Raw genomic sequence first — 144,179 nt, 5'->3', positions numbered from 1 at the left:
CTTTTAGAAAGCTACCCAGACATGACTTAGGCAATGACCACATTGGCTGCCCCCTTGACCCAAGGTCCACCAAGAACCATAAGCCTCACTTGTGCTCAGGTACTCCAGAGACAAGACCAGCATTTAGGCTGAACAGATGGCTTGGGAGCAGCCCAGGTGCCCTGAAATAGCCCTAAGCACCAGTACCATTCTCAGGCTTCCCCAAGACAGGCAACCTGGATGTGTCCCTGGGAGCTGCACTCAGGACTGCTGCAAGTCACCTAGAGTTACTTCAGAGCCATCTTCTCTGCCTCATTTCCAGTCTCTGGTGTGCAACTGGATGGGGCTCATATTACTGATTGCAGTCCTGGGGTAGGAGGGAAGCCTTAAGGACTGGAATGGAATATAACTGCGGCTTGCTCACTCCATTGCCTTTCCTTTCACTGGACATTTAGACGAGACAAGGGAATAAAGAGCCAGTTATAATGGAAATGTGCATTTGTCTCTGGCTGATAGTTTGGAAAAGAAATCCCCTAGTCATGCCAATTGTCCAGCACCAGAAAGCCTAGATCAAGAGGGATCTCTCTGACAAGGCTGGATGTGCACTTTTCTCTCCAAAAAAATATAGACAGGTGTTGTGATGGAGGCTCTGGGAGGGACACATCTGTTAGATACAGGATCAGTCTCTGAACAAAGTTGCTTAGGTTGCCTAATTAATCCAGAGGTTACTTCAGCTGAGAAATGTCCTGAGGACAGATGCAAGAAGCCACTGTCTGGTACTAAAATCTTTCTTCTCATCAGTTTCTCCAGCTGCTAGCAATAGACGTCAGGTTGCAGAATCCACAGCTGATGTCCTCAAACAAGGCTCCCCATCCTCCCTTATCCAGCTCTCAATGAAATATCAGAAAAGGCCATCAAAGGCAGGTTGGGGAAAAGCCTTCACACCCCTCCCTACAGTCCCATCTACACCAGTTACTGCATTTTTCTATGCACTTTTCCAATGTCCCGGTCAAAACTGACCAGTGCGCTGAATGCCATAGCAAACCTAAGAACAACACTCTGCCACAAGAAGTTCTCTAGTTAGCAACTTTTCTATCAAAAAATTCATTGCAAAAATCAGGAGCTTGAGGAATAGACTGCTGGAATCTGTTGATGACTCTAAACTTGGAAAAAGGCAACCAATAAATCCTACAGCAGGATATGTAAGGATTTGGGTTTGGGGCAAAGTCAAAACCAGAAATAAAAATTTTCCTTTGGGGAGTTAAAACTAATCCTCGCCTCTCAAGCCAGTAAGTAGGAGTTTGTTCATTTAGTGCCAACATTAAAAACTATGAAACTGTTTCGCCTCTTACTCATTCTGGTTTTACACCAGAATCATTTCATTGACTTCAGTGGAACTGCTTCTGGTTTACACTAGTCTCAGAGGAGAATCCAGCTCTATACGTCTTCAGTGGCTTCTGTTCTCTCTGGGCTAACCAGAACCAGGGAGTCTGGTATATTAGCTAGGGTTGGCACACTAGCTGAAGGCATTAAAACAAATTACAGTTCTTCAGGGATATCTTGCTAAACAATTTAGATGTAATTGGCAACTCCTCTTGCAGCGCCTGCTAACTTAGTATGTACGATGCCATTAAGCTGGGCCATCAGTGTGTCACAGCCACAGACTCTTGAACAAGCCAGTTGATTTGGGATAAAATAAAAGCAATGAATTTCCTCTTGCATGGAAAAAATTGAAATGCATATAACCTTGAAACTCATATTATTCATATAACTCATATGAATCTATGAATCTTTAACCATACCACTGGCCCAGAAAGATTGGAGCAAGGGAAAAGACTACTGAAGGTTTGTCTTCCCATGGATTTGTTTGCAGAATACTAGTTTCAGAATAACCATTCCTGAAAAAAGTCCATGTGTGGACACATTAATTAGGGAATTAACAGAGTCTTTTTCTGAATTAGCTTCATGTAATGTAGAAGTAGGTTACAATAAAGCAGAAAAAAAGGCATTCTTATCCAGAAACAGAGGGCGTGTCCACACGTCACCCTATGACAATGTTGTTAGTGTGCCATGCTTTAGTACTTCCTTTCGGAAAATACTAAAGCACGCCGCAGTAACCACTCATACTGTGCTATATGTCCAGCACGTGGTTATTTTTAGCCACTAATTCACTGTAGCAGTGCGCGATAACAGGGGAGTGCACCACTATGGCAAAGTAGCTGTTGGTCACGTGTAGATGCACATGATCACTGTGTCACCATCGTGTATCACTACAATGATGTAACGCGACATGTATACATTCTCAGAGTGTCCAAAAGGTATTATAATAGCTCTTGTGCTCTCAAGTCATACCGTATGTTAACCTGAAATAATTTCCATGTGTACACCAGCACTTAGCCCATTCCTTTTGCTTTCCTGCCAGTGCAGCATTGTTTCCTGTGGGACATGTATAATAAGTAGCTTGCACTAGATTTCAGTAGCTCAGTCCCTAGGACTTTCCCTTAGGACTAGTCTGCAACTGAACACAGCTCCCTTCCAGGAGATCTTTCCTGATATTCTCCCTCCTCTTTTCCTTTCTTAATTATATGCTCTGACATATAGTTACCTCTTCATACCCACTACCTATATAACTCTCTCGATGCACTAAACTATACCTAGACTTGGGACCAACGTTTTAAAAATAGAGGCCTAAGCAGAGGCTCCTCAATCTATCTCTAGGCCTGGAAATGAGTGAGCAGGCTGTCAAAAGTGCTCAGCAGCCACCACCTCCCACTGACCTCAGTGGGGTTTAAATCAAGCTCCAAATCCTGATACTCTACTCTTCTTTCCTCTTTTGCTGTTCACAGGAGCTCTCCCCTGTGGGGGCCTTCCCTTGCTCTCTTCAAAGAATGTGGACCCTTTCCCTGAAAACCAATGGGGAACTTCCTGGAGAAAGCTCTCCCCATGGTGCATCTTTCTAGAACCAAACTAGGCCCCTTGACAGCACAACAGTTGTTGACTTGAAACATGCTCCATATTTCCAGCTCATCTGGTTGCCTGCCAAGATAAACGAGAATGATTTGTTGTACCTGCCCCAAGAATTAAACTACTGACCCTTTCTGAAATAGTATACGTGGTGCTCATTCATTAAACTGGAAACCTGGGAACAAAAAATTGTGTGCCCTTTCCTAACCATGGGAGGCTCTTTTCTTTTGATAATGATTTGGTGGTTTCTTTAAAGAACATGGGTTGATGAATGGAAGGAGATTTCTTCCTCTGTTATGCAACCCCAGCAGTGCACATCATTTCTAGCAGCTCCAGTATGCTACCTGGCCAGAGATGTAAGCCTCCTCTGAAAGAGGTCTCAGAGTAGCATATAAATTGTCAGTCTACAAAGCGCTTGAGTTGCCCATGCAATGTAGTCCATGGCAAACTCCAAGGTGGTCCACAGAACTGCTCCATTCAACATAAGGAAGCCTGCAGGATGGAAGCAGAAGCAGGCCTGGGTATGCCCATGTCATGTTCTCAGCACCTCAGGAAGCGATCCTCCCAAGTGTGTCCCACCTCCCCTCTCTGACTGATGCAAGCCAAACCTGGAAATACAGTAAAGTATGGGATATCCCCTGCAGCTGGACTCTGATTCTGTTGGTCTTGAAAGTGGCTGGTGGGGACACACAAAGGACAGCTTCACTGCTACTTTCATGGATTTTGGTGGCTACAAGCAGGAGTCGATAAGTGCAGTGTGCTCAGGGGCATCCCATCCAGGACATGTCAAAGATGTGCTATATCCATACCCCTCATCTCCTAGAAAGATCCTATGTCACATGAATTCATCTGCAGAGAGCATTCTTTGACATCATCCAATTTCTCTGCAGGATGCTTCTAGGAGGTATAGCAAATGTGATCAAATTCTTAGTGACATCAACTTGGAGGAGCAGCAAAACATATGGGCTCCAGCCAGTGACCTGGAAAGAGCAAAGGGAGGTAGGTATAGGTGTGACAAGACACTTGGTCCAAAAAGGTAGAAAATTCTTAAAGGACAGCAGCAGAACAGGTGTGAAATAAAGAGACTTGATAAGCAGTTGCACCCATCCCACAAATGAGTTCATTTTAATCTTGTCCCCATGGTATTATGGTCCATTGCCATTTATATAGGCTGAGGGCTTTGATTTTTCCTGCATATGTACAAACTGGCTGGAAGCCACTGCAAGGCTTGTATTTGCCCAGATGTCTTTGGGTGGACTTCAGTCCTAAGGTAAACAGAGAGGTGGCACAGTTGTTGGGCAGCTTGGCTTTGTAGAGAGTACAGACATTAACATGTGGGCTGTTTCTTGCTATGCCCCTGAAGCTGACTGCATGCTTCTAGTCCAACCCTGCTAAGGCAAGGCCCCAGAGGGGATTAATTGTCGTGTTCAGGTCATCGTGTCATATTAGAGTCTGTTGCAGACACCCAAGTTGATAATTGTGGGTGACTCGACTTACCATGTGGATAAAGTCTGCTCGAGTGTGGCAGAGTTTTGTGAGGGCTGGCATGACAATGGATTATCCCAGCTGTTGACTTCATACATGTAGCTGGACACATTCTGGACCTGGTTTGCAGGACAGGAGCAAATTGTAAGCCATAGGTGTGTTATGACTGCCCTAAGCCAATCACCACACATTGTATTTTTCATACAGCACCTATCTCAGATGCCTTTGCCTTGACAGGTGATCGAATCAGATAAGTTTCTCTCTATTAGTGGATTTGTGGGATGTCCATGATTATGACTGATCAGTAACATGGCTCCCAGGTGCCCTCTTCCTCACCCTCCTCTTCACTGGCCACCTTGATACACAGCCAGAAAAGGATGGAGCAGGAGATGGCTGGAAAACTACTGGGAAAGATCTAAGAATGAGCCTACTCACCAACAACACAAGAGCTTCAATCACATTATGAATTTCTAATATGCAAAAACTAGGGATGGAGTTCATTAGCTTCCAACATAGTATCTTCAAGGTCCTGATTCATTGACCTGTGTTTACCTTAGGAGATCTGAAAGCCCTCACACAGATAGAGCATGAAGGGTTTCACACGGCATGGCATTTTCAGTGTACATGTATGATGACTTGGGTTTGGGTCTACCATCACTTGGTGAAGTGCTGGGGGTGCCTTCTGCCACTGCTTGCAAAATGACCTAGTCTCCCTTCCTGGCTGGTAATGACCACTTGAAAGTCAACAGATATATTATTGGCCTCCCTTAGGCAGGAGAAAATGATACCTTTGTTGAAGGAGACCTCTGCTCCATCCCTTGACTCTGACAGGCTTGCTGAAAGTCAGCTTCTCTCTGATTCTCTCTTTTGAGGAACTCAGATTTGTCAACTCCCTTTGCTATGAGTGACTGGGATTCATTTTGCTGACATGATGGCAACTAACATTTGGCCTGGAATGGCTCTGTTCCTTCCCATAGTTACTCATTTATCCAGGGTCAATCTAGTCTACCCACTGTTACATGAAGTGGCTGCAGAAAGGAGTGTGGCAAGACTGGTGTCTCCAGAATACAGCTGATAGCCTGCTCTGTAGCTCTGACACGCTGGACCCACCTGAACCTCTGCTATATTCTGCACCAGCCAAGCTTTCAATGTGGTGCTCATGTGCCTGGAGAATGTTTCACAGTACTCCATTGTAGAAATGATGAGAGTGTGGCTCATGGAAACCACTTCCACAGCTGAAAAAAAAAGCTGTTACCTTCTATCCAAGTGTAAAGTGCCAAAAGCCATCCTCTCTATGACAAGGAGCAGCTAGGGAGCCAAATGGATCCCCAGGTTGCAAATGTGAATAACAGACAGCAGGCAAGAGAAGGCCAGTTCCTCAGGCTTCTGCTATCTGTTTTGGAGAAAAAGTGTAATGCATCGTTGATGGGATGATCCTGAGAGGTTCCTCTGTAATTAATACAACAGGGCTTGATTATGTAAGAAACCTGTCTTTCTCCCTTCCACTATCAGTAATTTCATGATTAGAAGTGATGACTGGGGATTACAAATAAGGCACCTCCCTGCCTTTAGAATACATAACCCCAAACCTTAGCAGTTTCTTTTTTCCAACTGCAGTAATTGTGCCTGTTGTACAGATAACTCCACGTATGCCTGATAAGGATACATTTGCTTGGACCTCAGTGAATGTTTAAAAGAGAAATGACAAATCAAAATGATCTAAGCCTAAATGCCTCTCCGAAACCAGTGACAGCTTAGGCTTGTGCAGGGTGTACTTCAGGGTAGATGCAAATCCAGTTGCAAGCACTGCCCTCTTGTGGTATAAGGATAAAGTTCTCCAATGCTGAGAAAAAAAGTGACAGATCAAAGTTGTTCAACAGGAGCTCCACAAATTGTAAAAAGTGTCTCAGATGAGGAAAAAATAAAGCATATAAAAACATGGTTATCTATCTGTAAATGATATATAAAGAAAGAGATTATATGCATGTAAAGCTGTCTTATAAATAGAAACCATGTGTATTATGTTTCTGATGCTAGAATTTTTATACAGTTACTCCCTTCTTTACTACTTCTCACATCCTATGTATCTCTCTCTCTCTCCTGCGCTCCCACACATACCCTACATTTAAAGAACAGTATTGAAAGTTAAGAAATACCCAAATTAAGGTGGCCTCTGCAACTTCAATTTGATCCCTGTGAGTATTTGCATTCTGATGCAGTCTTTAAATCCATGATCACTCACTATTTCCCCACAGTTCTGCCACATTCAGTGCACAGAACGTAAGCATCCCATTTAATGAGCTGCTTTACCCTTTTTACTCAATATCACCCTGTGCCTTATTGACTGCATGCCATCCAAGCCGTGTTCTGATTACAAAACTAATAACTTCCTCTGGGATTTTCTACTATGTTCATCTTTATATTATCTGAGTGCTTCACAGATATGAATGAATGTATTTGTATAACACTGCTGGAGTTTAAGGGGTGACATTGTCCATATTTTACAAATGGGGAGGGGATGAAGAGGGATGCAGAACAAAAGTATACGCTATTTTTGGGTGCCCTATAGACAATTTCATTTCGTTACATGATCTTGGTTCATTCCCACAGCACAGTCTATCCTAGGACAATATGTTTTACTCTGAGCCAATTCTCATAAATCTATTTTTCTTGAAACATTCCAAAAGCATTCAGCCTGCAGCACACAACCAGCTTTTAAGCCAAAGTAATAAGCAGCTGAAATCAAGGAAGTGTTGGGCCATCTAACTATAAGCAGTACTTATTTACCAGCATCACTGATACTGTGGCAGTATATAGATGGGCATCTACATCTGGTAACAGACAGATAATTTTATATATGGGACGTGGAGAGTGGTGAAAAAGAGGAAGTGTTTATATTTCTATATCAGCAGGCTTATTTTTTTCCACACCATCACCTGGGGTATCAAAGGTGATTCAGTGATTAATGTGGATCTAATTTAGACCTTGGCATGAGTTTATTGTTGTTGTTTTTATTCCCATTATTATGGAATGGGGAAAGTAGGAGGAATATGTTCAGGTTTCCATGAGTTAGTTACTTAACTCGAACATTTCAAATATTGCAGGCACATTTTTCTAATTATTTTCTTTCTTGTCTGGTGACAAATTGCATTAGGAAACCAGACTTTGGCTTCAGCAAAAACTCATTTTTCAGTGACATTTTTTGAGTGAAAGATTTCAGTTCTGATCCCTAATCAGACATTTTTAACATGGCCCCTTAAAGTGAAATTTGACCCCACACACCAAAAAACCCCCCTCCAAAACAAAAAACCCTGTTTGACTGCAGAAATGATATTTAGCAAAGTAACATTCACCACAATCTCTGGAGGAAAATAAAGCTTTATGAACTGTAGCAATAATTATTAGACATTATTGTACTAGACCCTGCTATTGAGCTAATCTAAGACCTGCTTTTCAATACATATCAACTTTTCCCCTTATTTATATACATTATGGTTTATAATTGTATCCCCCTTTTAACAAGTTTTTCAACAGGGGTATTGTTCTGTTTTACAGCAAAATCCCTTCACTAAGTTTGCTTCTCCTTACACTGTCTGCTTTGTCTAATACAACAGTGGATACTTTGGCAGGATTGCTAATGATCAATAAAAAGTGCATTCTGTTTTTGTCCTCTGGAAAAGAAACACAGGTTCCACTACCACATGTAAGACCTGCAGCTAGTGCAGTGACACCTGACCCAGAGTTTGTCAATGCAAGTTAAAAGAGCCCCGAGCAGACCCTCCTCAAAATATCTTCCAGGAGTGTTCCTTGGAGGCATTTTTTTCAAACTGCCAGGCTTGTTTGCAAGACTATAACAGTGGTTCTGCTTTTCAATCACACTCCTCTTCAGGACAAAGCTCAGTTTATTACTACTTTTAAAGGGTCTGATTCACAGCCCGCTGCAGTCCATGACCAAGCACCCAATGAACTCAGCTGGCTTTGGATCTATTCTTAAAAACACTATGGAGTTCTGATTCAAAATACTGCTCAAGCACATGCATAAATACAAGCATGTACTTAAATCTCATTAAATTTATTGGACTTAAGCATCTGATTAGAGTGAAGAGGCATGGACTGTAGGGCTTCCCAGAAACACAGGTTCTAGAAGGAAGGAATGGCTACTTTAAGTGCAGTCATTTAAATGTATTGCTAGTTTATTTTCAAATCTGATTACTGGAACAATGTCACCTTTTTAATTAACACCTACCAGCAATTTAATCCTAGATAATGTTTCCAATGTTGTCTACATAATCCTCTGAGATTCTTGACCGTGACTGTAACTACAAACAATAAGATGTAGAAAAGTTGCTGTCTTTTAACAGAACGATGATCTGTGCAGTAAACCTATTTAAGAAAAAGAAACAAAGTGGGTAATTCAGTTAATGATCTCCCCCCCATCATTCTCTTCTCCTGACTGTTAAGTCTTCGTGGACTGGAGACTGTCCAGAGAATGTGAGCCAAAATATTATATTTAGGGTAACTAGTAACAAACATGCAACTCGAAACTCACACTGAATCTGAGCTACTTCACAAAATGAAAGTAATGCACATTTGGTATCTTACCAATGAATTGATTCAATAAAGTTAAAACAAACAGTCACTTAACAATCCTATGAAACTGTTAAGCTAAATCAGTGAAAGAAGCCTGGCAACTTTTAAAAAACTTTAATAGAATTAAAAATTTGGATAATACCATTTTTAGAGGTATTGTAAATAACCACATGCAAAATGTGTAATTGTCTAGTAATACATTGCACTCCAGCCAAAAGGATTTAATACTGAAAGCTTTCTATGTCATCCCATAATTTACTAATCTTTTTAATACAGATAATTTTTGTAGTTAATGAAATTTGTATTATTATTGTTTGATTTCTATATTGTTTAAATCACATTAAATGAAAATAATTTACCAAATGAAAGATCCAATGTCCTTCTTCTGATGACACATAATAAAGTATTTGAAAAAAGAATGAGAGTGTGTTCATAACCAAGATAAATACTACATTTTTCAAAATGATAAAAAATCAGTTAAACTGCGTAGAAAAATATCCAGCAAATGCATTTAAAGTCCAAATGTTCTGTGATCTCAGAGCAATTTTGAATAAGTGTGTTTTAAGCCTCTCTTTCTCTCTCTCTCTCTTTCTCTCTGTCACTGCTTGACTAAATTAAAGACTGCAAATAAATAGAGAGAGAAGTAATTTTTGGCATAATTTCATTTTTGCAAATACCTGTTCCCTTACTACTGATTGCAAGCTTGAGTTCTGAGCTGCAGATTGTCCCTGCCTCGCAGGCTGCTCTTTTCCTAGCTCAGATCTTCATAAGAAATTTCATAGTTCTCAGCCGACTTTCCCTGACTCAACAGTTGAAAGAGCACAACGTCTCAAATCCCTCTGATAAAAATAGTACCAGAGCTGATCTGTGCACATGAACCTCAAGTTAAAAAAAGAGCCCATGCCAGGTTTCATAAATTCATCCAGATGCTTTCTAAGGGCAGAGAGCTTGGTCTTCTTTAATTAAAAGGTACAGTAAATAAAAATCTGTGTCTAATTAACAGCTGGGAATATAAGATGTTATCTTTCCAAACCATTCTCTGCTGTATCATTTATTTTTCCTTGTACTTCTGAAATATGGTGAATATAAATGTAAATATAACACATGGAGAAAGAGAATGAGGGGAAGAGAGAGCGCAGATTCAGTACATATTCAACTTAGTCTGGGTACTGTATTCACAAATGCATCAGGATGGCCAGATTTTCACCTACTGATGATTTTCCCTTTGTGTTCAGGGTATATGGAGGGTTGTTGTCCTGTGTTTATAAGGGAAGATGTTTGTACAAACTTTCATAAACAACGTTTTCACCCATGTTTAGCCTTTATTATATACACACGGGAAGATCCAGCACTTCATTACTTTTGCTGCAATATTTAAACCATTTCTAAAAGGGGTTTATTCTAATGCCAGTTTTTATTCCTTTTCAATTCTGTAATTGTATTTGCCACTAATGCAGAACCTTCTCTATGGGGCAGTCTGCTATTCCACAGAACAGCTGCGCTGAGCTGTTGGATTCAAAGCCCACAGACATTCATAGAAAGACTCCTCTTGACTTCAGTAGATTTTGGGTCAAATTCTACAAGCAGAAGCTGAAGCCTAAAGCTGCTTTTATCTATACATTGCAATACACTGAAATAACTCCAGGCAGGCAATCTGTTTCACTATACATAGTGCTTCTATATAACCAAGTTTGCTCTAAGCAGCCGAGTAACAAGCTTCCCATTAAATATTCCTATTATGCTCTTTACTTTAGTGTGCATTTTTAACAATTCTATTCTTCAAACAGCTTTTCATGTCATGCATTTAATAGCTTCTCTGGATGGGATAAAAAACAAGTACAGGCAGTGCATTTTTTTTTTTGTTTTCTTTTCTTGGGCTTGATCCCCCTCTGATGGTAATAGAACATGAAATATATCCAATTATATACCAGTATAATGAATCTGATAAATAATTGAGGCAGTTTGGAAAACCCCATCTGATATCCTTTTTAAGTAGCCTATCCATTTGCCACTAGGCCATTTGTAACATTTGCAAAGTTGCTACTGTATTTTGAGGGAAACTGCATTTACGAACTTGTCTGGATTCATTAGCAGGGTTAAGACTCTGGATTTGTTTCCATCAGCATGGCACCTCAGTCCAGGACCATGCCTGCCTGTAAAACACTGCAGGTGTGTTTACTGTAATCATGTCTTGCTAAAAAGAAATAGGTTCAGAGGTTTAAATATAATTAGCATGGTCTATACTCCTGCCTTTAATCACTACCTCACTGTTTAATATAATCAAAAAGGTAAATAAACAAAGATTAGGTCCTTTAAATTAAAAAAAAAAACATATTCTACTGGAATATATATACTATTTCTTTTGATCGAATAGGGAACTCAATTCAATATACTGCTCTACCACATCTTTTCCCCTTTGCATTTTGAAATAATTTTTATTGAAAAAATATTTGTCTTAGAGAAAACCTCAATCGCAGATTTTTCTTTGATACATTCACCTGCTTCAGTTGACAAGAGCTGCTGACCAACCTGTAAATAAAACCTCTTTTTTTCCTTTAAGGAGTACCTAACGGTTATTCAATTTAGTTTTATTGAACACTGAGTATAATACTGACACTTTATATATTTATAGCCCCTTTTCATCTGAAGACCTCTAACCACTTTGAAAGTGGTTAGAAAGTGTTTCACAACAAATGAAAGTGTTTGAAGAACACACCTGGCTTCTGCTTACTCTTCCAAAATGTGTATTTGAGCTGAGATGAGCGAGAATTACAATACCAGAGTCAACTCCATCCCCTCCCCCAGAAAGTGGGGAATGGTGCGCTAATTTGTCTTTCTGAGCTGTGAAAGACTCCGTGGTCCAAAGGTCTTAATCCAAACAGCTTGAATTTTGGCCCAGTTCAGATACAGCTTGGGATCTGAATTATGTGATCAGCTTCTGTCACCTCCCACACAGCACTATCTATTTCTTCATTTAATGCAGAAGTTTATTTATAGCTCTCATTTTATATGGGCAATGATTTAATCACTTAAATAGCTTGCCTTTATTTATCTTTCTATATTAGGAATATTAGGAAGAGCTATGATGACATAGTTGCCCGTAAAACACAATGTTTGTAGGATAAATAAACAGGTAGCTAGGCAGAATAAAATTGTAAATACTATCCCCCTCTCCCACGCAGTCCCATACACACACATGCACACAGCTTCTCAGTTGTATTGTAAAGGAACACTCAGGAATCTCTCATAGATGTGTTTTAAAAAAACCCTCTACCTCTTACGGAGGAGAAAGCCAACTCTACCAACATGTTTATTGATACAGAATGTTAAATACATGACTGACAAGCCTTTGCTTATAATAAAGACACTTTTTGTGCAAATTTTATGGAATGTGGCGTGCCAAAGTTTAAGGGAAAGAAGGAGATTGCCATGGTAACAGCACATGGGGACTGCAAATTGGAGGGGTCCCTCTGGGAACTAGAATACCAGCAGAATTTTAAGCATCTGCAACTTCTTCTTTTTATCAAGAAACTGCTTCATAGCTGTGCCAAAAACATCTTGAAAAATGTAAAATACTATCATATTCTTCACTGGTTTGCAAATAAACATACGTCCATTACAGCCAAAAACCAAGAGTGGAAGAAATACTGAAGAAACCGCTGAGGAGACCAGAAACGCTGCTTGTAATACATAATGTTATTTGGAAACAATATTATAAATACTGCATAAATTAAAACAGGTTAATGAGGAGGTGAGTAAATAAGGGCAATTCACTGAGACCATGAATCTGGAAAGCACCACTGTTTAGAACAGTACTTAAGGAGGGGTCCAGGAGGAGTACTGGTCCTGGAAAATTATCCAAGTGCTTCACTTTACCCACTGTGAGTAGTCCCACCGACTTCACTTTGCTTACTGATACTTTTACAAGTTATTTTATATATAAATCCTTCCAGGATTGGGGCCATGCTTAGTAAGTCAGAAATCAATGGGATGTAATATTCTTAAAGTTCAGCACATATTTAAGTGCCTTTCTGAATTGTGCCTATGATGAACCAATGGCTGAACAAGAGACCAGACCTAGATTACATTCTGCAACAGTTTTTTTCCATATACTTGGGGGGGGGGAGGGATGTATTTTAATTTCTGATGACATTTTTCCATTTCTTCTCTACAAAAAATAGAAACCTAAAACTCCAAATTGTCTAGTTTTTATAAAGTTACTATTAGATACTACTAATAAATATTTGTATTTTTAAAAAAAGAGGCTTGCTAAAAAGCTGCATTTTCCAGCAATCGTTTTGGTTTTCATATTTCTTTTTTCTTTTTTTTGACAAAACAGAAAGTTACAAGCAAAGAAAAAAAAAGGGGGGGTGAAAAACTTCATTTCTGTTAAAAAGTTTATATAAAAAATTTGTCAGTCAGTTCTAGTAGAGACTCAGAAATATAATAATATACAGAATTGGAGCTCTGTTCTACATTTCTTAAATATTCAAATCCCCCACTGAAGTCAAAGAATGCAGGAACACATCCATTCTGATGAACATAAAGGTATCTTTATAACATCTGGCCAAAAGCAAGTTCTAATGAAGGAAATTCTATTTTACAGTCACGGATTGGCATGCTGCGTGCCTTTTGCTAAAAAACTCTTACAGTTAGGGACAATAAAAATTTGATGGCAAAAAGTATATTGTAACAACAATTCTTTTTTAATGTATGAAATGTTCATCCTATATGTAATGACACATAAGTAATTTTTTGCATTGTAGACTAATCAAATAGGATTAAATTAAAAGAACACAACAACAACGCATAAGTGTCAATTTAATTTAAATTCTTGACCTTTGAAATTTATTATTGGGATTTGGGCATGTGGATTTTTTCTATATTCTATTTCAGTTTGTTCAGTTTGGGTTATTAATTATAGTTCCATTTGACTGACATATGCAGTTTGGGTTTTAAATATATTACTGTATTTAGAAGATTTCTCACTGACATTCTTATGAGCTATGTATCTTGATATTCACATAGGTCACAGAGGGTCAGCTGACATTGTTTTAGGCTCAGATTTTAAAGGCATGTAGGCAACTAATCAAAGATATCAATGGGTCTTAGTCACCTAGATGCCTGATAAGGACACTTTGGGCCAACTTCTCAGCTGATGTACAGCAGCATAACTCCATTACACTGGGTGGTGCTACCTCAATGTACATAAACCGAGGACCTGGTTTGGGCCCTCCCAGAGAACACACAAGCATGTTACATGATCTCACATTGTGAAATAGACTTTTGTTTATTTTTTCACTGATAAAGTCTCTGAAGAAGAGCATGGGATTTTCACAACACTCAGCACTAGCCTAACTCTTCTCTCAGTGAAGCCATTGGGGGGTCTGCCAACAATTTCAACAACTTCAAAGCTAGGCTAAAACTAAGCATGTTTGAAAGTCCAAGCTTCTCATTATAATTCTGCCATCAACAACTCTAGCAGCTCTACTGTGTTCCACAGAGTGCAGCTGAAATGAGGAAGGGGCATTGCAACCTCATTGAAACAATGGAGACAGTTTTGTAAGTTGTTCTCTATACTAAGCCCATCAAGCACTTAAAAAAAAAAAGACTTAGTAGGCCTGCCTCCAGGTTCTGTCAAGATCCCAGTAAAGACAATGGAGAAATGTGATTTGGTTTCAATGTGAGTTCGATTTAGTCCTTAAGCCTTGTTTCTGCAAGCATCTCTGTGTCATTTTGCTTATGTGAACTGCCCTACACATGATAATAGTACATGGTAAGTGAAAACGTCCTGCACAAATGTAATACATTTCAGGATCAGGGCCTTGGCACAGCACTGTTACATCTTTCCCTTACCTGTTACTCCAGCTAGTGTCATCACAGCTTCATAAAGAACATCAATACTCAGAAGAACTGGGGAAAATCACCCACCTCTGTTTGCATTCCTGTTTGCACTAATCTCTGAAAAGTCACAAAAGCCTTGTCAACACCACCTCACCTAAAACAGGAGCATCTGCACTGTGCATTGCTTTGGGCTCACTGAAGACCCATTTGGACCATGTAAGCGGGATGTAAATGGTGCATATGCTTTGCACTGGCTTACTGCATAAGGCTGAACTGTACATTTGTTGTGTTTTCTCAGAAGTACAGTTTTTCAATATTATTCAATTCTGTTGTTCTATAGATGAACTGCTGTATCACCAGAAGCAAATGAGTTCTGCAAATAAGACTTCAAATGGGAAGTTAGCAATCCATGACTGGGAGGGTCCACTTTGGCCCTCAAGTCCTGTCCCCAAATGGTTGCTGGCAAGCATTTTTTCATGGATTCCCCCAAACCATCTCTTTAAACCCTTCCACATAACCACAGGACACAAGACAGGGGAGACATGAGCACTGCCAATGCAATGACAGAAAAGTAGTTGGTTAATATTTACTTAGAGGATTCTACAAAAAGGACCACAAGGAGCTACAGAGGAATGCCCCCCACACCTTCCCCCATCCCACCCCCCTGCCAACTCCCCCCAAAGTCCTTGCCAAACTGACAAGTGCTAAAAACTTTCAATTCCAATGGACATCACTGATCTCCCTCAAGATTAAATTATACATTTTAATGCTGAAGTAGTTTACTATGCATATTTTCAATAGTAAACTTCAGGCCAGGAAGATGAATAGGAGTGTGTCCAGGGCAATGAATAATGTTCCATTCACTCAACAGGAGAACTTCAAGGAGTTTGGCTCCAAGGTTATTCTCCTCCATAATAGGTCCATATGTTTTGCGCTGTAACAGCTTGATCAAAAACTCAGCAAAGCCAATGGAAAGATTTTTACCTTCAGATCATAGCTATCCAGCTTAATACAGAGTATACAATCAGGGACAAGAGCACAAGGCTAAAGACACACACACAGTCGCATGCCCATGCTGGAATTATTAGCAAATGAACATAAGGCTTGTGAAAAGTACTAAACTGAATTTATGGAAGGACATGTTTTAAATCTTTGAAGATTCTGCTGACTTTGAAAAGAACCTATAAGTTAACATTTCTTACAAGAAACTTTTAATAACGTTTCTTTTTCATGTCTGACATTGACAATTTTCATTTGCAATCCCTTTTTGATTTTGGACATCCCAACCATGTGGCTAATCTGCTTAGTCAGAAATGGCAATGTGAAAAACCAACCAATATAAAATGAAACATGAAAAAAAACCAAATAGGTAAAATGGGCAGAAAAAGCACTATACTGTTGTTTTTTTAAAAAGAAAAGATAAACTTCTATTGCAAAAATTATCAGCTGCAATAAAAGTGATGTAAAAGAATTAGTAGTGGTATTAGTAGCAGCAACAGAAGCAATGTTCTTCTGTTATATGTTTGTATGAAAACTGTGTAAATAACTGATTTTTGTTTCAGTGGCCACCCAGAAAAAAAATCAGAAAAGTTTCATTTTGGATCACAAAAAAGAAAAGTACTGAATGAAAGGAAAAAACGGTGGGGGGGAAGGGTTATATGAAACATTTCATTCTATCTGAAACAAAATGTTTCATTTTGGTTTGTGTAGATTTTTTTATCCCCTTTCAATACTAACTTTTGCTAAATTAAATCTCGACACGTCTTTTAGATGCAAAAAGTCAAAATATTTCTGCTCTAAAATTATAAAATGCAAAATTTTGCCTTTTTCAATTGCTTAACTTCCCCTCATTTTTTCCTAAAAATATTTCCAAATTGAGAGGGGAGCACAAAATATATTTTAGCCAACTGAAAAACAGTATTTTTTTTTTAAAGGAATAAGATGCTTGCCTCAGCAAATCTGCCAAGCTCAATTGTATATAGTCTATCACAATGTGGCCATAACTGGCCCTGAGGCAGTACTGCAGTACAAACTATAAGAACAAAAAGAACACATCTTTGCATTATGAGACTGCCTACAGGTTCCAACAAAGAACACTATGCAACGTTCTGTATACTGAGTGAGACCATTGTATCACAGTGGGTGCGAGTACACATGCATTTATGCGATTTTGCTACTACGCATTAAATGTAGTACATTTAATACAAGGTACTACATAAATGTTCATTAAGCTGCCCTAATGCGCAGCACCAAAAGCACATGCCTTTTCTGTGATGCTTAATGCACAGTAGTCATTTTATATTGCACATTAGCATATTAGCACTGTTTTTGATGTGACGCTTTAATGCACAGTAGAAGAGGATACTGCACATTAAAGCACACATGTAGACATGCCCAGTTACTATAAAATGGGAGAGGTTGGGTTGTTAACAGTATCAAGTTATTGATAAAGAATTATAGGAAATATAATTTACTTCCCTTAGTCCTCCAGCCACTGAATTAAACTGCATTTATTTCTGAAGTTCCTGTTTTCCACTTTTTAGCTGTTCATATTCAGATTAGAGGTGTTTTTACTTCCTTCTCTATTGTCAATAGCAAAGAATAATTTATTCTCACTATTACAAGAGTGTAATACAGTATCTATCTTGTCTCTCCACTGGCTTTTAAAATGTGTGAGTGTGGTTGGGGAGATGGAAAATAATATGAAACACTCGCTAACAGCATGTAGCATAGAAACTAAGAAAACCACTGTAGTCATTGACTCACAGATGGTCAAATGAACAAACATGTTTCTATTCCTGTATTTAATTAAATCTTAATTATGCCACCAACAGGGTTCAAAACAATATTATGAAACAGCTTGCATGAATATTGCAATACGATTGGGTGAAGAGACTTTGAACTCATGTAATTATCTTCCAAAAAACACACACACGGGGTCTATAAAGACTTTTTGCCAGACAGCCCATTACACCACAGCACACAATTAAAAATAAATTCATATAAAATACAGTTAAAGAAAATGAGCTAATAAATTGAAATGTATTTTTTAAATTGTGAGCCGGATCGAAAGCTCATTGAAGTCACTGGAAATGCTTCCAAAATATCAGTGGGCACTGGATCAGGCCCTTGTATGGATATTTTCCTTCTCTACATTAGTCTATGGATGAAATGGATCCTTAATAAAAGCAAGAAGTTCTAATTTAATTCTTCCACCAGCTGATCATGTCAGTTAATTAAAAACAGCTGGATAAAATTTTTCTTTTGATTCTTTTTGTTGGTGGCAAAGTCCTTTTAATTCAAATAAATAAATATTTGTGGGTAATTTTTTTAATTGTCTGACCTTTCAATGAAAAAGCCCCAACTTCCTTCCACCACCCCACAATTGTAAAATGATTTGCAAAATTGGGTACCCTGCTGCCTTCCCCTGCCTTTCAATGGCAACATCAAAGAAGGGGGAGTAGGGGAAGAAAACTGGAAGAATGAAGAAAACAAAACAAGCAACATTTCTGGTTTCATTTTCAAAGCCTATTTTTTTTCCCGTAAAACACTTAACTTTTCTTCAGCAGGTCTGAATAAAATTCAAACCTGAGGCAGTGCCCTTCTGTTAGAGTCTGGCCTGATATCTTGTAAGCCATAGGCTTCCAAGCCAGGTCCTACCAATTCATTTAAACCACATGGCTCCTAGTCAGCAAGTTTCATACCTTCCAGGGTCACAATCTCCATACTGTGCTATGAAGGTGATGCAGAGGACCTTTAGAATCACAGAATCATAGAAAATTGGGGTTGGAAGGGATCTTAGTAAGTCATATAGTCCAACCCCCTGCTTAAAGCAGGACCATCCCCAACTAGGTCATCCCAGACAAAGCTTTGTCTAGCCAGGAATTGAAAACCTCCAAGGATGGAAATTCCACAACCTCTAACCTATTTCAGTGTTTTACTATCCTTCTGGCCTCAAAATCTAGGCACATATTAAATGAAAGAGATTCCTCAAATTGCTGCCAAGACTCTTCTTCCACCTATTTCAGGATGCTGTTCCATATTTCCATCTTCCTTCCACCTGAGTATGGCGACAGCTGCAGTAGAAGAATGGCTCATGACTTGGGTGTAAGGCCCAGTGAGGCCTAATCTGTCTCATACCTGGAAGTCCAAGTTTTCTCCATTCAGGCATAAATTAGGCTGCTTTAATCTGATTTGTGCTATTTGGGTCTCCCACAGGCCAGATTTTTCAGCAAGCTAAACATCTTCCTGACTGCCAGCTCTTTTCACAAAAAGCCAGACAGCATTGTTTTGCTTTCAAACTTCCTTTCCACAATGCCAGTAATCAGTGGTGTAACCAAGGGAGTGGGTAATAAGGTCAACTCTCATAAATGCCAACCTGTGAGGGCAGTGGGATGAAAAAAAAGTGGCTGCTACTGGCAAGTGTATTTTTGTATTTGCCATTGTAGCAGCAGACAGAACTCATCTCTTCTGCTTTGCCCTAGCTGCCAGGCCATTTCCCTACACTGCTGCTAGTAACACATAGCACCTTTGCTCTTGCACCCTCCAAAAAGATCATGTAAAATGGTCAATATCTCCCATGTGTATTAAAATAGCAACACTCCTTATCAGTAGCAAACATATACAGACATGAATGGTCAATTCCTGACTTGGGGTGCTGTCCTCTCCTTCATTTCTAAATCTTATGCAGGCTGTAGAAAGAAAGACTGGTATAACAGACTTAAAAAAAAAAATGTTCCACACTTTTAGCCTGAATGGCAGTGCTGCTGACAGGTGCCCGAATGGAGCTTTTCTTTTCACCCACAGAACAGTTACAACACATGACACATTCCTATCTGAACAACAAATGGCCCTCTACTATGAGCTCTCTGACTTAAGGCCCAGAGCAAATTGAAAAGAAAAGGTCATACAATTATTGCTGAAAAGCTTCTAACAAATTTTTTCATTGAATATTTTAAAAATTCTAATCAGTCTTCTGTAAAATTGTAGGGAAATCTATTTTATATGTATCTTAAGCAAGCCTTTGGCTTAGTATATAGGGCTATGCAAAGCTTTGGTCCCTAATTTGATTCAGTGGAGATTCAGCCTGACTCGTTGACTGAATCTCCGAATCTGAATCAAATAAGAGGACGCCTTAATCTCTCTGAATCGATTCAGAGAGATTCAGAAAGATTGAAGGATTCAGACACAGACACAGTTTTAAATGTTTTTTCTATATACCTCTAGGTAGCAGGCGGCTCGTAAATGCTGTGATGCTGGGGTACAAGGAGTGCCCCACAGAAGCATGGGGGGCTCCCCAGCATACTCGATAGCAGACCTGGAAGCACACCTGGTCCACTTCTGGGTCCACCAGAGAGCATGCTGGGCCCTGCCCCCCCAAGACCCCTGGGGCTCGGCAACTGGTGCCTCCTGGGTCTGAGGGGGCACCTGGGGTCCCCCTCCCCTCCAGGTCCCCAGGCATTTTTTGGGGGCCCCCTAATGCACTCCCTGGCAGACCTGGAAGTGGACTGGATGCTGCCGGACATGTCGGGGACTTCCCTCTGACACTCCTGTGGGACGCTTCATCCGCCCCAGCATCACAGCATTCATGAGCTACTCTGGTACCACAAGGTATGTAGAAAGAACATTTAAAGCTGTATCTATGTCCGAATAGCTGATTCTCTGAATCAGCGTCAAATCTTCAGATTCAGCCAAATCGAATCAGGGACAGCAATCTGAATCAACAAATCAAATCACTGTCCCCGATATGGGCCGAATCCGAATCTGAATCCAATAGGGTCCACTTTGCACACTCCTATTTGTATATTAATTCCCCAGGCATTTTGCAGCATCAGTAAGCTAACTGAAAGCTCAGGATTTTTTTTTCTTTGAAAAAGCTGGATAAACATAAAAATAAGAAAGTTCTTAATTTGCCATGGGAAAAACAGATACTTCACTGAAAGCCCAAAATATAAGAGCTTTGGGGGTTTTTTTACCATTTTTAGTTTTCAGGTTTTTGACAAAAAGTCACATTTTTCCAGGACAAGCTTATTACATTTGCTCTTGACTATTATACTTACCAGTTAGAGTCCAGTTAGCAAAGAACCCTCAGCATGATTCACTGTGGCCTTGCTCTTTATTTAGACATTTAAATCTGTGTAAATAAGCACTTCTCTACAGGTGAATGGCCCCATATACTTGGGAACCTTCCTATAAGGCCACCTTCTTCTCAACTGGGGAGGCAGAACTGGGAGTCTTAGGGTGTCTATACACATGCTCCAACACATTCTGATTAGATAGAACGTGTCAGAGCAAACTGAATTAATTAAGTCTCCTGGAGCGTTCTGATTAGAATGCTCCAGTGTTCTGCAGCGTCACTTGTATTCAGTGTCCCCCATTTAAAAATGGTGGCAGGAGCACTTTAACTAAAACTCATTGAGCAAGCTTTAGTTAAAGTGCCTCCCATAGCCATTTTGTTTTGTGGGATGCTGAATACTCATGACACTGCAGCATTTTAATTACAGTGGCTGTCTGGGAGCCGCTCTAATTACAATGTCCCCCCACCCCCACCCTGTGTATAGGCATGTATAGAAAGCAGAAAAAAACCTGGATGGCATTTGTTCTTTGCTGTGCCTGCCAGAATAAGGAGGAAATACGCAATGTGCACACGATGTCAAACCAAACCATGAAAGCAACTAATGGTTTGCTCCCAATTGTATGGGTATATCCTACATGCCGCTTTATATTACTCTGTATATCCCCTTAAGGGTGTGTATATTTGGCGAACTAAGGCATCTCCTCAGTGACCTTGATGAGCTAATGAAACTGCTTTGAGAAATGTGCTTTCACTCCCTTGAATTTTCATTTTGAAAATGAAGTATGACACAGGCACATCATTAGATTGTTGGCAAGGCTCCTGATTCCTAAAAAGCCCACCAAATCTGCTAAGAGTGCCTTTTCACACCCTTTGCTTGCACGTAGTGGTTCTCAGTCTAATTTGATTCCTGTTTAATCTTAGAGGGCAGTGCAAAGTTTTTGTTTTTGGTTTTTTTTTCCATGAGGCCTATTCCCTTGTATTTCAAGAAATGTACAAAATAGCCAATACTGTTTGCTTCTCCAAAAATCTAGAATCCTTCCCAGTGAATTACAAGCTGCCAAGGAGCAAGTCGGAAGGCTGAATTGCAACAAAAGAGACTATTAAATACTGTCTGCCCTCCTGTAGGCAAAATACTGGAAATTACCACACAATGTGCATTATCAGAATTATATTTGTTGATGGGTCAAATCAACTTATTTAGGTAATTTCCAGTTGATATGTAAACACTCCCTCTGAAAGAAGAGAGGCTTAGCAACTGTGATGCAGCCAGCATCTGAACTTTCTTGGCACTAGCCCTGGGACTTAATATCTTAATAATAACTTGTCCTCCAATGAGTCACTGCAGCAACAGCCAGATTGCTTTTGTCACATTTGGTAAGAGAACTGAAACATAGCCATGGCCAACAGGCCACAGCCAATGCAATGACTCAAAATGAGGTTGGATGAAACATGTATGTTGCTCCTAAAGCACTGTCATCTGTTAAAGACCTTACTAGGATAATTAAACAAATAAAATTCAATCTCTTCTGTTGACAGTAAGGTTCATTGACCCAAAACTACCTTATAAAACATAGGAGGCTTCTATGAACTCATTCTGACTGACAGAATAATTAAAAGTAGAATATTGATACCAACACTAAAAGAACAAGCCTAGCTATTGTTCCTCTTCGTAAGAAGAAATAGCTTCAGACTACCTATCTCCTCAGATGACCAAAGCACAATCACTATAGTGGCACTTGAGATTAGGTAGGGAACTCTCAAAGGGAGCAGCCACATATATGAAAATCAAGAAATTACTTGATTATGGTGGGCAAGTACCTTTGTGGAGAGAAAATGCCCAGAACTAGAGGACAAGCACATTCAAATATTAAATAAGGCACAAGTTTTTAACAGTGAAAGTGGGTTATCATTGGAACACTTTCAGGGGATGTGTCAGATTCCTCCTCTCCTGAAGTCTTCAAGCCAGGACTGGATGGCTTTCTGAGATATATCATACTTTCTTGCTTACCACATGCACCTTTTTAAAAAATCAGCCAGTGGAAGTTAGAGTGCACATTATAAAAAAGGAAAAATGATAATAGCTGTTTCTGCCATTTAAGCCTTTGCTGTGGGAGGTGAAGAGGGGAAGAAGCATAAGTAATGTTGCACATGCTCCATAGGGAACAGCACAGTGAGCACACTGGACTCTCTAGTGGCTGCTACTCAGTTACTTACTGCTACTTCCTAGTATTTTTAAAGAAAGCTATATTTTTTTTCCTTATTCTGCCTTTCAAAAAACAAGGTGTGTATCTTGTTCCAGGGTATGTTACATGCAAGAAAATGCAGTATTGTCCCTTGATTTTGTTGAAAAGCAGAGTGGGAGGAGAGCATTTTCTCCTATTCATTACTCCCTCCAATTCTTTTCCTCTGGACAAGTTGGGAGGGAGCATTTTTGAAATTTAAAAACTGAAAAAAGTAACATCTTTTTTAAATCACTTTGTGGTGGTTTTGTTCCCTTTCTTCTTGAGCCTAATCTTTTCGGATACAGTTTTGTAGGCCAAATTATTGTCTGTTATTGCTCCATGCTGCTACCTGTAGTCAGTTTGCATTAATTTAGCTGAACAGAATTTCTTTTAAAAAACAAGACTAGAAACTAACTTGGACTTCAGCATGAGATTTCACAGAGGAGTTAGGCTCTGAACTCCAACTGAATTTCTGTGAGTTGTAGGCACCTGACTCCCTAATTTATTTGAAAATGTCAGATGTAGCTGTGTTGACTCTGCAGTGCTAATAAGAATAAAGAGTAAAAATGAAAGAATACAAGGATGTAACTGTTCTTTTGGTAAGGAAGACACCATTTTTACATACTAGTTTTGCAGAGTTGAACCAACCACTCTTATAGGGACTTTGTGGTCAGGGCAGTGTCTTAGTAAAAACAGCACCTTCTAATTCAGAACTGTTCTTTGTGTACACTGGGCATGTCTACATGAGATGTTTAACTGCACAGTAGCATAGTTTACTGATCAATATGCGCACACATCTACACATGTGCATGCTTACTGAGCAGTAAAAACCCCTAATCACAAGTAAGTTTGATACCTGCATATGCAGGTATCAAATTTACTCGCAATTAGTTACTGCACAGTAATGCATGTGTAGACATGACCCAGGAGCAAATTTGCTCCCAGGTCAGTCCTGCCACTAGGGAGCAATTCTGAGGCTAGCCCCAGATCTCTGAGCTGGGAGCCTCTCTGCCCCAGGGCTGGGCTGCCTCTATGACAGCTGCTGCCCAAGGCCTTTAAAAGCCTGCAGGCATTTTGAGCCCTTGGGCACACCAGCAGGGAGCCTGAGGGTGCTCCAGGCCCCTGTGTCCTCCTGGGCAGACTGCAGGCCAGCTGCCCCAGGCTGCTTGCATCCTGGCACTGCTGCCTGGCACAGCAGTGCTGTGGGGCTGCCGGGCCCACACTGTTCAAGGCTGCAGGCTGCTGCAGGCTCCAGCCAAGCCTGCCAGCCCCAATGCCCAGCTGCAGGCAGCTTCTGGCTTCTGAGGCCAGCTCCAACTTCCCACAGCCCACCCCCTGCAGCCTGCCCTGAGCTTTCAGGTGCTGTGGGGCATTGCTTCTGCTGCGTGGTTGTCAGTCCCTTGCTGGGCCCCTTCACTGGGTGCTGTAGGCTTGTCCCACATGCTGTCATAGCTCAGGGTCCCGAACTAGGACTGCAGGTGTGCCTGGGGCACCAGAAGGATTATCATCAGCAGGACATAGTGGCTTGGCCACTCCTCTGCCCACACAAATAGCTCATCATGCACTGCCCAGGGCACATGGAGCAAAGGCACACTGGAGGCACAACGGCAGCATGGGGGGGTTGGCCGTGGGGTGCCTCCCCAAAGAGGCCCCCAATGGGAAGGGTGGGGACACAGCCAGCCCCTCAGCCCAGTTGTCTGGGAACCCTGCACACCCTGAGCCTAGCCACCATGGGCTAGGCAACAGCACAGCAGAGCAACTGGCCTGCAACAGGAGTGGGGGCAGTGGAGTCTGGAGCCATGGCAGCAAGTGCTGCCAGAAGCCTGATTGGTCCTGCCCTATGAAGGGGGCATGGGAGGCAGGCTGCCTGCTGCCAGCACCCAGCAGCCCTCTGGCCCCTTGGGAGCAAATAGTAATGGGAGGCTCAGACAGTGGCTACCTGGACCCAGGCCTGCCCAGCCCAATTCCCATAGCCCCTGGGCACCCATGCATGCCTGACCCCTAATCTAAGGCCAGATAATGCACAACCCCTGGCACAGAGCATCTTATCTCTGAAATGTTGCAAACTCACACAAACAGCTTCTTTCTCTGACCAGCTCTTCAGGGCCTGCAGCTGGACACAGGAAAGAGGCCACACTTGGCAGCCAGGATGCAGCCTCAGGGTCACCACCACCCACAATTGGAGCCCTGCAGATGTGCCGGCTCCAACAGAGGACAGGACCGTCCTCCTGGACCTCTGGTCATGGCATCAGAGGCCTGGCTGGCAGATACGCAGGCCTGGCAGGTGGAGGACATGACCCAACAGGACAGGTGGTAAGTGAAGGACATTGCCCGCAAGGAAGTATGGGACCAGCATGAGGAAACACAGGACTGGTGCAAAGAGGCACGGGAGCAGGAGGATAGGGCGTTCTGAGCATAGTTCCTGGCCCTGGAGTGCAAGCGGGTGGAGACACTATGGGAGAAGAATGCCTTCCTAGCCTGGGCAGTGCAGACCACAGACAATGATCACTCTTGGCCCTGGTGGTGGCCTTCATGCTGCCTGCTGCCTGGCTTGCAACCCTAACCCTGCCTGCCCCCTGGAAGCCACCCACCATCCAGCAGCAGGTCCCCACCTGAGTCTGGGAGGAGGTTCTGTGGCACCTTCAGCAGCCAGGAGCCACCATCCCAGACCATGCCCCAGATCCGGCACTACCCGGCCCTGCACCTAGGTCCAGCCCCACCACTCGCCCCAACTCCACACAGGTGCAGAGCAAGATCTGCACAGGAGTGCAGCAGGGCCAGGACTGCATGCCAGCCCTGCTGGCCCTGGACACCACCTGCGAGAGGGGGGGCCACCTGTGCCAGGGGATCACTGGCCACCGTCGCCCCTGGGTGAGCCCACCACGCGCTGCACTGACTGCAGTGTGAGCACCCATGGTGGAATGGCCAGAGGCCAGAGTGCTGGTCACCTGTCCCCAGGCTCTGCCCCCTAGGTGCCCCCCCCCCTCGCCTCCTCCCCCCAGAATGGCACACAAAGGACATTGTACAAAGTTTTCATGGGGAAGATGTTTTACTGTTGGTGGGTGGGGTGGGTGGTGTAGGGGCTCTGCTTGTTGGGGGAGAAGGGGGAGGGAGGTTGATGTGAGGGGAGTAAAAACTTGTTCTTGTGAGACATGTCTGCAGTGAGTGTGGTGCTGGGGGTAGGCAGAGACTAGGTGGCGGGGGGGGTCTGTGGGCAGCAGTGCAGGCAGGCTAGAGTGGAGAGTGCTGGAGGAGGTGGTTGGCCAGTGCCTCCTGCACCTGGTGCCCTGGCCCCCGCTGACATGTGCATGGTTCTCTTGAGGCCTTGGTGGGGAGGTGCCACCACTGCTGCCACAGGTAGTGCTCCCACTGCCGGGCATCTGTCCACTGTGCCTCCTCTGCCCAGACCTCAGGGAAGAGCTCCCCCTGGGCCTCATAGATGTTATGCAGCACTCAGACTGCAATAATGACCTGGAGGAAATTGTCCTTCATGAACTTGAAGCAGGCGGTGAGGATGCACCAGCATCCTTTCAGATGGCCAAAGGCACACTCCACAAGGGTGTTGGTCTGGCCCAAGCAGCAGTTTAATTGGGTCTGATGGGGGTTCAGCTGGCCAGTGCAGGGCAGAAGCAGGTAGACAGAGTCCCTGCTGAGGAGAGGTGGGACCACCACAGCACCCAGCTGCAGGTCCGGCAGCTCTGGAGCAAAGCACCCACTCTCCACTAGGCCCAGCAGACCAGAGTTCCTGAAGATGTGGGCATCATGGGTGCTGCCTGACCAGCCAGTGATCATGTGTGCAAAGGCCCAGTGGTGGTCCATGACAGCCTGAAGTAACACAGAGTGAAAACCGCTCCAGCTGTAATAGAGGCAGTCTCCATGGGGCAGGCAGGTGACAGGGATGTGGGTCACATCCAGGGCCCCAATGGACTGGGGGAATCTCAGGACATGGAACCCCACTACCACCGCCATGGGATCATGCACACAGAGCACAGTGTCACCCAGCACATCCTGGAGAGTACTGCACACCTCCAGGATGGTCTCCCCAGTGTTGGCTTTGCCCATGCCAAACAGGTGGCTGACACACTGTAGGCTAGCAGGCATGGCCAGCTGCAGCAGAGCAAGGGCCAGGCAGGTGTCTGTGGGGAAGGGTGGCTGCATGCCTGTGTACTGCCACTCCAGGTGTGGCCAGAACTGCTCCAGAAGATCATGGAAGATGGCCTGGGTCATCCTGAAGGCCTCCAGTCCCTGCTGATCATCCCAGGTGTGCTGGATGAGATGCCACCACAAGTCCTGGCTGGCCTGGTGGGTCCAGAGGTGGTGAGGCTGGAGGCCCAGGAGGGCAATGGTGATCCTGGCAATGGCATCCTGGATCCCAGCATTAGGGTTGCTGCCAGGGTCCAGCCAGGTGGATGGGGTCAAGGTGGCAGGTGTGTCGCAGTGGCCCTGGGACAGCATGCAGTGGCCTGTTAGATGGTCATAGCCCAAGGGGGAGTCAGGAGGCCCCAGACAGCCATGGACCAGGCAGCAGTCAACATGGTAGGCCAGCATGGTGGCCAGCAGAAGCCCACGGTGCTGGTTATTGCTGCCAGGGGCTGGGACTGGATAAGCCATAACACAGGGAGGCACAGGTGGCAAGAAGAGCAGTGCCACATGCTGTCTCTGCACTGGGCATGCTCCTCCTGGCCAGGGAAGTGGCTGGCCAGACAGCAGCAAGCAGGGCTGCCTTTTGAGGAGGATTTCTGGCTGCTGGCAGCTGCTGCTGGAGCCTGAAGCTCCCCCCAGTGGTGGCAGGAGCCCATTTCAGGGCCCTGGGAAGCAGGAGTCGATTGGCAGCAAGTCTTCTCCCACTTCTCTGCATGTGTAGAAACTTGCCCAGCACCATTTACTCGCAAGTAATTTACTCACAAGTGAACTGGTACCTCAGCAAATGCACATGTAGATGCACCCACTGAGTGATATTTGCCAACTTTAGTAACAGAACTAGATTTTAGTGTTGCCTGACTTCTGCAGATCTAAAACAGCTGAGAGAGGGAGCTCCATTCTCTTCTGTTTCATGTCTCATCAAAAGAAATATGAACTAAATGCTCTTATTACTGGCAAAGATGCAATAACTAGAAAGAGCCAAGCGAGATGTTCAGATCTCATCTTGCATATAGGTGGAAAAACACTAGAAATGGCTGGAAAAAATAAAATATTTTCCACAAACAAGAACTAAACAGAAAGTTTGTGAAACTCTTCAATCAAAGTAATAGTTCCCAAAGCAATTTTTTGTTGTTTTTTTTAATTCCACCTTCAAAAACAAAAGGGTGAGAAATGGAAAAGGGGAAGAAATTTATCTTAAAATGAAGAAAGGGGGATTTTCACCCAATTTGCTCTGCTCTTTTCAATTTTTTCTAGGGGCTGTAGCCATGTGCCAGGCTGGGCCCACGGGTAGGATACAGCCCACAGACCTACCTGATATAAATCATCTGACCCGTAGGTCTAAAAAGTCGGGCACCATTACTCTAGAAGGCCCTACCTTCATTCTTGCAAAGTGTTAGAAAGAGAATTAGAACAGGTGAGAGGAATTAGGGAGATGTTAATTACTTCCCACTAGTAATACAATAGGCATGGTAGCACAGACGAAATAAGTCAAAGTTCCCTCCCACCTTTTGCTTTCCCCTTAATTCCCCCATCTCCCCAGTGTCCTGTGAAAAGTAAGTGTAAAAGTGAGAGAAAGTAAGTTTGTTAAATCGTTTTTCCCACATTTCTTAAACTGAAAGAAATAAAAGAACTGGTAGTGAAAGTATTTTCCCCATTTCCTTTCAGGTTTATATTATGCTCATTTTTCCTGTAGTGGAAATAAAGGGGTTGGAATTCTAAGAACACAAATTGAAAAAAAAAAAGTATTTAAAAATAATTTCTTGGGGAATCCAATGTTTTTGAAGCATGAAAAAAAGCAAAAAGCAATATCCTTGCAAATGTGTTTCCATGTACTTCTTCACAGAAAACTTTTTCACAAAAATACTGATCAACCTTTCCTCAAAATCTCCATTTATAACCTGACAAATTTAGAAACAGCTCAAGTGCAAGATGACAATAAAAGGGATCCTCTACAATGCATGTTTTAGAAAGGTACTTTTCGGATTAGAATTGCCCTTTCTAAAGAAAGTTCTATGTGGATCAGAGATTGGACTAAGTTTAAGGCCAATTCACATTCCATCTGAATTGGCTTGTAACTTTCCCTAACGACAATAGGTAGAATATCAAATATACTACAAAACTGGCTAGTTTTCATGATATTTAAAACATATGGCATAATAAGATGTGGTACATATTGTCATATGCATGTTACTGATATGTCTCTTGCATTATAATGAAAATATAGTACATGTTGGAATTTTTCCCCTGCATGGGAGAATTTTGTCTTAGGTCTGCACTGTAGTCTGATTTTGTTATTAATCTATGCCAGTTGCCTGATACACATTAGGTGGGATTTTCTAAAGCCGGATCCTAAAAAAGACTCAGGTGCCTAACTTGTACTTCAGGTACCAAAGTCCAAACGAGTAATCCACAAAAATACACACAAAACTGCTTAGGTGCCCAAAGGTTCCTCCAGAAAGCTTACTTACACACTTCACATTCTGCTACTATGTACACTCTGGCGTTAGCCTCTCAGGAGGCATGTCTACACATTCATTAATGCGTCATAATTACAGTGCATTGTTTAGTACCTGTAATGACAGCTACTAATTTTGCTGTAATTGGCACTACTGTGCATTAGCACAGATGAACATGTGTGTGTGGGGAGGGGGTTGTGATGTCACTGTACAGCAGATTTAGTCTAATGCACATTAGCCCATTAGCACAGGCATTCTCACTGTGCTAATGCACAGTACAATTAGTCTTCTGCACATTAAGCATCTCCTGTAGAATCACCCATGCTATATCTCATACCTAAGGCAATATGTGTTTAAACAAAATAAGTATCCCCAAACCTAAGTCCCCTGGTGGGCCCAGTCTGGTCTACAGGCTCACAGCACACACCTATAGCACAAACCACAGGAAGCAAGCCATTTTCATTCAGAATCATGCCAGGTGGCTGTGGTGGTGCTATCCTCCTTTCATATACACAGCCAAGTGATTACAGTATTCATTCAGCAAAGGGAAGGAAATCTGGATCCTAGGCACTCCTCAGCCCATGGAGCTTCAAACCCGCGTTCCTTGCTATAGTGTGCTACCTAGCAAAATTGGAATGGGACCACTTTCCACCTTACCTGCTAAAGCTGGGCCACTGTGTAAAAAGGAATGCAAGATTCATAAGGCCCGAGAGAGAGAGAGAGAATAAGTATGAAGGAACATGACTATGTAGTCATATACTACAGGAATCCTTAGATCACTGGTGCTCTACCGCTGGCCTGCAGGCCACATCTGACTTGTAGCACCTGTCGTCCAGCCTGCAGGATTTCCCACAGGCCCAGAAATCTGGCAGCGGAAAAGAAGTGGCAATTAATGCTGCCACTGCTCCCCTGGTGCCGAACCCTGCAGGCCAGATGACATGGCCCTGCACACAAGGCTGGGACTACAAAATTGATCCATCAATCAGGGCTGGGGCCGGGACCTTATGTAATATGCGTGGGATCATGGGGCCCAATCTAGCATGTAGAACTTGAACCAGCATGTGGGGTTGGTGCCAGGGCCTGATGTGGGGCCACAGGGTCCAATCCAGCAGATGCAAACTGGTGCCCAAGGCTGGGGCCAAGTGCTGCACTGGGCCCATGGACTGGACCCAGCTTCCAGACCTACCTCATACTACGTCACCTGGCCTGCAGGGCTAAAAGGTTGGAAAGTTTTAGAAAGAGAATTAAAATGGATTTTATTTCTATCACTAGCACAACATCGGAATTAACCCTTCTACACTTTTGTTGAAGCAAGCCTGGCCATGCCAGGAAAGACAACTATGAAATGCAACTGGGCTAGGATTCACTGTTTGGGGGGAACCTTAACCATGGATTACACTTCTATGCAAATTGAATAGGTAAGGTACCTGCTACAAAGGTTTCAAGTAAATTCTCTCTCCAGACACTTCCACATATGTTTACACAAGGAAATGGCATACAATCTTGTATCCCACTAAATCACAAAATGGGGTCTGCAAGTTTCATAGATTCATAGATGTTAGGGTTGGAAGGGACCTCAATAGATCATCGAGTCCGACCCCCTGCATAAGCAGGAAAGAGTGCTGGGTCTAGATGACCCCAGCTAGATACTCATCTAACCTCCTCTTGAAGACCCCCAGGGTAGGGGAGAGCACCACCTCCCTTGGGAGCCTGTTCCAGACCTTGGCCACTCGAACTGTGAAGAAGTTCTTCCTAATGTCCAATCTAAATCTGCTCTCTGCTAGCTTGTGGCCATTATTTCTTGTAACCCCCAGGAGCGCCTTGGTGAATAAATACTCACCAATTCCCTTCTGTGCCCCTGTGATGAACTTATAGGCGGCCACAAGGTCGCCTCTCAACCTTCTCTTGCGGAGGCTGAAAAGGTCCAGTTTCTCTAGTCTCTCCTCGTAGGGCTTGGTCTGCAGGCCCTTGACCATATGAGTTGCCCTTCTCTGGACCCTCTCCAGGTTATCCGCATCCTTCTTGAAGTGTGGCGCCCAGAATTGCACACAGTACTCCAACTGCGGTCTGACCAGCGCCCTATAGAGGGGAAGTATTACCTCCCTGGACCTATTCGTCATGCATCTGCTCATGCACGATAAAGTGCCATTGGCTTTTCTGATGGCTTCGTCACACTGCCGACTCATGTTCACCTTGGAGTCCACTAGGACTCCAAGATCCCTTTCCACCTCTGTGCCACCTAGCAGGTCATTCCCTAGGCTGTAGGTGTGCTGGACATTTTTCCTCCCTAGGTGCAGCACTTTGCATTTCTCCTTGTTGAACTGCATTCTGTTGTTTTCTGCCCACTTGTCCAACCTATCCAGGTCTGCCTGCAGCTGTTCCCTGCCCTCCGGCATGTCCACTTCTCCCCATAGCTTTGTGTCATCTGCAAACTTGGACAGAGTACACTTCACTCCCTCGTCCAAGTCACTGATGAAGACATTAAAGAGTATCGGTCCAAGGACCGAGCCCTGCGGGACCCCACTGCCCGCACCCTTCCAGGTCGAGACCGACCCATCCACCACGACTCTTTGGGTGCGACCCTCTAGCCAATTCGCCACCCACTGGACTGTGTAGTCATCCACATCACAGCCTCTTAACTTGTTCACCAGTATGGGGTGGGATACCGTATCGAAGGCCTTCCTGAAGTCTAAGTATACGACATCCACCCCTCCTCCTGTGTCCAGGCGTTTCATAACCTGGTCATAGAAAGAGACTAGATTGGTCAGGCACGATCTGCCTGCCACAAACCCGTGCTGGTTTCCCCTCAGCATAATCTGCCCTGCTGGGCTCTCACAAATGTGAGCCTTGATAATTTTTTCAAAGACTTTACCAAGGATGGAGGTGAGACTGACTGGTCTATAGTTGCCTGGGTCCTCCTTCCTCCCCTTTTTGAAAATGGGGACCACGTTAGCCCTTTTCCAGTCCTCCGGGACTTGGCCCGTGTGCCACGAGCGTTCGAATATTCCCGCCAGTGGCTCTGCAATGATGTCAGCCAGTGCCTTCAGCACCCTCGGATGGAGCTCATCCGGGCCTGCCGACTTAAAGGCATCCAGTTCCTCCAAGTGACTCTGCACCATCTCAGGATCTACGTATGGAGGTCTGGCGCCTTGCTGCTGCCTCTCTACAACCCCAGTGAGAGACTTGTCGTGCCCCTCACTTAGGAACACTGAGGCAAAGAACTCGTTGAGGAGTTCAGCCTTGTCCCCCCTGTCTGTCACCAATTGTTTCTGCCCATTTAGCAGTGGTCCTATTCCTCTCTGGGCCTTCCTTTTACTCCCAATATATCTAAAAAACAGTTTCTTGTTGTCTTTTACTTGGGTTGCCATCCTCAGCTCCATGGTAGCTTTGGCCCGCCTAACTGCCTCCCTACAAGCACGAGCAGAGGAGGTATATTCATCTTTAGTGATCTCACCGTGTTTCCACTTTTTATGTGCTCCCCTTTTGGCCCTTAGGCTGCCCTGGATTTCTCTGGTCAGCCATGGAAGCCTCCTGGCCCCTTTCCCTTTTTTGCCTCGCTCGGGGATCGTCTTGTTTTGTGCCCGAAGGATCGTTTCCTTAAGGCACAGCCACCCTTCTTGGGCTCCCATCCCTTCAAAACTCCTACTCTGCAGTGTGTCCTTGACTAATCGCCTGAGTGCATTGAGATCAGCTTTCCTAAAGTCTAGCACTTTCACCCTACTAGTTACCTTACCCACTCGACGTCTTATGTTGAATTCTATTATTAGGTGGTCACTGTCTCCCAAATGGCTACCGATCTGGAGGTCCCCTATCATGTCATCCCCTGTTGCCAATACCAGATCCAGTATGGCATTCCCCCTAGTGGGACCATGCACCTCCTGTGTCAGGTGGAGGTCCTGTACACAGGTTAGAAACCTGCGTGAGTGATAGGACCTTGCTGTCTGCATCTCCCAGCAGATGTCCGGGTAGTTTAGGTCCCCCATGACTACCGCCTCTTTAGCTTTTATGGTCTCTGAGAGTTGCCTCAGGAGCCCCGCATCTATTTCTTCCCCTTGGTGTGGGGGTCTGTAGCAGACCCCTACCACCAAATCCCTTTCTCCTTGCCCCCCATGTAGCCTAACCCACAATCCTTCTACTTCCTCAACCTTGGATTCTGTCTTGATAAGGGATGAAGTATATTGCTCACTGACATAAAGTGCAACCCCCCTCCCTTTCTTCCCCGACCTGTCCTTTCTGTACAATCTATAGCCCTCAATATGTACCGCCCAGTCATGGGATGAATCCCACCAGGTCTCTGTTAGCCCCACTGAGTCATAGGTGTTTAGTGCAAGCAGGAGCACTAGTTCATCCTGCTTGCTCCCCGTGCTCCTAGCATTAGTATATAGGCACTTGAGCCCTGCGACTGGTGCCTTTGCTGCCCCCCCGCTCCGAGTCCCAAGGGGCCCATTGTTTCTTACCTTCTTGTTTCTTACCTGTTCTGTAGTGCTGGTCTCCCCATGGCTTTCAGGTTTCCAATGTTCTCCTTCTTCAGGCTGGGCTGTCCTTGTGGGTGCCACATGGTTTGGTGGTCCACAGCTTCCCCTGCCCTCGTACTCCCCTCCCCCCGATGAGCCTAGTTTAAAGCCCGCCGGAGGAGATCCACCAACCTAGTAGAAAACACACGCTTACCTTTGGGGGACAGGTGAAGCCCATCCCAGCTGAGCACGTCCCTCGTCGTGATGTGCGGGTCATTGTCCAGGAAGCCGAAGCCTGCCTCGAGACACCACTGCCGAAGCCGCCAGTTGGTTTCTCGGATGCAGTTCTCCTGCCGTCTTCCTTGTCCGGTCACTAGTAGGATGGAAGAGAAAACCACCTGTGCACCGAACTCATTCAGCACACCACCCAGAGCACTGTAGTCCGCGAGCACTGTAGTCCGCGAGCTTGTGTAAACCACGAGCCTGAATGATGGACATAGTAGTCACTGAATGGGTAAGGTGTCTCATTGCAGCTCTAGAGGCATGAATTTGAGTCTTGCTCCAGAGTAATGCTGAAATCTAATCCCCATATGCCCCCAAGCTGATTAAGCAGTAGGTGGGCACCCAGCATTTGGAAATGGGAGTCTCACTCCCTTGTGGGCCAGCGACTACAGTAGGTGGTGTGCCCTAATAATAAAAGTCAGGTGGACTTCTATGCTTGGGTAGACTTTTCACCACAACAGACTATAGGATGGTGATGAGTTTTCAATTAACTTGTGCTAAATTTCTAGTTACCATTTTTTTTCCCCCAACAAGAATTTTTAATGTAATTTTTTCCACTGGAAATAGATTTTTGTTTGTTTTCAACAAACTGGGTTTTTTGCTTGTTTTCCCCTTTCTGAAAACTGAAAAAAAAAATGTTTTTTCACAAAACCAAAAAAACCCAAACATTTTCTATTAAAATTCTGTTTTCACTGACATTTTTTTCATTTAAAAACTCTGAAGGAAATTTCTTGTGAGCTCTAGTTGTGAAGTATCATGTGAAAATAAGTCCACTACATGCAGTGTAACCTTTAACTTCCACTGCAACATTACCTTTCAATATGAGTTTTCAAGTATCTGGCACCTAAAACATGCACACACATAGAGTTTCCAAAAGTGTTAAGGCAACAGAGGAACACTTGTGCATTTCAGCACTAAGCACTCTGCTTTTCAAAGTCAATGTCTGGGTACTCTCAGTCTTTGGTCCTGTCCTTCTAAACCTGATTTGGATAATCCTAGGGCTGATCCAATGCATGTAAAAGTCAATGGAAGATCTTCTATGGGATTCAATGTGCTTTACATCAGACCTTACTTTCCCCAGCATTTTTTAATGCAATCAAGGTTTTTGTTGAACATTATTTTCGCCTTTTGGTGTGTGTTTGGCTTTCCTTTTCTGCTCAGTTGGATGGCTTACTATAAGTGAGCTTTTATAAAGAACTGACTGTCCATTAAGCATAAAATATAGCAAACTGACTACACAATCACTGTTTGGGTTATAATTTGTGGCTTACAATCTGTAGTGCACAAATATTTTCTCCTAGTCCTTTCTGCGTCTCCTGCATTCAGTGTTACGTCCTGTCCCAGCTTCCTCACATGAGTAGGCCCTTCAAAATTTGGCCCTAAATGTATGATGCTGCATGTGATTATTAATAGACTAGCTTCAATAAGAAAATGTTTGGCTTTCAACTGCCTTTGAAAATCAGTGTTGGGGCAATTTACATGGAAACCAGGTGGCTTTACTGTAATTTAATCTTGGTCATAAATATTAAACCTGCTTTTTATCTTGACCCTATCAGTGAATAAAAGTTGCCTAAATGTGTTTTTGTAATTCCATAGCAAAGAATCTGAATCTATGCTGTCTTCACCACTGAGTAAAAACAGGAAGAAACCACTCAAATTTGGGAAACTCAAGTGACCAGTCATGGGGCTGGGTGAATTATTTTTTAAATATCCTTTTTAAGCAAACTGGCTTCTAGGTTTCTAAAATAAATCTCCACTGAATGTTTAAACAAACAAGATAGTTTAAAAAGTCTCTGTAAGCAGCAAGGACTGGTGATAATGTATGCCTCAGTCTTTTGGTATCCCACTTCAAAACACCTTAAAAAGACCTGATCTTTGAGATGTGCTAAGCAACCACCCTTAAGAATGAAACTGCTTTAATGCATGTGAAGGCAGGCATCTCAAAATTAAAACAACCAAAACCATTCATGCTTTCAGATTTCTTGGCCTATATTTTCTTACTTCAACATGATGAGAAAGTGACTCTAAGAAAGCATTCTCCCCCTGCTTTCAATCCAAACGTTTACAGAGTGACAACCATAAACCCAGGCCCTGAGCATTTACATTTTTGCAACTCCTTGTGATATTTGCTGCATGTCTCCCCTTCTCATCTCTTTTCTCTTTAAGAAAATGGGCAAACAAAGGGCTTTACCTTTCCTTTTCACCCAACTGTGGAATCCTGGGCACCTTCATTTCTTCACCAGACCCTAGAACAATAATGACATTCCACTGAGTATATAACTGGAGAGGAGCTATGCTGAATTCCCACAAGGCACGAGGGAATGAGCCAATAGTAATTTCTGTGGCTAAGTCGTTCTAATGCTCATTTTTTCTAAATGCTGACAAATGGAATATTGAAAATTGAAGACTCTGTTTTGTTCCTTTGATGCCAGCACACAACTCCCATTATTTTTTATTACTTTTTCAGATATTTTTCTACTGCACCAAATTATACATATGGTTTTGTCACAAATGACAATACAATACATTCAATTTCTTGCCCATATACAAAATATAAGCCAGTTTATACAAAGGATCTCCCATTTATATTTCCTCCATGGATTGTTTTTACATATCTTCCAGTGAACTGCAACTGGAAAATTTAAATTTAATAAAAGTGGGATATGATGCATGATTATGTCTTCAGAAAGATGAGCAAACAAAAGTGAAAGATCAAGAGCCTAAAAGAACATTGCAAAAAATTACTGGCCTTTAGGACTGTAGCATTTAGGCATGAAAAAGATCTATGGATTCATCCTTTCCTCCCCTTGTGAATCCAGAATGAAAGGTCTGATCCAAAGCCCACTGAGATTGATGTAAAAGGCTTCTGCTGATTTTGCTAGGTTTTGGATCAGACTATGGTCATCTGATAGAGAATGTACTGAAATGTTATGTTACCCAAAAGGGTAAAGGAGAAGAAAATAAAGTGTTACTGCAGCATAAATGCCAGAAACAAAAACAATGTTTAATCAATAATGCTAAATATGGTGGATTCAGGCTAAGGGCAGAGATGTTTTAATCCTAGTATGGGGACAATTAAAGAGAAGAGTCAAAAGAACTCAAAGCAGAAACATAAAAAGGTAAAACAAGCAAACAAACCTAACCATATTTGATACTTTGTGAAGTCATTACGGACCAGATTCTACCATCCCTAAACAAAGTGATTATTACATGCATTGAAGCAACAAGAACTTACATGTAATTTCATTGCATTTATTCAAGCAGTGTGACACAAAAACTGGCAAACTGTAAACTGCAAACTTCAACCCACTTGTCTGCCCCTATAATCCAGAACCTGGAAACATCTAAAACAGAGCATGACAGATGGCCTCTGCAGCCAGACACATCCCTAGAGAAGGATATCTTCCAACTTAATGTCAGCGGGTATATTCCCAGAGTAAGAATCTTACTCAATAGGACAAAAGGCAGAAGAGTCTAGCCCTAAGTCATTTTAGGCCAGAATAGTTAATATTCTTTCAGAAGAGAGAAATTTACTAACTAAAAACATTCTAAAATTGTATCATGGTACACAGGCTCAATCAAATAAGGCATCTGCTTAACACTGAGCATGTAGAGAGCCTCCATTTCAATAGGTCCGCTCATGTTACACCGTGCTTTGCTGAACCAGGGCCATTATTCCTTACACATATCAAATGATATTGCATCCCTTAGGGCACCCCACACCTTACTCTCCAGACATACCCATGCAAAGGGTGAAAAGAGTGGAGTTGGCCCCTGCACCCATCATCACAACAGGGTGAGGGAAAGTGTGTCAAGGTAAGAGAGTGCTGGAAGTGGAACATGTACTTTCTTTTAGGTCATGCACCTGAGGGTAATGTGTTAACAGGAAGGTTGGATCCTAAAAGTAATTCAGCTGCAAGTCATTCAGCCAGGCTTTCTTGGGGCTTTCTGGTACAAGGACATGCATGCTAACCATAAACATTCCTTGCCTCAAAAAATGAGAACTTTATCCTCCTTACATCAGGTTTGCCTTTTTTCCTTCCTAAATGCTGTCCATTAAGCTCATCTCTGTAACCTGAGTGAAGATAAAAGTGGCAGCCCAAGGAGATGAAAGAGGAATGAATGCTTGTTCATCTTTCACCCTATGCAAGCCACATTATGCTGCTCCACAGGTGTTCTGCACCTCCACGATTAAGTGCAGTGGGATAAACATGCAGCATCATCTCTCTCTTCTAGACCTCCATAGCAACATGGTGCAAGATAATGTTGAGCAAATCTGAGCAATTTACCCTTCCATGGTATGGAACCCCTTCATTCACATGAGAGGAGAGGTTCCAAGAGTGTCAGCTAATGGAGAAACATCAGGTGGGGTGAAGTAGTGGACAGGAGCCCCTGAAGCAAACAAAGCGCTGGCTCAGGCAGATCTTGGCAAGGGTCCCTAACTTTCAGTTACCCAGGGCAACAATACTAAACAAGAAATACACTTCAGGCAATCTCACACTTTGCTCTCCCTGTCAGTCTCAGCTTTAACTTTATAATTTCCTGTAACCATGACCAGCACTAGAGGGTCTCATATGGAGCATGCTGCCTGCACACTATGGATTGAAATCTTAGTTGAACTTCTGGGGTTGAACTTCTGGCCATGCCCCACCCAATAGCAAAATGTTATATGAACTCTACAAATGCAAGCTTCCCAGCTGCAAGAATGATCTTCCCACCCATTTCAGGGTCACACTAGCCCCACAGATACTTTCTTTTTCAGTGCTTTTGATGGAGCATCAGCTAAAACAGTTCTGTTACATCAGCTTCCCATGTTTATGCAGCCGCATGCTTGATATCAGAGCTCTATCAAGAGGATTTGTAATCTGCGTTCCTCTTGAAGGCTTCTTATACATCAAGAGACCCCAACAGATCACATACAGTATATAAATAGTAGCTATTAGTCATGGAGAGAGAGAATTTTTTGCTTTGTGTTTGGAAAAATTGAGAATGGTAGTCTACAAAGGAAAATCCCAAGTCTGCATTTGTGAATTTTGTGCTTGTTTGCTTTTCAAATTCGTTTCCCTCATGCTTTCTTTTAAACTGTAGGAGAACATCAAATCAAGTTTCTACTCATTTCACTAAGGTTCCCCGAAGTGTAACTTGAGCTTTTCAGCCAAGTTGAGTCTTTAATGAAGCTATCTTTTTCCCCAAAAATTTGTTCTGGTGTTTGAGTTAAACAGGTGTTCAGACAAACAAAAGACAAAAGTTTTAATTGGTTGAAATAAAATAATTCTCCCTTGCAGCTGGTTAGTTACATGGATTCTCTAACATTTTAAGTATTGTTAGTCACAGTTCTTCTCCCCTCCCACCCACATGGAGTATTACAATCTTTCAGTAAAAATTGGACACATCTACACATGCATTAATACACTGAAGGTAGTGCGCATTAAGTTTAATACATGTAATGACTAAATTCCTTTTAGTGATGCTAAGGCACAGCAAATGGCAAAATCAGTGAATAAGGAACTGCATTCATGAACTCCATCTGTGTTCATAAATGCAGTGCCCCTGGCAGCTTGCGTGGGCATGGCTGCGCTGGTAATGGCAGGAGTGCAGCAGCAGCAAGAGCCCAGCGGTGGTAAGCGCAGAGCTCCCGAGGAGGTCCTGTAAGTATATTTAAGATGTGGGTTCGGCATTCATGAATATTTGAAACTGTGAATGCTGAACCCACGAATAGTGAGGGTTTCCTGTACTAAAAATAGTCAGGTACATAAATACTTTGATTTGAAAATGCCACTACAGTGCTGCATTGGAGTCATAACACAGGTGTCTCATAAACCCATTCTCTTCTCTAATCCAGACTCCTTGCCCATGATGGCCTGTATTCTCAGCCTTTGCTGAGTTGCTGGTGCATCACTGAGGTCTGAAGAGGTCCTGTAGAACAGATTGTGGGCAGAGGCAGCTGAACTACAGCTCTCATGAGGTATCAGGATATTTAAATGGAAATGTCTTGTTTTTCAGGTGTTCTTCTTTTCAATCAAGATGAACATTTTCTGTACAAAGCAGGAATGTCTTGTGAAATATTCCATTCTGTTGAAAATCTAGTTTTTCATGAAAACAGTTTGGACATAATTTTTTTTTTTACTTGTTCTAGTCACAAATTTCCTATATATCCATAGTATCTTTCAGGAACAGCCCTTCTCTTTTCTATTTACCATATATTTTTTGGCCCCTTTCCGTATCAAAAAACAACAAAGGAAGGGCATTCATTCTTTGAGGGAGTTTTGTAAATCAATGTCCATGAATTAATCAGATCAGTCTTCAAATGTGGACATAAAATACTTACAAATACTAAATTACTAAATCTTAAAACAAGAATACTCCATTTAACAATCAGCTCTCACCCTCATTAAACTAACAGGCTTTCAGTTAAGTCTATTTTTGCATTGCACAACACTGGTAATGTTACTAATACTGAAAGTTATAAAGGGAGCACAGAGAAATACTGGAAAGAAAATGAAAGCTTGATTGAAAAATATATATATTTTAAATTAAAAGAACATAGTTAAAAGGGTACATGAGGAAGAAAGAGAAAGCATAAGAAACTTCAAAATGGATGATTTTGAATCCCGAGCATTTCCTTTGCTGTAACATGTCTAGGAAAAAGGCGATAAATTATAGGCATTCTTTCCAAATGAATTATGAAGCCTCACAGAAGTACAGAGAAACAGCCATAACTTGGTTCAGAACTAACTTGACAACCCTCAGGCTTTTTCTGTGAAGCAGTGGGTCTCTGTTATACTCCTCTTACTGGTGAGGTAGGTCTCTTGAGCTGGTCCAGTGGCTGCCGTGATGTATCAGTGGTTGCAGTGATGTATCTTCACTTCTGTGCAGGAAACCAAGATTCCATTCATGGTCTCTTACTACCCCGGTCAACAGGAATTGGGAACATTTTGGAAGCAGCTCTTTCCACTCCAGGGAAATGTGATAAATGACGTGTCACTCAACAGTGACCCATCTGGCCAATTAATGAATGATTCTAATGAGCTGCCCAGTCTTCCTTCTCTAGAACAATTATGGAACCTGATATGTTGCCTCAAGTATGGATTAAGCCTTGGAAGAGATGGTTAGAAAATTAAAGTTCTGTGGGAGAAGGAGTGAAGACAGATGTTGCTTGTTACTGTTTGAACAGAGGAAGGGCAGGGTGTTTGCAAACTATGATTAGCTCAACTGTGAAAGCTCAGGTAAAGTTCAGAGCTGGTCAAAAACAGGAGGAGGGGAATAACAATTATTGAAAAATCACTTCTATTTGTTTCAAAATGCAACTTTTCAAATTCCAGAATTTTGAATTAAAAAAACAAACAAACTCTAGGGTACATCTATAGATGAACAAAAATTAGATTTTCCTCCCAAATTTTTTTAACTCAAAAAATTCAAAAAAATTCAACTAGCCCTGATGCAATTGTTGTTATGATCTTGACTGAACTATTTACAACAGATATTGACATTATGTGTCATATTCTACACTTGCATTCCTCCATTCACTTAAATACTCTGAAACTAAAACAAAATCACATTAAATAAGCTGCTTCCTTTAAGTACAGCATAAATTATTTTTTTCAGTCATTCCTGCTCAGTAATGAAACTAACAGATCTCCATGCCCATTAAACAGTGGAAAACTGACCTGTCATTTATGTTATCCATCCTCTTGAAGGGGTGTTGAAACCAGTTTAATTGTTAGTGCAGATGGGATAAAAAATATTTTACTCCATTTAAGAAAGCCGACTCATGCTTTATAATAAGCAGATTTCAACAGACAGTATTGCTATATTGCAATAGTAGTGTAATGGCACCCTGGGTTTTGCTTTTTACTATATAATTGCTCTAATTCACATAACCAAAAGGCTGACTACAAGGCTGATTACCCTTTGGATACCTATTTAATTCTCAGTATTATAAATATGCAAGCATTTTAGCAAGATTGTGTTTATTCTGTGATTACTCTCTCTGCCCTTTCCAGTTATATGAATATGTGGACAATAAAGTATTAGCCAATGTTACTAAACATTACAACACTGCAATGACAAATCATTTTTGATAATGTATTACCCCAAGGGTGGTTGAATTCAGAGGTAGGTGATAGCTTGGTTTTGCATCATTGAACTCAACATAATTTTTTTCTAACAACTAGAACTGGCCTGAGGGAAAATGGTGCCCTGGGTGAACTTGTACTTTGGCTCCAGGCCAGCAGTGCAACTGTAGATAGAGGAAGGCAAGCAAGGCTACAGTCCAGTGGGGAGGTGGTATGGCATGGCACTGCTGCTGTCACCTACTCTGCCTGGCCCGGCTCCTCCTGAGCAGCCCCTGGAAGCAGGGGGCAGGTTGGGCTGGGCACTGCTCCTTCTGCCTGCAGCAGGTATTAGAGGGGTGAGAGCTCTGCTGTGAGCATGGGCTGCTCAGTGTATGTGTGTGTGTGTGTGGGTGAGTGGGTGTGCATGTGACCACAGCACCCTGGGCAGTTGCCCACGTCACCCACCCCTAAAGCCATCACCCAACCACAGAGCACAAGGAGCAAGTTCTAGATTCACAGTGGATGGCTTTTCACCTTCTGAAGTAACAAGAATTGGCCACCGGCAGGGGTAGGCTACTCAGTTTGATGGCCCAGTGTTCTCCAGTGCTGTTATTTAAATAGGAGCATTGAGGTTTACTGGTTGTTTTAATCCAAACATGGAACTATGCCACAGAATGCTCAAGTGCCTTTCTAATGGCCAGGTCATTGAGATTTTTTTTTTTCTTTGACTGCAGTGAGAAGTATTTCCTCCATATTATAATGAGAAAAAAAAATCAAGGAACACTAAATACTTTGCATGCTTTGATTTTCCAATTCATGAAAAAATATTTTCATTTTTTCTAGCCAAGACTTTAGCTACTGTACTCTCTACTACTGTTGCAGCCACAATTAATATTTCACCTGCCAAAAAAGAGGAAAAGAATATGTCTTCCCTGTGGATTCTCAGAGAAAGACATTTAGTTTCGATCTGCAATTAGTGGTAGACTAGGGTAAATGATCTGTAATAGAACTGTTATTTTTGGAATAAGGGTAATTCTTGCTTTTTGTCCTCCAAATGCTGGTTATACTTTTTGTTTTGCATAATTATTAAAAACAGAAGCCACAATTATATCTTTAGTCAAAGTGTTACTGAACTTTGGCATCCTCATATGGCAGGAAAACAGTTTTCAAATGCACCCGAATTATATGGATTTTCTAGCCATGCCAGCAAAAATTAGCTAGACTTGTAATGTTGCTCTAAAGATATAGGGGCAGAACTACAAGTGGTTCAAACTGTCATAGCTCCATTGACAACGTAGCTAAAACCATTTACATCATCTGAGGATTTATCTGTTGTGTGATAGATTAAGGGCTAATCTATATGCCCACTGATTTTAAAGCAGGTCTTTCTGCTGACTTCAGTGAGCTTCAGATTAGGTATTTAGATCCAAATATAGCTCAGCACTTGGACACCTGCTGAACATTCAATATGTTCATAAGTCCCATCAAAGTCAATAGGTCTTAGGCATATACCTCACTTTAGGAATGTGTTTACAAGTCTACCAAATTAAGGCATCAATTAGTGATTCCACTACATATAAAGTGTATTTGTAATCTGGCTTAATATAGTCTTTTAAAAAATTGTTTCTGATTTACACGTACGTATGTTGCTGATGAGAAATTTGGCCTTATCTGAGTCAAATAAATACAGGCAGCTGCAATCCCAAAGAATTTGTGATAAAAAAAGGAAACAGAGAAGGTATTTATTTAGGAACTGAGATAAATGGGTGCCTTGCAGCAACATATACACATTCTAACATTTGGTTTGGCTCACTTTTTGTGGGCATCCAAGGAGGAACTTGAAGTCAGATTTATGATTTATTAAAACTTTGCTTTAAAATAAATGCATTCTAGGAAAAATATCTTCAGCAGGTTGCTTACCCTATCAAGAGTTTGGATAAAGCTTCTGGGATCATAAAAAGAATAGATCTGTCTGAAGAACAAGGAGTGGTCTGTTTTTAAAGCCACCATCTTCCGTTATCAGGCGGAAGGATCAGCAGCCACTGCTGTGAATTTCTGTCAATACAGTGCTTGCATTCCAGGCACTGTAGCTGCCATAAATGTCCAGCAGTAAGAAAAGACTCACAATCGCAGACGTTAAGGAAGTGAACAGAAAGACAGAGTAGAGAATATGCAGGGGTTAGAAATGGACTGGGACAGGGGTAGGCAACCCCCAGCACACTTGCCAAAGTCTGGCATACAAAGTCATTTTGCTTGACACGTGCACCTTGGGGTGGATGGCAGGGAAGGAGCTGGGGCTGCACTGCCATGACAAGGATCAGGCCCCTCACAGCACCCCCACTGTATGCCCCCGGCATCCCAACATCTTACGAGTTGAGGTTGCAAGTGTTTTTAGCACTCTGTTCAAAAACATTTCTGATTCCTGGACTGGGGGATGAACACAAGCAGGGATTATGGTGAAAAACCAGGAATAATCGGATGAAACTCGAATAGGCAACATATATATTGAACTTCAGACTAATCTTCTGGCTAAAGGCACATTTATTAAGCAAATGAGTGCATCTACCTGAGAGGCTGACTACACAGTAGCTTGTTACTACTGCACAGTAGCGTCACATGGTAGGAAACACGACGAAATGAAATACTGCGCAGTCAGCATCACCTAAAAGCTGTTCAGTGATGCTACTGTGCAGTAACTCCAGTTACTGTGCAGTCATATAGTACTTGTTTATACAAGTATTAAATGACTGAGCAGTGACTGAGCAGCCAGCATCTCATGTAGATGTGGCCTCTGAGCAGTTTTCTAGCATGATGATGGAGCCTGTCATCCCATGGGGCTTAAAACTAGACTGGACAGGGCACATTTTCAATATACCCACAGGGAACGACTCTTCCAGGGAAGTGAACTAATTAAGTCTTCTCCATCTCTATTTTTGTGATTCTCTAATAATTATTTCCTCTTCTTAAAGCCTTAACTGCTAGAATCCTCATGCCCAGAGCCAAGAGTAGCTGTCAAACCAAACACTGACTCTGAACGGCAGAGAACAGGCAGTGAAAATGCCTGTGCCATAACTCTAGGCTGGCCTCTGGGGCCTTATTTTTGCCAAGAAACAACAGTAAATCAAATGCGGATCATGAACTATAACTGCACCAGGATAAGCAACTAGCAGTACTGTGTATGGTCTCTGGTTCAGCCTCTCCTTAAGATCTATTTATACATACAAGTTTCCTACTTTAAGGGTTTATACCACAAGACTAGAAAGGAAGAGCAGGAGCATCAGCTGGTAACAGTTCAGAAACAGATGTACATTCCTGAAGAAAACTGCTGTTAGCAGCTCCAGTTACTATGAAACTATGCCCCGTATGTATTATATTATTACTGTAACCCTTGTCTTCCCTATTCATTGCCTCCTATTTGTTACATGCTCTCCTTGCATCTTACCTCCAGCTGTAAATGGTTCCATGTGGGATCTGTACCTTGCTATGTGTTTGTATGATTCCTGCTTAAACAAAGCCTCTGGGTGCTACAAAAATACAACACAAACAATAGCAAGATAGGGTCAATAAACTGAAAACACGACTATAAAACAGGCTGTTCTTGTAAAGTAAAATTTCATAGATTTCATAGACATTAGGGCTGGAAGGGACCTCGGAAGATCATCGAGTCCAGCCCCCTGCCCAAAGGGCAGGAAGTCAGCTGGGGTCATAGGATCCCAGCAAGATAAGCATCCAGTTTCATCTTGAAGGTGTTCAATGAAGGCGCTTGAACCACCTCTGGTGGCAGGCTGTTCCAGACCTTGGGGGCTTGGACAGTAAAGAAATTCTTCCTTATGTCCAGCCTGAAACGATCTTGAAGTAGTTTGTGACCATTCGACCTCGTCATCCCTTGGGGCGCTCTGGTGAACAAACGTTCCCCCAGATACTGGTGGTCACCCCTGATAAACTTGTAGGTGGCCATCAGATCACCCCTGAGCCTGCGCTTTTCCAGGCTAAAGAGCCCCAGGGCTCTCAGCCTGTCATCGTAGGGTGTGCTTCCCTGACCTCTGATCATGCACGTGGCTCTTCTCTGGACTCTCTCAAGCTTCTCCACATCCTTTTTGAATTGTGGAGCCCAAAACTGGATGCAGTACTCCAGCTGCGGCCTCACTAAGGCTGAGTACAGGGGGAGAATGACGTCCCGGGATTTGCTTGAGAAGCATCTATGGATGCAAGCCAGCGTTTTGGTCGCTTTACTAGCCGCAGCATCGCATTGCAGGCTCATGTTCATCTTGTGGTCAATGATGACCCCCAAGTCTCTTTCTTCCATAGTGCTAGCCAACATAGCACTGCTGAGCCTATAAGGATGCTGCAGGTTTTTTTTCCCAAGGTGGAGAACCTTTCATTTATCGGCGTTGAACACCATCAGATTCTCATCCGCCCACTTGCCTGGATCACCCGCCTGTCTTCTGGTGTGGATGCTTTGCCCCAAAGTTTGGTGTCATCTGCGAACTTGGCCAGTCCACTTCTGACTCCAGTGCCCACATCATTAATGAAGATGTTGAACAGTATGGGTCCAAGGACAGAGCCCTGGAGGACCCCACTGGTCACAGGACACCACGATGAGTGACTTCCATCAATTACTACCCTCTGGGTCCGACCCTGGAGCCAATTTTCCAGCCAGTGGATCGTGGGGGACCCAAGGCGACAATTGGCCAGTTTCTCCAAGAGACGATCATGGGACACCAGATCGAAGGCTTTTTTGAAGTCAAGATATATGACATCAATCTCATCTCCCTTGTCCAGGTGATAGGTCACCTGGTCGTAGAAGGAAATGAGATTGGTCAAGCAAGACCTACCCGCAACAAACCCGTGCTAGCTATCCCTTAAGATGTTGTTGTCAGCCAGTCCATTAAGGATGGCCTCCTTAATAAACTTTTCTAAGATCTTCCCCGGGATAGAAGTCAGGCGGATGGGCCTATAGTTAGCTGGATCCACTTTCCTCCCTTTCTTGAAGATAGGCACCACATTGGCCTTCTTCCAGTCTTCAGGCACTACACCAGAGCGCCAAGAGTTTTCAAAGATCCGCGCTAGAGGCTGGGCTATGATGCTCGCCAGCTCCTTGAGTACCCTGGGGTGAAGATTGTCAGGGCCGGCTGACTTGAAGGTATCCAGCTTCTCTAGATGTTCCTTCACGAAGCCAGCATTAATGGAGGGCAGGGGATTACCCTCACCCGGACTTCCCTGCCCTGTAGCGGGCATGGGCGTCCCATGGGGCTGATGAAAGACCGACACAAAGTACCTATTTAATAGGTTGGCTTTTTCCTGGGCGTCAGTTGTCAGTTGCCCCATCTGGTTCAGCAGGGGTCCAATGTTGCCCCTGCTTTTCCTCCGGCTCCCCACGTATCTGAAAAAGGACTTTTTATTGTCCTTGATGCTCAAAGCTAGCTGGAGTTCAGTTGCAGCCTTGGCTTTCCTGGTCAGCTCCCTACAGGACCGGACCAGTGCAGAATAATCCTCCTTGGAGGTGACTCCCATCCTCCATCCTTTGTAGGCCTTTCTTTTTAGCCTCAGGAGATCTGCTAGGTCCCTGGAGAGCCAGGGGGGCTGCTGTGCCCTCTTGCTGTCTTTCCTCTGAGATGGAATAGACTTAGTTTGTGCATTGAGGATCGCTCCCTTGAGGAGCAACCACTCTTCTTGAACTCCCCTCTCCCTGCAGTCACAGTCCCTTAGGGCCTCACTGACAAGCCTCCTGAGCTTGTCAAAGTCGGCTTTCCTGAAGTCAAGGACTTCCGTGTTGCTCACTGACTTGCCAGCTTTTCAGCGGATGGTGAAGGTGATCAGCTCATGGTCGCTGTCACCCAGCTTCCCATCGATCACTAGGTCGCCGACTAGGTCATCCCCAGTAGCCAGTACCAGGTCGAGCAGCGCTTTGCCTCTCGTTGGCCCATAGACTTCTTGAGTCAGGTAGAGGTCATCTACGCACGAGAGGAAGCTCTGCGACTGCTCAGATTTTGCTGAGCGATCCTCCCACAAGATGTCTGGGTAATTGAAGTCACCCATGACAACCATGGTCCTGAAGCAAGCTGCCTCAGCCAGTTCCTGGGCAAACTCCTGGTCAAGCTCAGGACTTTGGGTGGGAGGTCTGTAATAGACTCCCACCATTGTGTCCCCTGTGCCGTGTTCCCCCGGATTTTAACCCAGAGGGTCTCCAGCCGTCCACCCTGGTCGCCAATATCGGCTTGCAGGGATGCATAGCTTTCCTTAACATAGAGAGCTACACCCCCGCCCCTTTTCTCTACGTGATCCCTCCTGTACAGGGTATAGCCATCTATCCCCGTGGTCCAGTCATGGGTGGAGTCCTACCAGGTCTCCGTTATCCCTATGACATTGTAATTGTTTGCACTGAGCAGGAGGATGAGTTCCTCCTGCTTATTCCCCAGGCTCCTGGCATTAGTGTACAGGCAGGCAAGTGCCCCCTGGGGGGCTCCTTCCTTGCCCACAGATTTTACCAGGGCTGGGGCCGGGGTGGGCTCCCTTGAGTGCCGTGATCCGCTGGCTTTGCAAAATGTGTGAAAACTTCACAAAAATAGTATTAGTTTAGTAGTTACTACTAAAGCGTAGTAACTAAAAAAACAGCAAGCAACGGGGAGTTACCCTTTGCAGTAACACCTGGTAAGAGAAACAGCCACTTAGCATCAGTACTTCCTTTGGGAACATTTCCCCTATCACATACTCAGATGATGCTCCCTATAGCAGCAATAGCTGCACAGAGGCAACGTAGCACCAGGACACTGACATGTTGCTGCAAACCGGGGTCAACTGTATTATGTAAGCCAGTGGTTTTCAAACTTCCTAAAGTCATGGAACCCTTTCATATCACTTCTGCTGCTACAGAAGTCCTTCCCAAGGCTCCACAGACCATATGAGCTGACACAGAGCCAAGTGACCCAGCCTGCTCTGCCATTCCCCAAACTTTTTGTGGAACCCCTAATGACCTTCTGTGGAACCCCAGGTCTCCAAGGAACACAGTCTGAAAACCACTGCTGTAAACTGAGGCTCAGTCTGGCTCATAAAGCCTTTAAAGGAAAGAATTCAATAGCAGTTGAGCCAAGCTATAGCAGCGGCATTTGAGCATCATAAGATAGAACGCCTGTTTGACTGGGGCATTGCTGGAGAGAGAAATAAAAGAAGCTCAAGTACTCAGCAAACATCTATGCAGCCCAAGACAGGAAAATAGAACTCATCAAGCACGCATGTATTCCCATGTTTTTTGGTTTGTTCTTAGTGTTATCTTCCACACCTCCATAAAACAAAAATAGAGCTAGATTAACATTGTGGTTTCATGAACAAACTCAGGGTGCTGATGTTCTTTGAAATGCTAGTATCAAGCAGTGCCAGGGTTCAGAATAAATGCTTATGGCAGCCTCTGCCTGAGACAAAAAAATTGAAAGTGGAAGGCATCAGGGAACATAGGTGTTTGAAACTGGAAATTTCCTGAAGGTGAACAGTGACAGAAGGCCAGTCAGCTGAAAAGATTATGTTAATTACTTCTATCCAAAACAAAAGTTTGAACAATCCTGGTAGTACAGTCCAGTGGAAACAATGCGACAGGGAAGGTTACAATGTGTTTTGTTAAGGAAGGGCTTTAAACACCCAAACAAACTGTTAATTTTTTAATCTTTTGTTTTTTAACTTAACCATATTCTAAATACCAGGAATATTTCATCATGGTATTCTCCAGAGCTGGAGTGGCTGGAGCACAAGGTCACGTCCGCACTAAGTGACCTGTTGAACAATCTCCTAGAGTTCTACATAACCTCACTACTAGGAAGAGCCAGATTACATCTCAGCTTGATTTGGAGACCGTTGGGGACCATTTGATCTGTCCCATAGAATACTTCTCTCTGTTACAGGCACCTCCATAGATACTGATGCTTTGCAGTGGAGCATTTGAAGTTTGATTATGATTCAGCTTTGTGTCACCTTATACAGGATAATTCACTTAAGTACATCCTCAGGGCTGTAAAAAGGCTATGCTCTTACCCAGAGTATGCACTTACCAGAACTAACTATAAAGAATTCTCACTAACATCAGGAACAATGTGAGCTAAGTTTTTATGCCTCATTAAGGCTCCTTACATTGTCTTTAGGGCCCCTGTGCTTCTAATAGAAGCTTTGAAAATGAAAGGGCCTTGGGGCAAGCGTAGATGAAACAGGGGCCCTAAATTGAAGTGGTGGGTTTTCAAAAACACCATTTAAATTTAGGGCCCTTTAAACCCCTGTGTCATGCACACACCCAAACTTACCTGCCTCTCCAGCAGCGGGGAGGGGAGGGCAAGCTACCAGTGGGTGGAGGAGTCCCTGGGCTGCAGGAGGGGCCTGGTGCTTTCCCCTGTGGCGGCAGCAGCGGCTCCCCCCAGGCGGCACCTGCCTGCAGGCACCTGGCTCGGGCGGTCCCGGGGGCACCGCAGCCGTGGAGGGAAGCACTGGGCCCCTGTGCAGCTCAGGCAGGCAGGCAGGCTCCAGGGGAAAAAAAAAAAAAGAAAAAGATCAGGCTTGCCGCTTTTTTTTCTTTTTTGGGGGTGGAGCCTGCCTTCCCAGGCTGCTGCCAGGCTGCCTGCATGGGCTTTCTGCAGAGCCCCTGAACTGCATGGGGACCAGTGCTTCACTCCACAGATGTAGGGCAGCAAACTAAAACTCCTCAGAGGAGTTTTAGTTTGCTGTGCCCCAAGTCATTTAAGGCACATTACGCCACTGAATTTGCTACAGTGGCTGGAATTAGTGCGCAATACGCTGCTGACGTATGCAAGCATCAACATCATTAAAGTGGTGCAAAAGCATTTAACCTGCTTTAAAGTGTCATGCATACATGCCCCTCATTTTCTCTACACACAGCCTAGGAGTTCAGGGCTGCTTTGGAAGTCTTGAGATTGAGAACTCTAAATCAGTTTCCTGGTTTATGCAGTTAAACCAAGTACAATTATATTTATGCTTGGCATGGTTCGATTTTTATCACTAAAAATTAAGTTCACCTCACATTCATGATAATCAAAATGTATAGAAAGAGGACATAAGAAAGAAAAAATCCAGGACCAGGGTAAGGAAATCTGGGATGGGGCATTGTGTGTGTGCACTATGCACACACACGAGTGGCCACTGCAGGTGGGGTTGGGGAGCCCCGGCTGCAATGTTTGCACACTGCTCCTCTGACAGTGGCTTGGACAGCTATTGCAGGAGCTGGAGACTGTGCTGGGGGAAGGATAGGGGGACGCTGCTGAAGGGTCCCACTGCTGAGGGGCAGGGCTGTTGGAAGCCAGGAGCTTGTTGCCACCAGCCACTCACTCTGCCCATGTCCCAGTTGGGGACTGAGTGCCAAATTCCTGCCAACTCTGGCCTGATCCCCATGTGCTCAGGGTAGGGCATCAAATTCCTGTCAAGCACAGCCTCTGCATATTTAGGGCAGGGCATGCAGGTGTTCCCCTGGTGCCCAGCTGCTGCCCCCATGCTGCCCAGAGGGGTGGAATGTCATGTCCATCAAGGGGCTGGGCTACCCCTCTGCTGGTGCTCACCAGGCAGGACTTGCCCCCAGAGGGCCACAGGGAGCTGCTTCCTACCCTGAGTTGGGTGGCCACTGCCTCCTGGTGTAACACAGGGCTCAGGGAATTCAGTGGCATTTGACAGCCAGGAATCCCCTCATCAGCCTCCTTGTGCCGTGCGTGCTGCTGACAGCCCCAACCTGCAACCACTAGCCTGGCCCCTATCCCTGGGTTCTGCTCTGTAACAGCAAAGACTCAAGCCTGGTACAAATGCACTACCAAATGAACAGAATGATTTAAAACGCATGTGCTTTATTGATTTGTGGATATTTACTTTTTATATTTTGACTTGTGAGTTTAAAAAGCTTTTAACAGTATACTATCATTACTAAATTGTCTGCTCCTGAATTCCTAATTCTGTGCAATCCTGAAAATTTAAATAGATAAAAATTTAAATAAATGCTTAAAAATAAGCATTGATTTTAGCCATCATAGTTGAAAAAAAAAATAATTCAGCCACCCCTAATTATATAGACAGTAGGACTGAGCATTCCAATGAATTTAAGTGGTATATTTATGTAACTGACTGGCAAATTATGTACTTACCCAGGGGTAGATCCAGGGGAGATGCAGTAGCACAGTTGAACCTTGGCTTCCACAGTGAAGGTCATGTGCCATGGTGCCAGCAGTTCCATTTCCCCAGGCTGGGGTCCCCTGTGGTATCCAAGGCACAGCTGGAGCTTGGGCTGAAGCAGGGATCAAGCAGGAATCAGGTGAGGAAAAGGACATGCAGCTGCTGCTACCGCTGAGCCCAGGCGACCCAGGCATGGGGGAAGCCCTAGGACTGCTCCTGCTCATCTCCAGCTGGGGGCTTCAGGGAGCCACTACATGGGGTCCTGGGTCAGTGGCAGAAGCAGAGTCAAGTCCCTGCTCCTTTCCCCTCCGCTGCATTTCTCCCACTGGCCTGAAGCTCTAGCTGTAGGGAGCAGCTGTATATAGAGTGTCAGGCAGAGCTGGGAACAGCTGTCAGAGGGTGATCCCCACTTCCAACCTCTGACCCAGGACAGTGGGGGACACCCAGGGAATAGGCAGTGGGCAGGAGGACCTGAAAGGGAGGGTGGGAATTGCCCACTGATGCAGGTTTCCCTGGCCTTCCCTAGCTCTCTGCACAGCTGCTCCCTTCAGCCGGAGGCCCCAGGCCAGAGGGGGAAACGCAGTGGAGGGTTGGGGAGCAAGGACCATGCACCATGTGCGGCCACTCCCCATAGCCCCCAGCTGGAGCTGAAGAAGAGGTTTTGAGGTTTCCTCCATCCCGCTGGGCAGATGGAGACAGCAGCAACAGCAGGCTTCTAGATGCTTTTGCTCTCTGACCACCCCAATGTGCCCCTGTGGTCCAGAAACAGGTGCTGGAAAAGAAGATCCACCCACCACTGCCCCCAGCCATACCCAGTACCCTGCACTTCTGCTTCTGGCAGCCCTCAGCAGAAGCAGGGCAGGAGCAGTCATGGGACTTGACCATACCCAGGTCAGCTGGGGACAGCAGCAGCAGGCAGGTCCCCTGTTTTTGCACCCAGAGGCAACCCCTGATGGAGAGTGTGAGAGGGGGAACAAGGAGGGGAGGGGCAGGGGCAGGTGTGCCAAAAACTGCCATGGTCCAGTCTGCCTGTGGAGGGGAGGGGAGGGGCAGGGGCTGCAACCCCCTTGCAGCACCAATGGAATATTCTGCACTCCCCTTTCCAAATTCCTAGATCCACCCATGTACTTAGCCAATAAGCATTTAATGGAGTACACTGGATTTTCTCTAGTGAAGGCTGCCATGAAAACTAAAAAGAGCCACTGCATTAAATTAAGAACATTATTGTGATATTTAGAGCTGGTGCAAAATATTCAGAACAATATCGATTTACAGCAAAATTCTACCTATTTTTTCATGCAAGCAATCCCTTGGGCTTATTTACATGAACTAAGTGAGAAGGATTAATTGCCATATTTACTTGAATAAAAGGCAACCCTCATTATAAGATGACACCTCCCCTGCACAATAATTAGATTCTATATAGGCAAAATTTATAGATTTGTTATGATTTTCCAGGCATATAATCTATTTATTGAAAGTTTGCTTTGAATTTTTTCTCCTCCCACTGCTACAGCAGGGAAAATAAATCTGAGGGATCAGGTAGCACTTTGAGCTCAATCGGGTAGCACTTCCAGCTCAATCATCACATCTGTGTGGCTCTACCACTGGGCAAGTGTCCTCCTTCCCAGACCCATCAGTCTGGGGCTTCAGATACTCCTGAAATACAGGCAAGCATCCAATGTGCAAGCTCCGGGTCTGGAGACTTCAGGTTCAGATGCCCCGAGTATTGCTTCATCTGAGCCAAAAGGCCAAGAAGTCTTGGAACTGAGTAAATATAGTATTTCTGTGGTAGTAGTAAAACAAGGCCCCATAAGAGATCTGGAGCATTGTATATCCATTAAATGAAGTGGTCTCTTCTCTAAAGACCTGAAAAGCTAAACAGACAAGGGAGAGGGCAAGAGGCAGAATTACAGAGCCCTGCCGAAAATCACAAGCCAGGAATAGAAATGAGTACTCCTCACTTTTAGTTTAGTACTCTATCCACTGTTTCACAAATTTGGCTCATTGCATGAAAATATATCTATTCCTTGTCAGTCTGCCATCTTTATCCGTGAGTAGCTTCCTATTCCCTGAATAAGCCTGCTTAAATAAATGAAGGAAGACCCAACAGTTTGGCTTTATCAGGCTCTTCTATCAACAACTGTTGCCAGGGGACACAAAAAGTGGATTATACACACTTGCCCATTCCCTACCCCTTCACACCCACCTGCTCTGGGAGGGGAGGAAGCTGTAGTATCGCAATGCCCTCTTATTCCTGGAGGCTCAGATCCAAGTCTGGGTGGTCCATGCTGCATATAACTCTCTTGAGTGAGTACAGTCTAAACATAATCCAGCCTTCACTCTAAACAGGACTTAGTGCTGCCCTTCTATATTCAGATAACACAGTTTCTCACAGAAATTGATCACAGCAGTAGACACAGTTCAGACTTTTAGCAGCCTGATTACCAAGCAGGGAATAGCTCCACTGTGGTTTACAGAACTATCCTGCTGCAATGTGGTGTAAGCAAGAGACAAACCAGGGCCATTAACTTCTAACCCATTCAGTGTGATTTACTGATGCTCTAAATAGTTAGAAGGAGAGGCTTTTCCTGACAGACTTGACTGCTAGTTTTCCTGGCTGGTTGTGTATTATTGTTTCTATTCACTTTAGAAATCATTCCAAATACTGAAAACAGAAGATTTCCCAACTCATTAAGTACACAATAAATACATTTTATGAAAGCATTTCCGCTCTCAGTAATGCTGGTTTTACATTGGTGAAACTTCACTGATTTTGTGCCTTCATCGATTTAAGGGTCAGAAGGGACCATTCTGACCATTTACTCCAATCTCCTTACTCTGTTCCTTCCACTGAGCCCATAACTTGTGGCTGAACTAAAGTAGATCTTTCAGAAAGTCTTTCAACAGAGTTTCTTTGATGAATGATCATGTGAGACTGAAGGCTCCTGTAACTAAAAGTCAGTGCAAAAAAAAAGTCATTGTTATTAATTTCTGTGCATGTTCCTTTTGTTCTTAACCAAGGGGAAATCTTTTCTCCAGTTTGTGCGGTTGTTAGGAGTCGCTCAATGCTCTGTACAGATAGCCCATGGAATTTTGCAACTGGTACCACGTTTTTAAAAGACTACAGGACACTGCTGTCTGTTGAGAGCAGAGCTCTTTTGAAAATCTGGCTCCAGCTGTGAGTATGGAGCCCTTACAAAAACCTAACCCTGAACTCTTTTGACACCTGGCCTTGGAATTCAACTTGTAGCATGGGGCACCCCTCACAGGTGACTGTGTGGGACACTAAACTGGATTAAAAATCTGTTTGCAAAACCGACTCGCTTTCCGACTTCTGTGCTGCACCTGAAAACCTTTCCTTTTGAAAGCAAATGCAGGCTTTCCCTAGGGGCTGCCTGGGGAAGTCTTTCCACTATAAACGTTACCTACCACTGGTAGAGTCAGTTACAGGCAGGAATTCCTTCTCCCAGCAAAGAGTCCTTTCCAATCAAACCAGACATTATTTTTTTCCATTAATGAGTGTTGACGCCTACTGGAAAACTCTGCATGGAAATGTATTCAGAAACAAGCTTTCAGATACGCTGTTTCTTTCTGGGGGTTTCTTCTTTCTTTCCAGTACCACAAACATCACCTTTGTTACTTGGGAATTCGCTGGCTCCTGCTATTGATTCTTCAGTGGAAGTCACAGGGCCAAATCCAGTTCTCATGTAGCTCTGGAAGCTAATGGGGTCATTCCAGATTTACACCAGCAGCAGCAGGCCCCTCCTCCTCTGGTTGTCTCACCTCGTTGCCACGGGTTTTAGGCTGCCAAGCACTGAGATGGCAAGGGAATGAAGTGGCGGGGCAGCACCCCACGCCCTGCCAGCTTTTCTGTTGCCCTGGAAATGCCAGTGGCATTAAAAACCAGGGAGGTAGAGGGAGCTGATGCCAGCAGGGCAAAGCACTAAACCAGAGCTGCCTTTGTCAGCCAGGTTCATCGCTGGCATCAGCTACCCCTGGTGTGTGTATGTGTGTATAGGAAGGTGGGGGCGGGGGCTGCACATATGTCTGCATCCTCTGCTCTGCCCTGCTCAGTGTGTATGTGTCACTGCATCACCTTCCCTACCCTGCCCAGGCATCCCCTGCCCTGTCCTGCCCAGGGGTGGTGTGTGTGTGTGTGTGTGTGTGTGTGTGTGTGTGTGTGTGTGAGAGAGAGAGAGAGAGAGCCCAGTGTACATGTGTGCTTATCACTGTATCCGGTGCCCTGTCCTGCCTATAGATTCATACGTTGTAAGGGGCTGGAAGGGACGTTGGAAGATCAGGTCCAGCCCCCTACACCAGGCAGGAAAGACAGGTGGGGTGAAGTGACCCCAGCAAGATGACCATCCGTTCTCCTCTTGAAGATTTCTGGGGTAGGTGATTGCACCACCTCTGCAGGGAGCTTATGCCAGTGTCTGGACAGCCTGACTGTGAAGGAGTTTTTCCTTACATTGAACCTGAAACAGTCTTCCAGGAGTTTGTGGCCATTGCTCCTGGTTCTCCCCAAGTGCGCCCTGGTGAACAGTTGCTCACTGAGCCCCTGATGTACTCCCCAAACCTAGTAGTAAACTGCTACCAAGTCCCTTCTCAGTGGACTCTTTTTCAGGCTGAAGAGGCCGGGGGGGGGGGGGGGGGGGGGGGGCAGGGGGGGTTATCCCCTGCCCTGCCCAGTGTATGTGTGTGTGTCACTGCATCCCTTGTCGTGCATGTGTGTGTGTGTGTGAGAAACTACATCCCACACCACACGTGTCATTGTGTCCCCTGTCCTGTCCAGTGTGTGTGTGTGGTGAAACTGCACCCTATGCTGTACGTGTATGGGTGTGTGCCACTGCATCCCTTGCCCTGCCTTGCCCAGTGTGTGTGTGTGTGGCACTGGCACTGCATCCCCTGCCCTGCCCAGCGGAGCGGCCCGGCTCCCTCCGCCCAGCCCTGCTCCCCGCCGGAGCCGGAGCCGGAGCCGGCTGCAGCTCCCGGCCCGGGACAAGCTGCTCCCGCCTCCCTTCACCAGGGCCGGGCAGGGCGCCCCCGCCCCGCCCCGCCCCGCCCCAGCCGAGCTCGGCCCCGGCCCCGGCCCCGGCCCCTGGGAGCACCGTCGAGGGCTGCGCCCTGCCCGCGCTCCGAGGTGCCTCCCCGAGCCTTTAAGTGAAGTGTAACATAAAACTGTGAAAGTTTAAGTGAAGGGGGGAGGAAAAGAAGAAGAAGAGAAGAAAAAAAGGAGGTTTCTTTCCTCCCACTGCCCTGGCCCGGCCAATGAGGAAGCAGCCCCGCGCCTCCCTCACTTCTGACAACTATTTAGCAACTGAGCCCAGCTACAGTTTCCAAAAAAGTTAGAAAAACTTCCTCTCTCCAAGACCTCAATTTTTGCACAATCCTGTCCTTGAAATCAGAGCCCTGCAAGCAACCTGGAAAACGTTTGCTCAGCAAAAATATAAACCCTCCTGTTTTTTTATTTTGTGTTTGTGTTGTTTTTTTTTTGTTTTGTTTTGTTTTCCAAAGGATCTGTCTCAGGAATTTTAAAGCGTATTTAAGACACACACACACACAACACAAGGAGGGGGGCAAAAAAAAAAAAACCCAAACCAAACCCAAGTCGCTTCCCCTCCCTTTCTTCACAGAAAGAATGGAAGAAAGTTCCAGCTCTCCTGTTTCCCCCGTGGATAGTTTGGGGACCAGTGAAGAGGAGCTGGAAAGGCAGCCAAAGAGATTTGGCAGGAAGAGAAGATACAGTAAGAAATCCAGTGAAGATGGCAGCCCCAACCCAGGCAAGAGGGGGAAAAAGTCTAGCCCCAGCTCCCAATCTTATGAAGAACTGCAAAGCCAGAGGATCCTGGCCAATGTCAGAGAGAGGCAAAGGACTCAGTCTCTCAATGAAGCCTTTGCAGCCCTGAGGAAAATCATCCCCACGTTGCCTTCTGACAAACTCAGTAAAATCCAGACCCTCAAGCTCGCAGCCAGGTACATAGACTTCCTCTACCAGGTCCTACAGAGCGACGAGATGGACAGTAAGATGACAAGCTGCAGCTACGTGGCCCATGAGAGGCTCAGTTACGCCTTTTCAGTGTGGAGGATGGAAGGAGCGTGGTCCATGTCTGCCTCACACTAGCCAGCATCAGGGTAAAGCAAACACAACTGCCAAAGGGGTAGGTACCTACATATATATATATATATCTATATATATCTATATATCTTTTTATTATTTGTATTGTTTCTAACCATCTCCTAGTGATTTCTGCCTCAGCTCTTGCTTTGCTTTCTGCAAAAGAGCATGAGCGATGAAAGCGTCATGTCATCTATGCCGCAACATAGATCTGAATCTTATTTTTAAAGGGTGCAGGGAAGACGTTAGCAGATTCTAGTTACTTAAAAAAAAATCCACAAGACAGGTAAGGCAGGGATTCAGGTGATAGTCTAGAACAGGGAAGAGGAAATCTCTCATTAGCGCAAGGGTCTTGGTGATTGTATTGGTTTCAAGTGCAGGCCACGAACATCTAGATTACAAGCTGAAGATCTTTTTACCAAGATCACTTTTTGATGGGTGGACACATTTAAAGAGGAGCAGATTCTAGTAAGAAAAATATGCTCTTTGCCTCATTTCAAGTCGATCCCTGCTGCTGCCTTTTGAAAGGTTTGCTACCAAGAAGGAAGCAATAAAAATTGAATGGCCAATACAATGAAATTTGCCAGGGCAGATTTCTTAGAGAAATATAGGAGAGAAAGGAAAAGAATTAGTGAAACCTACTGACAACCAGATCTGAAACAGCTGCTGGTTGGGTTGGAGCATGGCTGTGTCTTAAAAGTGTCAGCATCTAGGAAACAGGCTTTAAGTACTTTTATAGCGTTGCAATTGCAATTGTGGGGGTTCAGCAAAGAATCAGTCCTGCTCTGATCTGAGCAATATTTCTGTATAGTCAGCAGATATCCTGTGCTTGTTTGCCTGGGCTATGCCCACTTCCCCTCTCCCCTTGCAAATAAAAGTAAACACAGATAGAACGAACCTCTCTCAATTTCATATTCACTTAAGTTTCCCTTCCCAGCTTGTACCAGTAACATTTGGACTTTAACATAGTTTTTTACTTACTGAACTCTTCCTCAGTTTCCACTATAAAAAACTACTTCCTCTTATGTTTCCTTTTTAAGATTGTGAGGAGGACTCCCCCCCCCCCCCAAATAATGCCCTAGTCTTACCGTAACCACGCCAGCCCTATCTGTAAATTATGCTATATTTCACAGAGTTCACATATGTGCCTGTTGTTTTGTTGCCTGGCAAAGAGCATCTGAGATACAGAACAAAGCCAGATCAACATTTTACATAGTATGAATGATCTTATTAGTAAAGAACAGATAAAAGGGACATTCTCATTTTGAAGTATAACACACAGCAAAGTCAAATAATTGCATTTCCCAAATAGAATTACCTCCTTAAAAGAAAGAAAAAAAGAAAAAAAAGAAAGCTTGCTTTAGTCCATTGGGATTTGTTGCTGAAAATCCATGTTTAATCAACAACTAATGATTCAGACAACAACCTTGATGCAACTGGCAAGATGCAATTTGAAAAAGCAAATGTAGGAGTAAAATGTAGATAGTGAACATTTTAGAAAATTTAGAAAAATTTGTGTTTCATTTGCATGTGAAACAAAGTATTTCAATGTCTTTACTAAAATCTCTGCGATGTCGTAATTAATGTTTCTATGGTTCATTCACAGAAACCTGTAAGGAGGTTAGTTTCACTAATCTAAAATGTCTATCCATTTCATTCTTCCAGACAATTTGAATTTTTTAGGTTATCTATTTTGTTAATATGGTCATGAATAAGACAGGTCTCCTCTGTTTTTTTTTTTTTTCTTTGGTGGTGCTGTAGATTTCGATGCAAATAAAGCAAAACAGCCTTTTCAAACAAACTATAAACATTCAAACTCCCTTGCCATTTCCCTATTAATATGTTTTAAACTGACTGGAGCAAATAGTCGAACAAAAAAAAAATCTCCTTATGGGAATCTTCTGCTGTCTTTGTCAAAAACAGATGTAAAATGTCCCAAACACATTTCTTCAGGAGTTTAGATTGGCTGAATAATAGAACGCTACAATGGAACAATGCATATATTCTGTTGTGTCCTAACTTATGTGCTAGCATTAGCCAATGCTTTTTTATCTATTACCAACTGTATATCTTCCTCAGCATTGTACAGTATATTAGGGGCAATAACTGCATTTTGGTTTTTTCAATTAATTTTTTTTAAACACTGTTTCAAGCACATTGGTCTGACAAGAAAGATACTGAAATAGAACGCAAATAATGTATCTCTAAATAGATATACTAGACAACAAAGTTTGAATATTAATTGAAAAGAATGAAGCAGTTAAATTTAGACTTGAAAATTTCACCAAGCAAATGTATTCAGTTTGTGTCCTATTGAAGTAGCACACAGTAACTGGCAAACATTAGAACATCTTATTTATATCTCCATTTAAGCCATGACTTTCCCTCCTTGAGAATTAAAAACAAAAGTGTGAAAAGAAAAAGAAAAAAAACCCCACACACAACTCCCCAACTTTAGAAAAAGTATATAGGTCATGTATTTTTGAGGTTGCACTGGTAAGAACGTTGATAAATGGCCTTGTATGGTGGTGGCATCTGGTTTTAGCACTTTTGGGCAAGAAAAACTGTTTCTACCATCAACATTTTCAATGGTCTTAAGAAACATAGTGAAATTTGCAAATGTATTTTATTACGTTAGCATATTTTAGCAAACATTTGTCCACAAGTAGTAACTTTGATAGGCTGTGTAGTGTGCCTGACAGTAAAGACATAGGAGATGGCAAAACACATTTGAGACACGATCCTGCGAGTCTGGCAGTTTTGGGATGTGGAAGAATCTGTCCCTTGTTACAAGGATATTACCCGGATAGCTTCTTTTATGCCTGGGTTTTGAAAAGAAACAGACAAAAAATATTTCTCTTTGAAGGGGCTGTAGATCCTGTTCAACACAAAAATCAAGAGTTTTTGATTACAAAATCAGAGCCTTGGGAGCTGGGAAAATGCCACCTGGCCTTCAAGAATGCCAGTAGGTGACTGTTGCTGACTTATCCAGCAATGAGAGGTTTTCCTGTTCTGTTCTGTGTAATTAAAGATAACATACTCCTGTAGTTTCAAGTGAAACAGGCACAACTTTACTTCAATTAGTATTCCAAGTTCTAGGATGTTTAAACAAATATACAAATTCAGGTCACACGCGCGTACACACATACACATCTCTCCAGCCATTTGCTACCCAGCATCTCAATGCTGCATCATCCAAATGCCCCCCACCCCCTTTTTTTTTTTAAACTACCGTCTGAAAGGTTTCAAATGTGCAAAGATTTTTTCCATTATTTCTTTTGGTAGAAAGCACAGAAATATAGTAGGTAGGTGGAGATTAGCTCTGGAAGAATGAAAGCTAGAACCAGAAGTTTAAAATCTTAAAAGCATCAGTGGGGCAGTAACGATGATTTGGTTTTAAACCACCATGTCAGTAAGATCTATTGGCCGGCATAAACTTTTAAATTTGAGCTAACATCAGTAAGTCTGTAGTGAGATATACCAGTAGTTGAATATAAGGCCATACGCATTATGTGAATTGAGCTGTATATTAATAAAGCATTTGCAACCTTTATTCATTTTGGAAGATGTTAGTCAGTGATTGTAACATCCTTGTGACATCCTTGTGATTGTTCTTTACAATCTGAACATCATTTTAGGAGTTTCTTCTATGGGAAAAGTGAATAGGTTTGTTAGCATCCTTATTTTGTTTTGTCCTTAAAGAAACAAACAGATGTTGTAGTCCCTTTCCCTGGAAATTACTCATAAAATACAGAACTTGGTTAACTATTGTTAACTGAAGAAACAGTGACATTGCAACTAAACCTGTTTATTTCAAAACATATTTTGTTTTTTTTAAATGCACCACTAAACATGAAAATATGCTTACTTGAGAGGAAAGATTTTAAAGTTTGGTATTTACATATTAATGCTTTAGGTTTTTCATGCTAGTGTCTTTAAAAGCCCTGCAGAATGCATTCTGGATGATCTGTTTATGTTTGTCTCTCTTCCGGGGAAAGAATAAATCTACTACACAATATCAACCAAATTCCTAGCACTTGGCCAGCCAATGCTCGAATATGAGATAAACCCCCAAAATAAAGGGCATGAGAAAAAGCCTTAAAGTAAACACAAAATTATATGAGAATCAAATGTATTTTGGGTGGTGCACTTGCATTAGTACACACATGAAATACCATTTTCCATTACCCATGTTTAATGGCTTAGCATTTCTGATATAAATTACTGACCCTAGATTATTAGAGTATTCTGATTTTTTACACAGTAAGGAGAAATATTGGATCAAAACTGAATGACAGTTTGAAAGAATAACAAAAGTATGCTAGTTTTCAACTTACTGAAGTCAGTTCTATGGTAAGAGTTCTGTTGTGATGGAGATAGTAAAGGATCACTAAGGACAAATCGCAATGCCTATGCTTCATCTAAGTAGACCTAATTTGTCTCCATCAGTCATCTGTGCTGAACAGCTTCAGTTTTACAGTACCCAGACTTCTGTCTTTAAAAGAGAATTGGGTTGATTGCAACGTAGAATTATAAGTCATCCTTGTTCAATATCTTCTATCCTTTAAAATCCCTACTTTAGCTTTTGTGTTTTTCATAATGGTAAAGCACTCTTGCTAGTCTCTGCACTATCTTCTTTATTATGAAAGAGGAGTGGATTCTGTAACCAAAGAAATTTCTTTTGGTGACATATTTTGTCACTTGTTTCTCCTAGAAATATAATTAAGTGTACAACTATAGTTCTTAGAATCACTTCCATGAGACTCAGGAGGAATTTGAAATCTCTAAACCCAGAGTCTTCAAAATTTGTGCGCCTTGCTTTAAGCAGGGAGAATTTCATGAGTGAATATACTAAAAAGTGCTGCTACAACCCACAGCAGAAGGAGAGCTGTGCCATCTTTGGGAAATTAAGTTGTTGGCTGGCAAAAGTGTAGAATTTTTGGTAGCTTTTCCTGTTCTACCTTCACTTGAGCTTTAATAAAGGAAGAAAGTAATCTCAGGCTAAAAACTGCTGTGCCATTAAAAAAAATTAGTAGCCCAGATTCTAGGTTGCTGTAAATTGATGCAGGCAATATACCAGTACTGAGAGTCTGGCCTTATGTTTCAACGATTAGTATAGGTGGCTGGTGAGTAGTGTACACCAACACTTATGATTTGCTTGTTAAGGAAATTTGGGAGTGAGGAGAAATAGGATGTCCTCCAGCTGGATGTGAACATCAGAATATCAGTTAGTTATTTTTATTTACATTTAAATAAAAGTAAAAAGAAGCCCTTACAAAAAACACTAGACACCCAACCATTAATTAGATTTACAGTTGCGGGTGATGACCATGCAGTAACAGTATGCCAGTCATAAGTCTACCCAGCCAGTCAATAAATCTAAGCAGCCAAACCGCTCCTTAGAACTTCCCCCCGTACCCATGCATATACTTCAACTGTCAGCCCAAAACCTGGTCAAATATATTTGATAATATAACAATTAAAACAGATTAGATTTAAAAAAACAATTAAAATAGATCAGTTAGGATCATTGAAAACCGTGAGGTACAAATCAGGGCCAAAGTTTAGGCACTCACTGCAGGTCACGCTTTCTCACACTTACAATGAAGTTTTATTAGGTTCTCATGCCAGTAAGATCCTGGTCAGGGTCCTTCAGTCAGGACTCACAGGCATTCCACACAGGCATGGCAGGACTCCCTGCATAGTTACAACTGCAGGATTGGGGCCTATATTCTTAACACATCAGCTGCTACTTTGGGGCAGAATCCTGCATTCATTCCTTACTTGACATCAGTGGGAGTTGTGCTTGAGGAATAACTGCCAGGAAAAGATGTTCCTGAGCCTGTTATAAAAAAGACTTCTCTCCAGAAAACATAAAAATCAAATTGTGTTCTTGGTTACACTTATATAACCCAGCTGGTGTCAATGGACTTGTATGGATTCCAGAGAGTAGCACTTGGCCCACTATCTTCCTTTTTTTCTCTGGGGAAAGGCTGTATTGGCTCTCCAATCTAAGTTTACTCTCCTTTTGCATTAACCTGTGGCTTTCTTTTGGGCTTTGGAAGATGAAAATAGATCAAGCTGCTTGAACTTCTGTGCAACATCACTGCCTTAGAGTTTGATGATTCCAAAATTCTTCCGTCCAAATTGGACCTATTTCTGATCCCTTACAGAGAACAAGCCAGGATTAATCCACTGAAATCAATGGAACTGCATCACTAAGCAAGGTTAGAATCTAGAGAAACTTTAGTATATTATGAACAGTGATGGGCACAGAGAGCCTGGCAAAATTCTGATTCCTGGTTGAGGGTTCTTGGCACGACTGCAACACCAATATTAAATAACGTTGCCATTATGTCTTATTTCTAGTGTACATAGCCAGGATTTTTGAAAAAGCGTAAGTGAGTTAATGCCCAACTATCACTAGCTTTTCTGTGAAAAGCACATGCCATATTTGTTAACTTTAAAGAGCTTTAATAATTCTAATGTAATCTAGTCAAAAGGCCAGGCTGTATCTATCATAAATATTGCTGCAAATCAACTCCCAATGGATAATTTCTCAGTGCACCAGCATAGTAGAATCTGTATGTAGGAAAGGTGCAGGGCACTATATCATAATAAATTCTTATCTGTCACATAAAAAGAATCAATTGTCTTTTCTCTTGGAGAGCTCTGAGAGGAAATATTTGCAGGTTGTTTGTGTTCTTGTTCTGAAAAGAAAAGTTACCAAAATTCATCCTTCATGGGAGTTATCTGGTAAGCAGAAAAAAATGACAAATTCTACAATGCAGAATTGTATTTCTACAGCAGGCCTCTTTGCATGATGTATTTTAATTCTGTGAGCTACATTGCAGGCAGTACCCTACAATCGCTTTCGCTCTACCAGATATTTAAAAGCAGCAGCAACACAGATCTGGTCCTTTGCAGAGTTGCATATGTGCAACTGGAAAGGAGTGAAAGCCCCACCTCCACATCCTTCTCTTCTCAGACTTTAAACTGCAGCTTGGAAAAAAAGAGGCAGATGTCTCCTAGTTCAACTTGATTTATATTTACTGGACTAGTTCCATTGAGCCTGTGCTATCTTTAATTGAATTCTTAATAAGATAGTTTTGCCTTGATAACCGCCACCCCCGAGAAAAAGCTTAGTATTTCCTTAAGAGATATGAGATCTGCCAAACATGTGCTCTAAAATGCTGAATTAAGTTTCTGATCAATCTGGCCACCAAGAGTCTACATGTAGTAATTTATGTGATCATGCTTTTGCTTTAAGCTTTTTGGATCTGCTTTAATTTTAATGCATTTGTTTTGAAATATAAACAAACTTAATTGCATAGGCAACTTAGATAAAGGGATTATGTCTTTAATAGCATTTTCCTTAAAAAAAACAATTGGGCAATCATGGAAAGCTCTCTAGGGAGTCAGAACTATTTAATTTACAGAAACAAAACACACGCTTTCATAGCACTATAGGGGACTCCTGGGGAGATCCTTATTCTGGTCATCATGCCACCTTCTCCTTGCCCTAAAAGAGAGTAGGGTAGTGGAATGTTATTGCATATTGAACTTTATACCTTAGCCATCACAAAGAAGGATCCCAACCTTGCAAGTTAATCTATGTGGACAGATCCCCTCTGACTTCAGTGGGTTTGTCTATGTGTATTAGGTACAGACATTACACTTTTACCAGTATAAGTACCAGCTTATACCTGTAACAGAACAGAAGTTCAGCACACATAAACTGGTTTAAAAATGGTGAAACCTCATCTAAGATTTCTGCCTCTGCTCCCCCTCCCCACAAAGGGTGAATGTGTGTTTTGTTTGCTACTGATCTAAGCTACACTGCTTACAGAAAACCGCATAACTGAGATGGATTCCACTTAGGGCATTTTGAATGTCTGTACCTAGCCTTAGTCAATGGGTTGGGAGTGAAATCTTCTCTAAGGCTAGGTACAGACATTCAAAAAGCCTGAGGCGAAATCGATCTGTTATGCAGTTTTCTGTAAAAGGCATAGTTTCAATTGGTAGCAGACAGAACATACATTCACCCTTTGGTGAGGGGGGGAAATCTTAGGCCAGGTTCCACTTTTTTTAAACCAGTCTACATGTGCCAGACTTCTTTTCTGTTATGTGTATAGACCGGCTTCCAATCACTTGTACCGATAACAGTATAACATCTGTACCTGGCCTAACATTGCGAATCTTTGTTGGAAAGATCCAAGCAATTAATTTCCCATACACACCTTTTGACCGCATGGCATCAAAACCAAACATTCTGGTTCTTCACAAAGCAGCTCACAAATAATGATCAGCAGCCAGATGAGTGGAAACATGACGTCTTGCGTTGTGGGATGAAGTCTTCTTATATGCATACATGCACATATACACTAAAGACCTTCATTCAGCATCTTTAAAACAGTAGGTATGAAACACATTACCTCTCCAAGATGTATTTCAAAGAAAAGAAATATAGGTTGGTAGAATGCATCAGGATCAACTTAGTAAAAAAGAAAGAAGAGTCTTTACAGACTCAGTAGACAAAGAGTCTTAAAAGAAAGTTCTTCAATAGCCCCCCCCGTATACTAACCTTCCTAAATGTGTAAATGTGAGATAACATCCCTGTCCTGCAAATCAACAAGTCTGAAGTCAATAATGTCACTGTTCCAAATAGATAAGCCTGCTATTTCTATACCAACTGATAAGATAAACTGTTTTTTAAATCTGTTCAACAACCTGCATAATAATTACCTGCATGATATCACATATGCTGCACAGGAGTTGTTTGCAATCTCTACTTTCACAACACTTAAGATTGATCTGTGCATGTATGTAAGCAATTACTTAACTATCTGTGGCTTCCCCTTTGAAGCAAAAAAGGTTTTTGGGGTCTCGTTTTCTTAAAGAAAACAGCAGCCTCTCCGGCCTTCTTTTCTACCCTCTCATTTTTAACACTAGGGTTATGAAAACCAAATGTTTGTAACTCAACAATTATCAGCTACTAGTGCTTTCTCTTACTTAGTGATCATTATCTTTGGTTAGTTACATAATAACTTTCTCAATAGCAACCAACTATGATATCACATTGATTTTTACAGGTTTTTTGTGAGGCAAAATCGATTTTTCCTCTTTTTGTGAATTGCCCTAACATAAATAAATAAATAAGGGAAGAGAAATGCAAGAAAATAAAGTGCTCTATGATCAATTTTCTCTCAAAATCCAATGGTGTTCAAAGTTTATCATCAAATAGTTTTTAAGGACCCACATTACAGTCACATTCTGCTGTTGCTCAAACTGAGTGAATACTACACTTTTCTCTGCCAATGACTTTATTGAAATCTATGGGGTGACTTTTACTGCTTACATGAATTCAGAATCAGAATCAAGGTGGTAAGTGAAGCCTCAGTACTACAGAATTCTAGTTCTAAAAAGATCAATAACTAAAGGTGGTTAGTGGATCCCACAAAACTATTACTTGGTTTTGGACTCAGCCTAATAATCAAAATTGTTTCATAATCACACAATAATTAATTAGGTGAATCCCTTCAACAAAATATTTATGAGGAACTGTGATGGCTTTCTTTTTTCTTTTACAAATGTGCCTGGCTGGCAGAAAAACTTACAGCAAAGAGAGCTGAAAATCAATCCTAAACTCAGGCATGAAAGTGAAGTAATTATTAGATTCTCAATTGAAACTGATAATGATTTAGACATTTTCCTGCTGGTATCTGTTGTGAAGCATTGTGTGCTTTTCCCTTTTGAAAGGGAATCATTGGGCCCAAACCTACAATCTGTATTCGTACTGGCCCTGACTCAGGAAAGCATCCCTGTTCAGTATATGCTTAACTTTCAGCATGTACTTAAGCACTTTCCTAAATTGAGGCCATTATGATTATTTAATATTCCTACTGGAGCAGCATCAGTAATAGCCAAAGGGCTCAATTTCAGAATCCCCACAGATTCTGGTGGCATGATTTTGAATGACATTCATCATACTATGCAGAAGCCTGTTTGTGTCTCTGGATAAAATTACTGTCCCTAAGAGATGTTGCCTCTTTAAGAAATGTTTTGATTCAATATGTCATGAGGAAATAAAGGTTATAGGATCAGACTCAAAACGTACGTACAGATATTAACACAATGGGGACTTGGTCTATGATTCAGCCTCCCAGTTGTTTTTCAGTAGGATTAAATTGCCATATTCCTAGTAGCAGCAGGGGACAGATACAGCACTGTTTCCGATACATTTATGCACTGTAGATTCCTGTTAATATCATTCTGCTGCTCTGGGGTATGGAAAAGTATGATCCCTGACAGATATAGCCAGCAATGTACCTAGACTCCCAGTGGCCCCGGGTGAACTTTTAGTATCAGCCCTCACTTTGACAGAGATAATCATAATAATCATCATTATTTTCACCATTTTCAGGCCCCCTTTCTGTCCGGGCCCTGGGGGGCCGCCTGGTTTGCCCATGCCTGTGTCCAGCCTGCATATAGCCGTGCTGTTAGAAGACCTTAACGGGGGCAAAAATTATACTTCAGCTGTTACCAGTATAGCATGCCTTGTTCCTGGTTGAGGGCTGATATTTGCCGATATCATGCAACTTTGCCAATATAGTTGCCTCAATACTAGGAGCTCTTTGCCTGCGTTCCTGTACCAACTAAATACTGTTGTGCACAGACTTAGCTAAAGAGCTTTTCTACCCCAAATGATTATTCTAACTGTATCAGTATGTTTCAGGCAATACATCATAGGTGGATACTGGCATGAAGATGCTTTGTACCAGTTTAGCTTATTCTATTTATGTTATACTGATATAAATCACTTTTTTTACCACCTAACTGCATCCATACTAGCATTGTACCAATAAAAGCACTTTTAATAAAAAGTCAAAGCCTCTAATTGAAAAGTATTCCTGTAGAATAACTGTGCTTCAGCACGTTAAAACAGTATTAATCTTCTTTCTTTCTTTCACATCCACGCACCTTCATCATTGCTATGCACTCATTTTTATTTAAATTTGAAACCTACTGAAACCAACGAATATATTTTCATTGATTTTAGTGTGGTTGGGTTCAGGTTTCTTAAGCATGTTCTGTAAATTCCTGCTAGTTCCTAAACTTCTTTTCCCAACTAAACATACTGCATAATGCAGAACTAAAATTTCTTCCAACTCATTATTAACCTAATAATTTGTTGCATGCCACAAGCATAAGAGTATAGCCAAGCAGACAATCAAGGGCAATCAAACCAATGAGCTATATCTGCTGGATTAAAACACTCAGCTGAATTCTGTCACAGCAACAGTAGCAAAACATATGTCCAACCATAAAACAAATTCTCAAAACAATTACAATATATAAAAAGTATATTACTAGATAATATGGTAGATCAAATTCAAAATATGGCATATCAAATTAGAAACTGATACTTGAATTTTGTTAAAACAATCATTTTTTATTATTTTTTCCAATTAATCAAGGAAACCTCAAATTCAATGAGACCTCCTTGCACTCTGTAGTTGTTAGAGAAGCATATTTTAAGGTCAACCCTGAAGTCCATCTGTACTCCAAGGTCTCATGAACATATGTATGTTTTGTAAAGCGCGTTCACATCTTTTGCAATGAAAAGGGCTTTTTAAATCCAAGATCTTATTGTTACTGATGCTAAAAGTATTACTGTTGTAGTCCCCAAAACTTTCACATGTCCAAACTATTTTATTTGTCATAGTTGCTGAGATACAACCATATTTATACTTTCTGATTGCACTGCCAAAAGAAATTTCATTGCCAAAAGAAATCAAATTACACTTATATTTTGGTACAGAAAGGTGCAGATGTAATTGCAGTTCACCATGATAGCCTTTGAACTTTGGAGACTTGGCTTCATGTTCCAGCTGAGGTCCCTAGTGAAAGCAATAGCAAGTATTATAGCTGTAGTGATCAGTTATCCTTATTGGAAATCTCATTATAGTACACAGTACTATTAAAGAGACCTAAATTTATTGTGAGTGTCGCAACAGCCTGATATACTAGCAAGACACAGCTATGTCCGAAAAACACCACATTATGCACAGAAGTACTAGATTTCAGAGATCAGAACAGAGGCTGTTACAAAATTACCCTATTGTCCTGCAAGATAAATGCAAAGAGGTAGCCACTCTATCAGGTTTACATTTTTAACTGAAAAAAAAATAGAAGACAAATGACATGAACTAAAATTTTCAAAAAGTGAATTAGATGCCTGAGACTTACAGACTTTCAATGTGATTCCAAATAACATTTTCAAAAGCATTTAAATTGGGTGCTTCTGAAAATTTTATCCTTGGGTTCCTAAATCTCCTTCAAAAATTTTACCCATTTATATTTTGCTACAAACTGTGAAAGAACTAAAGTATGATCACATTTTAAAAAATGATTTAAATCACTTTTATTTTACTAGAATTTGTTTTATTGCCTTCAGTATAATCAGAACCAGTCTGTATTTCTATTATAGTACAAAACTTATTAACCCTGTTTCCTTGTATTGAAAAAGATATTATATATATTTTATTCATATTATCATAATCTTCTGTGTCCTCTAAATAGCCAAATACAAACATTTCTTGTGGTCTGTCTTATTCAGAAATGCCTGTTTTCCATATCTGTGTTTCCGTGCAAACAATTTTATAAGTTAATAAATAATATTAATAATAACCTGGGATTTGTAAACCGAGGGCATCTCAGTGCAGTTGTGCTCTCTAATGAAGTCTCATTTTCTGGCCACATTTTCAATCTGGGTTTACTGAGCTCCAAAGAGAGATGTCCGCCGCAGACAAAAGCAGATCAGAACCTCAGAGTCCAGGAAAGTTCTGTTTACCTGGACCTTTTCCTACTAAGCTTCCTTGCTTTTTTTTAGAGAAGTGGAAAAAATAACAAAGATCATTCTCCCCTCCCAAGTCCACTATTGGCTAGTTTGCAGGTTACTGTGAAGCGAGAAGTACAGATATGTTACAGGGAAATCAAGTCTTTGCTCCATTTTGCCACGCAATTACTGTTTTGACTTTGGGAATTTGCTTCCTCTCTCTGCTATATCTGTGCAGTGGATTGAGAGTTGCAGCTAAAAATGCAACAGAGTATTACTCCTCTGTTTTATCCTTGCATCCAAATGCTGTTGGTGCACCTGTGACACAAAAGCCTGTTAATGCTTCACATCACTTAATACAACCAGAGAGTTAATTCTGCTGACCAGCAAAGATGTGTAACACAGCAAAATTCTGCCCCAACTTTGCATGCCTTCTTCAGCCAGTTAACCTTTTGGATATGTTTCCCTAGCCACCGGAGTCCATAGCATACCACAAACGGAACCCAGCTAAGGCATGGGAAGCCACACGTTAACGTAAGGAATTATTCATAGGGTCCCAAGCATTCAGACTCTCAGAGGTTCCTAAGGAATTTGAGAACCTGGTTCCTATAGATCTGCAAACCGGGCATCAGGAACCCAGACACTGTGTTTAAACGCTCAGTCTTAATGTGAAAACTGCGCGTAGTTTAAGCAATGCCTGCACAGACATAGAGGAGATAGGAGTTGTGTGTTGACTGGACTACGCTAATACCCAGTGTTTCCATTTCCCGTTCACTCTTGGAAGTGAATTGGCCTGGATGAAACTAAATGGAAGCAGGATCAGATGGGGAAGAAGGCAAATCCCTGTGTACAAAATTGAAAATGCTTAAATTATAAGCAGGGGAAAATTATATTTGGCAATCACTGAAGTGCAGGGCTCCCTGCCAAGGCCTGGACAGCTGTATCTTCTTCACTAGCAAGTTTTGTGATTACCAATTTTGTGTTAAAAGCAAATAGGAGTCGCCATAGCTGTCACATCCCAAGTACTGATCCCCCCTCAGGGAGACACCTTGAAGAAGCAATCCCATCCTAGCAGATATGTGAGCAGTGTATTCAAAGGAAAACTATGGGTGACCTCATGGACGCATTTTTTCCAAAGTTTCAGAGACATTTTAGAGCTGGTTCCTAATCCAGAGAGGAGGAAAGTAATTTAAACAAACTGTTGTTTTGCTTTTTATTTTTTTATACTGTGTTGCCTTTTTCTGCCTTCCACTAACATACAGAAACAACAGCAGTCTTGTTCATTCTTGCACCATGAGCTTCCAACTGTTAGAAGCTACATAAATCTAAGTTTCTGCTCTTTCAAATATAGCTCACGAGTAATCGTGCAAAGACTACACAGCGTAGTGGTATGTGGCCCAGGCTCTCTGCCACTGTAAATGGGCGCATCTCTGCTGATTTCTAGAACGCTGCATCAATTTACATTTGCAGGGGTTTTGGCCCTTAACTTCACTGTACTTACTGAGCTCTTATAAAAATATTAACTTTAAACCTATGAAGCACAAAAGGGGCAGAGACCAGTGTGGACAAGGGAAGCCCTAAATTCAGCTGTATTTTCCATGTGGCAAATTCAGAACAAAAGAGTACCTTTAAAACATGCATTGATCCCAGACAATAGAGCTTTTTAGAGTTCCCTGCAAAACGTTCTGTATTTGCCCCCCAAATTTTGTTCTGTTTAAAGGTTTTAATGGATTCCTTTTAATTTTTGGACTCTTATGTTTAAAGTTTTCAAAAAAGCCAAAGAATCAGTTCGCTTTCAGTTTTGTTCCTGCCTGCCTTTTTCTTTCCCTTTTTACACTAGAAAATGCTCTGTTTTTCCGCTTTCAGTTGAATAACAATATTTTTTTAAAATCAATTTTTATAAAATTTTGTTAAGAATATTTTTTTTTGCTTCAGTAAAAGCCTTTGACAGCTATATATATTGTTATGCTTTGTCTCTGGAGCCTCAGTGGGAACAGGACTGAGTGGCATATGTGCTTAATGATAAACTGATTTTTACTCTGTCTAAATGGAGTTTTCTGGAATATCATTCAAAGGATGCACAAACCTTTTTAAACAACATCCTTCATTTTCCAGCAGATTACTATGCTGCTGTTTAACTTGCTCACCACTTACAGGTGGCCAAAAAAAATAGTCAACATACCCTCTGTTTGTAAAGAATACAGGAAACAATAGCATGCACAGTGTTGTTGGCTGTAGCCATGTTGGTCTAAGGACATAGCTAGGCAAGGTTCTTTGGGTAGATGTGATATATTTTATTAGACCAACTAAATAGTTGGAAAAAAAGTTATTTGCACATTTTCATGCACAAACACCCTTCTTCTCTACAGAGTCTGCCAGTGCCTGAAGAAGGGTTTTTGTAACCAAAAGCTGTGCATGCTGTTGTTTCCTACACATCTACTAGCGAGCACCATGCACTATGCTAATCAGTAACCCAGGCTTAGTAATATACACCAAAAGGGTACATCTTCTGTGAGTACATCATGATCATATCCAACTCCTCACCCACCCCACCAGAGAAATCTGTTTCTTAGCTCTATAATTAAGAGCTGTTTTACTTCAAAAAGCCCAATGTAAATTCTGCAGCCAAGTCCCTTTCTCCTGCACCAAAGATGATCAGTCCTGTAATCTCTTCTGTTAGTATTTTGGGACAGATGAACTTAAATGAATGGAGGCAGTTCATACCTTGCACAATTAGAAATATAAATTACTTATAAATTCCAGAAGGCAGCACAACACCAATTCAAGTTTTAAAGGTTTTCTTTGCAAATGGAAGGGCTGGAAAAGACGCTTTGCTGGTTTTTTAACGTAGAAACTTACATTTCATAGCACAATTGCACAACAAGGCTTGAGTGCTGTTATGAAGTTATGCATTCCTTGGCCAGATAGGGTGCATCCAGACAAGCGCGGGCAGGCGGTATATGGAGCAGGGGTAAAAAAAAACTGTAGGGAAAAAACATGAAGCAGCACACACTCAGGCAACATATGCTGCTAAAAAGCAGAACAGGGCCGCTTGGAACCATGCTGCGGCTGCTGGTCAGGCCCTGCCCAGCAGGATCGCCATGGCTGCAGCTCCGGGAGGCCCCCAGGACCTCAGGTAAGGCTGCTGGGGCCAGCACAGTGGTGGCCCCAGCCTCCCCAATGCTACCTGGGCCAACTTGCTGTGCACCAAAGCATGCGTGGCACAGGCATTCCCTGGGGACAAGAAGCAGCTGCACAAAGTGTGCTGCCACTTCTTGTCCCCAGGGAACCAAACTTCCATGCACATCTGGACACGCCCTCAGTGGCATCATGAGGGAATCTGTCTATGATGGAAGATCTTCCAAAACTCCTCTCACATAACTCATAGAAAATTACTCAGCGGTGGTGCCATGCAGGTTTGAGGCAGGCATTAATAAGGAAATTTTGATATTCAGCTCCCTAAAATATTCCATTGATTTTTCACATATCAAAAGTTTGTTTTTCCAAATACAGCAAAATGCTGTTCAAGTGACACTCCTGACTTAAAAGATCACCGCAAAGCATCCACACATGTAGGGACTTCAGATCTGCCCTTCTTTTATGTTGAAGGCCACTTCTGATTAGTAACTGATTTTTGCAATCCCTCGCAAGATGATTTAGAAGAGGTTTCACTGGGCACATCTACATGTGCATAGCAACTTCTGTTCGTTTTTAACACAGAATTGGTGATCACAAGACTTACTAGTGAAGAAGGTACAACTCTCCAGTCCTTGGCAGGGAGCCCTGCACTTCAATGATTGCCAAATATAATTTTCCCCTGGTTATAATATAACTATTTTTAACTTTGTAATAGCAGGTACTAACTTCATGTGCCGTAGTTGGCACTACTGTGCTGTAGTGCCAGCACATATCTTTTACATGATGCTAATGCGCAGTAGACTAATTCTATTGCACATTAGCACAGCTTTCACTAATGTAGATGCACCCACTATGTTGTACATTTAAAACCCTCTAGCATCCAGCAGACATAAGAAAGGAGCATCATTTATTTAGAAAATCATTTCTAATTTTAAAAGTACATCTCAGCTGGAGATGCCATACCAGCAAAGGCCCCAGTCCTACATTTGGATCACGTCCAGGTGAATCCATATTGTGCTCCCTTGGGACCAAAGGTGCAAAGAAAACTATAGCTCTGTAGCCTGATCTAGCTCATTTAGATCTAGCTGGACTACCTGAAGCAGTCTAGCTACAGCAGTGCAGAGCTACATGTAGGCTAATTTACCCTACCATGGAACAATCTGTTGTGCACGTGTAGTTATGCCCAGTTATACATACAAGGCGGAACTACCTTTCCAGCTATATTGCTCATATACAGATACCTCAGGATTTTGATCAGAACATGACGTGAGAAAAAATGCTGCATTTTGAGGTCTGCACTGTTAAAAATTTAAATTTCAGGGGCAGAGAAAGGAATGCTTGCTTGCTTGCTTGTTAATGTGAATGAGGACCTGATGCCATGAAGTCTGTCTAAATTGCAAACTGCACTGTACTGTAAAGGTACCACATCCACAGTAGACTAATTTACTGCACAATAAATCATCACTGTCTACACATGGGGCAATTAGGCTGGTATAGACTAATTTACTGTGCCATCAGATGGTCGTATCAGACACAAGTACTATCAGACAGCACAGTAGATTACTGCGCTTAATGAACATGTAGATGGTGACAGGGCTAGCTGAGGCACAAGGGTGCTTCAGGGTGGGGCTAGCTGGCAGGCAGCCCCCGTGCTGAAGCTCCCTAATGCTCCAGCCAGCTGTTCCACAGCATCTAGCACCTCATCAGAGCAGCCCTGGGTTGGCAGGCTGACTCCCTAAGTCCCCTGCCAGCCCTAGTTACTCTCACTGGGCTCCATGTGTTGCACGTGAATAAACTCTCGAGCATGGGCGATTGGTGCCACCTTAGTCGGGGGGGGGCATTTGCCCCCCCCCAGTGACCAATCAGCAACAGGGGGGGTCCCCCATGGCCAATCTTGCCAACCAGGAGGGGGGGGCGGCACTCCCCTGCAGCCAATCGCACCAACCGGGAAGTGGCCGTGGCGCTTCATCCAACGCTCCCACTCCCCAGCCACAACTCACAGGGCAGGCATCGCCTGCCTGCCCTGCCCTTTGCCTAAGTGGGGAGTGCGGCCTGTCAGGGGGTGCACCAGTGCTCTCAGAGGATGCATGTGCACCCCCGTGCACCCCCTATACATCGCCACTGCTCTCGAGCTAATTGCCCTGGAGTTTTTTTGCCTTTGGGCACACATTCGAACAGTGCGCCCAGGAGCAAAAAATTAAACGGAGTTTACTCGTTTGCATTAATTGCAACTGGAAAGTGTGTGTGATGAGTCCCTCTGCGTGACTGGTTCAAGGAGGATGCTGTTAGTTTGTAAATGGCAAGGTCCATGTAAGCTAAGCCTGGCTCAAACTGGAGAGGTTCAAGTGTATTTAGTACTGGAAATCTCTTAGTTAGTCCCTTAGGGCGGCCAAAATAGTGGGTGTCAGTGAAAGACATTGGAAAAGTTACTTTAGGCACTGCTATATTTATTTTGTCTTAATCATTCATGGATAGCCACCACTGGGACCATTATACAACACAGGTTGATGAATTAGGGAGTATCTTCAAAGATGACAGTCAAGCAAGTAGCTGCAGTCAAACAAGTAGCTACACTCTCACCCTTTCCTATGAAGCTTCACACTCCTAGGCAATGCTGCCTCCAGTGTGGGCTGTGAGCTTGTGTGAGCTCTGGTGTGGGCTTTGAGCTCTTGAAGGCCACTTAACTACTAAGGAGCTGAACCCAGTTTTCCTAATACCTTAACCAGTATTTTACCCACAAGACCATCTTTCCAATGAGTTATGCTTCTCACATGCCAAAATTACAGTTGTCTAATTTCTTCAGACGCTTTTTAAACCCCATCAGGATTTGACCCTCCCGTTCCAAATGGAAAACTGCTCTGCATATATTTTAATCTCAGTATTATATCTTCAGCTGTTTAGATGCCTTTCGCAGCTTTTCATTTCATAGATCTAAATTACAGATGTGCTTTTCAAATTTGGAGAGAGACAAAAGGAATCAAGAAGGTTAAACAGCTCAATGTGAGTCACTCTAATAAGAGAGTTATTGTTGATTTAGAAACCTACTTGGGCAGCAAATGCAGAACTACGTTTTCCAAACCACGGCCTTTTTGTATTCCGGCTACTAAAACAAACAAAGGTTTCAATCAGAAAAGCAAAAAACACTGAAGAGAAGTTAGGACAAAAACAACCCAAAATGAGTGACCTAGAGAAGGGGCAAAACAAGCAAACATGAAAGGCAGAAGAGAGACATGCAAATGAACAAAGCAGATAATAAAGAAAATGAGAATTGTAGGCTGTGCTGATCTCTGGGAACCAATCCAGCCAGCACAATACAACAAACAGTATGAGCAATGGCTTTCCAAACAAATGGGAAGATGGATTGCAGAGGCAAAGTGTTCAAAACTTACAGTGTAATGAAAAAAGTAAATATTGGCCCAATTCTGCTCCAACTCAAGTCAAATGCAGAATTTCCCTTGACTTCATTGTCAGCAGGATCCAGCACTCAAGTCCTATTTATAATAGACAGATCCTGGGTAACACTCCAGAGTTACACATCTAGGGACTGATAGGGAAATCCTCAGTGTGCTGATATGGACTCTTTCATGAACCAGTATATAGAACACAGGTCAAACCTCAGCATGTCAACACAAAAGTGGTTGTGTTGTGCAACCACTGTGCTTGCAAATCTAGTGCCCAGGCCCAGCCCGATAATAATAGCAGTCACGCTTAGCACTCTGCCTCCCCAAGTCATTGTACAAGCACTAGCTAAGAGACCCTTGATGAAGAGGGATGGTTGTGTGTTGCATAAGGAGATCTTGAAAGGGCCAGGTATAATTGCCATTCTGTGCTTAGGGGAACATGGGGAATCCTCTGTCTTTCCTACTGGGCCAGTGCTTGGCATATCCAAAAGGAATGGAGAGATTGATACGGACCTCTATGCACATGGAGAACCATGCTGTATCTCATTAGGCCCAGGATCTGCAGTCCACAAGTGCCCCCTCCATTATGGCCTGTGTACCCAAATAGCACAATCTAGCCTTATGTTTTTTACTGATACAGTTGAAAACTGTGTTTTATCTATTGGAAACAAAAGGGTGACATCAAACCATGGATAAACGGCCTAACTCAGGAAAAAACAATGCATTTCCCAGTGAACATGCACAATACAATGTTCAGTTTTCAGATGTTCAAATAGGACCATTCACTAGAGAACTTACAAGGCCATATATACATAAGGAAGTAGCATGCCTGTGAATATGTGGATCTCTCTTCATTAAAGACTGTGAACTGATGAACAGTTAATGTTTCAAAAGGCAGAATGGAGGCCTTATGCCCAGGAGCACACGTCAGTTGATCTGCTGTAATTGTTGCTGTTTGCTCCTGTAACACAGTAAGTGAAACTAAATCAGAGTAACTTAACCATGTTTCACTCAGGCTCAAGTTTTTGCCCCAGTTCAACTTCCTCTTACTGTGGGATAGGAACGGGCAGGCAAAATGATTACACTGGATTCCACTGAGCTGCAAATAAATCCTGCCTTTTTAAAACAGTATAACAGATCCTCTGTCCTCATCAAACAACTTGCATAATATATAATATGCAGTCCATAAATACAGACACCAGGTTTGTGTATTCTGTTACTCATTGTTATAGGGTAGGAGTGTTGTTATAGGTGTGATGGTCCCAGATGTGTACAACCCATGTCTGCCTCTTAAACCTAACAAAGGGCACTTGCAGGGGTGGATCCAGAGTAGGTGCAGCAGTGTGGTTGCAACTCCATTGGCTGTGCGGAGTTGCAAAGGTGCACAGAGCTCACCCGCATGTCAGTGGAGCTCTGCTGGGAGCTCTGGGAGCTCACTAGCTGGTCAGTGCAGGGTCTGCCCTGAATCCCTGCTTTCATGGAGCTTGCTCTTCCCCTCCCTCCTGCCCCAATTCAGCATCAGGCAAAAGGAGGGGGGAAAGCAACACTCAGACCCTGCTTTCACACAGGTCTGGAGTCAAGCCAGAGCTAATCTCCTCCTTTCTCTTGCTGCTGAACTCATGGGCAGGCTGGAGGGGCAGGAGGGAGGGGAAAAGCAAACACAGTAGGCTCCAGAGTCACTAGAAAGCTGGTACTCCAGGCAGACCCCACTAACTAGCCAGTGAGCTCACAGACCTCACAGCACATGTGGAGCTCCCAGAAGGAGCTACACTGATAGCCAATGAGCTCTGAGTGTTCACTGCCATACAGAAGCACAGCAAGTTGTTACAGCCCCACTCCCTTTGACAATGTGGCCCACATACAAGCAGCTTCACTACCCACATGCTACACCACCAAAGGGGGCATTGTCTGCAGCCCCGGTGTCACAATCCTGGATCTACCCATGGGCACTTGCTGCCCCAAAGCTTATCCAGCAGCTCTCCCAACTATACGCTTGGTCCATTAAATATATAACAAAAAGTCCTTGCCTTGCTTCATTTTTGTTAATATAGTTTTTCAGATAATGAAGGCATTTGAAAAACACAATCCTTGATTCCAAGAGAGACTCATTTGTTCAATCTCTCTCTCTCTTCAAAGTGCAGGGGTGTAGCAGCGGAAGAACAGGCTTCCCTGGGATCTGAGTCAAGGAGTGGGAGTTTAGAAGCAGGCCAGCATCTGCTGATCTCAGGGTACAACTACGAGAGCACTGAGCAAAGAGCTTGAGAAGGTCACTTGGGTCAGAGCCATCCAAACTCTCATGTTCAAGCAGACTTGCACTAAAAACCAGCTCAGAGCGAGTCTAACACTTCAATAGACCTTAGATTGCTGACAGTTTTACATTCAGACAAACGTGTTAAGAATATGCTCAGCTCCCTTAAAGTGGGCCAAATATGCTCCAGGTTGCATAAAATATGTGACTGCATACATCTCTGTACTACTTAAAAGCTGACCAGATTTCAGATCATGAAGCATGCACTGTAAAGGACTAGAGGCACACTGAAAAATTAATTTTAAATTAAAAACTAATATTTCGTTTCAGTTTACTATTAAATATCATTATATTAGATATTAATGTTTCATTCAAGTTAAAATTAGTGCCATTTCATTAATGGTAAATGATTCTGCGAACAATTAGAGTTGTAGAAAACAAATCCCTATTGAGCATGCATAGTAGCTAGTGTTAAGCACAGAAGTTAGCATTTGTCTAATAGTGCCCTAGCACCTATCTAATGGGACATAGTTCCATCAGCCTGAAGTCCCTTCTGCAACATGACCACCTTTTTCCAGTTACAGTCATATTACAACGCCACTGATGTAAATGGGACTATTTATTTGCTTAAAATTGTACACTTGCTTTTTTTAAATACCTTGTTGAGTCAAGGCTAAAATTAAGAATTTGTTGTTATAACAGTAGAACTTTCAGACTGAACAGTCACTTCTGTAGGCCTGTATTTGTGAAGTCAAGCCGGTACTCAAATATGAGAAAGAAACCTTGAATGAACATTTACTGCCCACATCTGGAATGTTCTATTTAAACTGAGTCATGCTGCACTTTATTCAATTTTAACATCCTATGCCACAGGCTGTGCACATGCTGTACCGTCAGTCCTGAATATTAAAATAATGAGTCAGGCCACAAATAATTATGACACTTCAGAAACATATATTTGAAGTAATTTTTTTATTTGCCTCCTAGTGTAGAAACTTTTATTGTTCATATTTTTGAGCTTTTTGGTGTGTGAGGGCTAGATTTTTTTTTAATATAGCTTAAATTCTGGTGTAATTACATGATTTCAGGGGATGAAGCGTTAAGAAAAAGATCATATATTATAAAATTCATGATAAAATTCTAAGAGTTGGCAACAGACTGAATAACAACAACAGCAGGAACACCAAGGAGAGGACAGCAGAAAAATCACAATCTAGCCTTAAAGATACCTATTGGCATTGGGCCTTCCCAGCTCATAGCACCTTTCAGATATGTTTATCTCTGCATTTGGAGTGTCTCATTTTAGATTACACAATGTTTTTCTCTTGCTGTAGGGCAGATGTTCAACTTCTCTTTCACCCCTGTTCTTTTCAGTATGCAAAATACACAGAACATCTGTAGTATATGGCATACATCCTGACTACAGTGATAGTCATTCCTAAAGTAAAATGAGCTTATTGCAGGAACTTTATAAGATATACTATCTGAGATATTCAAGGAATAAGGTAACCGATATCCAGTGAAAACCACTGGAAATAAATGGGATTTCATTTCCCTAAATGCCTCTGAAAAATTTGGTAGGAGAAACCAAACAACAACTGCATACCAAAATGAATGCACAATAAAAATCTATCAAAGGCAAAAATACCCAATTACCTGTGGATGCACACTTCTTACAAGACATCCACTCTCTCTCCATTCTATCTGTTCTAATCCTCAAAGGGAATTTGCAAAACACCTTTCGTAGATGAGCCTACAAACTTCCCTTCATAAATCTAATGGATACAAAAAATCATGGACTAAATATAGACATTAGATTTATGGCACATTATAACCTGCCTGACATCCGAAAACCCCAGGTAACCTCTCTCTGTTTTACCAGCTACATTCTATCACCAGGTCAACATGCCCCCCTTTCCCATCCCCCCACCTACTTGCCTCACACCTATTGTTTCCCATGGCCTCTGATCCTCATTGCCACGCATCTGCATTTTCACAGACCTACATTTTGTACATTGGCTTCTATTCCATCCAGGCGAACACAAAACAACAGCAGGCTCTCCCTATACTTGAAGAAGGGTGTTTGTGCCCAAAAGCTTGCAGAGAACAATTTTTCTAACTATTTAGTTGGTCTAATAAACGATAGCACATTTACCCAAAGAACCTTGTCTGAAAATAGCCTATATGATTCCAGGAAATAAAAGTATTTATATTTTTACAGGAAATATATAGCATAAAATACAAATAAAAAGCAATTGCACAAGAACTGATATTTTTTTAACTAGCTTTGTTACAAAATGGCTAGATTGAGCCACAAAGTTAATCCCAGAGGAATGGACACTACATAGCAATACCAGCCCAGAAGGAGCTCAGGGAAGGCATTGCAAAGACCCCTGTCCCCTTTACACAGTGGCTACCTGTTACCTCTTGTTTTACCAATCTTACAAGTGATGACTTCCTCCCTATCTTTACCTCCATTCTCCTTAAGAGCTCCTCAGCTCTAGTTGAAGTCATACTTCATGTAGAGCAAATAATTAGTAGTTTAGTTGCTTTCAGTCATGCAGAGTCCAATTCTCAGCTGACCTATGTCAGCACTGCTTCTCCACTGACTTCAAAGGAGCAAAACCAATTTACCCCCGCTGAGAAACTGGGCCATGTCATATATACATTAAGAGAAATTTTCAGTCTCCTGCATCACCCAAATCAAAGCCATTTTCAACCAAACTTTTGAAGACCTTTTGTCTTGGTGAGGACAGTGTTTGCCTGCTGCTGTTTCAACTTTTTGTTTCAAGCTCTTCTAACTATAAATCTATGGGGGTTTTTTATTGCAAGAATTCCCTGATCCCAGATGCAAAATGGAACAAAGGATTTCTATATACTTTTTGAAAAAAGTGTAGTCACTTTTGGGCAGAGAATTACCATTCTGATCATTCTGAAAAAGGTTTGGAAAATGACAGCAAAGTGAGCAAAAGGAATTGGAAGAGAAGTATTTATCACACATACACAGGGGTTGTCTGACATGTCCCTTTGTGAAATCCTTTTTTCAGTTGCTTATAACTTTGTCAGTCTATTTGGGCTGGATTTTTTGGTACTTAGTACCTGGTTCAGACTTCATTTTTTCTTTTCTTTTTTTTTTCCTTTTTGAAATTTTGGCCAAATGATTTAGTCATGTCCAAGAACCAAGTTAACAAAGAAAAGTTCTTCTGCTCATGTTAAAAAAATCTGGCAGATTTTTTGGGGACAGCTCTTTTTATTGGCATGCCACCTGCCCATGCTTTGGAGCAGGGATTTGACATTTAGGATGATGATAGTTTTTGCCTTTGGATTTGACATTTAGGATGGAGCTACCGTTTCTCCTTTGCATTTTCCATAAAAATCCACGTAAAATTTGGTAAAATAATAAGCCTTTAATAATTATAGTTTGCACACAATTAGAGATGTGAAGTCCCAGGGAAAAAAAAAACAGAAAAATTCATGGGAAAAAATGGGTTTTTTCCATTTTTTTTCTGAGGACTTTTTTGTTTTTTTTTTCCAAAAAATTGGAAAAATTGAAAATGTTTCAAAAAAATTAATAAAACCTCTCATTAAATATTTTATTTTAGAATGATGAATAAAATGCTTGAGATAACGTGTTCATATATTGCTACCCTTGACTCCTCAAAAATGTTTTCTAATAACTATGTAATAGGGAGACCTATATGTAAGACTATCTACAGTATCAGATCATTACAATTCCTGTACACCGAGGACAAGCAGTACGGTACAACTCTCAAATGCAACAGCAAGATGCATTTCTGCCCCCAGGGGACACTGCCATTTTCACAAGAGAAGGAAGAAGGATTTAGTGCCTTCTTTGCTTGTGGACTTCCTCTATTGTTGACTTTTGATCCAGAGGTTGGTGGATCTGCTGCTGTCCTCCTGACTAGGCCTCAAAGGACTGGGAGTAGACACTGGCAGCATCCATTCATTCCTGTAGAGATTAGAAACAAGGAACTTATGGCCCTGATTGCTCAAAAGCCTCAGGAGAGGAGACAGAGCAAGTCTAAAGGTTTTGGAGTTGGAAGGAACCTGCCTCCTCTTGGCCCTGTGACCTTGAGATCCACAGAAGTACAGAAGCAGCACAAAGGAGCTGAAAGAAAATATACTTCTTTATTGAAAGGTAAGAGTTTAAATTTCTCTGAATTCAGCATATTAAACTATACTTATGCTGCATTAGTATATTTCCATAACCTATGCGATTCATAATTGAATTCCTACTAATCTGATGTTTTGTGACAAATCACCCAACCTTAGCAGTGAGGTGAGGTCTGCAGGGCAGGAAAGTTGTTCACAGTTAACTCTGAGGAGGCCTTTCCACCATCCATTACTAAATTTGTACGAGCTGTAGCTTAGTGTTTATATATGCAAGCTAGCCACTAAAATACATTTTTCTTTTTTCTCCATCAGTAAAATGGTGCAACCGACTTCTAGCATATAGAAGCATTTCCACACTGCAAGTTATTCTGAGAAAAAAATGTGATTTGCAAATACAGTCAAATGAAATATGCATTTCCAAATGCTACTAGGATGACCAAACACATCCTTGTCTGTAAGAAGTGTCCTGCAGACATTAAAAAATCCTTCATGGGTATAAGTGAGGAGGAGGTAGATTGTGATGATGAAAGTGCAAGTAGCTGTTTCCAGCATCCTCGATCCAGAAGTCCTTCTACTGCTGCTGCTGCTGCTTCTATAACATCAGTATTACAAAGGGTTGACCAAACAACATCCTTAAGTAACCAAATATTGCAACCAACTGTAAGCAAAAGACTCTCAATAGCCTCATTTGTAGACAAGATGACACCTGAAGATCAGGAAAAAATTGACCAAGCTCTTGAAAGAGCAATATATTCTTCTGGGATGCCATTGTCAATGATTGAAAATGCATACTGACAGGAAGCTTTTAAATTACTAAGACCATCATACCATTTGCCCAGCAGACATTCTTTGAGCAATGCTCTTTTACAGTCAGAATATGAGCGTGCAATGCAATCTGTTCAAGGAAAAATCAATAAAGCACCATGTCTTACAGTACTTACAGATGGATGGACAAATGTTCAGGGAGAAGGAATCATAAAATTGTGATAACACCTCAACCATTTTTTTACAGAAGCATTAAAATAGGAGAGAACAGGCATACTGCAGAGTATATCAGTAGTAAAATATGTGAAGTCCTACAGAAGATTGGGAGTGGTAAAGTACTTGCTTTGGTCACTGACAATGCAAGTAACATGAAAGCAGCATGGGATATCAAAATGGATAAATATCCACATATTACTGCAACAGGATGTGCATCCCATAGGCTAAACTTGCTTCTTAATGACATCATGAAGTTGGACACTCTGCAAAAGATCTATAGAAGAGCAAAGAAGTTATAAAACATGTAAAAGCTACTCATATGTTACCTGCAGTCTTTAAGAAGAAGCAGGAAGAAAAGAATGCAAAGAATAAAATAGTGACACAAACTCTAGTAAAACTAGTTGGGATGGAGTGGTGATCTCATTTGAAAGTTTAGTAAAAAACAAATAAACTCTTCAAGAAACAGTAATAATTGATGATCTTAAAGTACCCAGAAGTGTAAGGGACACTGTACTTGGTGAAGATGTCTTCTGGGTTCAGCTGCAGAACTCCCTGAAGATTCTAAAGCCAATTTCTTCAGCAATCACTGCATCTGAATCAGACAGTGCACTTTGTCAGACATTCCTTACCAAATGTCCCAGATAAAATCAACTGTTTTTGAGAATCTAAGTGTATTTTTGCTTACAAGTACAGAAGAAAGAAAAATAAAAGACTTTATTAACAAACAGGAAGATTTTTGTTGCCAGTCAGTTCATGCTTTTGCAAATCTTTTGGATCCAACATTCAAAGGCAGAAATGTTAGTGATGATAGCACTGCTACTGGATTTGACTGGATTACAAAACAAGCAACACGCTTAGGACTTGATGTTGGAAAGGTACTTTTAAATGTTGCAGAATACTGAACATCTTGAGGCATTTGGTCCAAGAATGCAGTCTGGTACTCTGCCAAGCGTATCCCTCCTGCAACATGGTAGCAAGGCCTTTGCACGACATAGTCTCAACTCCTCTTGCTTCTCACCTGCTTCAGATTCCTCCATTTTCTGCAGCATGTGAAAGAAACTGGTCTGTTTGGAAATACTCACACCAAATCAAGAAATAAATGAACATGTGAAATAGTAGAGAAGCTTGTCTCAATCCGGGCAAACCTTCAGTTTTCAGAAGTCCATGAAGATGATAAAAATAAAGGATCAGAAGAATCAGAAGGAGCAGAAAATGCTGATAGTGATAGCTCAGCAAATGAGACTGATTAGAAAAAGTTTCATGTAGCAAAATTTGTATTCAATGAGTCATGTTTTTTTCCCTTTTTTTCTCAGCCCTTTTTCTAAAAATGAGTGCTTTCTGTATCTGCTTGACACTGTGGAAGAGACCAAGTCCAGAATACATAATAACTTTCTTTGTTTTACTATAATGTTGATTTTTTTTTCTATTTTCAACTTTAATTTTTGCCTGCTTCTCATAAACTGGCAAGAACTAAGAGATGCTAGGTTTCTTAGAGTTCAGCAGCTTGTAGCTCCATTTGTAACAAAAATTAAAAACATTTTAAAGTAAATTTAATTAGTAAATGTGTAATTATTGTCTGAATAAACTATACTTTTAAATGTAATAAATATACCAAAAATGATAATTTTATGAGCAAACCAAGTTATACATAATACATTTTATGTTCTTAAAGCAGCAAAGTGAATTTAGATCTGTAAAGGGTGCTAAGAAAATAAGTATTGCATATATTTCAATTTTTCCCAAAATTTCCATTTTTCCCCCCCAAAAATGTTTTTTCTCCATGGCTTCAAAATGTCCAAAATGTTTACATTTCTACATACACTTAGTGGGCTTGGATAATGGTGGCAGAACACTTAGTGTCTTGCTGCAGCTCCAGAGGTATGTGATTATGCCCTGCTCTAGACTCATGCTGAAATTGGCCCTCAGTTGCAAATGGGCAACTGTTTTTTCAGACTGGGGAGTCCAAAGTGTTTGGATGTGATGCTAGTACAGCAATCCCTTGTCTGTTGTCAGCTGTAGAAAATACTGTGCATTAACTATACTAGCCTAGTAGGTTTAGACAGACCTTTGATGTGACACAATCAGCTGAGACATGCTAGAGCTTTACAACAAAAAATGTTCAAGGTTGTGTGTGCCAGCCAGAGCATTCCTTCCAAATATTGCTCTGGGACAGACTGTATCTAAACAACTGAACAGAGAGCAGGACCTTATCTCACCTGTGTTCTCCATGCTTCCTTCCCCACTGGGCAAAGGCTGTGTGAAGGAGAAGCTATCTGACTTGACTGTATGTGGGACAAGAGTCAGAACTGAGAAAGTGGGGTGAAGTTGACTGAGACCAGGAGCCAGGAAGGAGTAGGTGATGAGGGATGTGACTGGAATTAATCTGGCAAGGGGAGAGGAAAGTTGGAGCTGTGATTTGGAGCTAGGTAAGACTGGAACTTAGAGGTGAGAAATTTAATAGATTTGTAGATATTAGGACCAGAGAGAACTATTAGATTATCTAGACTGATCACAGAGGAGATTGGAACTGCTGGTACAAAAAGCCTGGGCTGCAAAGAAAGAATGGGAAACAGGAAACAGGACTGGTTGTGGGAGAAGGCAAAGCTGGACAAGGATCTGACTGGAGAGGTGGGGAATGACTGGGTGAGGAGGTCAACACTGATAATCAAATTGGGGGCGGGGGAAAGGGAGAAGGGCCACAGATCTGAGGCTACAAGGGAGAACTAGAGTTGACTAGGCAAACTGGAATAAGGTGCCATGGAGTGGCAGAAACTGAAAATGGGTGGGCAAGAAAACCAGATTAGAATTGAAAAGAAGATTGGGAGCATACATTTACATATTTTAATGTATACAACTGATACTGAACATAGCTAAATACAGGCAGATGTAAGCTGGCATTACAATGTATGGTGATGACTTGGAAATATAATTTCCCCATGCTCTTCTAGTAAGGCTCTATACTTCTAGGAGAGGGAGACCCAGAGTCAGTTTCTGTTGCTGGTGTTTCCTGTCCTTTGGGGGTTGTACTGACTAGTGAACTGAGACCAGTTAAGATGAGCTTTGAGAGACTCCAAATGGAGGATTTCTCCAATTCTGCTTAGCAGAAGGTCCTAGAGAGCACCCACAAAGCAAGAACCACAGGGGAGGGTGGGGGCCCTGCCATGTTTGGGATACAAGGAGTTCTTTGAAACCTTCACTGAGGTGTCTAAAGCAACCAGATTACATAGATTTCTGCAGTCCTGGCTGTACCTCCAGCTGGAGGAAGTTTAAGTTTTGTGAGGTGTATATCAAAGCAGCCTAAGAGAGCAGTGCAGCCATCTAATGGGAGAGAGGCTAAGTCCTGAAATCATACCAAGGTAGCCCAGCAACACAGTGGGCTAGGAGTTGGTTCCAAAACCATCCTCTCTTACACATGCACAAGCACCTGGAGAGAAACAAATGGGTAGGTCAAGAATAGATAAGAGATGTATAAATGGATTTCCTCAATAAACCTCCAGCTCTCCCTCTCAAACACAAACTCCAGCCCTTGAAGCATGATTTTCAGATTGGTCTGAGTTTCTAATTTGTTACAAATTCTGGAATTAAGAAGATTCACGTTTCATTGTGATGACTTCATGCAGCCCTATGTCCTTTGTACAGTATCTCTGCTAAGGACACACCTCACACACACACACTTATAAAGCAGCCAAGAGTCAATGAAAGAAAAAGCCTGGCAGCAGTTAAGTTTTCCTGGTTGAATCCTATCTCCTGTCCACAGGTTTGGGATTTTTGTCTCACTTGAAATTATGGCCACCTTATCAAGTCTCCCTGCACGGGCTTCTTGTTTATAATGAGCTTGTTGATTCTTTCTGGGTAGGTCAGTGTGAACTCAACAAGACATGCCAGCAAAGTGCACTTCATACCACAGGTGGCATTTGCCCAAAACAATGGACGAAATTCTTTTATTAGGTATTAATGTATTCTTTTATTTAGGTATTAATGTATTAATACGGTCTCATCCCTCCAGTAACTAAGCATTTTGCCACCTTCAGTATATTTCTTCTCACAACAGGGGAAGGGAATGCTATTATCCTCATTTTAGAGAGCAGGAACTGAAGGCATGGAGATATACCCAAGAGCCCACAAGAAGCTTGAGGAAGAATATAGAACCGAATCTTAGGCCTTGTGATTAAGTACAAAAAGTCAAAGAGCCTGAGGCTGAATTGATTCAGTCTTTGCAGGTTAGTCTAAGCTGCAAAGATTGAACCAATAAGCAAATGAACAGACATTCACTTTTGATTCAGGAAATGTAGCCAGGTGCCTGCAGTGACTCAAGCCAGATGCTGGAGGGCATTTAGCATGACTCTGGCATATAGACAGCATGAGCTATGTGTTCGCTTCCTCTTTCTGCTGCCTCCGAGGTCTCTGGGATTTGCAGCCCACAATCACACCTGCAGGACTCTGCGGGGTTGCTTATCACTTCCTCTTCCTGCTTCCAAGTGTCCCTGGGATTTGTAATCCACAGTTGCAGCCAGCAGTAAGCCACAGCCAGCAGGGCAGCTCCATACTTGGGGGAAGGGGAGTTTAAACCCTCCCCACCGGCCCTAGACCCCAGCCAGGGTTTGCCTGGTGAGGGAGGTAGTAAGCCAGCCAATGAGGCCATTGAGCCAGCCCGCACTGCTACAGCTAGGGAACAGAGGGGCAGGGTCAGCCCTGCTCTCTGGATCAGACAACATAGCTCAGTCCAGGGCTGCAAAACATACTGGGATGCTGGGGGACTCTGACTTAACTTCAGCCAGGAAGGGGTTTGGGACAGAAGTTTCATAAACCAGTTTGAGCTCAATCAGTTAAGTCTGATTCAACCAGGTTTATCTTAAACCAGTTTCAGGAATTTTGAAACTGGTTTATGTGCACCGAGCTTCTGTTCTGTTACAGGTTTAAACTAGTTTCTGATCACTTAAATCAGTTTATTTGTAACTTCTATCCCTAGCCTATAAGTCCAGGCTTGCAAAGCACTGGACTAGACTGTTTTCTCCACAAGTTTTACAGCATAAGCAGTGTCCCACTTCCTTTTTTTAGGCCCCAGGCTAGTCAAATGATGCAATTTGCCAGAGGATAGTATAAAAGCTCATATGAGAATTGAGCATTTTAGCCTTCCTGAGAGATCCCTATTGAAACCTTGATGCCCCATCTCCCAGAACAAACACGAAGCAACAGGCTGCATTGCCAGACCTGTGCATGGGAGGTCCACACACACACACACACACACACACACACACACACACACACACACACACACACTGCTGTGGTCAGTGTGTTTACTGGGCATTTCCACCACAGAGCTTTGAAACTGTACTCTACTGAAAAACTCAAGTGTGTATTTATTTCAAAATGTAATCCTCAGTCTATCACTCTTATTGCAATAATCAGATGATCTTTTTATCCATGGGCCAAATCACACCCCTTCCTCTGCACAGAAACCCATAGGAGTTCTCCACAATTCACTCTGTCATGTGGGTGGGAATTCCCCTTGTGGAATGAGCCAACCTACTAAGTATCTGTGTTTCTGCTCTGGATTTGAGGCCCCCTGGCCCTCTCCTATTCTCTGGAGTATGACTGTACAAGCAGCAATTCCCTCTGCCTCTGGAACCCTTCTCAGAGGACTGGTCAATGTGCAACAATGGTAATATGGACTCAGCTTTCCCAAAATGACTCCAGAGAGATTGCTGAGAAGGACTGTGCTGCCACACTATTGGAGATGCTGTTCTGCAGGTCTCTTATTTTGGCAGAACCACAGTTATACTTGAAGCAGGCTAACAGAGTACTAACTCAGGCTCCTGCTAGTATGAAAGAGCAGCTAAACACAATGAACCACTTTCTTCCCCACTAGTACCTCAAATTGCCCTGATCCCTGGGCAGTGATACACATGAAACCCCACAAAGCAGGGAATCCTCTGCACAGTTACATACACATGTACAAGTCCACATCCTTTGCACTAGAATTCCACCAGCACTAGGGAAAGGATGTTTTCACGCCTGAAGGAAGTGAACATGCTGGGGAGCTGCCAGGCTCCAGAGTCCCACAGCTGTGAGGTGACACTGCCAGTGGAGAGAGTCCTGATAGCTGTGGGACTCTGTCCTGGAAACTGGGAGGGAGAGTCCTGTCAGCTGACAGAGTTCCCAGCCACAGGGGGAGACGAGGAAATTAAAGTGGGACAGAAACCAGCTATAAAGGTATTGCACATTTTCCAGCTCTAAGTTTATAACTGGTTGGACCTTCAATGGTCTGATTGTTAAGTTGCACATGTAGCTGGTCTAAATGAATTCTGCAATTAACCTGGTAACTGCATGATACATGTAACATGTAGAGAGGACCTTAGGTATGCCAGTTTTGAACCACAATGCCAGGATTTAAGAGCTTCCAGGAAGTGGAGGGGTAAAACAATAAGGTAAAAGGTGTGGCAGCAAAGAAGACAGACAAAGGCAGGCAGATCCTTGTCAGTGATTCTGCCACGCACCAGGAGAATGTTCACATTCCTCTGCAATGTGTTGAAAGGCCAGCTGTCTGATGAGTTCAGGGATGTCATTCAAACACCAGTGTAAATTAATTTCTTTTCCTTATTTATAGCAGAATAGCTGCTCCTCAGGCCTCAATCTCTGGTAGGTACCCCTCCATGCCCCCTTGGAGCTTTCTGCCCTGATATCAAACAGGAAAAAAGAATGTTTAAAATTCCCAAGCCCTTTCTTTAAGATTCATTAGCTATTATTTCACCTGAGTGACCTCTTGAAGTGATTTCCTAAAAACCCAGATCATGCTGCTAACTGAAAAATCAGTTTTCCTGGAAAAAGGGCACAGTCTTTTATGTTTTACTGGAGCATGTAGACTGTTGGATTGCATTTCTGTAGATACTGCATGGGAGAAGGAAGGGGAGAAAGAGAAAGACTGTTTATGGGATGAAGATGTGATCTGAAAACTTTACCAGCCTTTGGAGATTGCCTCTCTTGACAAGGAGCATGGCAAGGGTGAATAAAGGATCAGTTTCTTTTGTGAGGGGGGAGTAGTTTCATATACTTCCTGTGAGTTCCTAGGGGAGAGAGGGTGTTGTACTGCAGCAGGATTTCCAACTGCAGTTCAAGCCGATTGAAACTTCAAACATATTTCAGAGATTAAACTCTAGCTGACCATCCTGCTTGGAGTAAGGGGCTTTTATCATTCCTAGCTGTAACTCTGGTATTCTTGTAAAGAAATTCCAGCTAGCTATAATTTCACCCCTGATTTCTTCTTCCTCCAGGGTAACAGCCTTTGCTCTAAGAACTAGGCCCTCTGCCTGAACCCATTTCCTGTTACTTGAACTGCACAAAAGGCTCGCTCGTGTTTTGGTGCTGATTTAAATGAAGCTTCCCCAAAGAGCTCTAATGTGTATTTCTAGTGTTCTGTGGTACAGAACAGTTGATCCCTGGAAACATATTTACTGGAGCTTTTCAAGTGTGGTCATAACAACAAATGTAGCTAATCACATTTGTTAAAAAAAAAAAGTAAATGAGATGGAAGGGAAAAAAATTCTTTCCTCAAGAGATTTCCGATTTCAAATAGAATCATTTTGCTTTATGGCTGTCAAAAAAATTAAAAGTGGTCCAATTTTGGCCAACAATGGAAACTTTTTGGAAATACTTTTGTTTGGTGGAGGGAGGGGATCAGAAAGTGGGGGCTGGAAATCACCAAAAGATTTTTAGCTCTTTTGTAGGGCTGTGCGAAGCTTCGGGTGGATATTCAATTTGGAGGAGATTTGGCCTGATTCAGTGGCTGAATCTCCGAATACGAATCGAATCAGGGGACCAATTTAAAGGTCTGAATCGAATCAAAGCTCTCGAGATCTTCAGAAAAGATTGAGAGCGCTTTGATGATTTGGGCAGTCCCCAGTGGCTGCAGTAGGGAGCTGCAGCTGACTCCCAGTAAGTACTAGGGGTGGGGGAGGGGGGGCTGGGGAAGGGACTATGGGGGGATCCCTGCCAGCTCCCCCAACCCCTCTGCTCCCCCAGCTCCCCATAGCTGTCCCTACCCACCCCAGCTCCCAGCACTTTAACAAAAAGCCCTGGTGCTCACTGGGTGCTGCTGGGCGGAGGAGCCATCCCTGCTGCCCCACGCTGCATGGAGGGCTCTGCATGAGCCCCCCGAACTCCCAACTCCCCCAACCCCCCCCACGGGTGCCCTGCCCAGGCCAGCTCTGGCCCTTTAAGAAAAAAACCCAAAAAACCAAGAAAAGCCCTGGGACTCACTGTCTCCTGCCCGGCAGCACCTGCTGATCTGGGGCTTTTTTTTTTAAACAAGTGCCAGAAGCTGGGGTAGCCATTGCCAAGCTGGGAGAAGGGTGAGGGATGGGCCTGGCCTGGCTGCTTCGGAGATTCAGCAGCAGCCGAATCTCCGAATCAGATTTGGGTGAATTGAATCAGGACAGTGATTTGAATCACTGAATTGAATCACTGTTCCCTGAATTGGCCAAATCCGAATCCAAAGCGTATACTAGCTGCTTTGCACAGGCCTACCCTTCTGCTGAATAGCTCTAAGATCACATGAAAGGTAAATTGCTAAATCCACACAATTAAATGCTGAAGTTCAGGCCTGCCACCCTTACTCCTGCTGAAATCAAGACTAGGACCTTTGTCTAGAGCGGGAGTCTCTCTAATCTTTGCATTCATGGAGTGAACATGATCAAGAGGTCACGGTGTTTGAAGTATGAACAGATGGAGTGGCAACTATCTGCAGACCCTTTGCCCCTGAGCAGGGGAGTTCCCAGAGGATATGGAGTAAGCAAAAGTAACTGCTGTTTCTCTGTCCCTGGAGCTCCTGAGGAAGGGGACATGTTCCTTAGTTATGGAAGACTTTTTCAATTCACATTCAAATACACGCTATCTTCTTAATTTGAAGGGCATTACAAAGCTATGCCCACAGCAGAGATGATAACCTGTAGCTCCTATAAAGTGCTTTTCATCAGCAGATTGCAAAATGCTGGGACATCAGCATTATTAATCCTGTTTCACAGATGGGGAAACCAAAATGAAGAGACTTGCCTGATGTCACCCAACAGAACAGAGGCAGAGATGAGAAGTGAAACCAGATTTCTAGAGTCGCAGTCTGGTCTCTCTAGCTGACTCTTTTGTATGCATGTAGGCAGGGTTTTACTTGTGGCCTGAGAGGCTGAGATTATCTGCCCCAAGCTATGTTTTGGTAGGGAGGAAAGTTTGTATCTGCCCCTAGTGCAGAGCTCCCTTAGATCCAGCCATTGAGATCCAGTTGTCTTGTTTTAGCAATACCAGCTAGTATAGTGGCATAAGCAATGAGCAGGGTTGGCAACTGTCTAAATTTACAAACACTCCATAAATAACCAGGCTAAAAATGCTTGTCTGTAAAATGCATAAAAATAAAAAAACCTGTGCCATGTGTGAAAATATGAAGCCACCAGAGCTTATTGAAGCTCTCCAGTAGGAAGAAAATTGGACACAGTGTTGAAACACAGACCGAGTACAACAGTACTGGTATCCAAACAGGAGCTCCCTGAAGGGAGCTTTTAGGGCTTTGTTGCTCACAGGACCCTCCATAGTTCCTTCCTCAACTCCCAGCTATGTGCTTTGACTGGTGCTTCCTCCCATCTGCCTGTAACCCTGCTGTGTGGCAGGTAGGCAGACAATGTTCCTTCTTTGGGGCTCCATGCCAGGATGGGGAGATTAGGTATGGGGATAAGTAGAGAACCCATGGGGTGGGAACAGCAGGATTTAAAATCATTGATGCAATTAAGTAGAGTTGCCATCCCAAGAAAACATTTTTACTGATAATCTGTAGGCTTTTAATAACAGTAATAACTACCAAACTTTTTTACTATGGTTTAAACCTGCCTCTTGTCCAGGGGCTGACAGAAGGATTATATTTACTTTATGTAAAAATATGTCAGTAATAAAAGTGTGGTTGTCAGTAAAAAGTTTGTAGATCATCAGTAAAAAAAAATTATCTTGGGATGGCAAACCTGGCAATGAGCAGCAGTTCAGGACACCTGAGCTCTTATACCAAACTGCTCTGTGACCTTGGGCAAGTCACTTCCCCTTTATGTCCTCCCACTTCCTGTCTGTCATTTTAGAGTGAACAAGTTCATTGGGGCAGGGACTGTTTTAAGAGGGAGCATCTGAGAGTGTGTGTGTGTGTGTGTGTGGGTGCAAGGGGTCTTGATGGTTGCTGGGGCCTCTTAAGTTCCACTACAATAAAAATAAATAAGAATAATAGTTACTGCAGGGGCCCCTCTGCCATGTTAACCTGGCTGTTAGCCCAGCTCTCTGCAAAAGCATTGCTTCATTACTGCTTTGTTTGAGCAGCAGACACTGAGAACAGAAATTGGGTCAGTGCCTGTGGAGAGCTTAACATGTGGGTGTCACTTGAGCATTAACTGGTAGAAGGCAGATGTCATGTTAAAGGAAAACAGGGGAGGTCTCCTCAATACTAAGTAGAAACTCTTCTTTAAAGCAAGAGTGAGAGTGGGCAGTGGGGTCCTGTGTGTTCCTCACTTCCATCTAGATATGAAGAACTACAACAATAAACATTTACATCTCCATGTGCCACAGAGATGTGACTGTTATCAGTAAAACGTTCATGCAGCTGAATGTTTGTTAAACAAATATCTGCATATATTTAGAAACACACAAACACACACATGCATGCAATATTATATCTGTGGGTTTATGTACACCAGAGATTCTGACACTGGGGCAGGCAGCAAACTTTCAGATGATACACACAAGGAAGGAAAGGGAAAGGGGAACTACAATGGAAAAAAAGGATAAAAAAATTAAGTAAGTCTGCACTATTTGGAGAGGTTATAATGTGACTGTAGTGGCAAAATGTTACTTTTTATTGTGCATAACAGAGTCATAGGAATACACTGAAGTGTACAAATTTAGGAAAAGGTATATCATCCCACAAAATTGGAGGATTTTGGAATATATAAATATATGTTGAGCAGAAGGCAGGATAGAGATGCACTTTATACACTAATTAATCAGAGATGCATCAGCTTTTGTGAGCAAGAGCTCACTTAATCAGGTGCTATGAAAGCAGATACATCCCTGATTCAGTTAGTCTATAAGGTGTATCTCTACCCTGACTTCAGACTAACACAGCTAACTACCCCCTTTTATATACTTATATACCTGGGCATGTGTGCCTGGGAAGATGAAAGCACATGAATATGTACACTCCTTTCTCAGATATTATGTATTTCCATTTGGATTTATGCACTCGTTCACATCATATATTACGGGAAAATTCTTCTTTATCTTTTTATATATAAAGATATTACCTACCACCCATAAATACAGAACTACTACTTCACATTAGTAGTAACTTTCTAGCAAAAAATGCAAAAAGAAAACATGACATTTAAATAATATATACACTGGATTTTTATTTTACACTTGAACCAGAATATGCAGATATGTACATATTACATATTACATATACCCACACACACTATGATAATTACACACATGCATTATTATTATATATTAATATAAACACATTATGTTTTGTGACTTAAACTTAGTGAATATACATTTTCATGAATAAACTGGATGTAAAATGAGAAGATTGTTTGGGGTCAGTGGCTGCACACAGTCTGATAAACCTTTTCAGTCACTGACAGGAACCATACAGTCAGAAATTTATGAACCACTCATTTTCAAGAGCAAAAATATAGGAAGCTATTAGCAAAAAGCAGGAGTAGAAAAGATATGAAATACTGTAGATATGACAGTAAGGCAGACTATTAGCTCATCAGGAGCTTAGTAGGGTTCAGACTTAAAGGTTCAAACAAGTCCAGCTTGCAGCTGGCAGTCCTAAACAAGACAAGCCAGCTGGTGTTGCGCTGAGTCATCCAAATAGTGATTTGGTACAAACTGTAGATTTAACTCATGCATTCAAGTGATGGAATACAAAATAGATCTTAGGTTTGGATTCAAGAAAACATATATCTGGTTTTTATAGTATGACAGCCTAGAAAAGACCATGGAAACCAATTTTCCAGAGCTTTCAAAGTTATGCGTGTATGTTACATCAGGTTTGATTTCTAAGCCCTCACTTAGAAGTCAGTCCCTGTTCAGTAAAAAGACTAAGCATTTGCTTTACTTGGAGAGAGAAATGAAGACACCAGGGCTTAAATGTAAGCCTAGGACTTAGTCACAAGCTAAACAATAAATATGTGATTAAGCATTTCTCTTGAATAAGGATGAATTAAGCAACAGCTAAAGACAGTCACAATTTAGCAAAGAATTTATGGAAACTTATTTTAATTTTTACTTCCTCCTGGAAACTGAACTCTTCACGCCATAGTTCATATTTATTTGTTCACTTTTTTGGTTTGAGGGGAATTTTTCTCCTCAATATAACTTTTTTAATTCCAGACAGAGAATGAAAACTAAATATGAATAAAATCATCATCAGATCATGCTGGTCATCAGAATTCATTTTGGGTGCTATTCATTCATTCATTTATTCATTCATTAGAATAGCATATTTTCAGAAGAGAAACAACAAAATGAATCCAAGGTGGTATCCTTGGAGAGCTACAAGATGGTGATCAGAATGTAGCATGAGCAGTTTTAGAGTCAGTTGTTTGTGCTCCTATCTAATTTATTGATGACATTAAATATTAAATGTACCCATGCAGAGGAAAGTCGTTTAGAATTGTTATAAAAATTGGATGAGTTTATAGTATAACTGCTTTTTTTTGCCAATACTGGACCATTATCTGCATGCTCTTGTTGTACAATGGGAGTATCACATGTGCAACAAGAAGAAACTCAGTCTAAATATTATCAAAGGATCTGGAAAAAGCTTTGGGAAAAACTGTAGGACAGCCAACGAATCAGAATGACAAAACTTAAAAGAGTAAAATCAATGCTTGTGAATCCATGGAAAAAATATGATTCACAGTTATTCAGCACATGGGCAATAACTGCTAGGCTACTCATATTTATCAGGAAACAATTCCACTGAGGCTTAATAAACCACAAAAATAAAGATAAAATATTTTATAAGTGACTAGAATCCCAAGATAAATTCATTTCCTTGTTATTCAGTGCAGTCTGTTTGTTGTCTTATTGTTAAATTAATTTAAATACATACATGCTTATTATAGCAATACCCACAGCCCCAATCCTGCCAATATAGTCAGTCAATGGAATAATGCACGTGCATGAAGTTAAATGCAGGCGTAACTGCATGAGGGACAAGACCTTAAGGGGACATCTACACCACCTCCCTGCTACAGCTGGAATCACTGATGAGACGTGTGTCCTGCCCCCTTGTCCCTACTTCATGTATGCCAAATCCTGCCCCCCCCCCCCCCCGCAGGACCTCCACACTGCTATGCACACTCCCAGGGAGGGGGGCATGGAGGGGGCATGTGCCCCCCAAAATTAGTGCTTGGGGTGGGAGGGGGATGTGGTTTGCCCACTGCAGGCTCAGGGCTCTGCGCCCTGCTGTCCTCACCCTGGGGCCTCTGGGGCCCAGCAGGCAGGACCTGGCACAAGAGGGTGGAGCAGAGCAGGGAGGCTCTGTGTCCTGCTTTTGCATTTTGAAAAGGTGGTCACCGCTAACTCTGAGACAGCTACCTGGATTTACAGCTGGGATTTGGCACCTGCTGAGTAGATGGGAGGGCAGGACATGATAATCTGTAGTAATCCTAGGTGTGGCAAGGAGGCAATGTTTTTTGAACTATCAAAAGGAATTGGGAGAGAGTATGTGGAGGTAGCTAAGGCCTGATTCTCATAAGACTAATGAACCTTTGAATGCTGTTCCTGGCTCAGCTGCTGATTTACTGCATGAATTTATGTAGTCATTTCACCTCTCTGCCTCTGTTCCCCTCTCACATTTAAATCAGCCTCATCTATCCAAACAAGCTTTTGTGGGTAGGGACTGCTTTGTTTTGGGCATCCATACAGTGCTTCAGACAACTGGGTGCTAATCTCTCTTGGGGCCTTTAGGCACTAATGGAATACAAAAATATGAAAAAGTGTAGAACAGATCACATACAGATTATGCTGTATTTAAAATTAGCGTAATACCTCACTGAGGCACTGTTTTAATTTAAGTCGTGTAGTGTATCACCCAGAAAGCATATATGCATAGGTAATATACTAATAGGATCTCTGGCCTTGTGGTATGCAGGCAGTCAGACTAGATAATCATAATAGTTTTCTCTGACCTTAAAAGTCTATGCACTCCTAGTTTCAAATACTCTGGAAAAGTCCCATCTATCATCCAGTCAACTCTGCATATTTACAGAACTGCACTTCACCGAAAGTTATAAGCAAGTGAGCAGACTAGACAGGCAATCAACACCACCATTTTGCAAACTGTATTAAACATTCCTTTGTCCACAGCATGCTAAATAGATCTGAATAAGACAATGTGTGATTGTACAGAAGTGTCAGGGACTTGTGGTGTTTATTGTGGGTCAGATTGTATTACACTTGCACAGGGATTCTGCTTAGTTCAGCTGATTTCCGTGCAACTGTTTTTTGTGCAAATCACTACACATTGTACAGAAGGGGAAACTTGCTATGGCCCTGTGTATGCTATGGCACCAATATGGAATTGTCCGTTACATAAAAATGGTGGGTGGGAGTCTGTGGAATTCAGTGAAGGTGAGCTGATCTACACTAAGATAGGATTTGCCCCATTGACTTAAACCTTGTACGTTTCACACCAGCTCAAGATCTGGCCCACTAGCTCAATTAAAAACTATCACCAGCTGGGGGTCTGATCTGGTCCCACTTCTGGGAGCAAAATGTTCTGAAGTCATGAGAGGTTAGTAACGTGCAACTGTGATTCAACATACTTAGTCAGACCCTGGTGGTTATCAAAAAGCTGCACCTGCTAGGGTGGTGACAGCTCATCTTTTACTCAGCTTGTTTCACAAGGGTGCGGTCAGTAAAGCCACATTCTTAAAATGTTGCCTCTCATCAAAACAAGGCGTGGCAAACTACCCATTTTGTTTTTGCAAGTGTTCCTGACATTGATTCAGGCTAGAAGTCTCCCACATGTCAGAAAACCAGATATGGTAGGCAGAGGCATGGGTACAATTCTTATTTACACTGGGCGTGTCTAGGTAATGCACATTAAATCTAGTAACTTCAGGCATCTATACATATGCTCTGGGGACAGTGGGGGGAGGGAGGAGAGAAGGGTGCTTTGGTTAGCGAGAGCTGCTCTAATTAGAGCACCCGCAGCATCACATGTATTCAGCATCCCATGCTTCAAAATGGCGGTGAGGGCATTTGAATTAAAGCTTATTCTACGAGCTTTAGTTCAAGAAGGGGAGGAAGGAGGACCCAAGTAACTATAGGCCTGTAAGCCTCACCTCGGTGCTCGCGAAGATCTTAGAGAGAATCATCAAGGAGCACATCTGTGGTGGGCCTGCAGGGGAGATCATGCTCAGGGGCAATCAGCATGGGTTCATCAAAGGCACGTCCTGCCCGACCAACCTGATTGCCTTTTATGACCAAATAACAAAATCCTTGGATGATGGTGTCGCTGTGGACGTGGTCTTTCTAGACTTTAAGAAGGCCTTTGACACTGTCTCTCACCCCATCCTCATCAATAAATAAAGCGACTGCGGCATTGATGCCTGCACAGTTGGATGGGTAAAAAATTGGCTGATGGGGCACTCCCAGAGAGTAGTGGTGGACGGGTTGTACTCAACCTGGTGAGATGTGAGCAGTGGGGTACCCCAGGGCTCGGTCCTCGGGCCCGTGCTGTTTAACATCTTCATTGGCGACTTGGACGAGGGGGTGGAAAGCACGCTGTCCAAGTTTGCTGATGACACTAAGATGTGGGGCGAGGTGGATACACTTGAAGGGAGAGAGAGGCTGCAACTAGATTTAGACAGACTACAGAAGTGGGCAGATGAGAATAGGATGGGGTTCAACGTAGATAAATGCAGGGTGCTGCACCTTGGGAGAAGGAATCCACAGCATACATACAGGCTGGGGAGTTCCCTTCTTGAGAGCACAGAAGCAGAAAGGGATCTTGGAGTCATTATTGACTCCAAGATGAACATGAGCCGCCAATGCCAGACCACAGCCAGCAAGGCCAGCCATACCTTGTCATGCATCCAAAGGTGCATCTCAAGCCGGTTCAGAGAAGTGATACTCCCCCTCTATGCGACTTTGGTCAGGCAGCAGTTGGAGTACTGCATCCAGTACTGGGCACCGCACTTCAAAAGGGATGTGGCCAGCCTGGAGAGGGTTCAGAGGAGGCCCACCCACTTGGTGAGAGGGCAGCAGGACAGGCCCTATGAGGAAAGACTGAGGGACCTGAACCTGTTCAGCCTCAGCAAGAGGAGGCTGAGGGGGGACCTGGTGGCTGCCTACAAGCTCATCAGGGGGAATCAACAGCAAATAGGCAGAGCCCTTTTCTCCCCAGCACCACCTGGGGTGACAAGGAACAATGGTCATGAGCCGATGGAGAATAGGTTTAGGTTAGAGATCAGAAGGCAATATTTTACAGTTAGGGTGGCCAAAATCTGGAACCAACTTCCCATGGAAGTGGTCCTCTTCCCTACCTTGGGCAAATTCAAGAGGAGGTTGGATGATTACCTGTCTGGGGTCTTGTGAACCCAGCATTCATTCCTGCCTGTGGCAGGGGGTCAGGGATCTGTTCAGGTCCCTCCTGACCCTAGCTACTATGAAACTATGAAACACCCTTGCTGCCATTTTGAAGTGTGGGGTCACTAAATAGACATGAAACGAAGGCTGTTGGAACATGTTAATTAGCTACCTGGACTTAATCGAGTCTGGTCTGACGCATGCTTAATTTACTCTGCTCCAACTCGGATTAATTGAGTCTGCTCTGACGTGTGCTAATTAGCATGTGTCAGAGCAGATGTCCAGCATGTGTATGTGTCCTCCCTTGTGAGGTACTAGAAAAATGTGCATTAGCCTATTTTAGTATAGACAGAACTGCAGGTGACTCATCTGGGAGGTTCAGGGGGGTGCGGAGGCGGTGCAGCTCCTTCCTGCTGCACTCACCCTCAGAGGAAGTATGGGGGGCATGTGCCTCCCAGATTTGTGCACAGGAGGAGGGTAGGCTGTGGACTCAGGGCCAGGGGCTGCATCAGCTTCTTCCCGGTGTGGGGGCTAGGCCAGGGCTGTGCTCGGGGTGGATAGGGGCAGGGCGGGGCAGACAATGGGTGGGGGGCTATGGGGAATTTTGGGGTGGTTCTAGCCCACCCCATAGCTCCCCCTCCCAGTACTGCCACTGCCTGCCCCACCCCACCCCACCTCTGCCCACCCTAATCGCAGTTCTGGCCTATCCCACCCGCTGGTAGGAGGCCAGTGCAACCCCTGGCCCGAAGCCCACAGTGGGCAGCCTGCCCTTGCCCTGCGCACAAATCCAGGGGGTACATGCCTCCCATGCCTGCCCTGGGGGTACACACAGCAGCGGTGAGCTGCCTCCTCATGCCACCCCCACACGCTCTCCCAGACAAGCCGCCTATGGCTCCATCCCACTCCCTGCCCCACCCCAGCTGGGCAGCACCTGCCCCTGTCCCTGCTCCATTTCCTCCCTCACCGTACGGGCCTCAATCTGCCCCTCCCCACCCCCATGCCATTTCCCGTGCACAGACTTGCTGGCCAGACACTGCTCTCCAAGATGTTGGGCTGGGCAGAACGCATGCACACAGTATTTATCGGTGACATTATCACTGATAATGTCAATTTTCCTTTTATTGGTGCTGATCCAATATGGACCAATATATCAGTGCACCTCTACCTAGGTCTTATAGGAAATCCACCCTGACAGCATGGTGCCATTTTCCAGGCAAGAACAGCCATTCATGAAAAAGGAAATGTTTCTTCCTGTAACAATTCTTCCCCACCCCCTGTAAAGTTTTCAGTGGAGAACAGTCCTCTTCAAATCACTTTCTGTAAAGAAATGCAGCCCCACCTACTGTGAAATGATGCCATTTAAGTTAAAAAAAACTAGATCTAGTACTGCTAAACTTGGTACCCAATTAGTCTTGATTTTCTAACTGTAATAGAGAAGAAATTGACCCACAGGCCTAGTACACTCCATAACTTCTCAACATGGGGACATCACATGGTAACTTGTAGAGGGGACGAAATAAAAAGGTCTAATGGAAAAGCTGAAAGCTTCTCTAAGAATCATTCAGATTTATTGAAAGGATTCCATGACAACCTGAGTCGTCATCTTTACAAATGTCTTCTAAACTTGTGTTATCACGTGGGGAGGAAATTCTCACTCAAGGTGAAGGGGAAAGCAGGCACATCAGACCTGGTATTTTCATGTGTAATTGTTATTCAGCACATAGGAGTACACTGTAAGACACAAAACAAAGTCTTGGTTCTTCACTGCCATGCACTTTGTACAGTTAATTACCCCAGTGAAAAGTGAGTCCACCACCTTTGCTGAGGTGCAAATGACCACCCAAGTGGAACATAAGACTAGTCAGGTTCCAACATATCCCGACTCAGATGATCTTCAGTGCTAAAGGGTGAAGCAAGGAGTGAATATATACAGCCTCCCTTCACAACAAACTATTCACATACTAATAGGCCTTCCAGTTACTGTTTATCTTTAAAGCTACAGAGATCCTGGATGACCAGCCCTAAATATTTAAAAACAAAAGTGTCAGAATTCAAAAGAACATGCATTTGTCTTTAAATTGTCTGACAAAAGGCAGCACACACATTTTCATGCTTTCCCTTTCTACCCATGAGGACAAAAGTCTTACTTTTTAAAAAGGAAAGCTGGGCATCAATACATTGCATATTGATGTAATTCCAACAGCTGACGCTTTAAAAAATACCAACCAAAACAACAGTCATGAAATTACTGACAGAGTCATGGGAGTTGACAACACTGGAGAGTCTTGGAGAAAAATGACCATCTTCACACCTGCAGCTGCCTTTCACCACGTTGCCAACTTGAATGTTATAATAAACAGAGAAATCAGGATAAAACTCAGTACAGTAAACCCAGAGAATAAAGTGGACAAAGGCCTTAACTGTGATGAGTATCAAAGATAGCAAGATATTTTCAAAGAGGATATAGGTGTCGAGGAGGCTATAAAGGATAAATTGACCCAGATGAGGACAGGTAATGAGCTAGAACTTAAAAGGGGAACAAGACTGTTTGTCCAACTGTCCCTTTCCTGTCCAGCAATTGTGCACATCTTTATGTCAAAGTACTGCACTTGGGCTGTTAGACAGAAAGGACACCTAAATATTGAACCAGTAAAATTTGGCCTAACACATATGAAGTGAACAACACTGTTTCCATTTTTTTTTTTAATGGCAGCTGAAAAAATAGGGGAATTTTGCTTTGTTTTTTAAGATTTCCCTTGTCATACCTGCAATCCAAATATTGCAGTACTATGCCAGTACTTAACACCCTGAAAGTGAAATTAGTTAGAAACTGATGGCGAACAAAAGTGGGAGCAAAAAAGGTTGTTTTCATGGACCCAAGGGAGAAAGAGGTAGAAAACACACAACAAGAAGCAAATTGGATTGTAAATATTCTCCTTCTTTTTATAGTTGAGGTTGTGGAAGGCCATAACCATAATGGAAACTGAGGGTTCAAAATAGAGTTGTCAGTCTGATTGATTCGAAGGCACTCTATATTATTAGTCTGATTATTGTCCTCATCTTCTTTAGCCACCTAAAACAAAGTGAAAATCATGCAGAATTATCTAGGTAGAGATACAGATATTTATTTAAATATTTTGTCCCATATTCGCAGCTAGTATAAGAAACATGGTTCCACCAAAATTAATGACCTTTTATTTTTAGCAAAGCCAGGTAGATTGTTGTTCCTATTAAAGGAAATTGCTGTTAAACATTTAACATTTCTCTCTGCTTAGCTTTGGTTGTTAACCTATTAAAAGCTACCTTTGTAAGAAGAATCATTTGAGGTCACAAAACATTATGTCCAATGTACTGCTACAATGTGTGACATTGCATGTGACATAGCACTTATGCATACTATTAAAATATTGCATATTAAATCTGACCTAAGCCCTGCATCAGGTTCCATTAACATAGCATCATTCATCAGCTTGTTTCAGTGGGCTACATCAGCCCAGACTTTCGTGTGAATGGACATGGATGCAATATTGGGCATTCCTTACTAAACCCTGAACTAGACTGGGAACTGACAAGGGTGGTAACTGTGCCTTCCTGTGTGCTGTGATAGCACCAAATGCAGAGGGCCTCTGATCTTGATTTAAGCCTTTTGGTTGCTGCTTCCATACACAGACAATAAATCTTGATTTACAAGATGGATGTCCAGATTGATTTGCAGATTAAATAAGTTTAAAGAGATCAGTATTCATAATTTATGGAATCACATCTTTTTTTAATATCTAAACAAGAAGTGCTGGGCACCACACACATCCTAGTAATATTGTTTTCAATATTGTACAGAGTAAATCTGATCTGAGATAGCAGCCTCTAAAGTTCCCCTAAGGAAGAGTCTGATGGCAATGAATTCATTAACACAGTAAATATAGGCCCATTTACACGTACTGCTGGTGTCTTGTGGAATGTGCACAATATCTTGTTTTCTCATATATTCAACTTTGATATACAAACCCCCTTCCCATATGGATGAGATAGTTTAGTTTTTATTGGAAATGGCTCAAGCACTTGATATGCAGGGGTACTGCTAAAAGTATCTGAATAACCAGGCCAAAATTATGAGGGGCATGGGTAAGTGTGATGTCTCAAGCAAGTCCCTTCCCCACCTCCAAAAAAGAATGTATCATCAGAGAGTCAGAAGCTGACAAAAAACATTGTAGCTAATAATGCGTAGAAAAGAGGTTAAGCAAAGTCATCAAGACATAATATACTTAATTTTATGCTTCTCTGTCATTTTGATTCCCTCCTCCATCCCACGCTAAAGTCAGACAGCTGGAACGTGATGTAATCTAGAGACTGATCAGCAACAGCACATACTTAGCTGTGCACATCTGGCATACAGGTGCTTTTCTTGGTAACTATATCATCTGTTAAAAAGTACCTGGGGTTAATAGGAAAACGTACTTGTCCCATGAATAATTCCCAGGAACCTGTGAAATACCCCAGATTTCATGCAAGCTGTCTCTACTTTTTAATGGGCAGCACTGCTGTCAGTCAGAAGCCAAATTGTTTTATAGCTGGTATCATCCACAGATTTTAATTGTTAGTTACTGTCTCTCAGTTTAGCTTCATCCATTTATAGATGCATTCTTAAGAACAGGTTATGAGTCTTTTTTAATACTTTGGCTGTGTCGGTTCCAAATGAGACTGTGACTACTTTGTGCAAGGATGAATGTGTATCTTTTTCTTCAGCAATCCCTCGCAGTCAAGGATACTTGTCTTCCATGATTGCCTTATCTGTGGGTCTGAAGATGGCTGATATGGCCAATCTGGGATTGACAGACTCAGTTAGAACATGGGTATGTGTTTCCATGCAGGGTGGGTGGCTCGAATTCTTGATTCAGTCCACGACACTTTCTGCCATTCCCACTTTCCCATATCCTTTTGCTGTCGTAAGGTTTCAAAGTACTGAGATCCTTGCAGCAGGCTCTTTCTTCATTTTGGACAGTCCTGGGTGATAGTCTCACACAAGTTAATGTTGATGTTGCATTTTTTTTCAAGTTGACCTTGAGGACATCCTTGAAGCACTTTCTCTGCCCTCCTCTTGAGCCTACCTCTTGACCAAGCTGGGAGAATAAAACTTTCTGGGGAGCCTGGAGTCAGACATCTGGATGATGGGGCCAGCCCAGCAAAGTTGATGTTAGAAGATCACTGCCTTGATACACATAGTGTTTGCCTATGAGAGGGCACTAATGTTGGTGCATCTGTCTTCCCACTGGATTCAAAGAATCTTCCACAGGCAGCATTGATGGTACTGCTCTGACTTAAGGTGTCTCCTGTATGTTGTCCACATCTCACCTTCGTACAGTAAGGTGGGGGTTACAACTGTTTAATAAACCATGAGCTTGGTTTTGGATCTGATGTCACAATCTTTGAATACCTTTTTCTTCAGGCATCTGAAGACTGCACTTGTATATTTGAGGTGATGTTGGATTTCTACATCAATGCCAGCCTTCTATGAGAGATGGCTTCCAAGATATGGGAAATACTCAATAATTTACAGAGTCCCACCATGAATCTGAATTACCAGAACTGGGGACTGCTCACTAAGAGCTTGTTGATGGAGAACCTTAGTCTTCTGAATGTTAAAAGTTAGTCCCATTGTATGCCTCAGTAAAGATACTGATGATTGCCTGAAGGTCCACTTCCAAGTGAGGACACACTACAGCATCATCAGCATATCGATGATTGAGGCTAGGGTGGTCTTGGTTTTAGCTTAGAGTTGGCTGAAATTAAACAGTTTACCACCCATCCTGTAGCTCCATTCCAATTGGAAGCTTGTTGTAGCATCATGGTAAGGAATATCAAGAAGAGTGTTGGACTGATGATGCAGTCTCGCTTAACTTCCATCTTAACCTCAAAGGGATCTGTGATAGATCCCTTACTAAAAACCACTGCTTGTACACTGTTATGGAGCAGGCAAAGAAAGGTGACAAATTTTGGTGGGCATCCATACTTCAGAAGGATCTTCCCCAGCATTCTTAGTTGACAGAATTGAAGGTTTTTGTGAAGTCAAAGAAGGCCGTATAGACAGATTATATTGTTGAAGTAGTTTGCGCCTCTTGATGCCCTAAACCCACAATGAGATTCTGGGAGGAGCTCTTCAGCACTTAAAAGGAGACGATTCAGGAGGGATCTCACAATTATCTTGTGGACAGCAAGGCAATACATCTGTTATCTCCACAGTTGGGCCTGTCTCCTTTCTTGAAGATTGTCACAGTCATGGTGTCCCTGAGATCATCTGGGATTTCCTCATTATTCCAAATCCTTAAGATAAAGACATGGAACTGTGATGTAGGCTCCTTTCCCCACTGTTTGAAGATTTCAATGGGGATTACATCAGCTACAGATGCTTTGTCATTCTTTATCTAGGTGATGGCTTTCTTCACCTCAGCAAGGGCTGTGGGGATTCCAAGATCATTTCTGATTGGGTGTTTTGGGATGGAGTTGAGAACACTCTCATCAACAACAGAGTCTCAATTGAGATGGTCTTCAAAATGCTCCTTCCAATGGGTGTTGCTGGCTCACCTTTCCTGGATCAGGTCTCCTCCTTCCTTAGGTCTCAAAGGGTTGGTCCCTGAGTGCTTGGACCTTAGATGGCTTTGGTAGCATTGAAAAAAAGCATGTATATTGTGGATGTCAGTGAGATGTTCAATCTCCTTCAACTTGTCTTGCCACCATCCGTTCTTCATATTATGGATCCTTCTTTGGATCTCTGCCTTGGCTTGTTGGTGATTCTTTTGCTTGGAGTTGATGTCATTCCGCCAAGGACAAAAGGTCTTGCACTTGCAGTTGATCAACTCTTGGATCTCCCAGTCATTCTCATCAACCCAGTCTTGATGTTTCCTGGTACAGAATCCAAGTGTCTCTTCTCAGGCACTGATGACAGTGGATTTGAAGGCACCCCATGTGCTGCCAACATTCTCCCATTGTTGGTTGGATTTGCCAGTTTTTCATTAAGGCACTGGTAGAAGAGGTCCCACTTGATTAAGTCCCCGAGTCCTTCAATGCTGACATTACATCAGCATTGCTTCTGCTTTAGCCATTGTTTGGGAGCCAGTTTGAGTGACATAACTGAGCTGGTGATCAGTCCAATAACTGTTAGCTCCTAGCATGACTTTGGTGATGCAGAATTCAATCACAGGCATAAACAATGATGCAGTCAGTCAAGTGCCAATGCTTAAATCATGGGTGTTGCCATGCTGTCTTCTGCCTGTTTTTCTGGCAAAAAACACCAACATGTTGGTGACCCTGAGTCCATGTTTCACACATTTGGTCAAGAGGAGGAGTTCTTGCCCCAAATTGCTTATGGTCGAGTACCCTGAGCCTGTATTAGGGGATGGGGGTTAACGTCTAACCATATAAAGTAAAGGAGGAACAAGATGCAACATACAAGCATTATGACTACACTCATGTTTGGCATGGGTTTGATTAGTTCTGTGTCATGATTTAAGTATGCATGAATGTTAGCATGCATAAATGGACTCCATCTACTTTCTTCTCCACCCATCTCATTCTGATTTATATGCTTCAGTACTGCTACCCAAAACAGCAAGCTTGTTCTTGACCTTCCTTCCTCCCAGAGCTAGAGCCACATCTTCCCCCCCCCCAATATGCATTAAAATAAAACAGAGGGTACCACAGGGGCCGGGGGGGGGCAGGCAGGGGGAGAGACAGAGACAAATCCAGTCACATGGGCACAATTGATTTTCTCCAATGTCCTTCCCTGTATTAGGTCTGAGTTGTTCTTATTTCATGCACATGAGGGATTCACAACATTCTTGCTTTCCCTGGCCTCCAGCATTGTAAGCAGTTTCCTTTGCCAGGAGACTCTGGTGTTGTTCTTTGAGTTTTATTCTTCGGAACACTGCTAAAAAACAAGGTGGGTGAGTATAGCTGGAGAGAAAACTGTAGATGGTCCTCGAGAGTTTGGAAACTGTTGCTTTTTCCTGCTCCAACTCCTCATTAGCAGCTTCCGGCTTTTGGCCATTTCCAGCCTTGCTTTTAGTGATGTGATGCCAATATTTTAACAAAGAGCTCACACAAAAATGTCCCGTCCTTTAGTCTGTGATAAACCCCCTGCCCCAAAGATGCACATGCTTGTAAAGTGGAGGAGTGAGGGGGATGGGAATTTGAATAGGAAAAAACAAATTAACAAAGCATAATACTTTCTAGCAACAGTAACTATGCAAGGAGGTAGCACCTCAGAGTAAAGACACAGCCAGTACCCTTCTGAAAAAGTGCCTGCTCCTTACACCTGGAAAATAAACAAAAAAAGCTCCTCAGTCCAAGTAAATGGATAACTTGGGACAGTTTATGTACTAACTACCAAGTCATGCCAGATGCAGAAATCCCTACTTCTGCCTCCCACTCTGCCTATGGTTCCATAACCATTTCTACCATAGTTCAAATGAAACAAGCAATCTGGTCCAAACCAAAAGGAAAATGAATTGTTTTTTAAATGTATTTTGTGACCTCCAAGGGCAAGTCCCCCCCTGGCAAGGATAATTTATCCAAAAACTTCAGTCAGCAGTACAGAAACCATCTCAGCTTTCAGATCCAGATCCTAAGATAGCATCAATTAGAATTGCTGTCCAATCAGCAGAGCTGGAGACATCAGAAGAGGATGCTGATTTTCATTTCAGGATTTGATTTTCCACTCAGACCTTTTTAGCTTTTCTACATTTTACAGTATTGGGCCCTAATTGTGCAAATGCTTCAACATGTGCTTAACTTTTGTGTTGTCATCAACCTCACCTCCTTCAGGTAGCATTACACATATGCATGAGGCTAAGGGCATGTAAGAATTCATAGGATCAGGGCCTAAACAATGAAATCTAAATGAAGAATAAGGGATATGAACCTCTCGGACTGCAACTGATCACAAAACCAAAAAAAATATCCCTTTTCAGAGGTAAGAATTAGAGTTGGTTGGACAGAATTTAGAAACTGCAGCAGGTGAGTGAAAGGGAAAGCCAAGATAAGGAGGCTTTTATTTATGGACATTGGACACTGTACTTCTAACAGTCCAGTAACAGCAGCTTCTAGGTTTGAAGGTCTTGTGGTGCTACCAGGGTGGATATTGGATTTACTATTAAAAAAATGTTTACACGCACACCCTTCTTTTGTCAATAAACCACTTATTTTGGTAACTTTAATTAAAAATGCAAACAGTATCTTTGTGGTGATGAAGTGCCATAAAAACAACAAAAGAAAGGTGTACCACCCTTCCTCTCCCCAAATCCACCCACCACATACACACAAAACCAGTTTAGGAATTTTTTTTTTTTTACATCAAGTCACTCATGACATTTTGAGTGGAGGGAGTTGACAGTTTGGAAAAAGCATATAATCTCATAAATCCAGATATCAAAAATATGGAACTCTCAAAAATCCAGCACTTTTTAAAAATACACTACATCGGGGAGTAGCAGCAGGCAGTCCCAGAGCAGCAGAGGGGGAAGCTTGCACGTGGTAGCTGCTGCTGCCATCCACCACCCTGTCTACCACTCCATTTGCAGCTGCTTGTCCGGGACCAGCTGCTGCTACCCTAATGCAGCAGCTCCCAGGCTGTAATTCAGTCACAAAAATCATTCATTTCACCTATGTATCTAACATACGAGGTTCACTGGATCCAAGTCCTGTTTGCACTCAGATCCTTTTTAGACTGCTCTGGGAGGCTGAAGGGATATGAAGTATCTACGCTGTGTGCTCACTTTAAAATGTCTTGTTATGCAGTCAAAGAACTGTAAAAAGGGGCTTTAGCATAAAGAAGAATTTAAAATTTAAGCCAGAGTTTAAAAATAATAAAGAAATAGAAAAAAAAAATAGGGAGACAGAGAAAGTACACGAGGACATGAGAGAGGCACTTCACAAGGATAAATGGAAACCCTTGTTGGCATTTCACTAGATCCCAACAGAAATAATGCTAGCCCAAACGTGTCATTTCCAGCTACAGTTCTGTTTTGCAGCTCCCATTGGCCAAGAAGAGTTGGAAGCAAGAAAGGATCATGATTTTTACATGATCAGAAGAGATTTTTTAAAAGAGATATTTATCACTGTTTTCTTTCCAGCACAGTTTAGGTGTGAGTGAACCCACACCCCGCCCCAGTAGACATGATTTAACCAAAATCAGCTTTCCTTGACAGTGAACAGGACATGTTAAGAAGAAAAACAGGCATGGAGGGAAGAGAAGGACTAGATGTAGTGAAGTGAGAGGGGCTTTCCAGGAAGGGGCTGCTCTTGAACTTACTGTACGTTCCCTCTGAATTGTATGTTATATGGTGCTATTAACAGGAGTACAAGCATACAGGAGAGCTTTGAGACATGCACCAAGGATATTTTCCATGGGATCCGATCATGGGCAGATAAATCCTTCAAGACCTAAAAAGCCTGTGGTAAATTAGATTATAGGATTTATTCTAGTCTGTAAAGGATGTTTGGAGCAGGGGATAGTTTGGCGATAGTGAAATGGGGTAACTGTTCAGGAATGAGAGGCTCTAAGGGATAATTTTAATGATTTCCCAGCTGTAAGAGACACATAATTGTGGCTTTTCTTCATCTGTAAGACTTCAATAACGGATGGCTGATAAGGGTTCATACCAGCAAAGGCAGAAAAAAACCATGAGCCAAGTGTATCTGGTTTCACTCTGTCCTTACCCACAGCATTAGATCTGATTTGGCCTTTTCATCCATTTCCATGATTATCTGAATTCCTTTCTCTGCTGCTTCCTCCCTCCTGATGTCCTGCAGACAAACTCTGTGCCTTTTCTCAAGAGCAGAGGGAGTTGCTTTGCTCTCTGGGTCCTTTTAGGACCATGTTTTTAAACAAAGCAGGTACCCAAATTGTCATTGTAAAGAGTGCATGCACTTAGGTAAGAATGCTGGAAGACAGGCATCAGACTGTAGAATTGTGCATACCAATAGCATCTCTGCATAGGTACATATTTCTGATCCAGAGTGGCAGGAACTACCCCGCCACAAATCAGGGGACAAGAGTTTTATGCCTGACTCCCCTACTGCTGTGTGTGTAATTTCTCTGTGCCTCAATTTCCCCTTCCAATCCATGTCATAATTTGACTGAACACTCTTTGGAGTAGGGAATATCTTCATATATATTCACTACCTAGAATGATGGGCTCCTGTAAGCCCTGACCTTCCCCTGTTCCCACTGGGGTCTTCTCTAGTACTGTAAGTCAAGTTGGCTACAGAGAGAATTAGTCATTTGTCTACCAATTATGGATATGCAAAAAGACATCCATTTTTTCTTTTGTTCTTCTGTGTTCTCTTGCTGTCCTCATGAAACCATCCTGCTTTAGGCACGAGTGCACGCATGCATAAATACACACATGCTCCCATTATATTTATGCATCTTTATCTATATATTTATTATAGAGAGAGATTTTCTATCCTGGAATTTCTGCAATTTCAATTTTCTGCAATTTTCTATTTCTGAAATTTCAATTCTGAGTATTTTTTCCCTGCTCCAAATATTGACAAAGTCAAATTCTAAAGCAATAATTAAGTCAGTTTTAAAATATTTTTCTTTTAGCTTTTTCTCCCTTGTAATATAACTTAAACCAAAGTTTCTGCATGAAAAATTTCAAAACAAAATAGCCCTAAAATGGTTTTATAGAATTTTTAAATGTGTTAAAAGGAGATTCACCCAATTAACTTTCTTTCATAAACAGTTTTGTCTGACACTGACATTTTTTAAACAACGTTTCTTGAAAAAATTCTCCAACCATCTCTAGTTTTCTATATATATTCAGAAACTACTCAAATTTTCACCAAGCCATTTACTGCCATGGAAACATAACTGTCCTTGAGGGGAAAGAGAGGAGGAGAAGAAACCAAATACATTTGATTTTGCTTTGAAGTCACTGAGATTCTAGGTGGGGTATAGCTGAAAAAGAAAAATGTCATAACTGTATTATAGAGACAATCACCATTTTATTTATCATTCAGGACTGAGTATTTTCTGAAAAGTAATTTGACTTATGGAAATTGTTCTGTTTCTCAACTTTATATGTTAAATTTCTTTGTCACTTTTTGGGATTTGGGGTCGTTTATGTGGCCAATTAGTCAGCTTAGCCAGAAGAGCTGTTTTACATTGCTTCTGCAAGCTGGATCAGTAGACAGTGACATTAAAGGTTGCTACCTTGGATGCCAAGCAACAGCACTGAGGTTACAGCACCCCATCTACACATTGGGGTGGCATGGGTGCTTAGACACATGGTTGACAGCCCAGAGGTTGCAAGTTTAAAGATCATAGCAGAAGTGCTAATGGTGTGGCCTGTCAGATTCCAATGAATGTGTGAGTTCGGCTAAATACCTTGTTAAAAGAACATAAAAAAGGGAAAGAAGCATGTTGTCCGCCCCTTGTTGTTTATAGGTGACTTGCTCTCATGAATGGCCTCATGTCTGTCTAGTCTACACAGAAAGGCATCTAGTCCTAAAGATAGTCCCTATATCTGTCTAATGGAGGGAAAGAGGGCTCAGATGTGTTCCCAATCCACAGAAGATATAGATCTGTTACAGTTCTAACTATAATGTATGTGAAGACTCATGCTTTCAGCTCCTGAGGGCTTTAATGACAACTAAAATAACAGCCATCAAGTAAAAGGAGGTTTACATAGGATTCCAGTTGCTTTTGGCCTCACCTAGTTGGGAAAAGCTTCTGCCCACACGGAAGTAGGTCACCCATTGAACAGTCACAGCAAGCATTATTGGTCTCTTTCTGCCCACTCGTGTAGTATTAGAGAAATACCACTGTGCACAAAGACAAGAATGGTCGAGGGCCAAGACTACATACTCCCAGGGAGTGAGGTTTTTGACAGTATTTACGCGTGTAAGATAGGCATCTTCATGCCTTGCTGCATCAGGGCCTTAAGGGGAGCCACAAGGTCGGGGAAAGGCTCTTCTCCTGAGGAACAGTGCAGCTGAGGATTGCAGGATGAGGCTTCCCTAGGCAGAGACATAACTCTAGCACTCTGTGGCAAGGGATGCCTAACACTTGCATCCTTCCACCAAGGTCTCTTTGGCTGTGGTAGGGGTGCAGGCTGCTGGCGTCCTTTCTGAATTGGGGCCTGGGACTAGTGACCCACTTGTTATGCTGCTGTCCCCAGCTTTGGAGCCCCTAGGGGAAACTCCTCAAACCATTGCCAGAGACCCAGAAAGGACCTCAGAAAAGTCAGAGCATCAGGGATGAAGCCATGAGAAAGCAGCAGTTTGTAAAAGGATACACCAGTTTTTACTTTATCAATATCTATGCTTAAAGTCTTCAATTTTTCTTCCCAGAAGTTTTATCATCTCTCAGGTAAGCCCATGGTCTTCACTGAGGCCAAGCCAAAACTTGTGCCCAACTCCCCCCAACACTCAGTACATTCTTCTAAAACCACTTACCTCCTTGGCACACACACAGCAGTTTTCCCCTGGGGCATGCCTGTGTTCTTCAATCATATTGCCTTCTTCAGCATGAGGCAGTCCTCCCACTCTCAGAAACTTCTGAGGAAATTGGTCAATAGGACCCAGTTGCTTAGATTTCCCTTCCCTTCCACACCCACACATGCACAAGGTAAGGGGGTTTTTTTGGTGGTGAACACCTATTACAAACCATCCTTATTTCTTTCTTGGCTTCCAACATCCCGGGGGGCAGACCAGCATTTTACTGTACAGTTCAATTGATCCCATGGCAAAGAGATTAGTGTATCCTCGATTTATCTGTTCCCCAATGTTCCTAAAGCATACAGGAATGAATTCCATGCTACTCATATTAACACCTGCTCACAGCTGTTAGTCTGTAGGGAACATGTTACCCTAGTCTGAGATAGCCTGTCTAATTCATATCACCAATATATTTAGCTGGATGTGGCAATGCCAAGCTAAGCTAAAGCACAAGGCTAAGTAAATTAGCGCACATCCTTCCTTAGTTGCACACATCATACGCTTCCTAAAACCTATTTGCTGTGCATACTCAAATGGAGATTTTGGAAAACTAAGTCAAGATAAAATTAATTTCCTTCAGTACCAGGTGGAACCCTCCTTCTCAATAAGTGCTATTTCCATACCAGATTTCAGGTTCAAACATTGGCTATTGCAGCTGTCAAGATGTTCAAAATGTGGCTGGAAGGATGATTTACCATTGAGAAGGGTGTATGTTTTCCACTCTACTTATGCTCAAAGCCAGCTGGACCTTTTTTGCTCAAATATAAAACACAAAAACAAACAAAAAATATCACCTTTAGGCATGGAAAATTTCAGCCCAAAGAACATGAATTTCAGAAAGTTACAAGCAGATGAAAACACAGTTAGGATTAATCTGTTATGCAACCTGACCATTGATATCATTATTCTGATATAGTACATGCCTATGGGAAGCAATCGTCAACATGGTAGCAAGATGTGATCACCACCCTCATAGCCAACTCATAAAGAACTGAACTGGGAAACTGCTAAAGATTTTTAAAACACATACATGCTCATGCGCACCACTAGAGCTTGAGCTAATGAGTTAGAATCTATAGAGAATGGCTGTAGCAGGTCTACAACCTCTGTGGATCACGTACAAGTGCACATGGAGCTAGAGCTGGCTGAAACTCAGAATTTCCATTTCAAGACAAATTTCAATATTTTGAAATTTGTTCCAAGTAGGAAAAAAATATTTTTCAACTTTCCTATCAAATACAATTTCTGTGAAAAACAACATTGGAACTTTAAAAATTTCATATTTGAATTCTGAAATTTTAATCTCAGGCATTTAAACATTTTGTTTGAGATGTGAGTTTTCTATGCTTTAACTAGTTTATTATTTGTAAATGATTTCATTGAATGTCTGTAGTAGTGGTGAGCATATCAGAATACAACAATGAAACAGATTTAATATTTTATCTTATTTCAAAAACCATTAAGGGCAGCTGGTATATAGTTCTAATGTGAACATAAATCTCCTTTTCTAGGTCAAAGTGTCTTTTTTGTGTTGCAATTAAACAGGCACAAATAATAAAATATTTTATGTCATATAGGTAATGATAGTTGTATAAAAATTAAAAAATTTAAACAATTTTGGATTTCTGAAATAAAATTTCAAGGTTCTTTAAACAAAAAAATTCTGAAATGACAATTTCTCCATTTCAGAATGATTTTTCTTAGGAGTTTGCACTGAAATCAAATCACATTTATGAAGATACATGGCATAATTAAAACATTTTTTCTTGATCTAAAACTGGTCAGATGAAAATGTTCTGGCCAGCTCTATGTGTGACATACACTGAGTCAGTGTGATAGTGATTCGTGAATTGGTGGAAGTTCCACGTATTTGTAGGGAACTGAAGTATTTCTCTGTATTCCTGAAGAGAGCATCTCATCCTGATTCATTAGAGCTCCAGTATGACTGCCCTGTGCAACTTCATAAAAGAGAAAAAGGCTCCACAGAGTTTAAACCTTTTGCCAGTCTAGACACTGGGTCTAAAACTTGGGCTGTATGTCCAGTAGTCCCTGTAAGTATGTGGGTAAGAACAAAGAATAGGTAGATCGGAGTCTCCTCTGGCTGGAGGTAAAGTGGGGTGTGTGTTGGGCTTGCCATTGTAGCATGTCCCCAAATAGCAGAAGAGGAGCTGTAGGTCTGTTGTGATGCTAGGGAATGTGTCCAAGTCGCATGCCCTTGACTCCAGCTATCCTCAGTCTGGATCATACCAAGCTGAATGTTAGTTCTGTGAGGTTAGCTTTGTGGGACTTTTGTCTTATAACACCAACTGGTCCTATCTCATCATACGCATAATGAAGACACTGGATCCAACACTTTCCTCTGCCAGATCTATTCCTGTCCCTCCACAGTGATGCTCTTCTTCACCACACTGCTACAGGATGGAGGTCCCTATCCTCCTCTTTCCTCCGTACTGGTCTACAGTCACACTTAGGAGCAGAAATGGTTTAAGGTACAGACAGGCTTTCTAGGCTGAACCTAGATTTGAAGACTTTTGGGGTCATATAACTACATCAGACTCTGGGCTTTCTTTAAATAAATGAAGTCTCTAGGCCTCACAGTTAACAACTGAAAATGTGAACCCAACATAATGGCTGCATTTATGCCTGCCTGAATCTGAAGTGAGCCTTTAGTTACCTAGCTCACAGAGCACACAATTTCCCCATTTAGCTCACTGATGTGTACACAAAACAAGAGGTGTGTGCGCACAACAATTTAAAGTGGGCTAAATACTTTTGCACCACTTTAATGGTGTCGGTGTTTGCATTCCTCAGTGGTGTATTGCGCATTAATTCCAGCTGTTGTAAAAAATTTGTTGATGTAATGCACCTTAAATGACTTTGGGCATAGCAAACTAAAACTCTTTTGAGGAGTTTTAGTTTGCTGCCCCTATAGCCACGGAGCAAAGCATCGGGCTCCGTGCAGCTCTACAGGAAGCCCGCAGGCAGCCTGGCAGCACCCCGGGAAAGCAGGCTCCACCCAAGAAAAGCGGCGAGCCTGATCTCTCCCCTGCCCCCTCCCCCCCAGCCTGCCTGCCTGCCTGACTGAGTTGCATGGGGGCCCGATGCTTCCCTCCACAGCTGTGGTGCTTCCCAGGACCGCCCAAGCCAGGTGCCTGCAGGCAGGAAGCATCAACCCCTCCTCCCCCCGCAGCCCAGGAACCACTCTGTCTGCTGGCAGCTCACCCTCCCCTCCCCTCCCCTCCCCGCCAGAAAGGCAGGTAAGTCAGTGGGGTGTGTGCACAACATGGGGGTTTAATCAGCTCTAAATTGAAGTGATGTATTTTAAAACCCACCGCTTCAATTTAGGGTCCCCGTTTTGTCTACACATGCCCTGAGGCATTAACTGCAAGATCCACTGGAGAAGCGGACCCTGCCGATACCATCCTAGCTCAGAACTCTTCTCTGGAAAAGAGAGAAGTAGCTCAACCCACCTACCAATCCAAGCAAATACTCCATCTAGCTGCTGGGGTATATATCAGGGATCTCTGCTGCTACCCTAGGGATAGAAACAAATTCAATGTTGCTGCCTCTGCTCTTCTGGTAGGAAAGACTGCCTCCCAACACCCCATAGGAAATCTAGCATAACAGAGCCACGATCTTAAATGAGCTAAGTAGATGCTACTGGGATAATAGTAAAACTAATCTAGGCACATTCCTGCTTTGGTTTTCTCCTGTTTTTTCTCCCATGGCACCATTTTTCTTTTACTGATGGATTTGCAATGTACAGTAGAGAGGTTAGTGCTTCGGTTTGTGACTTGCTATTTTTTCCTTGCCATTTATTTTTTAATGTTTGGGATTGTTTATGTGTTTTATTTTAAATGGAGAAACATAATTTGCTCTTTTCTGGGTGAAATACATTCCTATTCATACAGATTTTTCACGTTACTTTCCTATTATGCCACTGCCCCCAGTCAGCAGGCAGCTTTGTCATTCACAAACCTAGGAGAACCCTTAGTTGTAGAGCCCTCTGTTCCAAACCCCAAGAATTAGTCTAAAGTTAGGCTTTGAAGGTAACATACTGTTAAAATGAATGGTGTGGGGTAATTTAAAAGGCATTAGACACTTTGGGAATGGAAACTAAAAAGTGGTGCAGAAAAACCAACAATTTGTGGCTTGGATTGTGCTGAAGACAGCAAAATCCTCCGGAATAGCCTGAACCTGTGGAACTGTAGATCTTCTGCACCTGTGGACTTCTGTAAGTCCTGATCACAGAGACAGCAGCACTTGGGGATTGGTTAGGAATACAATCTCTGATGTATGTAATAGGAACTTTAATATTATTTTAAGTTGAACTCAGCTTGGCAATGAAGAGTGTTTGGTCAGAAACCACATCCATTCGGAATATGCTCGAAGTTAAAAACTCAGATTTCCATTGCTCCTAGTGAGATTGCTGCTGCTGGCTGGAATGAGAAAGCCTCCCTCACTGCTTACGCTGATGTCCTCAGGGCTTTTCTGCCTCTGACCCACATAGCATTTGACTTCCACAAGATTAAGGAGAAGGGGGAGGAAAAGCCTTTAAACTTCTCAATGGCTGCAAAATCAGTAACATCTGCTGCAGTTGTGAGCAGCTGGTGAAGAAAACGAATTACACAACAGAGGCACCCCCAGTTTGCTGCCTCAGCTCCTCCTTCTATGCAGGGATGTCACTGAGGCAGCATGAGGCCAGGGAACCACTCCCACAAGCAAAATAAAAGCTGTAGGGCTAATGAAAGAAAAAGGAGAATCCTAGGTCACAAATTTGCATCCAAAGATCTTTGCCGGATCAGTGTCTTTGTGAGGCTGCGTGCAAAAAGGTTACCTTGTTCCCTGAAGTGCAGGAGTGTAAAGGGGAACAAGAACAAATCCTAGCCCCATAGGCTACCCCTATCAAATTCAGGTACATAAGAGTAAACGTATATCTACTTGCTTCTCAAGCAAGTAAGAGACTAATGGTGCCACTGCAGCCTGAACCCATTTATTAGTTTATGGTATAAATCCCTACTCCACAATGGATGCTGATTTAATACTGCCCTCAGCTATGGTGCCTGCCAGCAGAGCTCATACATTTAGCCTTCGATGCATGTGGTTCAGTCCCTGGTACTGGCCAAGACTGTGGCAAGGCCACTGTGCCAAGCAGGGTATCTACATTAGAGGGAGGGAACACTGTCATGTTTTGCTAATGAAAGCCAGTCATTGACTATCATTTCCCCCTGAAAGAGGCACAAATCCTTCCCAGGGCAATATCCACCACCCTGTGCTTGTTTGCTACCAATCTAGCCCTTTACCGCAGATGTGTTTCTCAGTTAAGGCCCCTGCACAGGGGGTTCCTTTTGTTTTGGTGGATAAGGTAGTTGAGAGAAATAACCGTGGAGGAAGCAAATCCATTGTAAAACTGCACAATCTTCTAAACTCCTTTTGCATCTGATTCCCGAGGGAAACTGCTCTCCAGTTGACTTTGTTAGCAGGGGTTGTGTGTGAACCTTAATGAAACAAGTCATCTCAATAAACTAGGTACCACTTAAGGGTTAATGCTAGATTTAAAAAAAAAAGGGGGGGGGGGAAGAGGAATACAAGTGCCCCAGTGCAGAGTCTGGCAAAGCCTAACATTTTTCTGTTTGGACCCTGGAGTGGAGTTCCGAATCACTTCATCATGGATATAGGGAGGGCATGGGCAAATCCAGGACCATGGCATGGGGGATGCAGCCTTTCAGCTGTGACACACACAGTGAAGAGCTGTACACAGGGAGAGGGGGTGACTGCAGCTCCCTCCCTGTGATCCTGAATGCCAGTTTGCTCAATGAGCTCACCAGCATCCCAAGTATAGCTCCTGTCCAAGCTCCACATGCACCATGAGCCCTGAGCTCCCCAGCTGGGCAGCAGAGGATCTGGCCAGAGCCCTTGCTTTTCAATGGCTCCAGAGCCCAGGGGTAAGCAGTGCTGCCATTCGCTCCCCCTGCCCTTGAATTCAGCAGCAGGAAAAGAAGGAAAGAGCCATTCCAGAGCCCAAGGGGCAAGTGCTGGGGAGAAGGAAGAGGAAGGGCAAAAAGCAGTGGTGCTCATCCCCTGGATGTTGAAGGTGCATGGAAGGAGGGGATCCAGCCAGATGTCACCTCAACCAGCTGGTGAGCTCTGAGCTCACAGCACATGAGGAACTCCAACAAAAGGCAACGCAACTGCACTCCACCCCTACCTGGATCTGACCTTGGGGAGGGTCAGACCCTCAAAAAGGGACCCAGAAAGAGCAACTGCCATTCTGAGTGAGGAGCTACCTACTGTCAGCCCCATAGAAAATGCAGAGGACAACCCATCTCCATGGCTAAGGCATTTCATGCTAGACTGCTACACCCAAAGCCCATGACCCTGTCCTGAAGATGGGTGTTTACAACCTTCCTTTTAAATATGGAGCAGAGAGCATTCTTCTTCTAAAAGGCAGACTGAGGAGAAGGGGTTCTTTCATATAATCACTTAGAGGCTAGAACATTTACTCAGGATACAGGAAAACTGGATTTAGTTCTTTAACCCTGAGGGGGTTCAAATCTATATCTCCCACCTCCCTAGAGAGCACCCTAACCACGAGGTTTGAGGCTGTTCTGAAGGGGTGAGTACAGGCATTGCCTCAAACTTCTTGTATTAAAAGAAGGCTTCCAATGCACTTTGTGTCCAGTTTCATTTTCAGTAGGAATCCTCTGAGATTGTCCCAGATCAAACCCCTCACAGGACTTAGGCAGAGGAACACCTAGGTTCTGGATCCTTAGCCGAGTGCATGAGATAGGCACCAAGCTGTTCATCTTTGCAAAAAGTGAAGCAGCTCCAGGCATGCACAGATGTAAAGCATCAGGCACATGAAGAAAGTTCAATCTGTCTACAGAGTTAGGCACTTCCAGGGGCATACAAGAACTGAGCATGGGGGGTTTAGCATTACGAATCTGGATATAAGTGCCTTCATTCTGCCAAAGTGCCTTTTTAGGCATGGAAGCCCTTTGTTGGGTCTGACTAAATCCTCAGCTGGTACAGATCAGCACAGCTCTTTTCCTCAGGCTAGCTGGCCCTACATTTTTTATCTAAAAGGAATGGAGCATGTTCTGAAATACGTAATAGAAAGCATTTTAACCAACACTATTCTTCATGTACTTTTACATATACTTAATGCCTGAATTGCTGGCTTTTGAACTGGCTGAACTCTGCCTTTACACTTTTCACAGAGTTGTGAAAAAAAACATGTAAACTTGTTTACCACCAAAAACAAGCCTAATCCAATCTAGGAAGCACTAGAGAACCTCTGCAAAATTTCTTGTTACCAAACTGCCCACAGCAAAGCCACATGTGGGAAATCGGATTGCAATGATGTACTTAAAGGTATTAAGACATTGATAGTAAAAAAATAGCTTAAAAAAACTGTCACAAGCTACCCCATTGAGAAGGCAGAATGTAGGGCAGGGCACTTTAAAAAGTAACTGGTTCAGAGAAGCATAAATTTACATAGGCAACATTGCAACCTACCTTGCCAGATAATAAGCATGACGAAAGCATTTTAAATGGTTCCTCCTATTATGTTTGCTTGCTAGTTTTACTATGGTTGTGTCCCTGTATTCATATATTTTACAAATCATAACAACATAACAACTCTTATACTTTCTTCTTTGTGAACATTAGTTAATGAAACTTACCAAATCACAGAAAGAGAAATAAGGAAATACCTATTACTGTTCCTGACTTTGTGGAGGCACTGGGACCACTGAGTAACTTGACTACAAAGGAGATCTGTGGTTGAACCAGGAAATGAACTAAGAATCCCCAACCTGCACTATAACCTCAAAGTCAGCAAATGCCAACAAATAATTTATTAAAGCATATTCATTAGAGAATCCAAATACCTCATATCCCTTTTCTATTCCCAAACTCCTAATTCCTATCCACTCCCACAAGTCTCCGCTATACACAATACTTGGGCACGCAAAATGGGAGAAGTGCCAGAGGTGCCATGAAGTCAACTGAGGACTTTTCTATTGCTATTATGAAAAAGACACAATCACAGTATGGTAGCTGATGGCCTTATTAAGCCCTAAGACAGATGGATGAATAAGCTCACAAGAAATTGGTAAACCCCATCCAGCAGCAGACTGGCCAAGGTTTTTAAAAGCAGTGCACTCCTGCATAACTGTTAGTGAAAAGCTGTGCTGAAATAGTGTTCAGTTGAGGCCCATTTTTATTACTGTGCCCTGTTACACAGGAGATCTGGGTCTAATTGTTTCCTCTGGGCCAGCAAAACGTAGGAAATCTATGTAGGCAATGCACTCAGAAAAGGGAGTAGAGAAATTCCTCAAAGGCGACCACCAGCTGACTGTATTAGTAGGCTTTGAAGAGTCCCTCTGGGGTAAAAGTAAACAAATAGCAGAAACCCAAGAGGGTAAGTTAGACCATGGAAAACTCTATGGAAAAATTCAATATAATTTAATAGGGGATGAAGCCAGTAGGATTCTACAGGAATTAAATAGGATCCTATAGAAGATACTCAGAAACACAGATAAGAGAGATCCTGTTATAAAACCAAGGGAGTGTAGCCTTTCTTCCTTTCAAGCCTGACCCCCTGGTCCCCTCTAGCCTGTCCCCATGCCAATCCTATGTCTCTTTCTTTTCTCATCCCAAGCCCCATCTCCCTGACTAATCTGTCCTCTCTTTTCCTATCTCAGTTCTAGTCCTCTTTAAACTCCTTGCCTTGTCTCTTTCCCAAGCCAGTCCAAGTCTTTTTCACTAACAGTTCATCCCAGTCTCCCCATACAGTCCCAGTCTCCTCTGTGACCCTGGCTCCACATCCAATTATAGCCCACCCACACCAGCCTGATCTGGAACATAATATCAGGCAATTATAACTCTTGCTTTCATTACTTGAGCCTCCTATAATTCCAAGATGATGCTAAAAACCTATAGGAATTGTTTTATAATCTATTAAAGTCAAAGGTATTACACTGTAAGGCATAATTTTTCATTGAACTTCTTTTCCAGCAGAAACATCCTCTCAATCAATAAACAAATTGGCCAAAATACTAGTTTAGTCATTATTTTTTATTTTCTACACAACCTTTTTTGAAGATTTGAACATAAAAGGTTAATTTTGATATTAAACAAAAATTGTCCCTGAAAGAATCAAACATTTCACTAAAATGTTCAAACAAAACAAAAAAGTTACATATTTGACCAGCTCTCCTACTATTACACATGCATCAAAACTACAGTATTGTTAGTTACAGCGGCAATGCTATGACAGACTCTCCATTTTTGCCTTTTTCTCAGTCTCCCTTTGGAGTGACGAGAATTCATTTTAGCTACAGGAACAGACATTTATTCACATTAAGTTTGTGCCAGTATTTAACACCACCTAAAGTTAGAAGCAAGAATTCAGCATGACAGTTGCTATGGTACGAATCCCTATGACAGTTACTAGAGTATTGTAGTGAGAGCTGTGCTAATGTTAGAACACTGTAAATATATGCATCTCGGGAAAGCCTGTGCATGGGAATGCTTCTCTGAAATGTACTCTGCTTGATTTGCCTTAATGTTGGCATCTGCCTCTTCCACAGATAATCAGTGATTAGCAAAGACTACCAAACAGACATACAAGCCGCATGTTCCATGTTCAAAAAGACATGCGAGCTGTATATTCCATATTCTAGAATGGAACTTAGGGCACCTACACACATGCCTGACATCTGCTCTGATGCATGCTTATTAGCTAATTAATAGAGTCTGCTAAAGTGTGCTAATAAGCATGCTCCAGCAGCCCCAGCAACTTGTGCATTCAGTGCCCCCATGCTTCAAAATGCTAACAGGGGCACTTTAACTAAACCTCATCAAATGCCCCCGCTACCATTTTGAAGCACAGGATGCTAAATACATGAGACCCTGCAGGTGCTTTAATTAGGGCAGCTCCTGTAATTAAAGTGTTGCTTTAATTAAAGAGCTGCTGTAATTAAAGTGCCCTCCCCCCCCCCGACCCACCCAACACCTATAGCAAAACTAAGGTACCAGGCCACTAGAGAACGTTCCCCTCCACAGACTGAAATGGCACCTAAGATACCAGAATCTCACCATTCCTCTGTTGTCAGAAAATATCAGTGCATCTCACTAGCAAAGTCTTTCTCTTTCAGCTGTAGCCCTAATGTACAGTACACAGAAGATAAAAACATACTACTGTTATCAGTCACTCAAAAAAAAAAAGTTGGGGCCAGCTATCTACAATGAGGGCCAGATTTTCAAAACAGTTGAGCTCCCACCAACTGATTGTAAGACTGATGGCCAGATTCTCAGAGTTTGGAACTGTACAATACAAAAGAAGCACTTGTCATAGCGCTTTCATCATTCCTTCTTCCTTCCAAGTGCTGTGAATTGTACCAGAAGCCCACAAATCACACTACTTGAGATGGTCTTATTCATAAGTACCTTGAATGACTAGATCAGGGCTGTCCAACTGACAGTCTCCAGACTCCTCCCTGGCCACCACTCCCCGTCTCACTCTAGCTCCAGTAGCAGCTGGAGTCTCCAGGCTCCCCTTGCCTCCTGCTTCCTGTCCCCTTCCAAGAGATGGGTTAAGTGCAGCACAGCATGGGCTAGGGCACCCAAGACCACACACCGTACAGCAGCCCAGGGGAAGTGAGGGGCTGCATGCAGCATGCCACCCCCAGCTGCTTAGAAGTTGGACAGCCCTGGTATAGATCATGGAGAAATACTTGTTGTTAGTTGCAGTTTGTTCCTGTCTTCCTAAAATGCAATTGTCGCTAGTAGTATCTAGTCAACGTCAATCTCCCTATATGTATATATTTCTCTCTGAGTTATTTTCTTATATGTAGCTAGTGCCACACAGAGAATTATACAACATGAAACCCAAAAGGTACTTCTGGACAAAGGGACAACAATTAATATACCAGCCTATTGCAGTTGATTGTACCTTCTTCCTTAAGGTGTTGATCTTTGTTTCTCAAAGCATCACCACCTTACCTAGTAAAATCTACCATTAAAGTCAAGACATAAAAAGGGCCAGAAGATATCTGTAGGTTGGACCATTTTCTCACCTTTAGAACTCAGAAAACTTAGAGGAATACAGACTCTCCAAGAAAATATTCTTTTTGAACTTTTTTTTTTGCAATTAGAACACCAGGAAAATTTCAAGGTATCAAAAACTGATTTAGCAGGTAGCTAATACTGACCAGATGTCTCTTGTAAAAAACACTTTCTCTCATCATTTAAACAGGTGGGTGGAGAGAAAGTCATTAGGTGATTCAAATAATTTTTCCTACATTTTCACATTTTAAATGTTGATGAAAATAAAAGTCAGGCTTTACAAGTGGAGAAGGTGTCATTTGAATATAAAACACAGTTTTCAGGATGCAAGTGGCTGAAGTTGTATCAGTAGCAACTTTTTAAATTTTACCTAGGGGGCTGAATTCCCTCATTCATATATACCTTTTCACACTGGCTCAAATTTCCAATCACTCATGGTGCTAAATAAGAAAGGGACTGGCTGGTAGATAACAATGCTAGGCCAGAACTCAAGAGCCTTGTAGCCAGTTCTGGCTCACTCACAGACTGTCAGCATGACTTTGAGCAAGTTACTTAAATTGCCCTGATCTCAGATCAATCTGTGAACTGAGAAAAATATTCCCCTACTTTTTTGGGGCCAGTGTGAAGTCAACTAGTGATTGTGAGGTGGTCAGGTACTACTGTGATGAGGGCTGGCTAGAATCAAGATGAAAATTAAGTGTTTGACATAACTCTCTCATTTACCAGCCTTGTTCTATCCTGTTATAAAGTCACATCTTCACTGACTTCAGTTAAGCTGTTTGCATCTCTGCCCATAGTAAATGCAGTACTGGTATACTTTTGGTGGTATACAAGACTCAGCACTGCTTGGCTTTGCTGTGAAGTCCTCTTACAGCAGCTCCCCCATGGGCCTAGCCCAGAAGACTGAGTTCTACCTCCATAGCAGAAAACTCAAGTAAAGGGCCAAGTGGATTTGCCCCTAGCCTGTTCCACAATGAAAACACGAGTCTCACAGCACATTATGAAAAGAGCAGGGAATAACCATGTCATCCAGACTAATGAGCAGGGATCCTGGTTTTCTCTGATTTTAAAAAATCCCCATTTGTGGGGTTAAAAAAGTAACCCAAAATCCACATTTTTCCATTATCAGAATGAAACACCACTAGATATATATATATATCTATGTATTAGTGGCATTTCATTTTAATTGTGGGAAAATGTGGATTTTGAGTTACTTTTTTTAACTCGAAAATTGGGGATATTTTTAATCAGAGAGAACCAGGATCCATGCTAATGAGCTCCAAACCAGGACCTATGTGCAAATGATTGCTAAGTGCATAGCAGCAGCTACATTTGCACAGATAGTCTCCTCACTGTCAGTCTCCAAGCCATCCCTTTTCAAAGCCCAGTATGGTACTCAGCACTAGAAACGATCTCTGAAACCAAATCCAGTTCTCTTGGGCACCACCTCACTACCAGCTGTCACGTAGGCAAGTCTTGCTGTGCTTGTTAGTCTCACAGTAGAAGAAAGGCCAAAATACCCTGTGCCACAGACCACATGTGAAATTCTTATTTTTCCAGTCAAATCCAAAAGAGCTGCTGAAAACCCTAAGCATTGAAAACAAGATCTTACCAATGCAGCGTGATGCCACAGAGACCGTTCCCTCCCTGCCCCCACTTCACATGTTCACAAGTCTGAGCAGGCAACTAAAGAAACAGAGAAGGCTGTTGGTCAGGATTTGGGAAACCTTAACACCTTCCCCCACCGACCCAAGTGACTAAGATAGAGGACACAATGTCCCTCTGCTTCTAAACAGCATTGCAAAAGCAGGCATTCCCTTGGCAGCAAGTACCTCACAGGGCCCCTCAAAGGACCAGATTGGAAACAGAACTGGAGAGAAGGCTGGGGACAAAGTCCAGGTCACCAACTGGAACCAGGACAAAAGCAGGAACCAGAACTGGAGCTGAGAAACAAGCAGAGTCCAGGACAGGACTTGGGGCTCAGCACTTGAAGCAGAAAACAAGACAGGAACAGAGATCAGGCAAAACTACAGGCTTGTGAAGTACAGAACAACCGAAAGTCCTCTGGGATTTCTGAGTCTATATCTTGAAGCTCAACTGCCTGTAACGCATTAAACAATAATAAGTCGGAACTGGACCAAACCAAGAGGCAGACAGCTCCAGCCAAGTCATAAGCTAGGTACAAGCCCTAAGCTCTGAGATCAGTCTGCTTCCATTTCTAAAGTTTATCCACACCTTTCAAGCTAGCTCTCAGGCGGCACAGCACAGATGCCTCGAGACAACAATGCTGGGCTCTTGGTTGTAGCCGTGTTGGTCTAAGGACATAGGCAGGCAAGGTTCTTTGAGCAGATGTGATAATTTTTATTAGACCAACTGAGTAGTTGGAAAAAAGGTCTTAGCAAGCTTTCAGGCACAATCACCCTACTTCTGGCACAGGGAGTCTGTGCCCAAAAACTTGCTAAGAACTTTTTTCCAACTACTCAGTTGGTCTAATAAAAGACATGACATCTACTCAAAGAATCTTGCCTGCCTAGAGACAACAATGACTTTACATTAGCTTTATGCCTATTTAGTTTTGCCTTTGGTGGCAGCTTAATTCCACAGCGTAAATTAGAGCAATCTCTAGATCTTTATCTTGCTAAATCCAGTAGCCCACACCAGATGGCATAGGAACATCTCCAATGTTCCTATGCCAGGGTACTGTGCTGAAGAGTACAGATGCCTATGCTGTTCCTACACGCTGCTTCTGCACTAAAGGAACTCCCTAGAACACAGTGCCTTGTTTATATCCTTGCCTCTGTTACTCTGAACTATACGACTAGGCAGTCATCTAGTATTTGGCTAGAAAATGGGAGAAAAGGCAATCAAATACTTGAAAACCTCCAACAAAATTCACATCTACTCTGAGTTTTGTGTGATTTTCAGATGAGACCAGGGCAGCAGGCATAAAGACTATCTCACCAATTCTTACCCATTAGTAACCCAAATTGTTTTAATCTCTATCATTTTTTCTTGCTTCATAGAGGGATTTAAGTGCAGTGGTTAATGCTTGCTCCTGCCCAAGTAAAAAACCACCTGATAGCATCTTTCTCCTTCCTCTGGCTTTGTCATTTTTCCCCTGGCATAATTGTTGTGATACCTGTGCGTAGAAAAGCCTTGTCTGGTATCCATTGGTACACATGTATGCAAGCCACTTCTGTTAGCACACACCATGCATTTAAGCTTTCCTAAGTAGTTCTAGGCAACAACTCAACTCTTGAACTCTTCTGCAGAATGTGGTTGTAATTAGATAATTAATAACTAAAAAAAATTAAAAGCTAAATGGAAGCTTTCCTTACTGGGAGGAAACAATTATGTATCGTTTTTGATAAATGAGCTGAGTCAACCCTCCAAGGGGAGATAGAGTGTCTGTCATGAAAAGCTAAAAAATTATATGGGGTGTCCCCTGGGCAGTGGTGGGTTACAGCACTTGCTGTGCAAGTCTGAGAATACATAGGCTAAGCCAATGAGCAGCAGCAGGTTCATTATTCTTTTCCTGATCAGAACAGGGTGCATAGATTCACAAGCTCCCTGTTGTGTTGCAGCAACCCAGGCATGTCTCAGCAATATGAGCTCAACATGCCTTTGTAAATTTTAAACTGTTCAGCACCTGACTCTGGGAGGTGGCTGGGAGATGTTGTCTAAAGGCTCCATGCCAGCAGTGGACAGAGCCATGGCTGAAGAGCATGTACTGCAACCAAAGACAGTGAACCTATCTGTCAGTTAAAAGGTACTGGAGACACGAAGTTTAGGTTGTAGCCATGTTGTTTTAAGGACATAGGCAGAAAAGTTTCGTTGGGTAAATCTGATATCTTTTATTAGACCAACTCAAGGCTGGGGACACAAAGACTTTTATGGGACCCATAGCTTCAATCCTTTCACCTCTTAGTACGGTGCAAGTTAGGAACACAGTGAATGCAGTCCATAGTGACCTCAGGAGTGTCTTATTCATAGATTCATAGATTCATAGATGCTAGGGTCGGAAGGGACCTCAATAGATCATCGAGTCCGACCCCCTGCATAGGCAGGAAAGAGTGCTGGGTCTAGATGACCCCAGCTAGATGCTTATCTAACCTCCTCTTGAAGACCCCCAGGGTAGGGGAGAGCACCACCTCCCTTGGGAGCCCGTTCCAGACCTTGGCCACTCGAACTGTGAAGAAGTTCTTCCTAATGTCCAGTATAAATCTGCTCTCTGCTAGCCTGTGGCCATTATTTCTTGTAACCCCCGGGGGCGCCTTGGTGAATAAAACCTCACCAATTCCCTTCTGTGCCCTCGTGATGAACTTATAGGCAGCCACAAGGTCGCCTCTCAACCTTCTCTTGCAGAGGCTGAAGAGGTCCAGGTGCCCCAGTCTCTCCTCATAGGGCTTAGCCTGCAAGCCCTTAACCATACGAGTGGCCCTTCTCGGACCCTCTCCAGGTTACCCACATCCCTCTTGAAGTGTGGCGTCCAAAACTGCACGCAGTATTCCAACTGCGGTCTGACCAGCGCCTGATAGGGGGGCAGTATCACCTCCTTGGATCTGTTCGTCATGCATCTGCTGATGCACGATAAAGTGCCATTAGCTTTTCTGATGGCTTCATCACACTGCCGACTCATGTTCATTTTGGAGTCCACTAGGACTCCAAGATCCCTTTCTGCTTCTGTTCCACCAAGCAGGTCCTTCCCTAGGCATTAGGTATGCTGGACATTTTTCCTCCCTAGGTGCAGCACTTTGCATTTCTCTTTGTTGAATTGCATTCTGTTGTTTCCTGCCCATTCGTCCAACTTGTCCAGGTCTGCTTGTAGTTGTTCCCTGCCCTCCGGCGTGTCCACTTCTCCCCACAGTTTTGTGTCATCCGCAAACTTGGACAGAGTACACTTCACTCCCTCGTTCAAGTCGCTGATGAAGATATTGAAGAGTATCAGTCCAAGGACCGAGTCCTGTGGGACCCCACTGCCCACACCCTTCCAGGTCGATACCGACACATCCACTACAACTCTCTGGGTGTGGCCCTCTAGCCAATTCGCCACCCACCGGACTGTGTAGACATCCAATTCACAGCCTCTTAACTTGTTTACCAGTATGGTGTGGGATACCATATCGAAGGCCTTCCTGAGGTCTAAGTATACGACATCAACCCCTACGCCTGCGTCCAGGCGTTTTGTAACCTGGTCATAAAAAGAGACTAGATTAGTCAGGCATGATCTACCTGCTATGAACCCGTGCTGGTTTCCCCTCAACATAATTTGTCCTGCCGGGCTCTCGCAAATGTGAGCCTTGATAATTTTTTCGAAGACTTTGCCTAGGATGGAGGTGAGACTGACTGGCCTGTAGTTGCCTGGGTCCTCCTTCCTCCCCTTCTTGAAAATGGGGACCACATTGGCCCTTTTCCAGTCCTCCGGGACCTGGCTCACGCGCCACAAGTGTTCAAATATTACCGCCAGTGGCTGTGCAATGACGTCAGCCAGTGCCTTCAGCACCCTCGGATGGAGCTCATCCGGGCCTGCCAACTTAAAGGCATCCAGTTCCTCCAAGTGACTCTGCACCATCTCAGGGTCTACGCATGGCAGTCTGGTGCCTTGCTGCTGCCTCTCTACAACCCCAGTGAGAGACTTGTCGTGCCCCTCGCTTAGGAACACTGAGGCAAAGAACTCGTTGAGGAGTTCAGCCTTGTCCTCCCTGTCCGTCACCAATTGTATCATTCTCCAGTGACACAGATCAAGACCACTGACTAAAGGGGGCATATTGATTCACTTCCTTATGAGGGGCTCAGATAAAAAAGAACAGTCTGGAAAATGAGGACAGAAATCCCCAGGGCTTCAAAAGAGAGCCAGTGACAACTCCCCCCCTCCCCCCCCACACACACACACTCCCTCCAGGATCAAGGAAGACAACACAAAGACCTGGAACTGCATAGACTACATAATGGGAGTGTTACTCCCATTAGTGGATTTGACCCTTCCACAGCTTTCATGGATATAGGGTGATGATGTAGAATTAGAGATGGCTCAAACTGTACATCCCACAGCTACAAAGAAATAGAAGCATTTTTTTAAATGGAGGGCAGTGGTGAGGGTGCATACAGATTATTGGAATCCAAGGGTAAGGAAAAAACATGTGTTTAGCTTTATCATACAGGAAGAACAGTCACTTAGGATGAGGCTTTCTAAATGGCTCAGTGTTGAGCTAACTCTACTTTCATTGAAATAAAAGGGCCTTTTTCTCTAAGTGTAACATGAATAGGCAGCAGTGCCTGAAGAAAATATTAGATCTCCCCATTTTATTTGATTAAGAGAGTGTCTCTGATGCTCTGAGTCTTACCAGGGTGCTGGGGAGAGAGGAGCAGGGCAAACACTGTCTGTAATTTAACACCCCAAATCTGCATCTATCAGCACAAAGGGAAATGGAAAAGCCTTCTGCCTTTGTACAGTAAAATAATTGTTTCTTTTATAGTCCATTTAGCCAAAAAAAAGGAGAGAGAAAGAATGTATGTGCCAAGTTCTGTATGCTTTACACTGGCACACAAGCACAGATGGCCTGATTTTATACTGCAGTATATAACATGACACTCACTTTCAATATATAATTAAAATAGATTTAAATAGAAATTATATTAAACAGTAGATCATTGAGTCTGTTCTTCAGAACAAAGGATACTGGATAGTTCTTCCTCTGGGAAAAGTTTGGAGTACATTAAAGGGTTGGGCTCAGTTGGATGTACTGGAAGTTAATCGTAACAGATGCATGTTGATGTGACTGGGGTGTAGGTTGTGGCTGTGCTGGTCTAAAGACATAGGCAGACAAGGCTCTTTGGGTAAATCAGATATCTTTTATTAGACCAACTCAAATAGTTGGAAAAAGTCTTCTTTGCAAGCTTTTGGGTACAAATACCCTTCATCAGGCTGAGGAAGCATCTGCAGTTGGTCTGTGCTCTTCCTGGATGGAGTGGTAAAGCAGCCATAGGCCAGTACATATGCAAGAAAGCCAATCAGTTAAAACGTAAATTGAGGTGGTCAGTAGGTGAGAGACAGGTAGGAGGGGGTGGGAAAAGGAGAATTAATGTAGCTGTAGTCAATGGATGAGAGACGGGGTGGACGCGGGGAAGGAACTAGAATAGCTGGTAAAAAGTGGAGGGTTTACCCGGGGAGTCAGATGTTAGGCATGTGATAATGTGTCATAAATCCAATGTCTATATTTAGTCCATGTTTTTTTTTTTAGCTAGTACACTGATGAAGTGAAGTTCATAGGCTTGTCTGTGAAACGTGTTTTGTAAACTCCCTTTGAAGATTAAAACTGAGAGCTTGGAGAGAGAGTGTTTTTCTTGGGAGAACTGTTGATGTGACTGTCATTCAGGTGCCAGAGATCTTCTTCTGGACTAGAGGGTTGTGGCTCAGGTTCTGCACCCCAACTTGGGCTTGTGCCAGGATTGAGAGCACTTCAGTGGTTAAAGTCCCCAAATTAGTTAATGCAGATCAAAACGCATGTTGGTTCTGAGTCCATTACCTCCAGGGTGGCTTGGAGTTTCAGGCCCACATTGGTGTCTCAAACTGTGAGTTTCACCTAGCTTTCAGATTTTAGTATAAAACTTTGATGCAGCCCCACTTAATGCTAATATTTCTGTGCAGTGCAGTACATGTACAAGCTCTTAGCAGTGACATGGATCTGAAATCCCTTCTGTCCAGAGTCAAGGAAATGCCCTAGTGTGCTGAGAGTAATAATGTCCTTTTCAGGATATAGTAACTGCACTGCCAAGGCCAGGGAGCAGATAGCACAGGCAGAGAGACAAAATGCAAAGGTTCCTTTTGCATTCTCCTGATCATGGTTTGGCTGCATGCCTGGAGCAGGGCTAGCCACCTAGCCTGTAAGAGGTTAATTGTGGCCCCTGACCTCCCAAACAGCCACTCCTCTCCCTCTGGACTCTCCTTCTGTCCTCTGGCTTCTGCTTCCTGCCTCCACCCCAGGAGCAGGGTGGCACAGCACAGTGTGGGGAGCTGAAGGTAAGGCTAGGGCCACACAAACTGTGGTTCAACAGTATTGGGGGTGGAGGGGCCTGCATGGGCACATGATATAACAGTGCAGGGGAACATGCAGTGCATTGGAGGGGTGGACCACCTACACAGGAGCATGGTGCTGTCATGGGTTGCCACATGGCATGCAACCAAGGGGGCCTATGGCCTACGTTGGTATGGCCTGTATGGCATGTAGACCTCACTGACGTGGCCCATATGGTGTGCAGCCCTTGGCCACTTAGAAGTTGGATAGACCCACTCTGAAGTATCAAGAGGCTGATACAACATTGGATGATTATTGCAAAATAGGGAAATCCACCTGTGTTTCAATCCCCTGACCATGCCCTCTCTGCCACCAGAAAACACGCCTCAGTGAAATGGTCTTCCTATGGTCAGCTTAATGGGCCTTTAATGCAAAATCCAACAGCAGAGTGGGTGTGGACTCCACCTAGGATCTAACCTCTGATTATGAAAAGCACTTCTGAATGCCATTTCATAAAATTAAATTCTGTACTATGTTACTCTCCCATTAGGACCTAATGTTACAAGCATCTGTGTGGTAGGTCAAAATTCATCAATACAAAATAAATCTCATGGCAAGTGTCCAAAGCAAAGTCTCTGCTTCCTTTCCCCACTGAAGTCTATGGGGTTATTCAACTGTGGCAGGCAGCACATAGTGCTAATCTGTCAGAAAGGGAAATGCTGGTTCCAGGTGAACTAGGCAGTAAACACCACCCAGTATAGCTTCTAACATGTTTTACAAATGGGGCTAAAAGGAAGGACTGCCAGACTGGACCAGAGCCCAGTTCTATCTAGACATGTATCCAGTCTCCAACTGTGGCAAGTACTAGATATTTCAAAGCCAGGTGCAAAACCCACATGATAATAAGGTTGCATGGGAAGTGTCCTCCTAACCCAAGAGGCAAATGGTTTTAGGGCAAATTGCCCTAAAATTTGCAATTTGGCATCCAGTTTAAAATGCAGCCTAGTTATGTACTACCCAGTCACTTATTCTTACAAACTGAGACTAACCAGATATTCTAATCATTCACAGTAATGTCACTAAACTCATGGCTTTCAAGTTTATTCTGCAGGGAGATCCACTAGCCAATCATATCAATAGATTTGCTTTCAACAGTTTTAAAGGTACTGCCATTGAATTGGACTCTGTGCCTCCTTGTGCTAGCGGGGGTAAGAGACAGTAAACAGAAACATCTGAGTGACATCTTCCTTGTTATTGCATATATTTCTCCCATGTTCGCTCTCATTTGTAGCCTTGCTAAATAAATTAACCAGACACTGAAGGCCTCTTCCTTACCTCCCTGAGCATGAGTTGTTACACAGGGGCCCTTAATAGACAAAACACTTGCAACTAGTGTAAAAAAAGTAGCAAATGACATAAACCAGGGAAACCTTCATCCAATCCAGTGGAGAATAACTGCTGAAAGAAAATCAGGAGCAAAACTCTACTTGTGTAAGTTACACCTGTTCAGATGTCCTCTCTCCGTAAACATCCTGGGATAGGTGTTTGCTAGAGGCAAGCAGGCTTATGTGCTACCAGTCACTTAGCAACAAGGCAGAGGAACTGATAATTATGATCAGTTAATTCCTCTGGAATTAACTCAACATCATAGTGAAGTCTCTGTCATAGTAAAGCTTTTCCATGCCTCAGTGTGTACTAAGGGTTTCCTCCTTGACTCAAAAAAGTATCCCTATTCATAATAGCACTCGATTACATGCTTAACCTTAATCCTAAATAAAAATGGGAGGTCCAGATTTTAAAATGTGTGGAGGCCTAAATGTGTAGACTGTTAATACCTAGAGGTGAGGGCTGAATACGTATGTTAATTCAGTAAAGTCAGTGAGACTCAAGCATATATCGAAGGTCTGTCCTGAACAAGAACAGATTTAAGCATATGACAAGGCACCTTCATGAATTGTGACATTGATTTGTAAAGGGAAAAGGTTATCGTAGAAATCCATGTGGGAAGATGTCCAGTGCTAACTGTATTTATTTTTCTTCTTTTTTCCCTAGACTGTCCAGTGTCTGAGACTGAAGTGGAATTGGGATGTATCCAACTTTGTAGCTTCTGAAACCTTAACAACCTCAAGTAAACTGGTCCAAAAGACCCCTCTTGACCTCCCTAGCTCTGAACTCCTGCAGAGCACTTAGACTGAGCAGAAAAACAGCACCAAAGCAAACGGTCTGAAACTTTGCAACATCTCTCCCCAAAAGACTGACCAAAAGAGAAAAGAGAAGAGAAGCAATGTTCATGATTGTTTATTGTTGTTGAGTTTTTGTGTGCATGCATGCATGCGTGTGTGTGTGTGTGTGTGTGTGTGTGGGTTTTTTAATTATTTTTTTTCTGAAAAACCTTCATTCAGGAATACACTTATGAGAAATCTTTGGATTTGGATTTTATTTTCCCTTTGCTGTATTCTTTTTTTAAATGTATATTTTTTAAATTCAAAACTGATTTCTTGTACAGTAACAGCAAAACTGGACCAAGGCTCTCAGAAAGATAAAGAAAATTGTCTTCTCAAACCTTGCATGATTTATTTCAAGTAAAGCCTGGATTACAGAGTCTGCTCTTCACATTCCCATTGCCTCTTCCTTATTGCTCCATGATTTGCTACAGCTAAACCCCCTTTTTATTTTTTCATTTTCTGTTCCAGTGTACATGTTGCTTATTTGTTTTATTTATTGAGATATTTTTAACGAGCTAAGAGACTGCAATGTTGCTGTGTATACTGCTTCTCTTGCCAACAGAAATAAAGATGTCATGCAGCTACCAGGGGCATTTGATTTACTTTGATTTCACAGTTCCATAATTAAGCAAAGAGAAAGTCGAGTAAGTTCTTCTTTTGTGCCTCATCTACACTCATGCTGGTGCTGATTTAAGTAAGATTCGTGACACAAGTTACTGGCCTGAGTTCCAGGAGAACTAGGAGAAGTCCTATATAGATTCATAGATCGTAAGGCTGGAAGGGACCTTGGAAGATCATCGGGTCCAGCCCCCTGCACCAAGCAGGAAAGATAACTGGGGGTCAGGTCACCCAGCAAGGTGACTGTCTAGTCTCCTCTTGAAGATTTCCAGGGTAGATGATTGCACAGCTTATTCCACAGTCTGGACACCCTGATATAGCAGAGTTGGAATGTTGTTGTCCTTTGTTTCCTGCTTGGAAAAATCTTTATCTATTTAAACCTATCTTAGGTTTGGTGGCCTCAGCTAAAGTGCCAGATTTCAATTGGTTTTATGTTGTCCACACAGAGAATTGCACCAGTTTAACTAAAGGGATTTAAACTCTCATCTTTTGGGTAACTTTGAATATAAGCAAAGTCTCTGTTTCATAGAATTTAATGTCACTTAAAAATTCATCTGAAAATGAACACTTTTTTATTATGCTTTATGCTGTATTGTTTATATCAGGGCTGTCCAACTGGCACACTGCAAGGGGCTAAATTGTGCCTTGTTTGACTTGTTAGTGCAGCTCCAGAACCCAGGGCCTGAACATCACCACTCACCCCCACATCCCCTTGCCCTCTGTAGTCTTCAGTGGCCACTAGTGACTCAAATCAGCACAGCAGTAGGGTAAAAGTTTGAAGGTGAGAAGTGGTAGCATTCACCTCCTGAGTTCCAGAGATGTGCCAACACAGTGGCTCTGGCAGCCACCCTGACAAGTTGCCACCTTGGTATTAAAGGTGGGACATCTGGTCCATGGGAAGCCTTGTAGTCTATATCCAGCCCACAGGGCCAAATACATTGAACAGCCCTGATTTATAGAACAAGGTATCCAGAAAGGGAAAAATGCATGCTGAGAACTTAAGGCATATGTAGACAAAATGGGGGCCCTAAATTGAAATGGTAGGTTTTTAAAAACACTGCTTCAATTTAGGGCCCTTTAAATCCCCATGTTTTGCACACACCCGCACATACTTACCTGCCTCTCCAGCAGCAGGGAGGGGAGGGCAAGCTGCTGGCAAGCGGAGCAGTCCTTGGGCTACGGCAGGTGGCTGGTACTTCCCTCCACAGCAGTGGCAGCCCCCCACAAGGCAGCACCCGCATGCAGGCACCTGGCTCCAGCAGTCCCAGGGGGCACCACAGCTGCTGAGAGAAGCACCAGGCTTCCATGCAGCTCAGGCAGGCAGGCAGGCTCCAAGGGGGGGGAAAAAAAAGATCAGGCTTGCTGCTTTTCTTGGGCAGAGCCTGCCTTCCCGGGCTGCTGCCAGGCTGCCTGCACGGGCTTTCTGAAGAGTCCCTGAGCTGCACAGAGCCCGGTGCTTCACTCTGTGACTGTAGGGGCTCCTTGGGGGAGTTTTAGTTTGCTGTGCCCCAAGTCATTTAAGGTGCATTATACCACTGAATTTGCTACAGTAGCTGTAATTAATGCACAATATGCTGCCGAGGCGTACAAACACTAACACCATTAAAACGGTGCAAAAGCATTTAGCCCACTTTAAAGTGTCATATACACATGCCTCTCATTTCGTCTACACACAGCCCCACTCTGCAAGCATTCACCAGTAAGGGGAGCAAGAGAGCTGCAGGCAAGGTCTGTCTCTTCTCACCCCCAACCCTTACATGCTCCCTGTCTTCATCTGCACTGCTTATGAGAAATGAGCAATGAGCTCACCAGCTGAGCTCCCCCTTGGTGCAGGTGAAAGAGCTACTCCCCTGACCCTTGAGTAGAGCAGGAGAGACCCATGCAAAGGGCTGGGGGACTGAAGTCTCAAGGGACATTTTATGAAGTGCCTTTGTGTATGTGCTTTTCCTCTCTCCCCAACAAATTCCTATCTTGTGCAAGTAAAGTGTGTCATGCTGAGTGCTTGTTCACATCCTGGCTCTCACAGGGAAGAGATGCTAAACAGCTCCTTAAAGAAGCAGCCATGAAGGCCCATTAGGGAAAGGGAAGAGGGGAGGTGAATCATGACATCTCCTGCTGAGGCCCCTGGGGCAGCAGAGTTCTGCATGAGTCACAGAGTAGGAGGATGGGGAAAGAGGACTTAGCCAAACGCTATCATGGGTAACACGTTACACACACAAATTACAGATGAGCTGCAAAGATATTCTGCATTTAGCAAGTAACATCTCTGAGGCTGGATCACCATTTTTGCAGCTCATTATCGGGCAATAAACTGCTTGAACGTGTAGTGTGTTACAATGTACTGTTCCATTAATGCATTAATCACACTTTAAATGTAACATCTGCCAGGGCCTGTGGGAACATTGTGGGCCAGATTCTCTTCCATCTATTTGGCACGAAAATGGACCAGTGTGATTCTATTTTACTGTGTTTGAGTCCCTGAAAATCCATTAATGTATTTACTTTTGTAACACACCATCAACTTTCCCTTAAGACTTGAGTCACAAAAAAGCACTGAAGAACAGAAGAACCCACCAAACCTGCCAGGGACTTGAGAACGGCAGAACAGGATCACACTTAGCTACCTAAGTCAACTTACATGCCTAATAATTGGAATAGAATCTGGCCATGTGTGCTTGGAAGGGTGAAGTCATTTGTGCTTTTTTGCCAATGAGCCTGTTTTAATCATCTGTGGAAAAAACAGGGTATTTCTGAAGCTGATGTGCTGACATAGAGGTGTTGCAAATTTTTTCAGTGTCAGACCACTGTGGTGCTAGAAGCCTTTTTAAAAGTAACAGTGTGGTCCTACCTAATTAAAGAGCATGAGCTGAATTTTTGTTACACAAAAGCAGCATGGATGGGAAAGAATGCACTTGCCAGCATTGCTAGGCTACTCTGTTTTCCCATGTACCTTACCACCATAATAATAAATGATAGACCATACCACAAGTTACTTTACCTTCCCTGCGTTTAGAAGTTCTGAGACCTGTTGCCCCTGTAGGCCATTCCAATTTCCAGGTCATAAATAACATGCTTAGAAAGGAATCATTTTTACAGTTGTTGCTTGAAGGAACAATCACTGTGGAACTTGAAACATAGGGATTAATTATCAAAAGTGACCTTTTTTTCTTGCACCCTTTCTGTGCTAGATTAACGACATCCCAAATTAATTTAAGAGCATCTGGACTGAAACACTGAGAGACCCAGGTGCCTAAGAGAGATTATTTTTGGATTGATTAAATGGAGGTCTGTACTGAAGGCAGTCTCTGAATCTCAGCCTCAGTGCTGGAAGTACCAATTCATCTTTTGCAAAAGCCAAGAAAAAAAGATAAGCTTGTGAGAACATCTTGGAAACAGCGAAATAGAATGGCATGCTTGAAAGAGATAGGAAAGGATATTTTCTTGTGATAAAAAGAATTCTGGGATGTTTAAAGCTAAGTAAAAAAATAAATACAATCATTCCATCTAAATAGGCTTTGGAGAGAACCATTTCAACATAGTGGACAGAGAGTATGTGCATGCATCAGATGCGTTATTTGCCTAGGAGGTTTTAAAACTGTCAACTGAAATGTTTATTTTACTATGAGCACAGTTGTGTGGAATAAAAGAGATCAAGCCAATTAAAAGTCTTTATTTTCTCAAAAAGTCAATGACATCTCCATCTGGGTTTCTGGTACTGGCAAAGTCAAGAATACCATTCAGGAAGGTGAATTTAACATATGTCACACAAAAATGCTTTGAATAGAATATTTTCACAGTGGGTGTCCGGTTTCAGAGTTCTCGTGACCTGTGCGACATTGAATGCACATTTGCCCTCCCATACATAGCAGCTTTGTTAAAGACACTCTGTTCAAGATTCGATTAAATGGATTCCAAATCTCAGGGAAGCGAGAAGTGACTTTTTCCGGGGGTTCTGAGGAGTCGGACAAAGGCAAACAAAAATATTTGCAGTGATCTCTTTGAAAGACAATATGGTCCAAATTTTCAATGCTACATACCTAAATCAAGCTTCAGACACTCCTACTCTACTGCCTCAACTTTCATGCTAAGAAACATCCTTAAGAGTAAAGTATTACTTCATTCTCTGTAGCCATCTCGGCCATGATTTTGTCAAACAGCTAAGCACATGACTTCAGTGGGACTTACTAAAGTTAAGCACTTGCTTACATGCCTTGTCAAATAGCTGCAGTCCTGTCCTCTGCTGGGACTGCCATCTACAGTTACCTTAGCTAATGTGACCTTCTCTTTAGTATTACAAAGAAATAAGCATGCCCCCTTATTTCCAAGTGATGCACTCAAGTTGAATCAAAGATGGGTCAAAGCTTTCTTTGTTTATAAGACAACAGGTTTTTCCAACTATTTGAGTTGGTCTAGTAAAAGAACCGTGTCTGCCTTATACCTCTCCTGTAACTCATGGTATGCAAGTAAAGAAAATAAATAATTACAAGTACACAGCTACATGCACCTTACATTCATTTTGGGGGGCAACTGAAAATTAATGAGCATAAATGTTTGTGGGAAGCAAATTTGGGCATATAACAAAGATTTATTTAATCAAGAACAAGATGTGATTCACACAGATACAGTGTTTCTAAAGTTTCTTCACCCATTCACACAACAGAACAATGCTGTATAATTTAACTGATCAATCACAGAATCCAAATACAAAATTGTGATTATTAAACACTCCAGGAAATACCAAGAATTTGGGAGCTGACATTTTTTCAGATAAAACATTTCAAGGAAATACATCTGAAAATTGTATATAACAAGGGACAGATATTTTAATTAACTAAAAAGAGAGGCACATTTGCCTAATATTTTTTTCCCTTAAGAATTGGTTGCTCAGTTTTACTTCCAGTCAGCTGTTACCACATATCAATAAAGTAGGTGAATGCAGATCTAACATTAAAGGTGAAATACTGGTGTTAAATAGGGCTTTGTGCTTACGTACAGTAAATAACTGCACATATATTTCTTATTTTCATTTAATGTATAGGTTTGCTGAATCTCATTGACACAGTCATTCTATTCCACTTTATTGCTTCCATCACTGACCTGAATTAATTTATCACTACAGATGTCAGGGTGACATGAAAAACTGATGCACAAAGTGACATGCCCAAGAACACAGACCAAATCTATCAGTGAACACAGAATCCTATCTAGATGTTTTAATGCACTGAACTAAACCACAATAGCACCCTTCCTCACAACGGTAAGCCCTTCAAGGCAGCACACACAGAAACAGGCTAAATATTGTAACCAGACTGTTTGGCTGCACATAATTAAAAGACTTCAGAAAAATTTTGAGATATACTACACGACAACAAAGTAATGTTTCATTGAAAACTAGCCCAATCCTGAGGTCTCTGCCCCAAATTTGCTGCATTTTTACTCAATCCTTGCTCAGGCAAATACTAATAAAAACTTGATTTTCCAAAGACGAAACCTTTTAGCTCCTGTCCTTAAAACAGATCAAATTAACAACAGCAACACAACAACTTTTTTCTTAACAGCAGACGTTTCTGATCCCCTCCCAATCTGCATCACTTTCAAATGTTGCAGAGAATGTTAACAGTGAGGAGGGCCCGGGAGGGAAGCTCTGATAATTACTCAGAAATGCCTATAAACGTTCAGCTCTGCTGGGACCACCCAAGTGACATTTCTGGGGGGAAAAATTCTATTAACATATTTCCATAAACAGAAATAGTCAACTTGCTGATCATAAGAAACTGTAAGTATTATTTGGATAGCACCAGATAGGTACTAGGCACCACATAGGTATGAACTTGGCCTTAACAGGTGACATTCTACGAGAAAGTGGCAGCAAGCTGAGCCCTACAGATGTCAATGGCATTGTGGGCAAGCACAGAGAAGGATCCACATGCAGTGAGTAATTTAGTCAGGGATCGTGTAAAACTCTGTTCACACACAATGTGAGCAGGAACAGGCCTGACATATACTAAAAACTGACATGTACTGAAAACTAATTCACATTGAAACCCAAGAAAAAGGGAAAACAAAGAACTATTTGTAAGTACAACAACCTGCTGGTCCTTATCAAGACTGTACATAAAGACATGATCTAACCTTAAATCAGCAAGAAATGTCAGAAGTGTCGTTCCCAAGACTGTTTTATGTGAGAGTGATGTCATTCCCTGCTAAAGAGAAACATTCCACCCTTCCCTTAGGGTATAGCAGCTAAAAAGTAATTCAGTTCATCTTTAAATCTCAGGTCATTATTTATCATCTTGCAGTTTTCATTTAAAAATAATAGGAAGTCTTGCTCGTCTTTATATTTTCGTGCAGTCACACACTTACTGCAGAGGAAATTATAGTTCTGCTTCCCTATGCATCTCATCACCAGAATCTGTACTTACCACCTTCAGAGGCACAGCTGAGATACTTTCCAACCCCAGAAGTATAAAGGAACACAACTGGTTATATATAACAAGTATTGTTATACACTCCACAGAATAGCCCCTGGAGAGAAACAAAACATAGGCTTGGTCAGTGGATTATAC

The 144,179-nt window shown here is 42.6% G+C and overlaps 1 protein-coding gene across 3 annotated transcripts; it reads left to right on the top strand.

The window, feature by feature from the left end:
• Positions 1-57,892: 57,892 nt before the first annotated feature.
• Positions 57,893-137,580, top strand: TWIST2 (twist family bHLH transcription factor 2). Of its 3 annotated transcripts, XR_009462045.1 has the most exons (3): positions 57,893-58,859; positions 84,130-84,600; positions 84,888-87,105. XR_009462045.1 is itself a non-coding variant. In XM_019492340.2 (2 exons), exon 1 carries the CDS (start codon positions 58,340-58,342, stop codon positions 58,820-58,822), a length of 483 nt encoding a protein of 160 aa, XP_019347885.1. In that variant the 5' UTR covers positions 57,893-58,339; the 3' UTR covers positions 58,823-58,859; positions 84,888-87,105. The 3 variants fall into 3 exon arrangements, 2 of the variants coding, with proteins under 2 accessions (XP_019347885.1, XP_014449882.1); XM_019492340.2 differs by lacking the exon at positions 84,130-84,600; XM_014594396.3 differs by lacking the exons at positions 84,130-84,600; positions 84,888-87,105 and adding an exon at positions 136,823-137,580 and having other exon boundaries at positions 57,897-58,859.
• Positions 137,581-144,179: the final 6,599 nt, after the last annotated feature.

This window comes from Alligator mississippiensis, chromosome 4 (assembly GCF_030867095.1).
Source record: "Alligator mississippiensis isolate rAllMis1 chromosome 4, rAllMis1, whole genome shotgun sequence".
NCBI lineage: Eukaryota > Metazoa > Chordata > Crocodylia > Alligatoridae > Alligator > Alligator mississippiensis.
The sequence above is the reverse complement of the archived record's forward strand: the minus strand, read 5'-3'. Positions and strand labels throughout refer to the sequence as shown.

What these genes read in the sequence shown, in the direction of transcription:
- TWIST2 (XM_014594396.3), top strand. Translation starts at nt 58,340, where the DNA reads ATGGAAGAAAGTTCCAGCTCTCCTGTTTCCCCCGTGGATAGTTTGGGG.